The sequence below is a fragment of the Uloborus diversus genome, chromosome 6 (genome assembly GCF_026930045.1).
Source record: "Uloborus diversus isolate 005 chromosome 6, Udiv.v.3.1, whole genome shotgun sequence".
NCBI lineage: Eukaryota > Metazoa > Arthropoda > Arachnida > Araneae > Uloboridae > Uloborus > Uloborus diversus.
The window spans coordinates 129,462,919-129,607,097 of record NC_072736.1 but is presented as its reverse complement, the minus strand read 5'-3'; the positions used below and the strand labels follow the sequence as shown (position 1 = coordinate 129,607,097).

The 144,179-nt window shown below is 34.1% G+C and overlaps 3 protein-coding genes across 4 annotated transcripts; all 3 read right to left on the bottom strand.

Annotated features, from left to right (window-relative positions):
* Positions 1-41,053: 41,053 nt before the first annotated feature.
* On the bottom strand, positions 41,054-101,149 carry LOC129224978 (probable chitinase 10). Its single transcript, XM_054859526.1, has 14 exons — positions 101,041-101,149; positions 92,840-92,995; positions 90,983-91,147; positions 79,492-79,818; positions 66,326-66,526; positions 62,317-62,478; positions 60,446-60,637; positions 58,154-58,333; positions 54,198-54,397; positions 52,349-52,618; positions 51,318-51,421; positions 47,276-47,393; positions 42,551-42,718; positions 41,054-41,511 (listed from the first exon to the last, which is right to left on the bottom strand). Exons 1-14 carry the CDS (start codon positions 101,147-101,149, stop codon positions 41,227-41,229), a joined length of 2,637 nt encoding a protein of 878 aa, XP_054715501.1. The 3' UTR covers positions 41,054-41,226.
* A 4,634-nt stretch (positions 101,150-105,783) lies between these two features.
* Positions 105,784-116,251, bottom strand: LOC129225159 (uncharacterized). Its single transcript, XM_054859723.1, has 4 exons — positions 116,135-116,251; positions 113,060-113,086; positions 109,769-109,930; positions 105,784-106,052 (listed from the first exon to the last, which is right to left on the bottom strand). Exons 1-4 carry the CDS (start codon positions 116,217-116,219, stop codon positions 105,832-105,834), a joined length of 495 nt encoding a protein of 164 aa, XP_054715698.1. The 5' UTR covers positions 116,220-116,251; the 3' UTR covers positions 105,784-105,831.
* Positions 116,252-134,848: 18,597 nt separating this feature from the next.
* Positions 134,849-143,765, bottom strand: LOC129224625 (uncharacterized). 2 transcript variants are annotated; one of them, XM_054859109.1, is made up of 2 exons: positions 143,560-143,765; positions 134,849-136,635 (listed from the first exon to the last, which is right to left on the bottom strand). In XM_054859109.1, exons 1-2 carry the CDS (start codon positions 143,730-143,732, stop codon positions 136,137-136,139), a joined length of 672 nt encoding a protein of 223 aa, XP_054715084.1. In that variant the 5' UTR covers positions 143,733-143,765; the 3' UTR covers positions 134,849-136,136. The 2 variants fall into 2 exon arrangements, with proteins under 2 accessions (XP_054715084.1, XP_054715083.1); XM_054859108.1 differs by lacking the exon at positions 143,560-143,765 and adding an exon at positions 139,533-139,820.
* Between the last annotated feature and the right edge of the window lie 414 nt (positions 143,766-144,179).

Here is a 144,179-nt window from a genome sequence, read left to right as displayed (position 1 = left end):
ACAATAAGCGCTAGCCAAGCAAGGCAAAGAAGTATCATCTTCTTTTGATAATAACTTGTAATGTCATATTAAATTTTCTAAAATTAATTGTTATTCTTGTCAGGCCACAATTATTATTTAGTTTTATCAAGAATTGATAAATATCGAACTCAAAATCGTGGAAATGGCTGCTTAGAACTACGAACTACGTAGTTTGCATTAATGTTTGACGTTTAGTAATGCTTCTTGAATTCTAATCTCTTTCTACGTGGTCCAAAATATCCTCAGGACTTAAAATATTGATTTAAAAAGGATAAAAAAAAAAAATCATACATACGAACAAAAATCACAACACTTTTAGCATTTTCTTCGTTACAACGTGCGTTTGTTTTAGTTTTTTCGTCCGCCATTAGACAGTGACTGCAGTGCCCCCTATAGTTCGTTGGAGTTGCGAATTGATTTGTCTCATTATTTTTTTTAATTCTATAGAATTATATTTTTAAATTTCTAAAAGTTGATTTTTTTCTGAAAATTGGCAACTTAACTATCTTTTCACTTTTTAGGTCGTTGAAACATTTTATAAAATTTTACATCGTGGAATGTTTTTCACTCTTAACTATTTTAAGTTGTTGATTTAAAAATTAGTCATTCATCTTTTGGATACTTTTTTTTTTTTAAAGATTTTGCTCGCCGTAAGTACTTTCCTTCATGTTTTATTGTTCCATCTTTAATTTAAAATTTATCTATTGTAATTATTCAGTAAGTTAAAATTAAAATTTGCAGTTATATGATAACGTTTTCTGACTGGATCTTTTCGTGTAGTTTGATTTATCCAATTCGCAACTCCAACGAACTATAGGGGGCACTGCAGTCACTGTCTAATGGCCGACGAAAAAACTAAAACAAACGCACGCCGTAGCGTAGAAAATGCTAATAAGCCTAGTATTTTTTGTTTGTATGCATGACTTTTTTGTTTTATTCTTTTTAAATTAATTTTCAAAGTCTTGTGGATTTTTTGGCCCATGTAAAAAGAAATGAGAATTCAAGAAGCATTACTAAACATTAGAAATTAATACAAATTCCGTAGTTCGTAGTTGTAAGCAGCCATTTCCACGATGTTGAATTCGAAATTTATCAATTCTTGATGAAACTACATTTTTATTGTAGCTATATGAACACTATAAATATTTCATGTAAATAAACCTTTGTTTATCAGTGTTATCAAAAGAGGAAGATGAAAGTTTTGTTTTGTTTGGTTAGCGCTAATTGTTTTACATTCGGTTTCGTATGTTTCTAATTTATGAATTATGTTTTAATTCTGTTATACATCATCAATAAAATTCTCACGGATACATGGCGGTAGTTTTCTTTTTAATTAATCTTCCATTATTTCTTTATACTTATCGAATTCTGTTATCTTTCTATCATTTTAATCCACACATGATAAAAAATAAAAATGGTTTACAACTGACATGCAAAATCTCGCCAAGCAAGTGTTCTTTGTTCGCACAATACTAAAACTATAACCCTAAACTATAATCGCACTACTTGGGCGATGAAAATTCTCAGCGTTAAACATTTTTCATTCCGTTCTACGATAATACTGCATAATATCCTTCTTTTGAGCTTAAGATTAAGAGAAAAAAAGAAAACCATATTCCTACAAATTCACACAAAACAATAAAAAAATTTACCTTGTAGAAAGTTATCCTCTTCCAAAAAAAAATAAAATGCTTCGAATAGACTTGCAGATGCGAAGTTTGTTAATACAGAGTTTTCATGTGCTTAGGATTTCACGCCATTTACGACAGTCAACTCACTTTTTAGACGGAAATAATAAAGACTAACGTTATTTTGAGGAGCTCGAGAATAACATTAAGGGACAAAACACTTTCTATTTCTGAAAGCAATCCAAGACACATCGAATGCTTTAATAAATACTCATAACAAACTGCCTATATTTACGTCAACAGACACACATGGAACGCAATGTTTTAGTTTTCCCGGCAGTTATGTAAATCACCGCAAGGTAGCGTATTCGAGCGCTGGAGTTCCGAATAGATTATTTTCGTTTTACTGTTACTCTTTAACTGTACTTAATCGCGTTTTCTGTTTACTTGACGATTTATTTCATACTTTAATGTCGTTTTCGATCCAACTTTTAATGTTGTTAAATTTTTTTAGAATTTATTTTACATTTTTTTGTTACTTAGAATTTGTTTCAATGTCTTTCGTTGAGTAATTTAAATTTTAATGAAATTGTTGAATCATTTAATTAGAATGTTTTTTTTACATTGTAACAGAGTTTTAACGTCATTTGTTAGTATTTTTAATTTATTTAACTTTTTTTTTTTTTTTGAATTTTAATACAATGTTAATTCGGAACTCCAGCGCTCGAATACGCTACCTTGCGGTGATTTATAAAACTGCGAATGCAACTAAAACATTGCCACGTTGCGTTCTACGTGTATCTGTTGACGTAAACGCGGTCAGTTTGTTCTGAGTAACGCATTCAACATGTCTAAGAACGCCTTCAACAACAGAAATTAATTCGTCCCTTAGTAGTATTCTCGAGCTTCTCAAAATAATGTTAGTTTTCCTTATTTCTTTCAAAACAGTATTAAATGGTGGAAGCGTAAACAAGAAAACTCTGGATTAACAAAATTGGATAACGTTATACAAGGTAAAAATTTTTATTGTTTTGTATGAATTTGTAAGAATATGAGTTTTTTTTAATCTTAAAGTAATTTAACTAATCATATTTTACAGCAGCATTTAGTTGGAATGGACAGTATGCAAAATATTTTCTTGAATTTATTATCGTAGAACAAAATGAAAAATGTTTAACCGAGAAAGAATTTACTTTATTCCTTTTATTCTCAGCTGAAAGGTTTCGCCAAATTTGTTTAGGGTTATAGTTTTGGAATTGTGCGAGCAAAGTAGTCTTGGCGAGATTTCGCGTTTTTAGTTAAACCATTTTTAATTTTTATCATGAGTGGAATAAAATGATAGTAAGATTACAGAATTCGATAAGTAAAAAGAAATAATGGTCAATCAACTGAAAAGAAAACTACCACCATATATAAACTGTGAGTACACATTTTATTTATTTTGTTCTGAGTGAATTTGAATAAATATCAGTTTTTCAATTCGATGAAGAAAAAAAAACGAACTTAACAACATTGACTGGATACTTTTCCTTAACTTAATTCCACATAAATGATTTAAATAACCTTTGTTACTACAGTATCCTACTGAAATAAAGTATGCAAATAAATTTTCTTGAAAATATTTATCGCAGAACAGATTGAAAAATCCAGAAAGAACGTTAAGAATTTGAACAATAAAAAATAAAAGTTCGCCAAAAATCTGTTTATAAGGTTATGGTTTTAAAATTGTGTGAAAGAATAATGTATCTTGACAAGATTTCGCATATCAGGTAAATCATTTCCATGACGAATGAATTAAATGCATGATTTCTTTAGATATCCAATCATATAGTCATAGAAATAAATTATCTAGTGTTAAACGTTACTCTTGACAGTCTGCCACGTATGTGCACTATGTGACAAAAATGTCAACAAATGCCGGAAATGTCACGAAACTGAACTTAATATGTACTAATGTATAGAAAAAACGGTACAAAATGAAAATGCCGTTCGAAGCGAACCAAAAATTTATGAATTCTGAATTCAACATCGTGAAAATGGCTGCTTCAGAACAACTTACTGTGTGTTCTGCATTAATTGTGTACTTTCGTAATACTTTTTGGTTTCTAATCTCTTTCTATATGGGTCAGAATAACCAAAAGACTTTGAAAAATCTTTTTAAATGAATAAAGCGAAAAAATCATACATAACAACAAAAATTACAACACTTTTAGCATTTTATTCGTTACCACATGCGTTTGTTTTAGTTTTTAATTCCGCCATTAGACAGTGACTGCAGTGCCCCCTATAGTTCGTTGGAGTTGCGAATGTTACATAATGTCTCGTTTCCTTTTTGCTCATTTCGCTCATTGCTAGTTATGTATTTTGTTCGAATAAAATATGCACGCTAGCCAAAATCAGATTAAGTTATTAATATTATTTATTTTTTTGCATTAAATGTTTTTGAAAACTATTCGCAACTCCAACGAACTATAGGGGGCACTGAAGTCACTGTCTAATGGCGGACTTAAAAACTAAAACAAACGCACATGGTAACGAAGAAAATGCTAAAAGTGTTGTGATTTTTGTTCGTACGTATGATTTTTTCGCTTTATTCTTTTTAAATTAATTTTCAAAGTCTTGTGGATATTCTGGCCCACGTAGAAAGAAATGAGAATTCAAGAAGCATTACTAAACGTCAAAGATTAATGCAAACTACGTAGTTCGTAGTTCTAAGCAGCTATTTCCACGATGTTGAATTCGATATTTATCAATTCTTGATAAAACTAAATAATAATTGTGGCCTGACAAGAACAACAATTAATGCTAGAAAATTCAATATGACATTACAAATTATTATCGAAAGAAGATGATACTTCTTTGCCTTGCTTGGCTAGCGCTTATTGTTTTTTGCATTTGTTGCTGAGTTATTTCTCTCGAATTCCCGAATCGGTTAATTTAAAAATTTTCTGTTTCGATTTTTCTAATTTCTGAGTTACGATTTAATTGTGTCATGTTATGCAAATCATCAACAAAATTCTCACGGATATATGGTGGTAGTTTTCTTTTCAGTTGATTGACCATTATTTCTTTTCACTTATCGAATTCTGTAATCTTACTACCATTTTATTCCACTCGTGATAAAAATTAAAAATGGTTTAACTAAAAACGCGAAATCTCGCCAAGGCTACTTTGCTCGCACTATACTAAAACTATAACCCTAAACAAATTTGGCGAAACCTTTCAGCTGAGAATAAAGGGAATAAAGTAAATTCTTTCTCGGTTATTCATTTTGTTCTACGATAATATATTCAAGAAAATATTTTGCATACTGTCCATTCCAACTAAATGCTGCTGTAAAATATGGTAAGTTTAATTAATTTAAGATTAAAAACACCCCCATATTCTTACAAATTTATACAAAACAATAAAAAATTTTACCTTGTATAACGTTATCCAAGTTTGTTAATCCAGAATTTTCGCTTTCACCAATTATTAAGGAAATAATGAAAACTAACATTATTTTGAGAAGCTCGAGAATACTACTAAGGGACGAATTAATTTCTGTAGCTGAAAGCAAACTAAGACACATCGATTGCGTTAATAAATACTCAGAACAAACTGCCTGTGTTTACGTCAACAGACACACGTGGAACGCAACGTGGCAATGTTTTAGTTGCATTTGCAGTTTTGTAAATCACCGCAAGGTAACGTATTCGAGCGCTGGAGTTCCGAATCAATTATCTATTCCAAATATCTACTCCCCCACATTTTTTTTTCTTCTTTCAAGTATTTAATTGTTTTTTCTCTTTAAAAAAAGCTAGATTTTCTCTATGATTTCCTAAATTAGGTTTAATAATATGTTTCTTTGTATATTTTGTTACATTATCATCATTTAAAAGAGGAAAAAGATTTTTAACATTTTTTTTTCTTTGCGGTTACGATCAGAGAAAGAAAAAACTTAACAGACTCTTTGTTACCAAGGTTGAGAGTCAAGGTTTGAGTCATCGAGAGCTCCGCCCATTTTTTTTTGGGGGGGGGGGGGGGGGTCTATTCTTTTTGGTGGATTTCCTTTGTTTACATTGAAGTACTTTGTTTACATTGAGTCGTAGGTGCCAACTTTGGCTGTTTTTGAGAAAATCCGCCAACGCGACCCGGTTACCGTAATTCTACCAAACAGTACGTCTACTACGAAAAGGAAATCTTGTATTCCGTACCCGGTAAAATGAGAAAATTTGAAAAATATGCTTACATCATCATGTCTGCTGCGTCATTTCTAATTTCTATTTTAATGGAACGTTCGCATTTATTTATGACTCGATTCATTTAGCAAATAATTTTACATGTTAATGGATCATTTAAAGTCTATTTGGCGAATTACTAGGGATTTTCATTTGGCGGACTTTTTACTTTAAATGGCTTGGTTTAATTATTTGGAAAATTACATTTCATTTCAGTAGTTTTGTTTCAATTCTTGTTTATTGTTTGAAAAAAAAGCAGTGACAAAATAATGCATGGTTTCACCAAATAAATAGTTTCTACGTAGATATAATTAAGCATGCTAACAAAATAAGCTAAACAAAAGCAATCGCCAACATTAATAATGTGCCGTAAAGTAACTATAACGATAAAAAACGTGTCTCCGATATAATAAAGGTAACAGTTTTCAAAGAGAGTCGACGGCTCTTTAAAATTCTCATCTGCAATAGTTTCGAAAATATTCATCAGAATGGGTCTAAGAGCATAAAAAACACCTTTCACATAAGGGATATATTCCTCAATATCGCCATTAAAACAAAATATATCATTCACCCCTAAAAATAACGTTAACAACCAGTAAGAGTCAGATTTTTTTTTAAAGACTACACATCCATTAAAATCGTAAATGAAAACATCGACTTGCGAAAACCTAATCAAACAGACAAAGCCCCAATGCGTTAAAAACCAATTGCAAGGAATTTTACTTCTTGATACTCAAGCAAGAAATGGCAACAAATAATATTGTTCAGCTTTTCTTCAAGCTAAAATTAATCTCGCGCAAAAAATGGAGGAAGAAATTTCATTTTCAAATAAATTAATTTTGAAATAAATTAATTTTTACTTCAAACGCTTATAACTTTTTTTGTAATCATTTTTCGATGTCCGCGGTTCTATTCTTTGCGGATATTTTCAAAATGATTATTTTTTATGGGCTTTCCAACGGTACAAAAACCGAAAAAATCGGACCATTTTTTGGCTTAGACGTATGTTCAAGTGGACATAAAATTGAGTTTTTAATTAATATCTCCATTAATTAGCATCCTACGTGGATGAGGATGGAATATTCGTAACCCTCGTAAAATTTCGAATTTGTTAATACTTGGTTAGACCCTGAAATCGAGCCCGTTCTTGAGAATTTTGCATATGAGTGCAGAACATTCCCCATTCCGTTTCACCCCCTTAAAATCGAAATTTCGAAAAACCCTTTCTTAGCACTCGCTTACGTTATAAAATTGATCTATGTTCCAAATTTCAGCTTTCTAGCCTCAGTAGGTTTGGCTGTGCGTTGATTGTCAGTCAGGACGAGCTACTTTATATATACAGATGAAATTCAAAGAACATATAAATTTATATAATAACATATAAATTTATATTAAATTCAAGGCTTAACTGTAGCGGCCATTATTCAAGCCGCACTGCTACTTATTTTTTTCTTGTATATCTTTTATGCAATTCTAATAATCTTGTATGCTGAGTAATTTTAGTGTATCTTTATATATTAATAGGCAAGCTGTTTTCTTTCGGTACCGATTCCTCCTCTGTTTGTGAACCGATTTCCTTCATTCTTTTTTTGTTCGGTAGCTATTGCTGAGTTTTAGTGTCATCAATAAAAATTTTTGAAATCGAACGCTAATTAAAGGAGATATTAATAAAAAACGAATTTTCGTCCTAAATGGCTCTTTCTACGCGAACGGATGATCCAATTTTTTCGAATTTGATACGGTTGGAAAGGTTTTTAAAAAATACGCATAACGAAAAAATTGTCAGCGCGCCCAAGGTCCAATAACCTAAATCCACTAGAAAAAAAGTTATAAGCGTTTTTTAGTTAGCGAAACTCGAAAATTTTAATTTTATCTCTTTTCCATTGTTGAAATTCATTGTTGGAAGCGTGAAACATTAAGTTTTAGTTCATTTTTTAAACCGCTTTTTCTACACGAAAAATGCATTTTAATGCTTCGAGCTTGGTATGGTTGGAAAGCTCGCGAAACATGCTTTGAAAACACGTTTTACCCGGTTTACCGCGCTAAAATCGAAGTCGCTAGAAGCGCTAGAAACAGCGCTAGAAGCAATTAAAAGTTAGTGAAAATCCATTTTTATTTGCTTTTTCACGCGACATAGTTAGCGTGAAGAAATTGCTGGATAATATTGTGGTGTTGCCAATTCTCGCTTGAGCATAAATAAATGAAATACTTGCATTTGTTTTTATTATTGAGGCTTTTTGGGTGACTACGGGCATTTAAAATATTTTCATTTTGATTGTGTTTTCTCGATTTTAATATTTAAATAAATCATTTTCCGGAGTGAGGGAAGAATCTCAGTTTCAATAAAATCACCTTCTGGGAGAAAAAAAACACACACACAGCTCCCAATAATACCTGCAGTTGCTATCACTACAAACAGATCTCAAGGTGAAACTTAAGATAAAATTGGCGTATTATTACGACTTCCAGTGCTTTTGCATGGACAATTATATGTTGCTGCAAGTAGAATTCATTCATCTGACTGTTGGAAATTTTATATTTCTAACGGCAACGGTCATGCCTACTTTTACAAAAAATATTGTTTGTACAGAAGTTTTACGTATTAAAGGAGTTTCGCGGTATCATTTCATTCAGGAAGACTTCCAGAATTGTGAAATTGGCGAACTTTACCAGTGTTGGCACCAATGCCACGGCGAAAAGTATATTTATTATGCATTCGTAAAAAAAGAGTAGAAAAATGTCTATTTGCAAGGAGCTGACTACGAATGAATTCCCTCTCCCCTGTGACAAGGGGGAAGAAATAAATGACAAGAGAGACATCAAGCCTTTTTTTGATAAGATCGTTTAGGAAAACAGTGTGACATGTGGTAATGGGAAGAGGGGGTATGGTGAAGTGTGAAACTTTGTGACAAAGAGGATGTTTTTCAGTGTGTTCCATTTTTGGAACATTGGCGCTTTGCATGAAGTTTTTTTTTTTTTTTTCAGAGAATTTTTTTAAACTAAGAGGTTTTGAATGCGGTTTTTATCTTAGCATACTTTATTACGGAAAAAATAATATTTTAAATTGCATTTATGTACATACCAGAATTCAGAAAATCTAATACAGAAATATCTAATGCCGATGATATGAAAGGAAGCATTGCTGGTGAAGTCGTTTGTAGCAATGGAAACATTTCTTAGTCGTATTTTTTTTGCACACCGCACAACGTCCTTGGGATGCAGATACAATATAATGTCCGTCAGACATTCTTGATTGTTTATGTAAATGACAACGAGGCCCTGGATGACTTTCCACTCGTACTTTTCTTCTTATGAGGTGACTTGTTATTTCTCCTCGGAACTCTAAATGCTTCATCTTGACTCGAAGTAACCAACTAGCTACAACTGAAATATTCAGAGCATTACTAAAAAGATTCCACCATCATTTTTTACTCCTCAAATGAGGTCTGTAGCTCCCTAAAAGTTTATCCAAGACGTCCACACCCCCCATTCCTTCATTGTATCTCTTGCTAAGATGAGGTTGTCGCACACCTATCTTGCATTTCTGCTCATTTGAGTAACGTTTTACAGATGCAAGTGGCTCATGTGTATAACAATTAGATGCTACTGTAACCACTGCATTATCATTCCAGCTGCACATGTACACTGATCCATCAGATCTACAGTCAAAATTTCCTCGATCTTCTTTAGAAAGGGCTTTTTTGGATTTCAGTGGACAAGGGTCAGTTCGGTTTTCACGAATTGTTCCTGTTACTCGTACACCTTTTTTTGATAGCTGAGAAATTAAGTCATATGATGTAAAAAAGTTATCAAAGTATACTTCATGCTTAGACGTGTCAGTCAAAACTGATAATAGATTATTTACAACTCTGGATCCTAATTGCACATTAGGGGATCCTTCTTTTTTGCCTGAATAAATCTTCATGGAATATGGGCATCCACTTGAAGAGCACAGCATCCAAATTTTGAAGCCGAATCTTATTGGTTTTCATCTAATAAACATTTTACATGAATGCCGATCGTAGTAGGGAACCATAGATTCATTTAAGCTCAATTTTTCATGAAATACACCAAATTGTTGAAGGTTTTTACACAATTCTTCGTAAATAGGGAAAACTTTTCTTGGTTTGTCATTTTGTTTTAATTTATGGTTGTCCATCAAATGAAAGTTGTTTTTTATTTTTCGAAAACGATTTTGAGGCATAACTGTTGATACAATTGGCACAGATGTATCTTCTGCACTGCTCCAATACATATCTTCAGAAGGAACTGAATGGTACCCACTCAATTGCAGCAAACCAAAAAATTGTAGGATTTCATCTCTGTCAACATCTATTCTTCCTCAGTGATATTGCCTGGTTCATCAGGGGGTAATTGGCATATATCTACATCTGACAAATCCGAATCTGACAATGTCTCTAAATAATCCACAGCATGGGCGGATTTATGGGGGGTCAGAGGGGGGCAATGCCCCCCCAGTTTTGAGAGGATTTTATATAGTAACAACACATCTTCCAAAAATTTAAAAAAAAAATCATTATTTTTTCGTTTTTGAATAGTTCAGAAGAACATGGGTGGATTTATGGGGGGGGGGAGGCAAAGGGGACAATGCCCCCCAGTTTTGGGAGGAGTTTACATAGTAACAACTTATCTTCCAAAATTTTATAACAAAAAAAAATCATGATTTTTTCTTTTTTGAATAGGAAATTAAAGTTTATTTTTTCTTTTAAACTTAAAATAGCCGTTTCTTACAAAGTTTGAACAATACTGTACAACTGCATAATCTACTACTCAATTTCAGAGACTAGAAAGGGCAAATTATTAATAGGTTCTAAAATCCCTGAAAAGAATTGGCGCAGTATAGCCTACAAGGGCTCTTGAGCCAAAACCCCAATCTAACCAACCAAACCTTGAAAATAATTAAACAAGTCTTTAAAACTCTTAAGCAAAGTTTGCTTCAATTTTATTTCTTATCAAGTGTATAAATTAAGAATTGTTCAAATGGGTAGTATGTTACTCTCTTGATACCTATTCTCTAAATCTGTGCACCATTTCTTTTAAAGTATTAACTTACATCACAAAGCACTTTTAAAGCATAAAACTTTAAAAAAAAAAAATATTTGCCTATTATTTCCAATTAACCCTTATAAGACTTCAAAATGCAGAATTTTATATCCATTTTAGATGATTTCCTCCGGGGGAGTAACCCCCGGGCCCCCCTAAAACTGGAGATATTCTATATCCCACTTAAAAGGGAGCACTGCGTCACTCTCTTAATACCAGCCCCCTCTCTTTTAAGGTTAATTTAAAAAGGACAGCATGATTACACACAGTAATGAAAAGGACACATGAAAAAGTAAAGAATGGCCTTACGCATCACAGAAAACAGACAAAAACATGGGAGGGGGGAGGGCAATTCAAAATGTTGCTCCAAAAAAAAAAAAAAAAAAAAAAATCCTGCCCCCCCCAGGAACTCAGTCCTAAATCCGCCTATGATCCACAGCTTGTTCTACAGTAAGAAATTTTGTAGACATTTTTTAACATTTATGAACAGTTGGTATACATCAAACAGAATTTCGTTTCGCTCGAAAACAAAGCTAGCGAATTATTAAACTGCATTTAAAATATGAAGAATAAAACGCTCACTAATATTTTTTATTATCACGTGACAATGCAGCTGCCTGAGCAGGTGTGGATTCGGAGCCATATAGTCCGTCAAACAGAAGACTGTTATTATTTTCTTTGCTAACGAAATATCATATCCTTTCAAAATATCAACTTACTTGGTTTTGCCAACATCTACATCAGAGTACATTCAAAATGAAAAAAAAAAAAAAAAAAGAAACATATATTACGAAAAATGAAATTTTCCCTTTGAAGTCGAACGATTTACTTCTTGGAAATTTGACTTCCTAAAAGCGCCAATGTTCCAAAATTGGAACATGCTATTTTGAAGGGGTACACCTTTCGGAAATATCATTGTACATTTCTACAAGCATTTTAAAATCATACATTGAAGTATTTTTCACAACTATAATAAATATCATCACATTTTCTGAAAAAGCCAATTTTTGGTAAATTTTATAAGAAAAAGTTGCAAAAAACTAAAAAAACACTCATCTTTGAAAAATCGCAATAAATAATTGAAAACATATAAACAATAAAGCAGGAAATCAAAAAATACTTTGAAATAAGACTAAACTGTGTTTAAAAAAAAACTTGTTTATTTTAACGTTATTTCTTGGGAAAATTTTCACTTAAATATGATGTTCCATTTTTGGAACATTGGCGGGTAAACGGTTTTAAGACAGCAATTTTGGTTTGTAATTGTCTTTCGTTTCCCTTGTTTTCCCATGCTATCTAGAAAAACTTAAATCATATAAATAAATTTGATATTTGTTGTGGTCCACGAGATTCCTATTAATGTTGTCGCCCGCAGGTAAAAAAAAAAGGTTATTCACCACTGGATTAAATTATTCAAGCATCAGCAATAAATATTTGCTTGATAGTTAGTGCACAAACGAGGGGATAGGGTAAGAGTCACAGTTCAGAATTGGTTCTTTTTCACTCCAGCTCCGCAGCCCTGGTAAAAACATTTGCGCTTTAAATTCATTTCATTTTGATTCAGTCATATTAATCTCTGACTTTCATCAATGTTAAGTCTATGAGATATGATATTTCTGCATTTATTAATAACTTTCATTTTTATTTCTTGTCACCAAAAATTGAGAATGTATTCAGAATCTACTCCGTTTTGTCAATTTTTGGTGACATAAAATAATTTTTCGCGTTGTCGTTAATGTTACAAAAAAAAATAAATAAATAAATAAAAAAAAAAATAATTGTCGAAAAATTGCCCTTAAATGGCTAATTAAAAAATTTTTTGTAAAAATATTCTCATCAAGAGCTTTTTCCAACAAAGTTTTTCTTAAACAAATCCGTCTTTAATTTCGCATTTAATTTTTGCCTTAATTTTTTCCCGCAAGCGCTAATATAAAGTGCTTTAAACTGTTCAAAATTGAACGAAAAAATATTCAAATCAAAAAATGAAATACAGGAATGTGGTATCATCGGGAAAATCTTTATAAAAAAAAAAAAACACGACTTCCTTTCACTCCAATTTAATGTTATTTTCCCATTATTGGCAATTTTAATGTGATTCAGTAGTTTACTCTCTGAATATCATCAACAGTGGCGAAAGAAACCAGATTTAAAAAAAAAAAATCGCCAAATTTGTAAACTTGGCGACCAAAAGACTGGCGATATATTGCCAAGTGTCCTCCAAATTATAACACCACTTGAGTTTACATCGAAATTAACAATGATTTCCTCCAAAAAAGTGTCAGAAGACCCCTTTGAAAACACCCGAATACAATCAAAAGGGAAGGTGCACAACTAGACCCCACTAGGAGTCTACGTACCAAAGTTTAACTCTCTAGGACATACCGTTCTTGAGTTATGCGACATCCGCACATCCGCACATACATACGTACGTACGGACGTCACGAGAAAACTTGCTGTAATTAACTCGGGAATCGTCAAAATTTATATTTCGTGTGTCTAGTCACTTATCCACGTGAGGTCGAGTCGAAAAAAAAACTCAACATTCATTCGGGGCTGAGCAAAATGAAAATTGAGGTAATTTTTGAGTGAAAATTTTTTTCGCGAATATAATACTTCCTTTTTTGTAAAAGGAAGTAAAAAGTTTGTTTGAATCGAATGATTTGTTAATTCTTTTTTTGACTGGGGGGGGGGGGGGAGCGCATAGCTCGACCGACAGACACATATTTTCCCCATCTCAAACCCCTCCTTTTGAATTTGATATTTATTTAATTATTTTATCTATTTTTTTGACTTATTTTTTGTAATAAGCAATATTTTTACGATACATTAACCTTAGCACAGTAAACACAGTAAACCACCTTTTATGTCCTTTTTTATTTTATATTACTTTGACGAGAAAGTAGGTTAAAAATGAGCTCAAAATATCGTCCGTAATCAAAAAGCAATATTATTAAAAAGGGAAAAGATAAAACATCGTGATATGAAATGTACTTTTTAGTTTTCAATTTATCGTCTGCTAATGTTTAATTTTATAATATTTTTTAAACATCGATGGCATCCGTTAGAGTTGTTTATGTTCTTAAGATTTTGTAGGTCAATTATTGCTATTCGGTGATTCATTAATATCTTTTTTGTGAAGTAAAGTGCCTTCTAATTTTTTGTACTTAACAATGTCTATGTGCGATGGCTCTAGTGTAATAAACGAAATCTTGAGTTGAAGATCATTCAGAGCTGCGGATTGATACAATTTTTGATTTCCTTTTAGTTACAAAATTACTAAGCGAAAGTAAGTAATTTAAAACGTATTAATATATTTTGCAACGAAAAATTGAGCAAAACAGTAAAATTTCGGTTGGAAAACTGTTTATTAAATTTTTAGATTATAAATATTGTGTTTAATAGCGCCATCTAGAGACAAATTTTTTTGTGTAAGTGCTAACAGTCCACGGAACATAGTTCCTATTTCAATTACTAATTAAAACTTAATGAGACAATTCCAGCTTGTGAACATTGTATTTTTCTATTGAGTTCATCATTTATAATAGATTTCAAGCAAGTTCACGTAGTCCCTAAGATTGGTAAACGAACTTGAACGATATTTGCACTCGGCCCATAGACTACAGAAGTTTTAATGAATAATCTGAGTTTTGCAGCATCATTTCATTCGGGAAGATTTCGGTAATTGGGAAATTGGCGGTCTTCATCTATTGGCGTCAATTTTTTGGCACCGATTGCAGCGCAAAAAATGTTTTTTCATTGCATACGAAAATAAAGAGTAGGGAAATGTATATTTGCTTACGGTTACCACAAAATGGGGCTGTCCACGAATGAAGTCCCGCTTTAAGGTGGAGTTCACGAAATAGTAACAATTTGTGACAAGGGAGATAAAGAAATGACATGAGGAACATACATTGTGGAGAATGTGACAACAAGCCTTTTTTAATAGGAACGTTATGAAGAACAGCGTGACATGTGGAGAAAAGGAAGATGGGGTATGGTGAATGGCGAAACTTTGTGACAAGGGAGGGACGTGTCGAAAATGTTGGAAGTCTGACATCAATTTTGCACCGCCCTTAACCATCAAAAAATCACAAAGACGACCTTTATTTAAAAATGAACTATTATTGCGACGTCCAGTGTTCTCGAATGGACAGTTGCCACGAATAGAGTTCGTACATTTGTTACTTGGAAATTTATATTTCTAATGACGAAGAAGCAACTTACTCAATAATAGTAGACGTTTTATAAGTAATATTATTTATACAGTACAAGTTTTAAGTATAAACTGAGTTTTGATGCTTCATTTCATACGGGAAGATTTCGAAAATTGGGTAATTGGCGATTTTTATCCATTGGCGTCAAATTTGTTGTTTCCAATGCCAGGGCGAAAATGTTTTTCCTTTGCATACGTAAACAAAGTGTAGAAAAATATTTATTTGAATAGGGTTAGCACAAGGTAACATGGTAACTAAAATAAAATTGTTCAAGTCAAGAATTTGACGACTACACAAATTTCTCAATGGGGTTGTTTCCTACGGTCAAAAATACTACTTTTAGTCACTGAAATTGATAGAATGGGCAAAAAAAAAAAAAATTAAAAAAATTAATTTGAATTTTGTCATCTTGAATTCAAATTATGTTTTTCGCAATCACGAGTGTGTGTATTTAGGCGTGTGTGTTTGTGTGTGGGATGTATGCAGGGTTGCCAGATTTAAGAGCAGTAAATACGGGACAGGCTTCTAAGAGTAAAAAAAAAGGGGGGGGGGGATATTTTTGTGGTTAAGGGCAATTACTGGTTATGGTGCATTATTAAGGGGTGATAAACAATCATGTTTCAATAGCTTTTGAAAGATTCCTCTCAGTATGTTTATTAGTGAAATCACTTTTGGAGAAACTCTAACTCAAAGAATAAATCAAGCAATAGAACGAAGTTCAGTATACAGATCGACGTTGATTGGAACAGGTGCTAATTGGTTTAGTCCAATTTTTCGTTTTACTTTATTTTTTTACCTTAAAATATTGTATCGTATTAAAAAATATTATTAGCTAGAATAAGGGACCTAAGCCGTCCCATATGGAAGTTCCCCGGGACGCGGGACAATTTTTCAATATACGGGACTGCCCTTTGAAATCCGGGACGTCTGGCAACCCTGGATGCATGTGTGTTTGTGTGTAGGGGGTAAGTGTATGTGTGTGTGTAGGCATGTGTGTTTGTGTCTGTGTGCAGGCATGAGTGTGTGAGTAGTTGTGTGTATGAGTGTTTGTGTGTGTGGAGGCGGGGTATGTGTATGTGTGTAGGCATATGTGTTTGTGTGCAGGCATGAATGTGTGAGTAGTTGTGTGTATGTGTTTGTGTGTGGTTGTGTATGTATCTGTGTGTGTGTAGGATATTGACGCAACCTGGAGACGGCTTTTGCTATAGGAGCAGCATCGTGAGGAGCCAGTCGACTGTGATGGTGCGGAGGGTGGCGGTGGGAAAATAAATAGATAGGAATTCAAAACAGTCAAGTGAGAACAATAAGCAATCGTGATTGCTCAAAAAAAAAAAAAAAAAACATGGAGCTAGGAAAAAAACTTTTCACAACAGTTATTTTTTATTAGTTTTTTAAAAGTCCGATTCTGGAAATAATGCGCTGTCTTTATGACGTTACAAGTGATGTACTTTGGCGTGCTGCTCCATTGCCACTCTAAATGTTTACGCTTTGCTGTCTACCGCGTTTCCAGGTTATGATAATTTGCGATGTGTGCTAATGGCATCAGTGAATGGTATTTCATCGCTTTTAATGCAATGAGCAGAAGCGTAAAAAATGAATTTCAATCTGCGCACCAATTAAAATATTTGTTAAAAAATATCAATTTGTTTCCAAACTATTTAAAAAATGGCTAAAACCCATGTTTTTAAGCATGCTCTTTGAAAGAAAATACTTTTAAAGTTTCAGAAATGACCCCATTACCGAAATATCCCCTTTCATCCATTTATTTTGAGATCAACAGACAAAAGTAAAATTGGAATGAATTATTACTGTTTGGTATTGTATGTACATATAAAAATTGTACGTTTCCTCCGATATGCAGTAAACATGAGTAAGAGTAGAAATAAAAATATTGGAAATAGTTAAATTCATTCAAGTTTTCTCAAATATTCATTTATGAATATGGTCGAGTTTCGACCACTGGGCGATCACTAGTTGTAATAAATATAGAGTGCAGTTAATCAAATATGTTTTAATTTGTGAACTTACGTATTTTGAGTAAGTGGTTCTGCGAGTAATTCGTGAAATACAACGTAGCCCACCAAGTTCAAACTATTTTTTCTTTATTTCTTTGTATGAAAAGGAAAAAAAATGTAATCTTCCGCTAAACACTTACTTTTTGCTCTAAATCTGTAGAAATTTATTGAAAAAAAAATCTTTTGAGATCATAAAGGGAAAATGACAAGGCTCATGAGCAGGAGTGATTCAAAGGAACTTTGACACGTGGAATAAAATTGAAACATTTTTCATATTTGATCATCAATAATATCTTAAGTATGTCATTGGTTCACAAAAGACTACAAGAATATTTTTTGTTTTGTTTTTCTGACAAGATAGACCTTAGAAGAAGTTATAACATTAGCCTAAAATATAAGAGCATTTTGGGCTCATTTTATAGCTATTTCAATAGAAATAAGGGCTCAGTGCAGGGCCGATCCTAGGGTGTCGGCCGCCCGTGTGCAAGGACCTAATGTGCCGCCCCTCAAGAGTAATTTGCATATTTTGACTAATCTTTGACGTCCATATAAATATTTCTTCCAATTTCTATATCGAGTTCAAATTAAAAAAAAAAAGAATGATGAACTTATAAAAAGGAAGAAAAGTTTTATACAGTAGACCCTCGTTTTACACAGAGGTTGCGTTCCACGAAAATGCCGCGTAAACAGAAACCGCGTAAATTTAGACCTAATACTAGTGTTAAAATAGGGGTTTGGTACCGTAGCTGGCAAAATACTTCATTCTAGTGATGATTAATTGTGTAATAAGTTTAATATGTACTATAGTCTTTTGGCAGTCATTAAGAACTTTTCTCTGTAATTCTTTGCAGAGCATAAACGCATCCATGATCACTTGCGTCATTTCCATGATAGAATTTTTCCTTCACTAACAAATCAGACAGTTCATTTATATTGTCTAGGAATGGCTCAAAATTTTCAACGTGAACGTTTTTGGTTGTGTGTCATCGATGTCGGTATCCTCGTTGGTTCCTTTGTCACTCCTAAAAGCGCTTCTTCCAGTGAGTTCTGAACAGTGTGAGTTTAATAACTTTACTTCTGGAAAGAGCTCTGGAACCAGTCGCATAAAATGTCTCCAGTGGCCCAAGCTCGATTATTAGCACACCAAAATACAGTTTGTTGTGTGTAATCTGCAATATTTAGGAGTTTGGATTTTGGAAGAGGGGAAAATTTTTATCTGTTTGCATTGCCGCATCCGCGTAAAACCGAAACTCATCCGCGTAAAATAAAATAAAGGTGTCAAATCTTAAACCGTGTATAATCGAAACCGCGTAAAATAAACTGGCGTAAAACGAGGATCTATTGTAGTAAGAAATTCCTTAGGTACAATTTATATCTTTGAAGAAAGTAATAGATACCAAATTTACTAGCCGTAAAAATGCATTTTATAGTCTGTCTTCGGTGACATCAGAGAAAGGACGGAGGAGGGAGAGTCAGGGGAGGGGGGATTGCTCCCAGAAAATTATCGAAGTTGGCGTGCGAAAAATAGTTTTAGTAATCTTTGGTTGTGTTTGGTTGCAAGGAGAAAAGAGTCGGGTATATTCAAGGTGCATGGAGAAATTTTCGAAATTGACGTCAAATATCGCTATTTTAGGAACTTTTTCGAGACTTCAGAGGAAAAGTAATGTTGGAGTTCTCTTCTAAAATTCTTTCAAAATTGAAATCAATTCGAAGCTTTATTTGTGACCGTAGCTTAGGTAAGATCGGCGCTCTTCCCGAAAATTTTCCGAAACTGATGTTTTAAACAAGCAGTTTTGTATTATCTTTGTTGACGTTGCTAGAGGGAGGGAGATTCAATCATCTCCCATTGAAAGTTTTCGAAATTGAAGTTTAAAACGCAAATTTAGGCTGTCTTTGGTGACAATAGAGGATCTGGCGGCTTTCCTCCAGTAATTTCTCGGCACTATTGTTTCAAAAACCCATTTTTGGCTATATTTGAAAACGATAGGGGAAACGTGAAAATATTCCGAACCAAAATATTTTTCGGAACTAAAATCCATTTTAGGCTATTTTTAGGAAGGAAGGGTTTTGGGGCTTCCAAGCGGACATTTCTAAAAGCGCAATTTTATGCTATCTTTGGCGACGTTAACAAAGCTGAGAAGCTTCGGCGGATCTTTCGGATATTTTTCGATATTAATATCTGAAAAACACAACTATAGACTTTAGTCCACCTCACTTCGACGATTGATGGGTATATGTCCTAGCGCCGTGAAAAGTTACATATGGATTTCGGGGCAAAAATTTCGAAAAAGAAATACGAAAAATGTCCTTAAACAATTTTTGGTGACATTAAGACGGGCTGTCCTCTGAAAACACATTTTGGATTTTAAAGTCAACAATTTCAGGCTATGTTTCATTAAGTTGGGGTTGGAAGGGGTGAATAAGACTTAATTGGGTCCTTAAGATCGGTGGTTCATACAGCAAAATTTTCGAAATTAAAGACCTAAAAACGCCATTTTAAGCCTTCTTTAGTCTCGTCAAAGAGGTCATGGCATCCTTTTGGATCTTCGTTTTGGAGCTACGTTTAAACTTACCACCCGGGGCAGTTCATTCGTGATTTTAATTCGAAAAAAAATGCTGTAAAGGGGGAAAATCACAAAATTTTAGTTTGTCATTCATATATGTTTGACTCTCAATGGAGTCGCAATTTTCCACTGTCTCTCCACGCATCCGCGATTGTTGAAAACATAATTTGTTGTTTGAAATGCTTGCGAGAGTATCTAATCAGTATAGCTTTTTAAAAATATAACATATAAAATATGTCTTCATTGTTTAGGTCTATAAAAGCTTGGGGGGTAAACATTAGTGGCCGCCCTGGGCCCTGATTGCTCCTTTTAGAAGGCACCCTTTCATGCTTCAGGAGGGGGCCATTTCCCTCATCTCCCCTCCCCTGTATCCATGCCTGATTACCGGTTCTGTCATAAATTTTGCAACCAAATGAAGCATATGTGTAATGAGCAGATATTAATGGACAATGAACCAACACAATGTTCCCTAACAGTCTATTTTTCTTAAACTATGCTATGCTGTCGGGAAATCGGCACTTACTTTGATAATTGAACATTTAAAATTCAGCACATTTATTTGACTTATTATATGTTATCTTTTGAGAAATTCTTGAGGAATTTTGCTTGATTAAAAGAACTATATGATGCGGCCTGCGGCCGCCCCTTGCTTTGGCTGCCCTTGTGCGGTGCACACTCTGCACACCTGCTAGGATCTGCCCTGGCTCAGTGATATCCCTCCTCAACGACTTTTTCCAACTGCTCACCTGTTTGAATAAAATAATTCGTAGCATAAGTAAGGAGACTTTTTCATACTATTTTCCTCAAAACGGAGCGTTTCACAATTTAAAGCAACTGCATGCTCTGTTAAAAAATCGCAATTTTTTAGTTTGTAGGGGAATGTGGGTCAAAATGAAATAGCGGGGCAAAGTGAAAAGGTGAAATAGTTACTCTGCATTTAGCGCCGCCTATCTGGTAATATTTTAACAATGTAGTTGCACATGTATTCTGTTCCAGTTAGGAGAAAAAGGTACCGCCAAAGATTAAAGCTCATGATAATACAGGCAATTTTCAAAAAATCTTATTGTAATATTTGTTGTAAGTCAAAAAATATTTTTGATATTATAAAATAATAAAGTTCTTGTTATGAACATTTTGAATATGAAATAGGACCTTATAATATGTGGTGCAATATTAATTTAATTAATATTAAGCTTATTTGTATTTGAAATATTTTGTTCAAGCAGTCGAGTACATGCGGGGCAAAGTGGATGGGGCAAAGTGAGATAGCTTATTTCGTTTACTCACTCAATTATTTACTAGAAAACATACATATTCATTTATTAATTAATTCATTTGCATTCCTTCATTTAGTAATTCAGTTATATATTCATCCATTCACTTACTTTCTTATTCTTTCACTCTTTTACGCACTCATATGTTTTTCTTCATATATAATTCATTAATTAAATTATTCGTTTATTGTTCCATTTTCTTTTCATTTATTCATTCAAAATTTTATTTACCGATTCATTTGATCAAAATACTTTTTATAATTAAATAGAAAATATTTCATTAGAAAATTGTTCCATTTTTCACTTTGCCCCATGGAAAAAAAAGTGAAAATTTTCCACTTTTTTTTTTTTTTTTTGAAGGCTCAAAATTTCCACCAAAAAATAAAAATAATGCTGCAATGCAAGTTTTATTATGAAGTACAATGTTCTTTCTTTTTGTACTGTGAATTTCAAACAAATTTCCAATTTGTTCAGTTTGAAAAAGCTCAGTCCCCTTACCCATTTCACTTTGCCCCACATTCCCCTACTAATTACAAAAAGAACAGAAATGAGCACTTAAAAAGAAAATGCGTGAAATTTTATTTTTTCATGCAAAAATTTGTTGTGTGATCGTTTGGTATTATTTAGACTTAACATAAGAATAAACGTTTAAGGAATTTAATACAATTCACTCTTACAATCAAGATTAATTTAAGATTGGCGATATGCAACTGTGCTTTTTCGCTAGTCCACAAAGACAGAAGTAAAAATATCTTTTGTACTGGTCCATCAGAGCTGTGAGTCTGTAAAATTTAATTTTCAATAATCATACGAAAGTTCTCATGTTTCTAATTGTTCAAAGAAAACACTTTAACAGTGCCACCTAGCGGCTTTCGTTTAAAGTATTCCCAGTGTTCCCTTTTGTCACTTCAGAAAACGAGGTATTTCAGCATCTTAACATTTAGGGTAAAGGCACTAGTCACAGACATGCTTCAGATCACTCTCAGGTAAACTCAATTTTTTGAGCATTTTAATGTATTTAGACTTTTTAAAATATTTTTCTCGCATTCAACAACGTCTCATCTGGCGTTTGGCTGCCTCTGCATCCTCTGAATCAGTTAATTCTATTTTTATTTGCTCAATTTCGGGAAAACGTTCTACTTCCCAGTAACGGACACTGAAAATCTGATGATGCCCAGGAACAGACCGGCTAAAAGGATGGGTAACAGACTGGATGATGAAAGGTGGATTAGTAGACAAAATTCCCCTTATCTCTTCAAAATGTGCAAAAGTTCTTTTTTTTTTTAACTAAAGCCTTTTTAAATTCAAATGAACATGAAACGCCAGCTGACCTCGTGGTAGGTGTTCATAACCTCCCACCACTGCGTTGGAAATACTAGAGCCGCTATATAGATAGGCCGACGCATCAGCTTAAGTTTAGCTATTTTGGATCGGATTTTTAATTGTTGTGCTGCTAGGGTTACCACAGCAAAGTTTCGGATTTCGCCAAAGTTGCCGAAAATAGTATTTTATTTTATAAACAATTCACGTGTCGCTAACAATTGCTTACAGTGAACAATCACCTAACGCGATAACCCGCCAGAAAAGACAACCATTCTAACACGCACTCCGATCCAAAATGGCTAATCTTAAGCTGATGAGTCGGCTCGTATATATAGGGGCCTTAGTAAATACCAACTGGCTCATGAAATTCACTCTGATGACACTAGATGGCTTCACCGTATTCATGGGCCACAGCAGCATCAGTTTTACCCGCCTAAAAGGCCTACTACTTAAACCCAAATTTATGACTGTCTGTTACTGAAACCTTGTCTGTTACTGGTGATCTTGCCCTATGTACGGAGACAACGGGACAGCCTACTCATAGACTAATAATAAGAGTAGACCGAGCTATGGCAACCCTTTTGCTGCTCATAAACCAAACCATGTGACTGGTGGATATCCTAGCAACAGCGGGCGTTGATCGTAGCAGACGATCAACGCGAGCAAGAAATAAAATAAATAGAATTTATGAAACACGGAAGAATGATCTTTTATGGAGTCTGATTTGTAAATTTGTTATTCTAAGTCGTAAATATTTTGTTACTATAGTGAGTTTTTCGTTTAGATAGTATTGTGCATTTTCTTTATTCAATTTTAATAACTCTCTAAGCAATTAAAGATGCAAGCGCCCAAAAAGAATCCGCAAACGGTAAGATTTTTACCTACAATTTCAATTAAAGATACCGATTAGTACATTTTTGCGTTAACGCAAAACGTTTACGCCATTACGTTTACGCCAACGCTGATGTAGTAGTTCCGAATGAAATTAAAGTTACTGAAAACTGCGATCAAAAACTAATTACTAATGTCAAAATAATGTATAACTAAAAGAAAAACAATTCAATCATCTCAGCACCTGGGGAAAAATTATAATAAAAATACATTACGTCTTAAAATACATGCCGAGTGCCAAACTATAGATAATCCTGCCAGCTGACAACCATGCCGCCAAAGTTTTCGCCGAGCCTTCCACCAGTCACATGATGTATCCATGAACCGATTTTTTCATCAGCAAGTCTGGGGAAGCTCGGTCTACTCTTATTATTAGTCTATGAGCCTACTTGAAAACAGGATTGCCTCTCATTACGTGACGCATGGGCACCTTAAGTATAAGGTAAAAAATGAACTAGTTAATAAACAAATGTATGTCCACTTTAAAGTTACAATTTTAAAATCGTTTGCAATTTGTGGGTGATTTCCGAAAAAATCCTGACGTGAGTGTAAAAAAATGATGGCCAATTTTAGCATTGAATTCATTTTTGAATCATTTGTCAAAACTTAAAGCACGCAAGAACACGGACTTATGTAAATAGATTCGTTCCGTATTAAAATTGGAAGAAAAAAAAAAGATGTTACCTTTGCTAATTTCCGGATTGGAAATACTTCTATGATGAAACTTTTTCGTCAAGTTTATTTAACCTGAAAAAGAAATTCAAATAATGCAGCTCAAAAATTTTTCTAATTATGTTTGCTGACAGTATAGTAGATAAATCCCATATAATGGTGAAAGAACGGTAACAGACGAACAAGTAGTTAACAAAATAATGGAAACACCTGTGAATAAAAGTGACATTTTTGAATGTGCTTCGTATGTAATAAAAAATAAAACTAGATATCTGTTTTTTTTTTATAAATAACAATGTACATATTCTGGTAGCATATGGTGGATTAACTGAAGTTCTGGACATCTTGGATTTTTTTTCAAGCACGTGAAATATCGGACCTCTCAAATTTTAAAAGAGAGCAAATTGTTGGAGCGCGTCTAGCTGAAGCAAGTGTAACTGAAACATTTTGGTGTTTCTAGAGGTACAGTATCTAAAGTCATGACAGCATACACGCAGCGCGGTAAGACAAGCTCGGTAAAGCAGAATAGTGTGCTTAGAGAGTAGCTTATTAAAAGAAACCGATGGTATTGAAGAGGATTGTAATGTCCCTAAAAGCGAACAATATCGGCAAGAATGATCAGAGAACTCAATCACCATTTGGATTCACCAGTGTGAGTGATTCGAGTCAGAAGGCACCTTTATCAACAGATTATTTATGGCAGAGTAGCGATTCCCAACACTTGTTACAGAGTGTTTCCATTATTTTGTATCTATCTATTGTTGGACAGAACATCCTCCAAACACTCCAATTATGCCACATTCTTGTTTCATTGTCTTTACTTCTGTATAATGCAATTAAATTTTGAAAATTTCCAAAAACACTTAAATGTGTTTTCTCAGTAACGGACGTATTTCATGAGATACGTTTGTCATAGCTATATCATAAAAATTTAAATGTTGTTTTTGGAAATCTTCAAAAGTGAACTGCATTATACTGAAGTAGAGTCTATACTCTTCTATGTCACCCTAACGGACGTTTCTTGTGAGATATGTCCGTTACTGAACCAAAAAAAGGTTTTTAAATATTGTTTCCAGAAATTTGTAAAATTAAATTGCATTACACAGAAGTAGAGTCTATATTAATTAAAAGTTCATGGAGTAAAACACGAATCTAATGTACTTAGTGTTTTGCACAACACTTGATGCGTCTATTAAAATGTAATTTCCCATAAGGGGGCACAAATTTGCTGTAAAAATTGCACGCATTTTCCTTTTACTCCCAAATACTAACTTACAGGTAATTCAGATTGAAATTGCATGGATTTTAAAAATGTAAAATCCTTCAGCCGTGTTGGGCGATTTTTGGTAGAATAACATCTTATAAGTTAGTGTCACCGACAAACTGATCCTATCAGTAAATTCAACTATGTAATCGTTGCCAAAATCAAGGATGAATAATAGTAATTTTTTACGGAAATAATTTGTTAAATTTGCTAACCGTTATCTTTATAATTACTATTATTAAATTTTAGTTTTGGCAACGATTAAAGAGTTTGTCAAGTTTCAAAAGTCCATCCTCAACAATTCTATACTTGCTTGAGTTCCGAGATGAAAGTACTGTTTGACCACGGATTGTATGTAATTTGGCAATTGGCCAAGTTAAGACGATTGCATCTGAATGAATCTAGCAGGGAGAAGGAAAAAAACGATAGGATTTTAATTCACACGTTTTAAAATGTCACTAGTTCCTAATTAATTTATTACATTCTCTACGTTGAAAAAGAGTGGAAACAAACAGTTTCTATGGAAACAGCAAACAAAATTTTTTAGTGTTGGCTTATTTAAAATGGCATCCTGTAATTTTTCAAAGGCCTCCTCACATTCGTTTGACCAAAAGAATGGTGTGTTTTTCTTAGTCAAATTAACAATAGGAGCAACAATTTCAGCATACTCAAAAATTAGATGTCTAAAGTAATTAGTCATACCCAAAAATGATTGAACCTGTTTGGTGTCCCTTGGGATAGGAAATTTATTTACTTTATTTATGTTATTCTCAGAAGGAGAATAGCCATTATGGTCAATGTTGAAACCTAAGTATGTTATAGAGGGTTTACACAGTTGAAGTTTAGCTGGGTCGAGAGTCAAGTTAAAGAGTTTCAGTCGATCAAATACTTGATGGAGAAGATTTGATACCTGGGCTATATCATCAGCCTCCAGAATTATATCATCAAGGAAAAATTGTAAGTTATGACCCTTTAATCCCTTTAAACAATGAGTAATCAGAGAACAGAAGTAGCTCCCACTATTCCTTGCACCAAAAGGAAGACGTTTGGGTTGAAAATTTCACAATTCGGAGCAAAATGCTAACTTTTCCCTATCCTCGAGTTTTAATAAAATTTGGAAGAAGGCTGATTTTAAATCGAGTACACAATATAATTTTCTACCCACAATATTTTGCACTATCTCTGAAATTTTTTGTAGACAGATTTTGAACGGCTCAGTAATAGCGTTTAAAAGGCGATAGTCAACTACCATTCTAAAATTTGGTTTAGAATTGGGGTCATTTGATTTTGATGGCTTTCTGACAAAAATGCAAGGGAATGAATAACTACTAGTGGAATGTTCAATGATTTCTGCCTGTAAAAGCTTATTAATCTCCTTTTCAGCAAATTGCTTAGCTATTCGAGGTAATGGATATGGTTTAGTTGACAGAGGAAAGTCATGAAAAAGTTTAAAATCAGGTACAATAAAATCAGTAGAGCCAAGTGTTAAATAATTTTTTGAAAAAACTTCATAGTTGTCCATTGATAATTTTGCCATTCTATTTTTTGTCATCATCATTAAGGTGATCTAAGCAAAAATCATCAGGTGAAAGTTCTTTCTTTCTCAATTCCTTAATTTCCTGAATTGTCAAATTGTTTACTTGTGCGGTCTGAGAATCAGAAGGTTGTTCGAAGTCGTTTTCAGAAATTTCCTGAACAGTACCTAAGCCTTGATTTTTTTGAATGACAAAAACGGTGTCAGAATTGTTGTCAATAATGATGTACATTCCCAGATGCAGTAAGGCATCTTTGCCTGGCACGTGCAGGTCAATTTTAATTTCAATGTGCTCATTCCGTTTGGATGCACTCCGGAACTTTCTTGTACTCTTTTATATTAAGGTATGTTCTCTGATTCCTTTCTCTTCTAAGGCTCTCGGGGAGGTTAGCAAGCTATTAGGACCTTTCCTCTTGCTAGACAGAAAGGGCCTTGTGAACTTTAGGACCAATCCCCCCCTTGATAAAGTGTTGGTCCTGGGTTCACCTTTTTCATTTTCCATTTTGATGTTCTCGCTTTTTTCATTTGCTTTTTTCATTTGTATTTTGACTGTTTGTGTGAATATGTTTTTGTTTCTAGCAGCTTTGCGCTGGCATTACGGTACACTTTTGTATTTATTCTTTCAGTTTTTTAATGTCGTTGATTTTTCAATTTCTTTGAATTTCTATTTTAAATTTGTCCTAAATTGTATCTCTTGTTTTATATATATATATATATATATATATATATATATATATATTGGGTGTGTGTGTGTGTGTGTGTGTTTGTGTGTGTGTGTGTGTGTGTGTGTGTGTGTGTGCGTATGTATATATATCTAATTTGAATTCTAACACTTTGAATTCGAATTATGTTTTCCGCAATCACGTGTTGCGACAGGACCCCTACTCATTGGTAGGGCTCGACCGATGGCATTTTTTGGCCGATGGGCCGATGCCGATTGTTGGCCGATTGTTCAAAGATGGCCGATGGCCGATGGCCGATTGTTTTCCTCCAAATGGCCGATTGCCGATGGCCGATGGCCGATGCCGTTGGCCGATGGCAAAAAGAAAAATCAAACAGAAATAAATTGATAAGATTGTCAGGGATTTAAAGGATCATTGATTCATTTCACTTTACTTCCTTTCTACGAGTAAGGAATTGTAATCACAAAAAAAAATCAGATTTCGACCTAAAATTCTATTTAACGATCACCCAATTTAAACTTCATTATTTTTTTCGGCACATCTGTACATGCATATGTGCCTAAGAACATATAGATGACCGAAATATCCAGTTTGAACGCCTCCTCAGTTAATTATCGCAAATTCTCTTGTGATGTCTTCATGCGCGTAAACTTGCGTCACTCAAAAACATTATGAAACAGTAAGTTGAAAACTCATACGTACGTAGTATGATCTAAAAGTTCGAGGACAAGTTGTATAAAACCTTACCCTAAATAGTTCACATTACCGAAGCACATCTCTCTACAAAATAGTCACATTGAGCGACTATGCACTTCTGTCAACGTTCGAATAGCTTTTAGAAGCACTCCTGAAGAAATTTTTCGCAACCTCCTGTAAGGCCTCTTGCGCTGCTGCTTTAACTTCATCGTGTTGAAGAAGGCGACTTTCATGTTGAGGATGCACGGTTCGATTAGTCAATACTCTGATATCACAAAAAATAACGTAACGTTTCGTCGGACTTAGCTCCGTGTGACTTTTACCTGTTCTCAGCAAAAAAAAAAAGAACATTTGCATGGACGCCGCTTTCTTCCGTTAGGAGAAGATAAAGCTGCATCACAGAAGTTAGCGAAAAATGGCTTGCAGGAGTGTTTCCAAAAGTTATATGAACACTGGCAGAAGTACATAGTGCCTCAAGGTGACCTTTTGAAGGTGGATGTGCTTCGGTAATGTGAACTATTCTGGGTAAGGTTTTATACATCTTGTCCCCGAACTTTTGGAACTACGTACAATCTGTATAGGGTGTAGTTATGCTTCTCCTTTTTTTTTGACTGCTGTATAATGAAAGAAAAAGAACAACAGCCAAAAAAAGAAAAACAAAGAGACTGTTTACTAACCAATTGATTTGTTTTTTTTAAATTGAACATATAACTAAGATTTCAGTAATATTATAATAATGTATGGATTTAGATACATTAAACACAATTAAAAAACATTAAATTATGTTGTTTAATCATTCAAAAAAAAAAAAAAAAACTATGAAACCGTCAACAAATTACGCAATTAAAGTGGAAAGATTGCACGTAGACATTTTTTAGTCATCAAATTAAACAAAAAAGGTAACATATAAAAATAGAAAAATTTGCATTTCTCATAAAAGCTATAACAGTGACATAAATTTTGCTGTAAAAGGAAATAGCCATGAAAAGAGCGAAGTTCTTTAAGAACCTCGCTCTTAAAAACGCAGCTACAATAAACAAACTCAACATTTACACCAAGTTAATAAGTGAATGCATATACTACTTGATGTTTGCACAAATAATATTGAACAATTTGATTGTTCAATCTTTTATGAAGCTTTACAAACAAGTTCAAATTAAATTTTTCAATTTTCCAATAATTTTCTGAATTTAAAAAATTGCATAATAGAAAATCCTTGAAACTTTTCCATAAAAAACGAAAACAACTTACTCATTGATTTTATATAAATACATAAAAATAGTTACTTACAACATAAAAAAAAATCAATCGTTATTAATAACGAAATATAGGTGAAACAAGTATGAGAAATACGCAAAATGGCATTTCTTGACCAAAATAAATAACTGCTAAATATTTAAGAAATGCTTGAAACGACGAGGGAGGGTTAGGGGGGTCACCCTCTGATTTTGGAGTAAGTCACACTTCGGCCCCAACTTCGGCCTCATTTTTTAGTACATCAACGCCTCGGAAGAGTTTCTGAATCTACTTCAGCACTTCCAAAGAAAAAATTCAAAAGTCCCTTTGATTTCCGAAGTATGTCACCATTCAAAACGTCTTTAATCAATTTCTTACAGTAATCTAAACAATAGATAAGGTTTGAAAAAAAAATCTCTAATTTTATGAATGGTGTTAGTTTTAAACAACTGAGAAGTATAACTAGAGTTTAATTTCAGAAATTGAGAAAGTGGGAGGAGGGGCACGCAAGTGTTCTCGGAAATTCAAAAAATAGTCGTAAAAATAGAGTTCAAAATAAACATAAATATTGAGTAGAAAAACCCTTTCAAAACTTGCACCAGAGTTTCTTTTGACGTGCAGTGGCGGGTTTAAAATATAGCAAATGTTGCAGTTGCGCGAGAGGCCCCATAACCATAGAGGCACCGTAAGAGTTACAAAAATGCCTATGATAAATGTTTTACAACTTCTTTGATAGAGAAATAGGACCCAAAAATGTATTTCGACGGGCCCCAAACTTGTAACTCCGCCGAAGCGATACAGAAAAGACTGCATTACTGTGATCCATATTACAAGTATCAAAAAATTAAAAATTACCGCCGGTTAAACGGGAATCTAACAAAATAACTCAAAAACCGGTTTCGTCATCTCATGTTTGTTTCCATGGTCTCCAATTCGGCAATATATCGCCAAATGATCGTCAGTCTGAGACGCTATATTAGTTTTGCATTGAAATAAGTAATTAATAGCCACAAAAAATGAGTAAACAGGCTTTTCAGAACACCCGATCGAAAACAGAAAAGGAACGTATGCACACCCCACGTGCGAAAATTTATCCTTCTGCAGATTACCATTTTTGAGTCTTATAAGAGAAACATACGTTCATCCAGCTGCAAGAAACGCAATAATTAACTTGTTTGGTACCTGAATGCAGTATTAAAAACTCTTTCAGAGGTGACTAAAATAGAAATTCATACTGAAATTTAAGTTAACAATTCTATATGAAAATAATATTTCCCTTTACTTTGTATTAAAAAGTAAAAGAGCAAAGGTCCTTTTTTTTCCAAAACATCGGCCAATTCCATCGGCTTTTCGATGTTTTTTAAGGTCGATGGACCGATGTTTCCTGCAAGTTGGCATCGGCCGCCGATGCTGATGCCGATGGCTAAATAGTTGTACCATCGGCGCCGATGGATCGGCCAGGCCGATGCATCGGTCGAGTCCTACTCATTGGATGCTGTTGTTTCTAGAAACGGCTCATGTCCTCCCAAGCCTACCCCTCCTCCTGGGTGGTTACGTATGTATGTGTGTAAGGACTTGTTTGTGTGTAGACCTGTGTGTATGTAGGAGTGTGTGTATGCAGGACATGGACGCCACCGCCTAGGAGGAGGGGATTCCGGTGGACAGTGCTGCTAGTGGAGGCTAGGACCATAGGAGCAGCTCCGTCCTCCGGTGGACGGTGGTGCTACAGAGGCCCCTGGTCCATTCTGAAAAAGGAACCGGACATCAAGCACGGTCAAATGAAAACAATAAACAATCGTGATTGCTGAAAAAAACTTTTAAGTAAAAGTCGAATTCGAACAAACTTTCTTTTTGTTCGAAAGATCTCGGCGAGGAGACCTGATTCCGACGTATAACTTTATGATTTGAACGATTTTTCGTTCAGTTTTGAACAGTTTAAAAAATTTTAACATAAGCACCTACGAGGAAACTAAATAAAAAGATAGATCCGGAAATTATAAAGACGGATTTACTTCAAATAAACTTTATTGGAAAAAGCTCTTCATGAAAAACATCTAGAGATTTTTGGTTTTTTGATTTAACAATTTTAAGGGTATTTTTTGCACAGTTCAAAATATTTCAGCAAAACTATGCAACACGAAATATTATTTTTTGTCACCAAAAAATAGAAAAAATTGTACAGATTCAAAATACATTCTAAATTTTTGGTTTCAAGTAATAGCAAAAAAATGTTATAAATAGAAATTGAAATACTACATTTCTCGCAGACTGAAGTTTGACGCAAGTTAGATAGTAATATGGCTGAATCAAAATAAAAAGAACTCTTAGCGCAAATGTTTTTACCAGTGCTGTAGAGTCGAAGAGAAAATAACTAACTCCCGACCCCCGACTCCTAGAGTTTTAGGGCCATTGACCCCGACTTCGACTGTTGTACCCCAAAATCAGTTCGACTCCGACTTCGCAGCCTTGGCTCAAATACAGACACGGAGGGTCTATGTAGTAGATGGTGCTTCAACTGTGTTGCTCTGATTGGTGATATGATTTGTTTTATTTTCCATCAAAAGTTTCAATTTATTTATTCTATTTTTGTCAACGAGAAATACGAAATCTTTATGGTTTTACAGAAAAAGTTGCGCAAACTATTCTTTTTTTTACACTAATGAGCGTACACGACGCAAAGGAGGGTAATGTGTTGGTATGTTTTCCTATGTGGCGTTGTAGAGGCTAAACACCTTGGTCAGTTTTGATAATTCCTACGTCAATCGATTTGTCTTAACCTTGGGAGTGCCACTAAACACATGACAGCAATCAAAATTCACCGAATCAACAATCAGTCGCCATATTGTTAGTTCGGGACACAACGTGCGACAAATGCAGGTTTTGTTTTCGCTGCCTGAATTTTTGTTTACTAAGTCTACGAATTCGATTTTCATCTCTAACATGTTGCATTTGTTTGTGATTCAGGACACTGAGTTTCACGACGTGTAATTTCTCGACAGGCTTTTTTAGTTCTGCGAGAAAGATTTGACTCACGACGTTTCCGTGCTCGCGTCATAATGAGTTATACAGACTGTTTACGGACTGTATTATGTTATGTGGTTGACTTAAGTTCAATTTTTGCTGAAGGTCAAGCATGCGTAGCTTTAAGCCGAATTAGGTCCCTAGAGGTACTAATAATCTGTAATTTAGACAACCCCAAGCTACTTAATAATCCTCACGATATAAACTCTGTCAATAAAATGACAAGATTGCGAAATTTACCGTCTTGCAATCATGATAACTAAGTCAATGAAAAAATGAAAATTAACTAAAAGGTGTAAAAGTGTGTGTGTGTGTGTGTGTGTTTGTGTGCTTGTTTTTTTTTTTTTTTTTGGTTTTTACGCAGTCGAGTATTTTGTTTTTATTTAATAATTATTTTCCTTTTTATTTAGTGGATATTTATTATTTTTATTCAGTTTCTAAAGAATATATGTAACTATGTTTTTACTTTCTTCTATATCTAATATATAGAAGAAAGTATTGGATTCGTGCAAATTTTCGAATTTTGACGGATTTGAACGTTTTGAGGTGTGCTGAGTCCATTTCGACTATTTTTGGAAAATGTATGTGTGTGTCTGTGTGTGTGTGACCAGTTTTTTGTAGCCACTCTACAGCAAAAACTACCGCATGAAATCGAACGAAATTTCGTACACATATGTGTCCCTATGTGAACTTGTGCCCATTGGTTTTTGGCGCGAATTTCTCCAAGGGGGGTGGAGCAATGGGACGTTTTTTTTTGAGTTATGCTTGCCTGCTATTCTCCAAGAAGTAACTCGCAGAATCAAACAAAATTTAGTCTATATGTTTCCCGTAACAGGGACAGGTGCTGATTCAATTTTGGTGTCAATAGCTCAAACGGGGGTTGAGCTATAGAACGTTTTTTGTCGTCAATTGTGACTGCTGTATCTCAAGAAATAATGAACAGAATCAAACAAAAGTTTATCGACAAGTAGCCCTTAGAGAGTATAAGAGCTGAATCTATTTTGGCGTCAATAGCTGAAAAGGGGGTAGCGCAATCGAACATTCTTTGTTTTCCATTGTGAGTGTCATACCTCAAGAAAAAATGCTACGTTCTAGATGAAATTTGGAATAAATCTCAATCCATATGTAAACAGGCGTTGGTTCAATTTTGGCGCCAATCGCTCCATGCGGGGGGGGGGGGGGGGTTTAGCAATCACGATAGCTTATTGTTCTCACTTGACAGCCCTTGATGTTCCGGTTCCTTTTTCAGCTTGGACCAGGCCTGCAGCACCACCGTACACCGGCGGCGGCGCGGCTGGTCCTGAGCACTGTCCCCCTGAATCCACTTTTGCTGGGCGGTGGCGTCCATGTCCTACACACGCATGCGCATACACACTCGCCTACGCGCGCACGCTTTTACACACATACACACGCCTACGTGCACACACGTAAGCCTACACACACGCACACAACTATATACACGTAAGCACCCAGGAGGAGGGACATGCTTGGGCGTCGGAGCCATTTCTAGAAACAATAACTCTAACCAGTAGAGTCTTGTCGCAACTCGTGATTGCGAAAAACATAATTTGAATTAAAAGTTTCGGAATTCAAATTAGAGTTTTTTTTTTTTTTTTTTAAATATTGCTTTCTGTTTTGCATAATATTCATTTGATTATGTTGTATTGATGATAGTGACTCATGATTTACATAATTTCCATGTATATTTTCATATTGCAGAACGCATTTCATATTCAATTAGAAATTTTTTTAAATACTTTATTGTGATAGCCATTGCGTTACTAAGTAAATAAACGTTTCTACAATAGTGGATGGGAAAACTGAAATTAGGTTGCCCCTGTTTAAATATGAATCTATGATAGTTAAAATTTAAATTTTTCATTTATGTTTACTTCGTTATGATATTGATAATTAAGACATTTTTTTTCTAATCTAATAAAACTCTTTAAAAATTATTTAGATATGATACAATGTATTAAACATTCTGTTTTTTTTTTTTTTTTTTTTTTTTTTTTTTTTTTGTATGTGAATAAAAATAGCTTTATAATTACAACAATAAGAAAGATAAATCGCTATCAACTGTCGTCTGCATAATTCGCGTGATTTTAATTGTTGGAAAAATGACAAGAAAATCGCATAGACTAATAATAAGAGTAGACCGAGCTATGGCAACCCTTTTGCTGCTCATAAACCAAACCACGTGACTGGTGGATATCCTCGCAACAGCGGGCGTTGATTGAAGCAGACGATCAACGCGAGCGAGAAATAAAATCAATAGAATTGATGTGACACGGAAGAATGAACTTTTATGAAATCCTATTTGTAAATTTGTTATTCTAAGTTGTAAATATTTTGTTAATATAGTGAGTTTTTCGTTTAGATAGTACTGTGCATTTTCTTTAGTGAATTTCAATAACTCTCAAAGCAATTAAAGATGCAAACGCCCAAAAAGAATCGGCAAACGGTAAGATTTTTACCTACAATTTTAATTTAAGATACCGATTAGTACATTTTTGCGTTAACGCAAAACGTTTACGCCATTCCGTTCACGCCAACGCTGACGTAGGAGTTCCAAATGAAATAAAAGTTACTGAAAACTGTGATCAAAAACTAATTACGAATATCAAAATAATGCATAACTAAAAGAAAAACAGTTCAATATCTGCACCTGGAAAAAAATTATAATGAAAACACAATACGTCTTAAAATACATGTCGAGTGCCAAACTATAGATAATGTTGCCATCTAGCAACCATGCTGCCAAAGTTTTCGCCAAGCCTTTCCACTAGTCACATGATGTATCCATGAACCAATTTTTTTCATCAGCAAGTCTGAGAAAGCTTGGTCTACTCTTATTCGGAACTCCAGCGCTCGAATACGCTACCTTGCGGTGATTTATAAAACTGCGAATGCAACTAAAACATTGCCACGTTGCGCTCCACGTGTGTCTGTTGACGTAAACACAGGCAGTTTGTTCTGAGTATTTATTTACTCAATCGATGTGTCTTAGTTTGCTTTCAGCTACAGAAATTAATTCGTCCCTTAGTAGTATTCTCGAGCTTCTCAAAATAATGTTAGTTTTCCTTATTTCTTTCAAAAAAGTATTAAATGGTGGAAGCATAAACAAGAAAACTCTGGATTAACAAAATTGGATAACGTTATACCAGGTAAAATTTTTTATTGTTTTGTATGAATTTGTAAGAATATGAGTTTTTTTTAATCTTAAATTAATTTAACTAATCATATTTTACAGCAGCATTTAGTTGGAATGGACAGTATGCAAAATATTTTCTTGAATTTATTATCGTAGAACCATAGACTAATAATAAGAGTAGACCGAGCTATGGCAACCCTTTTGCTGCTCATAAACCGAACCATGTGACTGGTGGATATCCTAGCAACAGCGGGCGTTGATCGTAGCAGACGATCAATGCCCGCGAGAAATAAAACAATAGAATTGATGGAACACACGGATGAATGATCTTTTATGGAGCCCGATTTGTAAATTTGTTATTCTAAGTTGTAAATATTTCGTTAATATATTGTGTTTTTCGTTTAGATCGTATTGTGAATTTTCGTTAGTCAATTTCAATAACTCTATAAGCAATTAAAGATGCAAGTGCCCAAAATAAATCAGCAAACGGTAAGATTTTTACCTAAAATTTCAATTTAAGATACTGACTAGTACATTTTTTGCGTTAACGCAAAACGTTTACGCCATTACGTTCACGCCAACTCTGACGTAGCAGTTCCAAATGAAATAAAAGTTACTGAAAACTGTGATTAAAAACTAATGCCAAAATAATGCATAACTAAAAGAAAAACAGTTCAATCTCTGCACCTGGAAAAAAAATTATAGTGAAAATACATTGTCTTAAAATACATGTCGAGTGCCAAACTATAGATAATGTTGCCATCTAGCAACCATGCCGCCAAAGTTTTCGCCAAGCCTTCCACCAGTCACATGATGTATCCATGAACCAATTTTTTCATCAGCAAGTCTGGGAAAGCTCGGTCTACTCTTATTATTAGTCTATGCGTAGAACAAAATGAAAAATGTTTAACCGAGAAAGAATTTACTTTATTCCTTTTATTCTCAGCTGAAAGGTTTCGCCAAATTTGTTTAGGTTATAGTTTTGGAATTGTGCGAGCAAAGTAGCCTTGGCGAGATTTCGCGTTTTTAGTTAAACCATTTTTAATTTTTATCATGAGTGGAATAAAATGATAGTAAGATTACAGAATTCGATAAGTAAAAAGAAATAATGGTCAATCAACTGAAAAGAAAACTACCACCATATATAAACTGTGAGTACACATTTTATTTATTTTGTTCTGAGTGAATTTGAATAAATATCAGTTTTTCAATTCGATGAAGAAAAAAAAACGAACTTAACAACATTGACTGGACACTTTTCCTTAACCTAATTCCACATAAATGATTTATATAACCTTTGTTACTACAGTATCCTACTGAAATAGAAAGTATGCAAATAAATTTTCTTGAAAATATTTATCGCAGAACAGATTGAAAAATCCAGAAAGAACGTTAAGAATTTGAACAATAAAAAATAAAATTTCGCCAAAAATCTGTTTATAAAGTTATGGTTTTAAAATTGTGTGAAAGAATAATGTATCTTGACAAGATTTCGCATATCAGGTAAATCATTTCCATGACGAATGAATTAAATGCATGATTTCTTTGGATATCCAATCATATTCGGAACTCCAGCGCTCGAATACTCTACCTTGCGGTGATTTATAAAACTGCCGGGAAAACTAAAACATTGCCACGTTGCGTTCCACGTATGTCTGCTGACGTAAACACAGGCAGTTTGTTCTGAGTATTTATTAACGCAATCGATGTGTCTTAGTTTGCTTTCAGCTACAGAAATTAATTCGTCCCCTAAGAGTATTCTCGAGCTTCTCAAAATAATGTTAGTTTTCCTTATTTCTTTCAAAAAAAGTATTAAATGGTGGACGCGTAAACAAGAAAACTCTGGATTAACAAAATTGGATAACGTTATACCAGGTAAAATTTTTTATTGTATGAATTTGTAAGAATATGAGTTTTTTTTAATCTTAAATTAATTTAACTAATCATATTTTACAGCAGCATTTAGTTGGAATGGACAGTATGCAAAATATTTTCTTAGATTTATTATCGTAGAACAAAATGAAAAATGTTTAACCTAGAAAGAATTTACTTTATTCCTTTTATTCTCAGCTGAAAGGTTTCGCCAAATTTGTTTAGGGTTATAATTTTGGTATTGTGCGAGCAAAGTAGCCTTGGCGAGATTTCGCGTTTTTAGTTAAACCATTTTTAAATTTTATCATGAGTGGAATAAAATGGTAGTAAGATTACAGAATTCGATAAGTGAAAAGAAATAATGGTCAATCAACTGAAAAGAAAACTACCACCATATATCCGTGAGAATTTTGTTGATGGTTTGCATAACATGACACAATTAAATCGTAACTCAGAAATTAGAAAAATCGAAACAGAAAATTTTTAAATGAACCGATTCGGGAATTCGAGAGAAATAACTCAGCTACAAATGGAAAAAAAAATAAGCGCTAGCCAAGCAAGGCAAAGAAGTATCATCTTCTTTCGATAATAATTTGTAATGTCATATTGATTTTTCTAGCATTAATTGTTGTTCTTGTCAGGCCACAATTATTATTTAGTTTTATCAAGAACTGATAAATATCGAATTCAACATCATGGAAATAGCTGCTTAGAACTACGAACTACGTAGTTTGCATTAATCTTTGACGTTTAGTAATGCTTCTTGAATTCTCATTTCTTTCTACGTGGGCCAGAATATCCACAAGACTTTGAAAAATTATTTAAAAAGAATAAAGCGAAAAAATCATACGTACGAACAAAAATCACAACACTTTTAGCATTTTCTTCGTTACCATGTGCGTTTGTTTTAGTTTTCAATTCCGCCATTAGACAGTGACTTCAGTGCCCCCTACAGTTCGTTGGAGTTGCGAATAGTCATAGAAATAAATTATCTAGTGTTAAACGTTACTCTTGACAGTCTGCCACGTATGTGCACTATGTGACAAAAATGTCAGCAAATGCCGGAAATGTCACGAAACTGAACTTAATATGTACTAATGTATAGAAAAAACGGTACAAAATGAAAATGCCGTTCGAAGCGAACCAAAAATTTATGAATTCCGAATTCAACATCGTAAAAATGGCTGCTTCAGAACAACTTACTGTGTGTTCTGCATTAATTGTTTACTTTCGTAATACTTTTTGGTTTCTAATCTCTTTCTATATGGGTCAGAATAACCAAAAGACTTTGAAAAATCTTTTCAAATGAATAAAGCGGAAAAATCATACGTACGAACAAAAATCACAACACTTTTAGCATTTTCTTCGTTACCATGTGCGTTTGTTTTGGTTTTTAAGTCCGCCATTAGACAGTGACTTCAGTGCCCCCTATAGTTCATTGGAGTTGCGAATTATTAGTCTATGGAAAATCGTGATGATTTAAGCTTTTTAACTGTTGCCATCTTGTGTTTGTTAACAAATAAATGTTTGTATTTTTTTTAGGCAAGGCTTTTAAAATAATTTTCAATTTTTATTCTTTGCTTTGCTTTTGAGATAAATTGAGAATTCGCAAATCCAGCGCTCGAATACTCTACCTTGCGGTGATTTATAAAACTGCCGGGAAAACTAAAACATTGCCACGTTGCGTTCCACGTATGTCTGCTGACGTAAACACAGGCAGTTTGTTCCGAGTATTTATTAACGCAATCAATATGTCTTAGTTTGCTTTCAGCTACAGAAATTAATTCGTCCCTTAGTAGTATTCTCGAGCTTCTCAAAATAATGTTAGTTTTCATTATTTCCTTCTAAAATATGAGTTGATTGAGAAATGGTGAAAGCGAAAATTCTGGATTAACAAATTTGGATAACGTTATACAAGGTAAAAAAATTTATTGTTTTGTATGAATTTGTAAAAATATGGGTTTTTTTTTAAATCTTAAATTAATTAAACTAACCATATTTTACAGCAGCATTTAGTTGGAATGGATAGTATGCAAAATATTTTCTTGAATATATTATCGTAGAACAAAATGAAAAATGTTTAACCGAGAGAATTTACTTTATTCAATTTTATTCTCAGCTGAAAGGTTTCGCCAAATTTGTTTAGGGTTATAGTTTTAGTATTGTGCGAGCAAAGTAGCCTTTGCGAGATTTCGCGTTTTTAGTTAAACAATTTTTAATTTTTATCATGAGTGGAATAAAATGGTAGTAACATTACAGAATTCGATAAGTAAAAAGAAATAATGGTCAATCAACTGAAAAGAAAACTATCACCATATATCCGTGAGAATTTTGTTGATGATTTGCATAACATGACACAATGAAATCGTAACTCAGAAATTAGAAAAATCGAAGCAGAAAAATTTTAAATTAATCGATTCGGGAATTCGAGAGAAATAACTCAGCTACAAATGCGAAACAATAAGCGCTAGCCAAGCAAGGCAAAAAAGTATCATCTTGTTTCGATAATAATTTGTAATGTCATATTGAATTTTCTAGCATTAATTGTTATTCTTGTCAGGCCACAATTATTATTTAGTTTTATCAAGAATTGATAAATATCGAATTCAACATCGTGGAAATAGCTGCTTAGAACTACGAACTACGTAGTTTGCATTAATGTTTGACGCTTAGTAATGCTTCTTGAATTCTCATTTCTTTCTACGTGGGCCAGAATATCCACAAGACTTTGAAAATTAATTTAAAAAGAATAAAGCGAAAAAAATCATACATACGAACAAAAATCACAACACTTTTAGCATTTTCTTCGTTACCACGTGCGTTTGTTTTAGTTTTTTCGTCTGCCATTAGACAGTGACTGCAGTGCCCCCTATAGTTCGTTGGAGTTGCGAATTGGGATGGTCGTTAAGTTTTGGCGTGTGTAATTTTGTTTTTGTTGGGAATATAGCTACCTCGTCAAGCATAGAGAGGGATCATAATTATACGAAAGATATAGAAGAAAGTTTCGTGATGGCTACAACATACTAGTTTTTACTTGGAAGATAGATCTTAACAAATGATTTTTTATTTACCTGTTTGATAAAATGTATCTATTTTAATGAGCTTTGTATTTATAATTCTTTTTTTTTCTTTTTCAAAGATGTTAAGCAATTTTTTATGGGAAAACTCCAAACCAAATTTGGTGTTCATTAGTGGTCAAGATAGAGAGGTGGTGAAGTTACAGAGGTTTTCCTTCATTATATAAGATAGGACTAATTCTGTTCCTGACAAAAGCGGTCAACATAGACAGGTGGTCAACTTTACAGGTTTTACTGTATCATGATAACTCCTATCAGGCAACTCCATGAGCGTTATACAACTTCTTATTTCTAAATGGAGCGTTTACAAAGCAGGGATCGGACTTTAATAGGAAACTACAGTCCTAATGTGTGGTTTCTTCACATTTGCGCATTGAATGAAAGAATATCATGAAGACTCCTATCTGGCAACTCCGTGAGCGTTATACAACTTCTCATTTCTAAAAGGAGCGATTTCAAAGCTATGATCAGGCCTTATTTGGAAGCTACCTTTCTGAAGTATATGGTTGCCTCCACATTTGCGCAATGAATGAAAGAGCATAATTGTAGGTTGGAGCAATGCTAATTATATGATTTATGTAAAAAGTTTAAACCTCGGTGAAATATAAGATTCACATTTAAGCAAATAAATATTTATTGAGAAAACACACTTAATAATATTTCTACATGTATAAAATTACAAATATGACAAACAGCTAAAGCAGAAATGTATATGTACTTTTCGTAAATGATATTTTACATTCAGAAAACATTCGGTAAATTTGTTAATGTATAAGCAAAGCAATTATGATTTTTTAAAGTTCTCAAGGGCAACCGAACTCACTAGGTGTCATTCCTCTCCTGCTGAAACCAACTGTTAAGCCCTTGAGCAAGGGGTTCTTGACGTGACAGCAGCGACCTTTGAAGTCATCTGCTAAGTTACTAATGAGTGCCACACCTCCGTAAGAATGCCTCATTACGTGTTCTGCAAATTTGCGCAAGTTTTCTGGGCTCTGGTAACCGATCCATGCAACATCTAGATAGATGAAGTCAGCTACTTGAGGACTGCTTCCTTTCTTCCAAGCACGAAATTGCAGGAGGGAGCAAACCTAGAAAAGAAAAAAAAAATCATTGAATACAACCAGTTATCTAGTGTAAAGCTTTACCACGGAGATATGTTGGATGTCCTTGAAGCGGAATTATCCTTTGTATCATTTGTAATTGGTACAATCAGCCAGAAAGCACCGAGTAGTGAGAGGCACGTTTTCGCTGATCCTATCTACTCGTATTACAGCATAATAACAAAACACCTATATTACAGATGACACAAATGATGTTTCCGCGCCACCATCTCTCCGCGGTCAAGCTTTAGAGAAAGAATAGTAAAGCTTGACCGCAGAGAGACAAACAAAATAGAAAATTTATGATGGTGCCGTATTGAAACTTATATGCAGAGAAATAGCAAAGGATGGGTTTTAAATGCAAGTGATATGTTTACTTTTCAACTTTACGTGTAATTTCTTTTTTAACTGAATAGCTCCTGCGGGGTACAACGGAACTCTCTCAAAGATTGAAAGTAGTATAATAAACTGTAACGGAGAATAACAACAAAGTTTATTTTATCTGAGAATGAATGTAAGTTAACACCACAGGTGTTAATAGACGAACCTTTGGTGGTCCAGTAGACATGAATATTCCGAAACCAAATCTTATCAAACTTGCCTCAACGTGTCACGCAGCAGTGAATCAATGCAACAGCGACCATGTCGTATTTCTGTTAAGTCGTGTAATCCTCTTAAATGGGGTAGTGACGATTCTTTCTTTTGATGGCCATTACACTCTCTTAACTTAACACCATGTGATTTTTTTTATTAATAAATGTTTCAACAACCTCAAAGCAATAACTTTTTGCAGTTAAAGTTACTTTAATAAACCCCTCGCATTTGTTTCGATTTGAAATTTCAAGTGCGGCGAGAAAGTTTTTAAGACTTTCTCCTTTATATGCAACCATTTTGAAATTGGAATTTTACACCGTAAAGTTATCTGTTTGTGAGTCTCAAATCAACAAAATAACCAAGTCAATGTTTTATTTCTGGCAAAAAAGCACCCATGATAGATAAAAATGAAAATTCCCTGTTTGTAACTTACTGTACGATAGGACATGTCCTGTGGTGCTATTCCATGAGCTGGGATTGGCGAGTAAACGTCTGTTTTCGTGGTGTCACTCAGTTGGTAGGCGCGGGCATTTCCACGTACACCAAGAATAAGTTTACTCGAGTCTTGTACTTTGTGTTTCCAAAGAGCCATTATTGTCGACTGAAAAGAAAGAAAACAGATATTAAAATGTAGTTTCTAATAAGGGTTATTTCATATAATTACTAGCTACTCGCCTTATATAATCTTCTCAGTTCGAAAAATTCACAACCGTTTCTTGCAGAAGTAGATTTATCCTAATTTATCCCAGATTTAGCAAATCTTACAACCAAAGATATTTTTAACGCCCCTACATGGTGTTTTGGTATTTTTTAAGGGCAAAAGGTCAACCATTCAAACTCAAAAATAACAATCATATATATCTCTTCTTTCTTAATCGTTTTCCATCTCTTTTTTAAATTTTTTTTAAAAAAATTTTGAATAGATTTCATCATGGTTACGAAATTTAGTTTTCGTTTATTTCATTCCTCCGAAATGAATTGGAAGAGTAATAAAATTTTATCATAAAACAGCAAAACTACGTCCGCTTTCAATAAAATTGCTAGTTTTTCAGAGCTGGGGAGGGGGGCCATTGACCCCCTGACCTCCCTAAAAAGCGCCCTGCATGGCAGTAAAAAAAATTTTGCTAATGAAATTATTTCTAAAAATTTGGGAGAACTTTTATGATTCTGCATCAATTTCTTTGTGGGGTTGCAATGATAAAGTAGCTCAGCACAGTAAATAACCCCCCGCTCCCAAGTAGTGACAAACACAGCATTTCCTAGTCCTTCTTTATTTAGAAATATGGGGAAGAATGTGACTATTGCCAAGAAATATAAAAAAAACAGCTTTCAATACTTATTATTCCTAAAAAATCACGAGTTTTTCATTCACTAGTCGGTATACAAAATGTCTTTGTTGCTAGATATACCTAATATATTCACAGTTTGAACCACCGAATACATAAATTCCTTTGATTGTCAACAGATTCCTCTGATTATCGATGTTTTTGCCTATTGTAGATTAAACCAGGGATTCATCTCATAAGTTCTCATGCTGAGTAATATATTCTGAACTGGCCAGATCTGGAAGCAATACTTATTAACCAGTTCTTATTTATTCCGAGTGCTTGAATAAATTAGCGCCAGCGAATAAACAAGTACATGGCATTGAAGAAAATATTAACGTGATTATTTTGAAATTATAATTGTTAGAATTGCACTTATATCCAGGATTAAGAAGTGCAAAAGTAAATAGCAGGAAATATCGAACGTTGTTTAACGCAAATAAGCAGATTACAGAATACACGTGTTTCGGGGTTTCAAGAAACCCCTTTTTCAATTCAAAGATGTCAGCTTCTAGATGTAAAGACATCTAGTAAGCTCTACTGGAGCTTGCCCGCTGACCCTGAGCAATAGTAATATTTTTGAGTTTCTTAAGTAGCTCTTACTGGATGTCTTTACATCTAGAAACTCACATCTTTGAAGGGGTTGTTTCATTCAATCAAAAGTAGTACTTTTAGTCACTGAAATTGATAGAATAAGCAAAAAAAAAAAAAAAATAATAATAATAATAACATGGACCCAGAAAATTATTTCATTTTCCCAACAGTTATTTTTTAATTGATTTTTTAAACTGTCCGGTTTTTCAAACAAGGCGTGGTCTTGATCCCAGACAACCACAAATATCTGTTAGACATCCAAAAAGATCCACCACATATCGAGATATCTGCTGGATATTTTAGTTATCTGGCAGACATCCAGGAATATCCAAGACATGGATTTGGAGTTTCTAATATCTACCAGATATCCAGACTGTTACATGTTTTAGATATGGATATTCGGATATCCACTGGACATCTGGGTGTATCCAAATCGTGGATTTGGATTTTTTTCATATCTGTGAGATATCCAGACCTTTACATGTTTCAGATATAGATATTTGGATATCCTGTAGATAACTATTCGATAACCTCCATGTTACATAGCAAATGTCTAGGACATATATTTTTCAAGATATCTCTTAGCTATTTGACTTATAGATATTGTTGGATTTATTTACATTCAGACATCTGCATGAAATTGTTTTATTTTTCATGTTTTATTAAAAAACAATATTTTTTATTGCATTGAAATGTGTGGCATAGTGTTAATTAACTGTAACTTAAACGCTTGAGGCCTCGTGCTCTCCAAATTTTACAAAACGTGGTTAATCAGTTAAGAGTCGAGCAGCCACGCCATTTCTCTCGCTTCTTGTGTTCTGTTTTGAACGCAAGCGGTCGCTGAGCTCAATACTTTGAGTTTGTATTATGTATTAATTTGTATTAGTTTATTTCTTCATGTAATTGTGCATACATTTTTGATATACGTTGGTTTAATTTGCATTCTAATTATTTTGAATTTTATCAGTGATTTTCTGCTTTGCTTTGCTTAATAATTCGTATTAATAAAATTTGTAGGTGAACAATTATTTAGCATCATTTCTTTTCAATCGTTATAGTATGTTTTTGACATAACTATGTTCTTTTTTAGCAAAATTAACTTAATGGTTTAACAGTTGAAATTCTTTTTCTAGCATGCTTCCCAATCTATTATTTAATTTTTTATGTACAGTACTTGCTTATGTGTATGTAAATAAAGATCTTTGAGCTATTTCTGTCGGTTTCTCTAAATTTTTAATAAAAAGATAAGTTTCACTAAAATATTTGTCATAAGATATAATTTTTATGTATTATAATTGTTATAAGATATAATTTTTCAACTTCTCAAAAAGTGAAATGAAATCAAGATTATGGTTCCAAACACAATGTACATAATTTGCAGGGTTAGGGAAACCTGAAAAGACAGGGAGAGTACAGGAAATTTTGATATTCTTTTTTACAACTCTGGAAAATGCAGGGAATTTTTTTTAACTGAAGTGGCAAAAACCAATACCCAAATATGTGAACTTCAAAAAAAAGAAAATAATAATTGAAAAAAGAGAGATCAATAACAAAATAAAATTAAGAGATGGTAATTTTTACTTTGAATTTTTTTTTTTTTTAATTTTGCTTTAGTACGTGTTTAACTGTCTAGCATAAAAGCAAACATTGTTTATTGCTTTGTTTGACATAAATCTTGAATTTCATGCTAAAAGACCTTTTTTTAAAAAAAAAAAAAAAACATTACCTAAATTCAGTCACAATGCTATTATTTCAGTTATGATTACTTTTTCTTTATATTATTGGAGGAGAAATGAGGGAAAACTCATCCTTTGTATGAAAGAAAAAAAAAGGAAATCTGCAAGTAATTATTACAAAGTTTGTAAGACAGATATAAAAACTCAACCTTTTTGTATTAATAAATAATTTATTTATAAATAACTATCAATAACATGACTGTTATACTGCATTGAGCCTGTAAAATTGTATATATTTATAAATAACTTATTCATAAGTTGAAAAAAACTTCGATTTCTAACGCCCTAAATCTTTACAACATCATTACCATTTGAAATATAAGACATCGTTTATAATATTGTGGAAATTAAAACTTTTCGTAAGAATTATACAGTGAAAGACATGTTACTAATTTCTTTAATATTTTAAAGCTGTAAGAAAATTTACAGGTTTAAAAATCATAACTTTTTGTATTAACAGATGAGTTAGTTATACATATCAACACTTTTACTCATATTATCAGTAAATGGTCTGTTATAACTGCATTGAGCCTTGAAAATGAAGATATTTATAAATAATTTATTTTTTAATAGAAAAAAATGATTTTTAAACCTGCAAATTTGTTTACAGCTTTAAAGTATATTTAAAACTACATCAAATCCAGAAAACATCGCTTTTGATATCTCATATACATCTAAGAAATTTAAAATGCATATCTATTTCATAACCATACGATATCCTAGAGCTATCTGGATATAATATCGTTTGAACATGAAAGAGATATCTATAGCATAACCAAGAGCTATCCAAAACCTCCCTTCCATATCTCCAGCATATCCAAGGGAGATCGAGATATCTCGACGTCGCTTGGATTCCAGACGTTGCAACCTTTTTACCTCTGGTGGATATTCTCTTGGACATTCGGATATGCTATAGATATCTGTTGGATAAGGTCAATGTCCAGCTTGTTATACCTTAGATATCTATAGGAAGTAGTTTGGAGATATGTGGCTGTCTGGGATGACGTCACAAATGATGCTCTTTGGCGCATCTTTGTACCGCGTTTCCACATTATGATAATCAAGAAGCGAATTAAAATTTCGCTCTATGCTTGCTATCAACCATATCGTTGCCAATACAAGTGAGTAAAGATGCGAATTAAATATTTTTCTCTGTGAATGGCAACACAGAATGGTAGTTCATCATTTGTGATGTCATCGGCAAGAAATGTAAACAATGAAAGCTCAACGATTTAAGTAATTTTTTAAAAACATAAAACTTAAACAAATTATTTAAAAAATGGTTAGATCCTATGTTTTTAAGCATGTTCTTTCAGAAAAAATACTTTTAAAATTTTGGAAACGACCCCATTGAAAAAGGGATTCCTTGAAACCCCGATACACGTGTATTCCGCAATCTGCTTATTTATGCTAAACAACGTTGGATGTTTCCTGTTATACCTGGGCGCAAAGATATTTATTTATTGCAAAAGTAAATGTTTCAAAACTATGAAAAAAGCTTACCGCATCTTCGTTTGTGTGTTTTTTGTTCTTTCCAGCGTTTAGGACAGAAGGTGGAACAGTGTCGAATTGCGATTCACCAGGGGGTAGGTATGCCATAACAACAATGTAATCAGTGACACTAGGGTAAACAGAAATGAAACATGTAATGTTTGAAAAAAACCATAAAAAGAAACAAGTAACAGTTAAATTTCTTTTTAAAAAATGTTTAAATACAAATGGAAATTGGATTTCTTTTTTTAGTATCCCATAGATCGTGCATTATTATTCTTTTCCCACTTAGCAACGTAATTAAAAGTGTGGCTTAGCTCACAATGAATGTGGAGCTGTCCATGGCACTTAGTTCTCTCAAAATGCTAGAAATTTGAATTTTACCAGAACAAAACCAGATGTTGAAAAAAATAATAATAATAATATTTCACGAGGCTTATAAATTTTTTTCAATTCCAACGGCCTCGCGAAAATTAAAGCCGTGCGAATATAAGTGCTTTAATAGTAGGGTCATTCCATGCGAAATGAGCAAATCAGCTGTGGCTGACATGTCACAGATTTCAATGAAAATTTTTATTTAGGTAAACCATGCATATCTGTGAGGGAATGCAAAGTATGGAAGTTTAAAAACTATTTGTTGTTTTGTTATTGACATGAGAAGTTGATGCTTACGCTAAGCCTAAATTTTCAGAGTTCATTGCTGCCAGTTTGTGACTCAATTACTCCATAAGTTATAAACGTAAACTTAAAAAATAAATATTTCCGCATTCTATAAACAAATCTCTATTGGGAAAAAGCAAAGTAAAATTTATTCGGATCTTTTTTTGAATCTGAGATATTAACAAATATTGAAAGTTTGCCAATTTACTTCAGATTTCAAATCACTCTTCTAGCACTTTTAATGAAAATATAAGAGTAAAAATGATTCAGATTGAAAAACTATCTATAAATAACTATCTGCTCTAATTTAGTTATTGTTTATGAATTTCTTGATGACGAAATCGTACTTTAAAAAATCGAAAATTTCCGAAAATTTCATTTTTTCCTCTATTTCAGATGTTTTTTCGAAGATGAGGGAATGCTCTAAATTTACTCAAGTTTTTTTATGTAATATATTGAAGTGTCTTTTAGATGCTATTAAATTTTAATCATTGGTATCAGCGTATTTTTGCTACTAGAGTAACTTGAACTTAGGCAAAATTTCATTAGTTAGTTCTTTTTATTGTAAGTTTAGCAAAACTAACCATTTCTTTCGTGTTTCATTTTCTCAAAAGCATGTTTATGAAGTATTTGCTAAAATGCATATTTTTTAAAAATCGAAATAAATGTTAGATATACTTGCTTTTGCAGCATTGAGCCTTTTATCTAGTGTTTTGAATTCTCGTAATTTCACATAAGGGTCAATCCATACAGGTTCCATTTAGTATAAACTACTCATTCATGTTCAAATATTTCCAAGTTATAAAATTAAAATAATTATTTTGAAAATTACAATATGTTTTTTCAGTATAATGTATTATATAGGGCGCAATATATGTAATTTAAGAAGATGCAATGAAGTTTTCACTTTTTATTTCTGTTTTAGTGTGTGAATTGACTAGCAAAATTGTTCAATTTCAAAGACCTGTATCTTTTTTACAAACCAAATACAAAAAATATATATATATATAACATGTATAGTACTTGAATGGAATATTCAAAATTGTTCAATTTCAAAGACCTGTATCTTTTTTACAAACCACATACAAAAAACAATATGTATAACATGTATAGTACTTGAATGGAATATTCAATTGGCCAAGAAATTTTATTTTTAATTCCATCCCCTTTTGGTTTACAGGGATCTAAAAATGTCATTTTTCTCATTTTTCCGATTTTTGAGGAGCTGTAATCTATAAAGAATGCACAAACACACAGCAACAGTTACATATTCTTTTTAGCATGGTTCCAGTGATTAGTTTTTGCCGTATTTCATTTTGTGTTTCCGTTCCTTACGCGAGATATCTCCCTTTGAAATGAGTAAAAGTTTTACATTTGACCCTGAACTTTAACCTGTTACCGTTATTTTAATTATTAACTTACAGCTACGTAACTCACAATGTAAGACTCTCAATTTATGCACTTCAGCATCAAAGCGTTAAAGTAATTGTCATAAATGTAATTCAAATAGATTTTGGCCAAAATGCAAAGATCTAAAAGTACCATTTTTGACAACGAAAATCACTTTTGATGACCTCTAAAAAATCAAAGGTCCAGTTGAGAGAAAAAATAAAAGGAGTTTTAAACATCTTTCATATCCAGCTTTTAGGGATATGAATTTCAAAAAAATTAAACATGGTCGAGCGCACCCATCCATCGAACTTGTATGGATTGACCCATAAAACACATAGAAAATGCTATTTTTCTGAATTTTATTTTACGTTTGGAAATCAAAAACCAATTTCGAGTTTCTTCAAGCAAATAGTAGAAACACAGCTCTATATTCTTGTAAAATTTTGAAGTTGTCTGAATTTTCCCTCATTTGAATTTTTGTGTCTATGTGAAGGGGAAAATCATCATTTTATAAAATGTCACTAAGTTTAAAACTGATTTTGAAGACAAAGGAGTTAAAATACAACTTTGAAAGTAAGGTATTTCTTTTATGATACTTAGCACATTATTGGGTATTAATTTCAGCCAAGCTAATGCATTCCTTAAAGATTGAGATTAAAAATTAAAATGCTTAATTATGAGAAAATTGAAATATGTTCAGTTTTTGAAACTCGGTTAAAAGTTAACTATAATAACCTTGAAAATTTTACTGACATCAGATTAATTTCCCTACTCTATAGATTGCAACAACATGTAACTTTTATGTTTCCATTAAATAGTTAATAAGATACAGTTAATAATGCCTTCAAAAATGCAACATTTCGCATTTATGAGAATGCTGTTCAATTTGACTAATTTTCAATCGCATGTAACTATTCAAATAAAAAATTTTAAGCAAAAATATTTTAGAAATTTTTATATAGGCATAAAAGGAACCTGTATACCAAATTTCATAAAAATCTGTTACCATGCGGCCACCACTTTTTTGCGAATTTTGCTCATTTCGCATGGAATGACCCAGTACTAAAATTTTTGAACGTATAAGATGTGTGAGAAAATTTTCACGGTTAATATATTAGATTAGGGCTTCTTAATAACTTGCTCGCTGAGGGGCGCCATTAGTGGCGCATCCAAATTTATTTTCTTAACTGTTTTTGCTTCCTTTTACAAAAAAGAAAGTTGTATTCGCGAAATAATTTTCACTCAAAAATCGACCTTAATTTCCATTTTGCTCACCCCCGAATGAATGTTGAGTTTTTTTTTTTTTTTTTCGACTCGACCACACGTGGATAAGAATTACAACGAGTTTTCTCGTGACGTTTGTGTGTACGTATGTGCGGATGTATGTCGCATAACTCAAGAACGGTATATCCTAGAAAGTTGAAATTTGGTACACAGACTCCTAGTGGGGTCTAGTTGTGCACCTCCTCTTTTGGTTGCATTCGGGGGCTTCTAAAGGGGTCTTTTACCCCTTTTTTAGGGGGAAATCATTGTTAATTTCGATGTAAACTCAAGTGGTGTTATAATTTGGCGGACACTTGGCGATATGTCGCCAGTATTTTGGTTGCCAAGTTTTTTTTTGCCAACTTGGCGACAAATTTCAAATTTGGCGTTTTTTTTATTTTTAAATCTGGTTTCAATTTGGCCATTGTTGGTGATAATTAGAGAGTAAACTATTGAATCACATAAAAAATGCCAATAATGGGGAAATTACATTGAATTGGAGTAAAAGGAAGTCATGCGATGCACACATAGGTTCGTTTGTTCTCAAAATACCTCATGTTTGAATATATATACTAAGTACAATATACTAAACACGAGATCATAAGTTCAGATTAGCCGCCTAGACCTCACCTCTATAGTTGCTCCTTCAAACTTCAGTCACTCAGCCATGGGGTGTAATTCACGGTAAGATGGTTTAAAAAAAACTAAAAGAAAAAAAGCTCCATAATCGCTAACTTACTTTCCTATTTTTTCCATTTTGTAAGAGTTTTCAAACACGGGTTTCTCACCAGAAACTTTTACAGAGAGAAGGAGTTTTTCATCTGAAAGTCTTGAATACAGCATCTGTGAAAAATAAATCGGTCTTCACTATTTCAGTATGGTGAGTTGACAACTGGAGCGTTAATTCGCAATCCCAATAAACTATAGAGGGCGCTGCAGCCACTGTCTAATGGCGGATGAAAAAGGTAAAACAAATACCGTAACTTATAACTTGCTTTGACGCTCCCGGATATAACAAGCTCCCGGTTGTAGCGAACGTTTAATTGGTTCCGACTGAAGACCTATGTTTCTAATGTATTTTCAAACGATTGTAACGAACCCTAAATGCTGTAGAATCGGCATAGCGATCCAAAAATTTCTAAAATATTGTTCCTCGGATAATATTGCATTGGGAACTTCACACTGACTACAGCTAAATAAATTACGCAAGCGAGAAAAAAAAAAAAAACGGATAAGTTAAATTTATTCTGAAATTGGAAAGCAGCGAATGTCGATTTTCAACTTCAAGCAATTTTCTTTTCTAAGTTTACTGTAGCCACTTTTTGGCAGAATTGTAATTATCAGGCTGCTCTGAGTGTTTTGAAAAAAGAATTACGACAGAAACCAGATAAACAAGTTGTAAATTTGTTTGCAATAGTTAAGAAAAAATTCAACGAAACGTACATAAAAGCTTACAATCAAAAATAACATTTTCCTTCCCATATTACGGATAAATGAAAAGATACATTTCTAAAAAATTTGTTAATTGATGAATACAATAGTTAAGACTTATATTTTACTTAATGCTATTTTTCCAATAATAAAATTCGTGTGATAGAGACATTCATTGTAAAAGTACTATCTTGGAAAGTAAGGACTTTTTTTTTCTTCCAAAAATCGGATGTAGCGAACCCTCGATTATAGCGATTTCCTAAGCCAGGGCGCTGAGGGGTCGTTATTGTGGGGTTTGACTGTATGTTATCCTCTCTTGCCTCCACTGTGTCACCTTACCTCCAAGAATGATTGAAACTGTTCCTTTTGAGCAACAACTGGTGGTCTTCCGTTGCAGTCTTTGGTTCTGCAGACTGGGAATTCCCAGTCGAACTCCAGACCATCGAAGTTGTACAACCTCAGGTACTGAATCACAGCCTGGATGAAGGAGGGCCACTTGTTGACGTTGGAGACGAGTTGCGAGTACTTTGCAGATTCGCTGTCTTTCCATCCGCCCAGAGTCAGCATCACTTTCAATTTTTGGTTCAGTTTCTTCAAATCAACCACTCTCTAAGGAGAAAATTGAGTGTAAACGTTTTTTTTTTTTTTAAATAAGTCATAACAAATGTTTGGAGAAATGAGTTAGCATAACGGAGAAACATATGCTGCAATTCTAAAAAAGTACAGTCCCCCTTAGCATTGCTGGCATTCGTCATTGGACGAGTCCACTTCAAAACCGGTAGAAAATGAGAGAATAAGAGAGGGTTGCTCTAATCAAGCGTTGGCAAAACAAAATTTTTCGACAAGCCTCGTTGCTTGTTTACAATGAGAAATAAATTTCAACAGAAAACTCTCGCCAAACTCGACGTAAGTAAGCACAATGTGGAAGTCTCGACGCATATCACAATTACAGCTCACCCCATTTAACATGAATTTAATATTTTTGACTTTTGAACTGAGTGCCAACAGTGCTGAAGGGGACTATAAAACGTGAAGCACCACACAAAGTTTCAGTTTAAATAGTCAGTCTCCCAGTAATATTTATAAGAGAAAATGAAAAATAAGTCAATGTCTTAGGAAGGACGATTAAAGGCATAACCGCATTTGACTAAATAGTAAGGATGAAATTCAACGATCAAATTAAAAGTAGCTTTAATTTCTAGTCATGAATAAATTATGTTACTGCGAACAACACGATCCCATTACATATTTAGAAATGTAGTTTTAACTAATTCAGTGTCCTGAAAGTTTTAAAAAATCAACGGTTTTAGCCACTTTTCTGTAATTACGTAGGTTAGAAAAGAGGTTGGTTGTCAACAGAGCATCCATAAATAACGCATTTCAAATATTTTTTTAGTGCTCTCGTTGTATATAATCCCTTTTCTTCATTTAAATATACAATTTTGTTGTGAATATGCCTAAGAGGTCTTGGCCGGGACTCGATCCTGGGTCTGATGGATTCGAAGCTTAGCGCTCTGCCGATTGAGCACCTCTGCCTATCAGTCCAATTGTGCTGTGCAGCAATGTTAGTTTGTGTAGGAAAACGGTAATTTCTCTTCTTAAAAACGAAGAAGATGATGCACAATGACACATATGTATATAATTTTCTGTAAATAAATGAATGATAAACTGTCTATGTTATTTAGATAAATAATTAAAATGATTTGCTGTAATACACAAGTTTCACTTCTATCTTGTGCCGTTACGACACACCCTATTTTATTTATTTATTTTCATTTTATTTTATTTATTTTTTTCTTTATTTATTTATTTATTTTCATTTTATTTTTTTTATTTATTTATTTATTTATTATCATTATTATTATTATTTTTTTTTTGTAATGTTCGAGCCAATTAGTGAAATGGTCTTTGCCTTGAACCAATAGTTTATTTTTGTGCGACACTTTGTGTATAACCACGCCAGTTTTTCTTATTATTTGATATTTCCAAAGACTTTTTGATCTAGAACAGTGGTGCTCAAGCTACAGCCAGCGAATATGATCCGTATAGTCCGTAGTTTTGTTTATTGTTGCAAGTCGAAATCCACGATCAATGAAAATGTTACAAATTTGAAGCCAAATATCCAGAAATTAACGCAACTGTAATGTTTTTTACACGAATCCCCCATCATGAAAGCCAAAAATTTTACCTTGTAGTATCCAAGGACAATGTCGTTCTCCCTTTTGGTAGAGGAAATCGTGTAGGAGTCTCCGGAGTGCTCCAGCATAGCATTATTGTAGTGGATGTGTGTGCAGAGATAAGGAGAAAGGTCTTCGGGCAAAATCTCCTCGCCTGCAGGTGGGTCGTTGTCGAAGTAGCAAATCACCTTCTTTCCGATTTCATAAGCAGCTACGAAAGAAATCACTATTTGTTTTATTTAATTACTAGTGGTACCTGCACGGCTTTGCCCGTTATAGAAAATTAAAAGGTCTTTTGGTTCGCCTGTATATTTACAAATAATGTAAGGTGAATTTTCTCGCCAATTGGCTTGTGGCCATGTTACGGTTCCACGTTATGATAATTTCGTAATTTGTCTATCTTATGATAATTTTCTTCTTGAAATTGGAATAGAAAGAGAACCACATCAAATTTTCAAAAAACCGCTTTACCCGAGTAGCATCAACTCATCGGCCGATGATCGGCCGTTCATCGAAATCCGATCAAACTTTGATCGGTCGATGATCGGATTCCGATGAGTTTTCATCGGAAATTGCTCCAATATGTCTCATCGGCAATAGTAGAATCCGATCATCGGAATCCGATGAATTTTGCTCCCTATACCGATGAGATTTGGAGCAATATACGAGCAGTGCTGTTCCGAGGCGATGAATTTTGGATAAAAATACGATGAGATTTGGAGCAATATACGAGCAGTGCTGTTCCGAGGCGATGAATTTTGGATGAAAATACGATGAAATTTGGAGCAATATACGAGCAGTGCTGTTGTTCCGAGCCGATGAATTTAGGATGAAAATACGATGAGAAGTAGTAACAACTACGATATAGGGACAAGCAAGGAGGAAAAAAAAATAACCGGGGGAAGAAAACTTGCAGGAGGGGTATTTTCGGATGACGTCATTTGGGAATTACTTAATATATATTATTTTTTATTAACTTGTTTAATTAATTTCTAATTTAACAACTTTTGATGAGCGTGATTCATGAGTTCAATCTTAATCGCTCTAGCCGGGAATCGAACCCTAGTCTTCTGGAATACGAGATTCATATGCTAACCACTAGACAAGTTATGCTCGCTCCATGGCGGAAAATAATGTATTAAATGGAAAATCATTTGTGGCGCCATCTATCGGGTGGCAAGGCCATGACAGATTTCTGAACGGAAAGTGAGAATTTTATTCAGTGAATATACTTATGGCGCCAGCTACTGAAGAGTCGGAGTCGGTAATTTTGGGAGTCAGGAGTGGAATTGTTTTGGAGATAGAGAGAAATCATTCAAGAGCCGGAGTCTCATTTTGTTCGCAATTCCAGTGAGGTAATCGGCGTTGGAATCGTGGAGTTAAAGTTGAATTGATTTTGCAGCAAATTGAAGTAAACCCTTCCAAAATCCAGGAGTCGGATTCGGAGTCAAAGTCTCAGTCATTTTTCCTCCGATTCTCAAACTTGAATGTTGATCCGTATAGCCTTACGTTTGATCAATAGTCGGATATTCGAATAATAAAATTTATCCTATTTTAACAGTTGGGAGATTTCCAAAAAATTTAGATTGGGAAAATTTTTATCGGAAAATTTAAACGACCTACTTTTTTTAAGATGAAATGTAACTCGGCAAATTTTCATCGGAAAATTTGATCGTTACGATCTCTTTTTCCGATGAAATGTAGCTCGGCAAATTTTCATCGGAAAATTTGATCGTTAAGATCTCTTTTTCCGATGAAATGTAGCTTAGCAAATTTTCATCGGAAAACTTGATCGTTACGATTTCGTTTTTCGATGAAATTTCGCTCGGAAAATTTTCATCGGAAAATTTGATCGTTACGATCTCTTTTTCCGATGAAATGTAGCTCGGCAAATTTTCATCGGAAAATTTGATCGTTACGATCTCTTTTTCCGATGAAATGCAGCTCGACAAATTTTCATCGGAAAATTTGATCGTTACGATCTCTTTTTCCGATGAAATGTAGCTCGGCAAATTTTCATCGGAAAATTTGATCGTTACGATCTCTTTTTCCGATGAAATGCAGCTCGGCAAATTTTCATCGGAAAATTTGATCGTTACGATCTCTTTTTCCGATGAAATGCAGCTCGGCAAATTTTCATCGGAAAATTTGATCGTAACGATATAGTTTTCCGATAAAAAACAGCTCATCGAAAACCGTTCTCGGATTCTGATCGCAACGATATCAGCGTGCATTACGCGATGAGTTTAGGAGGAGTCGATGATCGGCCGAGCAAAATCCGATGAGTTAATGCTACCTGGGTAAGGTGCACACCCCCATGCTACAAACTAACTTAGTGCCAAATTTCATGAAAATCGGCCGAACGGTCTAGGCGCAATGCGCGTCACAGAGATCCTCACAGACAGAGAGACTTTCAGCTTTATTATTAGTAAATATTTATTTAAACCCCACCAATCACCACCGTATCAACCCTGGTGAGGGTTTAACCGGATGTGGTGAACAGAACAGTTCACTAGCGACACTCGCTAGAACAATTTTGATACATACAGAAACCAATATAAAATCATAAACAATAAAATGAACAAAGTATACAAGTGAATAAGACTGGGGTGGCTGATAAATACAATGTAAACTGCAATTTTGAAAGTTTTTTGGCTGGATATTTAAAGTCATCTGCTTGAGATAGTGACATTATTTTATGGATATTCTTGCGTGTAACTGGATGAGAGATAGAGTATGTGTAATAATTTTGGAAAAGGAAAAGTTGGAATTGTAAGTGCAATGGAAAGAGCTGGTTAGAGGACAGTTGAATATGTAATGTTCAGGAGTTCCAGAGAGATCATTAAGCTAAGTGAAGAGATAAATTGAAAACTAAGAAAATTATCACAGTAAAAATGTAACAAGATTGACGACAAATTTGAGCGTGTGTACGCGCGCGTTCTTATCTGGGAGGAAAAGGCACAACGCCACAAAAATAAATCGAGCCTTTAGTGCTACGTAAAATTACACATCTTTTAAATAGCGTCTTCCTGTACAGATTTCACAAAAGCATTTGTACAGGAGAACGCCATCTAAAGGACTCACAAAAGCATTTGTACAGGAGAACGCCATCTAAAGGACGTAATTTTTGAAAAGTGATAATTATCATCAGTGTTGCTTAAATGGCAAGTCTTAAGGTTTCAATTACAGTAGAACCTCGATTAACCGAAGTTCCTGTTAACCGAGCCGATAATTGTTCAAGAAAGGTAACAGGCATTTTCAAAATATAATGTAAATTAAATAAAAGGATGAATTTCTAATTTGAAAATAAAAACATTTTCTGGAAATTTGTGTTTTTTTCTTAAATGGTATGTTTCAATATTTAACTAGGCATTGCTAGAAAATTCAATAGACTTTTTAAAACTTGCTACAAGTTATTTTTTCTTACTTTACGTTTTTAACTCTAAACAGTACTTTTTGTATGTTATTTTTCTTTTTTTTTAAAATATTCTGATATATTTTTCATTAGTACATTTTAAAAAATTTAGATCTTGACTAGTTTTTATACAAAGTTTCTATTAACCGAGACATCTAAACTCCGAGGCACTAACGGTCCCAATTATCTCGGATTATCGAGTTTCTACTGTAGTATGAATAAAACGTTTATTTTGGTTTTGCTGAATTGTTGAAAAAAACTCTGGTTTTTTGTGTCACCCTGTATATGATGGACGACATTCTGATGTAAACATTATAGGTCGATAAAGAATGTTTGCAGATGCTATCGATGTTCTATATGTAGTTTTTAGAAAATGTCAATATCTGTAGAGAATCAGTTCGTGCCGAAAAGATAATTATGAGCCATAATTCAATAAAATATTTTTGAGCCCAAATTTAGGTCACAAAATAATTTTGTCATAAATTTTTATGTAATTTTATAATGATCAATAAGTTGATTTGTTTTTTATTACGATTTTGAAAAGCAACTTACGACAAGAGACGTTTTTCTGTTCGTCACACTCCAAGGTCTCGGGGTTGAAGAATTTGTTTCCACAATCTTGTTCATTGGCGATGCCGTGTGCACAGCTCCAATACTTGGCGCAGTCATCAACTTTTGGGTAGTTTCCGCTTGGAGTTGGACATCTGTAATCCTTGCTATCTGTCAGTTCAACTGAAAGGATAACACATCAAATTATGGAATAATTCTCAAGCCTAAGTAAATGCTAGATCTTCTAGCTTTTAGGGCAGTGTTTTCCGCTGAAGGACGCATGCCTCAATTGGCAGCTTTTCAACTTTTACGCGAGGAATTCCATCAATAAATTATTAACTGTCTTTAGTTTGATTTCTTTAGTTTGGATGATTTTCTTTTTCTTTTTCCTTTTTTTTTTTTTGTATAATTAACTTTTTTTTTAGTTGCGATCATTTAGTTGCGATCGCCAATCAGAGTCAAAGGCAGTAAAATTCCCAAAATTGGTCATTTTGTCACTCTGCTTTTATCCCCGATGGAGACCGAAAAGATGGAAAACAAAGCTTTTTTGTACAACTGGAGAAGGTTAGAAAGATTGCCTATGACGGAAGTTACAACAAACACAGTAAACTGACCTTGAGCAAAGAAAAGCCCTAATTCTTGTGTCTAACTTTTTAGCTTCAATCGGATTACTTAAAACCCGATACTCACACTTTTAGACAAAGAATGGATCCATTCAGAGGTGTGCACAGAAATTTTGGGGCCCATCACAAATGACTTTTCTGCCCCCTTCCCTCCATATTGTTTGCACCCTAAATTTCACCCTTAGTTTTAAAATTATTGGACCCCTTTCAGGCTTAAGCCCAGGCCCAACAGCTGTCCCTTCTCTCCCCCCCCCCACCTATGCACGCCCCTGGATTCATGTAAACCTTTGTCACTTGTAAGAGATTTGTTTGAATATTAAACTTTTGATGTACAAATATGTAGAGTCAAACTCGCTTACTACGACTTCAGGTTTAATGAGAATTCGGATTTAGCAAGGAAATCAGAAAGATTTGGTTTGTACAATCTTACATCTGTAGGAGAATCACTTGCTTAAAACGAGCAAAAACCGCTAAAAGCTAGCAATATTTTTCTGATTCATAAAAATTTATTAACTTTCGGCTTAAATTATTCCTCCTTGGAAAAATTCTTTTATCAAGATGCTGAGAAGAAGGAATGACTGCCCTTACTTTTTTTCATTTGTGGAATAATGGATCATTTTAAAATTACAGCAGAACTCTAACTATGCGGTCTCCAACTATCCGAATCGCTAATACTTGTAGTCTAAATCGTTTTCAGAATTTCAAAAAAATAAATAAATAAATAAAGAGAAAGAATACTGCAGTTCGCAAAATAATGATTGTTTCCGCTTGTGGGTATTATACTTCTCTTCGCGAAGCTGTTCAAACAGCGAACTTACCGAAATGTTCAGCGAGCAATGACGTTCATTTAACATACTGTTCTAATGTTCAGCCCTGGTAAGTGCGCTTAGCATAAAAGATGTCAACTTTTTAATAAAGGTGTTGCCTTTAATATAAAGGTGTTGCCTTTAATATAAAGGTAACCTTTTAAGTTTCCTTTATATTAACCCTTTTATTATTCAGTAAGTTACCGCCCTATAGGCAAAACCACTACCGGCTTTTACCGGCTAAGGCAAAAATAGGCAGAGCTGGCGGTGTATTTCATGTATTTTTGCCTTAGCCCTGGCTATAGGGTGGTAACTTACTGAATATACCTGCCTTGCCTTTAATCTTCGAGTCGAACCAAACCATTGCTTCGGTCCCTCGTCTGGTCAGCGCTAATTCTGTATTAGCTACCAGTTTGTTTGGCACTCTTGGCTTCCTTAAGAGGTTTTCCACCTCCACCTCAATCACTCCTATGCGGGACTGATGAGTGCTAATAAGCACAAAACTGCAGTCCTCGGCTGGAATTGACTGAGCTGGCGGTGTATTTCATGTAAACCTTTTATTCTTTAACACTTTGTTAATTAACCCTTTTATTGTTTGATGTCTTTTTCTTTAAAAATAGCTGTTTTTTCTCTCATTTTCACCATGCATACATTAGTAGATTAAAATAGAACCCTTTTTCAGAAAAATCGAACTCTCCGAAATTTTGATTTTTCGATTGAGGTCTGGTTCCAATTGCTTCGGATAGTTGGATTTCTACTGTATACATACTCACTCTTAACACGTGTGTGTTCCGAAACTATTCCACAGTGAACTTATTTTTGTAATTTATGGGAGAGAGGAGCATTTTAAAATTATATGTGCTCACCCTTAACACTCGTTTGATCCGGAACTACTCCGCAGTTGACTTCTGACTGTGGCACGCAGCGTCCCTCTAATTTGTGGAAGGCTTGACCACTTGGACATCTGACCACGGTTGGTTTTCCTTGGGAGCACTTGACGTATTTCTGGCAATCTGGCAAGTAGCTGTACATACCCTCAGGTTGACGACATTTGTAGACTAAAATTAAAATCGTGTATTTATTAATGAGTGCAGTTGGATTCTTCAGAGTGGAATAAACAGAAACTACAATGGGGTGGTTTCCTTCAGTCAAAAGTACTACTTTTAGTCATTAAAATGGATAGAATGAGCAAAAAAATAACATGGACCCAGAAAATACTTTCATTTTCCCAACAGTTTTTCTTTTTTTTAAATTAATTTTTTAAAATGTCCGATTTTTCAAACAAGGCGTGATCTTGATGACGTCACAAATGATGCACTTTGCCGCATCTTTCTACTAAGTTTAAACGTTATGATAATCAAGCAGCGCATTAAAATTGCGCACTACGCTTGCTATCAACCATATCGGTGCCAATACATGTGAGTAAAGATGCGAATTAAATATTTTCCACTGTGAATGGCAACACTGAATGGCATTTCATCATTTGTGATGTCATCGGCAGAAGCCGTGAACAATGAAAGCGCTCCGATTTAAGTATTCTTTTAAAAATATTTAACTTAAACAAATTATTTGAAAAATGGTCAGATCCTATGTTTTTAAACATACTCTTTCAGAAAAATATACTTTTAAAATTTTGGAAACGACCCCATTCCACACCTCATTTTCTACGTTTGTTCACTAATCTTTATACTTAATGGACGGGACACGCAAGTTTACGTTCTCATGTAATGACCACGTGACTCTCTTGACTGAAGACTCTTTGACTTCGGAGTCGAAGTCAAAGAGTCAAAATTGGACTGGTTTTTGTGTAAAGGAATCTGTATAATACTTGGGAGTTGAAAGTTTCAAAATTTCAAGAGTTAAAGTCGGTCATTTTACCTCAAAGTCCGCAACTTTGCCAGTACTGTCGGAGTCTGAGCTGATCAGTTTTCCTCCGACCCGACTTCCTGTACAGGTGAGCATTAGATTTGCATCTTTGAATTTTTATTACGCAGCATTGTTTTTCCCTTTTGTTCACATTGTGAGTCTTGTTGGTACCATTAATAAAAGTATTATTTTGCATAAGCCAACCTGGTTAGTAAACATCTTTAAAAATATGATATGAAGTACATGGCTAAGAAATGGACACTTAAAAAATGGAGCTATGTCAATAGCTTGACCACGGAGAGATGGCGGATAAACTGGAAGCGGAAACGAACCTATTCATTGTATAATGGGTACGATCAGCGAGAACGCGCAAGAAAAAAGTTTATACTGCTCCAGAGATCTCTCTGATCCTACCTATTGCAGAAAGGATTGGTTCGTTTCCACTTCCAGTTCATCCGACATCCCTCCGTGGTCAAGCTATAGCATTATTCGTGTGTGTGTGTGTTTTAGTGCGTAAGTGTTTTTTTCTTTTTCTTGTCATAATTCAAATTTCTTACAGAATTCATGATTTTAAAAACCTGCCCAATAACCGCCCGCAGATACCTTTCGAGATCTCCCGCAGTGATGGGAGGAGTGATTTTCTCTGTTTTTTACAGTACTTATACGATTTCTGATTTGTGGTGCTATAAGGCTGAGCCATATTTTCACAGTGTGATATTATAGATAGTGTACGAGAAAATATTTTGTGGGAAAATGAATGATTAAAATAGGAAATGCCTATTAAGTCCTTCATCGATTTCGAAATTTGAATCGATCATGCTCCTGAATGACCTTATGCAAAATATGAAAACATTTAAAATTTGGTTCTTACAGCATGAAGCACTGTCATCAGAAGTGCAAGCTCTTCTCCTGTAGTCAAACCACTGTCCTCGTGGACATCTTTTCACTTTGGATTCTCCATCTTGGCATTGGAAGTAGGTTGTGCAGTCATAGATGTCTGCGAATCGGCTATTTGGACGGGGGCAGTAGAAAGCTGCAGAAAAAAAGCCTTGTTAAAGAAAGACAGTACTCGGAATGACAATGGGGTCGTTTCCTTCAGTCAAAAGTAGTACTTTATGTCACTGAAATTGATAGGATAGGCAAAAAAAAAATAATAATAATAATAACATGGACCCAGAAAATTCTTTCATTTTCCCAACTGTTATTTTTTAATTAATTTGTTTAAATGTATGATTTTGAAAATAGGGCGTGGTCTTTATGACGTCACAAATGATGTATTCTGCCGCATCTTTCTACCGCGATTCACGTTATGATAATCAAAAAGCGAATTAAATATTGCACTCTACGCTTGCTATCAACCATATCGTTGCCAACACATGTGAGTAAAGATACGAATTAAATATTACACTCTGTGAATGGCAACAGTGAATGGCATTTCATCATTTGTGATGTCATCGGCAGAAGTGTAAGTAATGAAAGCGCACCGATTATTTATTTATTTATTTATTTATTTATTTATTTTATTTTATTTATTTATTTATTTATTTTTTTTTTGATATTAAACTTTGTCAAGTTATTTAAAAAATGGTGAGATCCTATGTTTTTAAGCATGCTCTTTCAGAAAAAAATACTTTTAAAATTTTGGAAATGATCCCATTGGTAATATTTTTAGAGATATTCGCAACTTTTTTTTTTAAATTTATAGTAAAATTAGTTAATAAAAGCACAATAATTTTAGTTTCACATAATGTTACAAATTGCTAGCATTTTAAACAATTTAATCCAGTATTATTTTTTCGTTTATTTTAGAAAGAGAGCCTTAGTATTTATCGAGGGTGGTTATTTTCAAATACGACCAAAAGTTCGATAAAGAAATATCGAAGTAGGAAAAGCATTCTTTGCTTAGAAAAGCAAAGTCACGTGAATCAAAACTCTAACTTTAAACATATTGACCTCTAAAACAAATTGTTCTTTTTCGTTACAGGTACGTCACTACGCACATTTTAAGTCTTGGCGATTATTTTTGTTTTCATTCATTGCCCCAATATTTGGTCAAAATCACATCGAAACTACTTGTTTGCTGATATCATGCGTTATTTTCTCTTTAAAGCCTTTTTGAACGAAACAAACTATGAAACAAGACTAAAGGTACTCGGCAAAAAAAAATAAAAAAAACTTAAAGTCAAAATGTTCCGCTAAAATGAACTACAAACTAAATAAAACAACATTAAAATGTTAAACAATTCGTCGAATAAATGAAGCGAGTCATTAACAAACATTAAAATGCAAAATCAGAGAAAAGAGGAGAAAAAATGGCGACGACGTAAACGATCTTTTCTATCTTCACCAGAGTAGAGAGTAAACTAGTCACGAAGCCACTGGACATACCTGTGACGTCAAAGTAAAAAACTTGTTTGCTGAGGCATTCGCCATTTTTTCAATATTTTCCTCTGAAATACAAACAAATCTTCTGAATTCCTTTAATCGAAATGTTCAGATTCTAATGTTCTGGCTTCCGAACCAGTAAAGCATACGATCGTGTAATGATGAATTTTTTTTTTAAAAGTAACAGTTGAAAAAACACAGTAAAACATCTTTAAATGCAAAAATCATTTGCCCTCGTCTCCTTGTTATCCAAATATGAGTTCTTAAAGCGCCAAAACTTTGAGAAAAGTAGCCAAATTTAGCGAGTTTAGGTGAGAAATAGTAAACACCTTTTCACACGCTCTGCAAATGTATGTCCTGCCATAGGGAAACGGGAAAGTCACTGACCAGGAAACATCACGAGTTCAGTAATCATGAAAAAAGTTAAAAATGGTCGCATTCGAAAGAGTATCTTTAGAAAAAAAATTTGACACAAATATTGTGTGCCCTCATCCTTTTGTTTTTGAGATATGGGGGGTCAAAGTCTGTCGAAATCATACGAAAATTCGCCAAATTTAAAGCCTTGGCAAGAAATGGAAAATACCACGTGATTTCATCGCCTGCGTCTAGCAAGACTCTCATTCCCGTTTCTGGTCATCTGCAAAGCGCATAAACGATATTTCGAATTAACCCTTTTCTTGTGTGTGTAAAATTAAAAAGTAACTATGAAGCCTGTGAAATGGAAACTTTATCCAGAGAGAGCTACAACTTTATAACGAAATTGAACGTAGGATTTAACTTTGTAATCGTGATAATAATGCATTTCAGAATTTAAGTGCATTTCAAGTGTGTTTTACTTAACTAATTTAAGTTTGTACTCTTGTAATGAAATGTGTTGTAAGTAATTAATAATTATGTACGAGAATTAATATGAATAAGTAAAAAAAAAACATGCTTATTAAAGCTTATATATTGAAAATAAAATGGATAGTTTTTGATGTTGAAAGAACATGATCATGGATTGTAGTATCCCAGCTCTTATTTATTTTTTCAAAAGTTATTATCATTCATGAAGTTTTATTGTCTGACCACTGCTAGCGAAAATGTTTAGATTAAAATCGAAAAAAATAATAATTAAAAAAAAGAAAACAACGGATAGTAAATGTCAAAAATTTGCACAGCAAAACTAACGATGTCGGAAATTACTTCATAACAGATTCTTATCAAAAATTTTATAGTCGACGTTCATTACAACAACCCCTGTAGTTCGAAAAAGTCTGTCACTGCAACTGAAAGTCGCTATAACGTAAATGCACATCATATTGCATGTTATTTAGTTATTTTTAAAAATACTGAAGTCACTTTTACCAATTATGTTTCACGTTAAAAGGGAATTCAAATACGAGCAAAATAAAAATTAATACAGTTATTTTTTTTATTTGACTTGTTAGAGGGTTTACACATAACTTGAAAACGATACACATAACGAAAAACACACTGTAAATAACTGACAGAAATCGTTTTTTTTTTTTTTTTTTTTTTTTTTTTAATTTGAGAACATGGTTTCAAATCTTTAAAAATGTCGTTTTCTTCGTATTTAGATACTGTTGAAGACTCCAGATTTACGACTTTTTTAAAAAAAAAGACTTTTAAGTGTGTTTACCGTTTCTCTACGGTTATCATATTTTTTTCAAAACAGTTTCTTCATCGAATAAACTCTTTCAGTGGAAATATTTCACCCGCAGAAGCATAAAAGTTTTAAACATCAGTTTTTTAACAGACATTCTTAAGAATTACAAAAAATTCCATTGTTTTTACAATAAAATAAAACAAATATTTCGGGCTGTGGCGTTTTCCCCTATGCAGTTGCACGTTAATATCCCGGAACACAAGCCCCTAAAAATTTCAATGCCGCAGTCTGTGCCACGACATCCCGCGCCATGGTAGTCACCCCGAGTAAAGAATTAATGCGATATTTCTCACACGCTTTGGTGGTGACCAAATATGGAAGTGAAAGTGAAATGTCTTGTCAGATGCAGATGTTGAATTCGCGCCGTACCTTCCATTTCTGAACAAAACTCGCTAAATTTGGCGACTTTACTAAAAATTTCGGCAATTTTTAAGACATCATATTTCGATAACGTGGTCACGAGGACACATAGTTTCAGTGCCATAAACATGTTTTCCAATGCTCTTTCGAATGCCACCAATTTGGAATTTTTCTGAATTTCCTTGATCGTGATGTTTCCTGGTGAGTACCTTTAATCTCTCGCCAAGTCTTTAGGTTTATCAGCTTTTCTTAAAATTTTGGTAGCCTTTAAGATCTCATGTATCGTTAAAAGGCGAATAATTCATGCGTCAAAAAAAATTCTTTCACTATGCTTTTCCGATTACTATCTATTTAACTTCTTTTCCTTATTACTCAAATAGTGTGGATCCCTGGTAAAAGTGGAACTGAAGTACAGGGTATAGGGCAGAAAAAGTACCTCTCCCGAAAAAAAGAAAAAAAAACTTACGTTCACTTCTAGTTAGAGAAGATCCACAAGTTTCCTCACATTCCTCCTGTGTTCTGAAGTTGTTGGTGTTTCCTCGGCATCCTCCATAGAAAAATCGTCTGCACCGACTCGAATCGCTGTTATAGTAGTACCTTGGCGTAAGGGAGTCACATGGTCCTTTGTCTGGGGAAGCAGTGCAATCGATTTCCCTGGTGGCTTGAGCTAAACAAATAACAATAATCTACATAAGTAAAACAGATAATATATGTCTTGAGCATCGTAGGGGCGAAGGGGGGGGGGGTCGAACGCCAAAAAAGAACAGAACCTTTCGAATTTTAATTTTAGGATCCGAAAAAGACATTAAATGGGTCTTTCTACCGATTCCCCCCCCCCCCTATTTTCTTGATTTAAGTCTCATTCGAAAGATCACAAGAAATACCCCTAATACCCCAGAAGTAGATGCACTTCCTTCGAATTTAAAGAAAAACCAAGGCAGTAAAATCACCGGGAAAAAAATATAAGCATTTTTAAGCCTAATTGAACATCCATATCAAATCGGAAATTTATGGTTTGCCAACGAGCTCAGTTTAAATTCACGTGAATAAAATCATTTTTGATCTGATGGCATTATTTTTCTCGGCTGTGAGCAAATAAAATTCTTGCTTTTGCTTTGAGGTGAAATTTTACCCCCTTTTTTTTTGTACTGCCAGCAGACGATAATCAGGGATTTTAGTTGAATGAATGGAGGGGCCTTTAGCGAAAATTAAGAATCATTATTTTGACGGGAAATTTTACAGTACTTTTTTTTTCTATTATTTAAGCGTAATTTTTGAACACTCGTCACTTGACATAACTTCTATTTTCCAGGTAGACCGTGCAAAGCCGGGCAACGCAGCTAGTGTGTAAATAATACTACTAACTTCATACCTTCACTGCATGGATCTCATTTGTTCACAGCGCGTGTTTATCGCTTGCCCCCGTCGTACCACGAGCTTTCATTTTCTTTTTTATCTTCAAGATTCTAAAATTGGGTGCAGAAATTACGCGTCTGCTACGAGTTTCGTTCATTGCTCAAGTTTTATATTTAACGGCTGGTCACGAAAAATCAGCTGATATTCCAGAATCAGATACAAAAATGTCTACATTTTTTTATTGCATTTTGTGTCAATGTTACCCCCAAAAATCAAAACAAGTGTTCAGCAAACCAAATTGATCCTCGATTATCCGACACTCTTTTAACCGGAACATCTTTAAACCGAACAACTGAACACGGACTGAAGTTTACTAAGTTATTAAAAACGCAGCAAAAATTAAAGTTTACATTCCAATGGTCCCTAAGTTTAGCATTATCCGATTTGTGTGACATTTCTTGAATCAAATTTATTTTTTATAATTATTATCATTTAAAAACAATTTTTGTTTATAATTTGCATTAAAAAATGAAATCAACATAATATTCACATGAAATGAATACATATAATTTAGAGAAATTATAAATAAACAATTTACGGGAAATAAATCAATCTAATAATTGGACTTTTTTTTTTTCTCTCCCCCATTTTTCAAAAACTTTTTTTCTGAATGAGCATAGTCGAAAACATGGGGAATGTTACTTTTTTTCTTAGTTTTGACTTATTTTCTCTCTTAAAAAATAATCTTAAAAGACATTCAGACGTTGTTTTCAATTTCGCTGCTGACGTCACAAGTGAGCAAGTCGCTAGGGTTACCAGAATGAAGTTTCAGGACATTTCCAAACTTCGCCAAATGAATACATCATTTGACTAATTGCTCGCAGTGAAAAGTCACTAAAATGCGATATCTTACCAGAAAAGACAACCACGTGCTCCGATTCAAGATGGCTTTCCTCACTTGTGACGTCAGACGATGAAACATTTCGTTTTAAGAATCTTGACATTTAAAAAAAAATAATTAAAAATTTTTACGTTGGGAAAATAAAAGTATTTTCTGCTCCCAGTTTTTATTTTATTTATTTATTTAATTTATTTCATTTATTTATTTTATTTTATTTATTTATTTTGCTTATTCTATCAATTTCAGTGACTAAAAGTAGTACTATTGGCTGAAGGAAACAACCGCATTCATTATGCAATGTTAAATGACGACATCTTTTAAAAAAATGAAAAGTGTCCGGAATTAAGTCCACTAGAGTATAGATTTATACGAACGATATGAGAACATCAAAATAGTTAATAATTTCACGTTTTTAAAAAATGAGAGACACCTTGAAACTTTATACTTCATCCATGTCGTAACACCGCTGAATTCTGCGCCATGTTTTCGCAGATGTTTTGTGGCAAAGCACCTCCAAATCCTCGAAACTCAACAAAACATCTGCGAAAACATGACTCAGAATTCAGCTGTGTTACGACATGGATGAAGTATAAAATTTTAAGGCAGCTCTGAGTTTTTAAAAAACTTGAAAGTCTAACTAACAATGCCCGATAAATCACCAAAAGACAATATATTGCCAGAGAAGACAACCACGTGCTGCCATTCAAGGTGGCTTTCTTTACTTGCGATGTCACACAATGAAACATTTTGTCTTAGAAATCTGAAATTTTAAAAAATTAATTAAAAGTTAAAGAAACACCATCTATGTCGTAACACAGCTGAATTCTGCGCCATGTTCTTGCAGATGTTTTGCGGCAAAGCATCTCCAAATCTTCGAAACTTAGCAAAATATGTGCGAGAACGTTACATGGCGTTTCTTTAATTAATTCTTAAAAATTTCAGATTTCTAAAACAAAATGTTTCATCGTGTGTCACAAGTAAAGAAAGCAACCTTGAATGGGAGTGTGTAGTTGTCTTTTTTGGCAAGATATCGACTTTTGGTGATTTTTTTGGTGATTGATCAGGCATTGTCAGTTAAACTTAATATTTATTTGGCCAAGTTTGGCATTGTGTTGAAACTTAATTCTGATAACTCTAGCGACTTCCTCACTCGTGATGTCAGCAACAAAAATGAAATCAACGACTGAACGTCTTTTAAAATTATTTTTTAAGAAAAAAAATAAGTCCGAAAAAAATGGGAAAAAAAACTCATCCCATTTTGTGGACCATGCTCTTTCAGAAAAAAATATTTTTGAAAAATGGGAAACAACCCAATTCCTGAAATGTTCTGTCAGTTATTTCAATAACTGACATTAAAAATCACCCTGCAATGCTCCTCTCCAATAAAAGCTGCACTTACTACATAGTTATATAATCAGACAAAACTAATTGTTTTTCCCTATTTCCGAACTTAATTATAGGTGACCTCTTAACGCTGTTGGGCAATAATACATGCTTTAATATACCATCTAAGCATAATAGTTAATCCCATATTTAATTAATTACTTGAATAAAATAAAAAACAACGTTGCGCACGGGACATTTTTTTGAGAATCGCTCCAAAAATAACAGAAAAAAAAGATAGAAAACAAGCAAAGGAAATGTACTATTCACTGTCGTTGCAAAATAAATGTATTGCGCAAAAAGTGAGAACAGCTTTATTTACCCCTAATCTGATCTAAATATTGCAAGCTTGTATCGTATGCTAGAATTTCAAAACAATTTTAAAGAAATATAAGTGAAAAGAAAAGAGCTTTTGAAAATGCTTTTAAACTGATCACTTGACTTGAGTCAAAGCAAACTACAAAAACCTGAATAACTTGAAAAGTTCAACTGCCCAAATCCAGTTCTATATTTAAATTCAGCTTTGAAATTAACTTGTCAACTTCATCAACAAACACTGTCAAAAATGAAACGCTCAATTTTAACGATTTGGCAATCCTCGAGCACCATTTCGTTATTTTCGACGATCCTTTTGTCACCGAATCACGTGATATTTGACAAAACCAGAAATCTCAAAATTTTCACGAAATTATTTCGTCCCGATTTCGTCACATTGCAGTGCATTCTGGGAGTTTTCGTTTCAATCTTGTACTTGCTCGTTAAATTATCTTACCTCAATTATTCTAAAGGATTCATAAAAAAGGTTAGTATTTATTGAAATTTTTATGTGCAATGTACCTTCTTTTATGTATTGTTACATTTTTGTTTAGTGTTGTGTTTATAGTTGTATTTAAAACACATTAAAATTGAAAACGAACGGTTCGATTAGGTTTAGAATTCTGTGTGTGTTAACTTTGAGTCACCTCCACGTTAGGCTTAGCTAGCGTTGTTTTTTTATTTGTAAAAGAAAATGTTGGTTCGTTGACATTTGTTTTTAAAAGCGTACTTCCTTTATTTCGTTAAAAAAAATTACAAACATGACTAAAGAGTTTGTACGAATTTAAACTTACAAAAAAAAAAAAAAAAAAAGAAGAAAACCCCACCGTAGCTTAACTAACACAGATGATAAATACAGCGCTTTTATAAAAGGCATAGAACTTTGAAGCTTTTAATTTCAACATGGAATATATTACATGGTTATGTGTTTTCATTCTTCTCCATGAATTTTACAAAAATAATTCTGTTAAACGAAGTGTATTTTTTAGTTAAATAGTTCAAATTTGTTTCATTCTGCATTTTTATTTTCTTAAACAAATACTATATACTAGGACTCGACCGATGCATCGGCGCCGATGGTTCAACAATCTAGCCATCGGCATCGGCATCGGCGGCCGATGCTAACTTGCAAGAAACATCGGCCCATCGGCCTTAAAAACATCGAAAAGCCGATGGAATTGGCCGATGTTTTTGAAAAAAAAGGACCTTTGTTGTTTTACTTTTTAATACAAAGTAAAAGGAGTTATTGTTTTCATACAAAATTGTTTACTTAAATTTCAGTATGAATTTCTATTTTAGTCACCCCTGAAAGAGATTTTAATACTGCATTCAGGTACCAAACAAGTTAATTATTGCGTTGTTTCTTGCGGCTGGATGTACGTATGTATCTCTCATAAGTCATAACTGAAAAATAGTAAGCTGTAGAATTTTCGCATGTTGGATGTGCGCACGCTCCAGTTGTGCACTTCACTTTTTGTTTTTGATCGGGTGTTCTAAAAAGCCTATTAACTGATTTTTTGTGGCTATTAATTACTTATTTCAATGCAAAACTAACATAGCGTCTCAGACTGACGATCATTTGGTGATGTATTGCAGAAATGGAGACCAAGGAAACAAATATAAGATGGCGAAACCGGTTTTGTTTCAATTTGTTAGATTCCCGTTGAACAGACGATAATTTTTCATATTTCGACATTTGTAATATGAATCACAGTAATGCAGTCTTTTCTGTATCGCTTCGGCGGAGCTACAAGTTTGGGGCCCATCGAAATACATTTTGGGGCCCTATATCTCTATCACAGAAGTTGTAAACATTTACCATAAGCATTTATTTACCTCCTGCGGTGTCCCTATGGTGATGGGGCCTCTCGCGCAATTGAAACTTATGCTATATTTTAAATCCGGCACTGCACGTAAAAACAAAATCGGGTGCAAGTTTTAAAAGGGTTTTTCTGCTGAATGTTTATGATTATTTTGAACTCTATTTTTTACGACTATTTTTTGTATTTCCGAGAACACTTGCGTGCCCCTCCTCCCACTCCCTCAATTTCTGAAATTAAACTCTAGTTGTACTTCTGAGTTGTTTAAAACTAACACCATTCATAAAATTAGAGATTTTTTTTTCAAGCTTTGTCTATTGTTTAGGAAGAATTTAGAGCATTAATGTAAGAAATTGATAAAGACGTTTTGATTGGTGACATAATTCGGAAAACAAAGGGAGTTTTGAATTTTTTTCTTCGGAAATGCTGAAGTAGATTCAGAAACTCTTCCCAGGCGTTGGTGGTAGCGGTTCTGTACTAAAAAAATTAAGCCGAAGTTGGGGCCGAAGTTTAACGTTGTGAGTTACTCCAAAATCAGAGGGTGACCCCCCTAACCCACCCTCGTCGTTTCAAGCATTTCTTAAATATTTAGCGATTCTTTAGTTTGGTCAAGAAATGTCATTTTGCGTATTTCTTATACTTGTTTCACCTATATTTTGTAATGCGTCAGCTTTTTTGCATCATTAATAGCGATTGATTTTTTTTCTGTTGTAAGTAACTATTTTTATGTATTTATTTAAAATCAATGAATAACTTATTTTCGTTTTCATCATATGTTTAATAATATGTTATAGAAAAGTTTCAAGGATTTTCTATTATGCAATTTTTTAAATTTCAGAAAATTATTGTTAAATTGAAAAACTTAATTTGAACTTGTTTGTAATGCTTCATAAAAGATGAAACAATCAAATTGTTCAATATTACGTGTGCAAACATCAGATCAAGTAGTATATGTATTCAGTTATTAACTTGGTGGTGTAAATATTGAGTTTGTTTATTGTAGCTGCGTTTTAAGAATCTCGCTGTTTTCATGGCTATTTCTTTTTTCCGCAAAATTTATGTCACTGTTATACATTTTATGAAAAATGCAAACTTTTCTACTCATATATTTTAAATAAGTATAAAAATATTCCTATTATGATTTAATATTGTACTTTATCTGTTACATTTTTTGTTTAATTTAATGACTAAAAAATGTCTACGTGCAATCTTTCCACTTTAATTGCGTAATTTGTTGACGGTTTCATAGTTTTATTCTTTTTTTTTTTTTTTTTTTGAATGATTAAACAACATAATTTAATATTTTTTAACTATGTTTAGTTTACCTAAATCCATACATTATTACAATATTACTGAAATCTTAGTTATATGTTCAATTTAAAAAAAAATCAATTGTTTATTAAACAGTCTCTTTGTTTTTCTTCCTTTTTTTTGACTGTTGTTCTTTGTCTTCCATCATACAGCAGTCAAAAAAGAAGAAGGATAACTACACCCTATACATATTGTACGTAGTGCGATCCAAAAGTTCTTGGGACAAGCTGTATAAAACCTCACCCAGAATAGTTCACATTACCGAAGCACATCCACCTTCAAAAGGTCATCTTGAGGGATTATGTACTTCTGCCAGTGTTCGTATAACTTTTGGAAACACTCCTTGGAAGCCATTTTTCCCTAACTTCTGTGATGCAGCTTTATCTTCTCCTAACGGAAGAAAGCGGCGTCCATGCAAATGTTTTTTTTCCTGGGAACAGGTAAAAGTCACTCGGAGCTAAGTCCGACGAAACGTTGTGTTATTTGTTTGTCTTATCAGAGTATTGACCAATCGAACCGTGCATCCTCAACATGAAAGTCGCCTTCTTCCCCACGATGAAGTTAAAGCAGCAGCGCAAGAGGCCTTACAGGAGGTTGCGATAAATGTCTTCCAGGAGTCCTTCTAAAAGCTATACGAATGTTGGCAGAAGTGCATAGTCGTTCAAGGTGACTATTTTGTATATAGATGTACTTCGGTAATGTGAACTATTCATGGTAAATTTTTATACAACTTGTCCTCAAATTTTTAGATCATACTACGTACGTATGAGTTTTCAACTTACTATTTCATAACGTTTTTGAGTGACGTAAGTTGACGCGCATGAAGACATCACAAGAGAATTTGCGATAATTTACTAAGGAGACGTTCAAAATGGATATTTCGGTCATCTATGTGTTCTTAGGTACATATGCAATGTACATGTGCGCCGAAAAAACTTGTGAACTTTAAATTGGATGATCGTAAAATAAAAATTTAGGTCGAAATCTGATTTGGGGGGGGGGATTACAATTCCTTATTTATTGAAAGGAAGTAAAGTGAAATGAATCAATGATCCTTTAAATCCCTGACAATCTTATCAATTTTTTTTCTGTTAGATTTTTTTTGCCATCGGCCAACAGTATCGGCCATCGGCCATTTGGAGGAAAACAATCGGCCATCGGCCATCGGCCACCTTTGAACAATCGGCATCGGCCCATCGGCCAAAAAATGCCATCGGTCGAGCCCTACTATATACCAATCCCCCAATATGCTTACCAGCTTACCCCACGTTGTTTACATAATCTCTTTCCCTGCGGCAGATGTTTCTAGCAATAAGTGCTTATGTTCATTATTTGTGCAGCCTTTTTTTTTTTTTTTCGCTTTCATAAAACATGAAGTAAAGTAAATATCAATTTGATAAAATCATTTTAAGTTAGAGAAGATATTAATTTCCATAAAGAACTCTTATCTTTGTGCTTGATATTTCAGCAGAATATTTTCAATAATTTTTCAATTTTTCCGCAAATTAAAATAAATTATTGAAGTGAAGTTTTAATGTTTAACCTCGATTTAAAAAGAAAAAGAGAGAAGATAGTATAGCATGTTTGAAATTTGTAATAACAATAATAAACATTTTTTTGTTGTTTATTTTCCCACTTCATGCACTAAATTTATAAGTTTTTCTATGTCAATTTGTGTTACATAATTTGTCATAATTATGAATTTTTATACATAGTTTCTACAGCTAAAATAAATGCAGCATTAATTTTATTGCCATATTTGCCGCCTCAAGATATTGTCAACAAAAAGTGAGGAATCCTGGTCTACATTAAATGAGACTAAGAAGCATTTTATAGATGAACTTCCAATAAATCCAAATCTTTTAGTTGCAATTGTGATTTTGCTGGATATAAAGTAAAATGTCTGAAAATTTAATCGAACTTCAATTGAAAAATTGAAAGGTTAATGAAAATATATGAAAAATTAAAATGATAATGAAAATACATGATAAGCTTTTTATATGTAACAAGGTGATACTCCCTTCGTCTCCGTCCCAAACTAGTAAGTAGAGCTACGTTTGAATATTTTTGTACTAGTGATTGATTCTGATGATTTTATGATTTTGTTCGAATATTTTTTAAAGATTTCAAGGTACTATACTATCAATTAACAACTTTACTTGGGAAGCATTCCCTCTTAAAATCATTACCAGCTGAGTTAAAAAAATCCGAAGTACACACGCCCTTAAGCTACGCCCCCATTTTGTAAGTACTCTACCCCCAGTATTGCAGAAAAATCAGTTTTTCTTTTCTACTAAATCCCTATCCATCAGCGCGAAGGTAGCTTTATGTAATTACTAGTTAATTTATGAAATGGAGCGTGGCTTCGAGTGTTGGAGCCCTGGGTTTTTTGACTCTAATTTCGTAGTGGTTTAAGGAAGTACAGCTCGGTAAGTAAATGTTGTTTATTGATAACATAGCACAATAAAATCTCTGAAAAAAAGTGCAAATAAAATCATAATCACCAGTTTCAGTACTATTTAATTCATAACTACTTTAATGGAACTAATTTGGGTAGGGGGGGGGGAGTACTTCAGAAAACATCCGTAAAGAAAGCGGAACACGAAAATTGGGAAAAAATGGTGTATTTTGGCTATCGGTAAAAAATAAAAATTAAATTTAAAAACAAAATCGCAGATCAACAATTTTCGCACTTTTGATTTTTTTATAGCTCAAAAAATGAAAATTTACGACTTGATGTGCAAAAGAATTAACTCGTTTAATGGTTAAATAATGCTGATTCTCGATAAATTGAAGAAACTCTAATTCTAGAATATTATTCAGAAATTAATTTCAGAAACTAGCTGAGAGTCTAGCTGCCTAAATAAAAATTTTGTTCATCCACTGTAAAAATAACTCATTCTTGCAATCTGCTTGAAAAAAAGCTGTCAGCATCGAAATAACCATATATTTTGAAAAATATGAAAATTAAATCAGATGCTTTTCAAAGTCACAAGCGAATCATAGCTTTTTAACTTAAGAAAAAAAAAACTCAGATTTTGAAAGAAATCGTGAAAACATGTTTTACTTCAGAAATAAACTGCTGAATTTAATCGTAAAACTTTCCTCGAAATAGAAAAAAGATCCATGTGCATGAGGGCATACACCCATGGACTTACCCTTTTTTAATATGTATATATTCTCTTTTTAAAACTTTTTTAGGATGGATCCAACATCACGGAGATATTCGGAACAAGGACAGACGAAGACTTTTTCATAATTATAACAATATTCTAAATGTTCGTATATTATACATTGATTTCATGTTACACATATTTGGAAATAAAAATAAAAACTGAGGGCTAAAAAGCAAAGGTATATTTTTATAATTATTTAACAATCATTACACTAAATTAATTTTACCAAAAGATTTATTTCACATCTGCATTTTTTTTAAGATTTATATTTTCAAATACCTTTTGCAATTTTGGCAGAGAATTGTTTTCAAAGTATGAAGTATGAAATGCATGCAATAATAAAGTTCCTGTATTAAACATAAATTTGGCCAAATAAACATTCTACATACAAGCAAAATTAATAAAACAAATAATTAATTGGAAAAAGAAAAAGGTAAGCTTTTTCTTAAGATTATCTAATTTTATTTTCTGTTTCTAATTTTAGAACAAATATGTACTAACTTAAAGTTGTCCATTTTATTGTACTTTTTCTTTGAAATTTGTGGTATAAGTTGGATAAAAATCTTTTTTTTTTTCTGGAATTTTTTCTTGCGATGCAATGAAGAAGAAACATCTCAGCAATTTTCTCCCAAGCATATATCGATCTAACTGTGCATAAAAGTGGCACATGATCTATTTTTCCAGAACCCAATGTCGGCTGAGGAAGTAGCACTTTTAGTAGGAATTTCTACATCGTGATGCATCGCCATCCTTACATCGCGATGTAGCGATGTAGTTCAAACAGTTTGAAATATTCTTTCCGCTTTAGGGGCACCCCCCCCCTCCCCAATTAGAAGAGTTTTCCTTACAAAAATCCAGGCTTTTGTCAGATCTTTTTCTAATTTGGCACATAGGTTCTTTAATCACATGGGGTAGTACCCCATATGAATACTACCCCATGGGTAACTATCCTATGTGGATTTCCAGCATCAAAGGATATCTGGGCCGAATCTGGAAAAGATCCGACGAAAACTGGATTTTTATAAGGAAAACTCCTATGGGGTTTGCCACACATAGCGGGACGAAAACTACACTATGAGAATTCCGAAACATCAAAAGACAAATGTACCAAATTTGGAACAGATCAGACAAAAACTGGGTTCTTATAAGATCCCCCCCCCCCACACACGTGGTTTCCCACTCCATAGCGGGACGAAAACGGGAATTTCCGAGCGTCAAAGGACATCTGTGACAATTTTTGAAAAGACATGATAAAACTGGTTTTTTGTAAGAAAACCCCTCATTTGGTGGTTGTCCCCCATAGCGGGGCGAAAACTATCCTATGAGAATTGCTGAGCATCAATGAACGAACCTCTATGCCAAATTTTGGAAAGATCCGACAAAAAATGAATTTTTTTCATGGAAAACCCCCATCGGGGTTGCCCCCCCCCCCCCCACCTCATAGAGTGACGAAAGTTAACCTCCGTGAATTCCTGAGCATCAAAGAACCTCTATGGCAAATTTAGAAAAAATCAGACAAAAACTTTTTTTTATATAAGGAGAACCCCCTATGCGGAGTTGCTCCCCCCCCCCCCATCATGGAGGGTTGAAAACTACCATGTGTGAATTCCCGAGCATCAGAGGACCTCTGTTCCAAATTTGGAAAAGAAATGATAAAAACTGTTTTTTTTATAAGAGCCCCTCCCGTTGCCCCTGGGTTGCCCCCATAGCGGTAAGAAAACCACCCTATGAGAATTCCTGAGCATCAAGTAACGAAACTCTGCCAAATTCGGAAAGATCCAAAAAAACTGGATTTCTTGTAGGAAAACTACCATAGGGGTTGCCCCCCCCCCCCATAGAAGGCCGAAAACTACCCTGCGTGAATCCCCGTGCATCAAAGAGCCTATGTGTCAAATTTTGGAAAGATCCGACAAAAATTGGATTTTTTTCAAGGAACGCCCTCCCTCCTCCCCTTATAAAGTGATGAAAACTACCTTGCGTGATTCTTGAGCATCTAAGAACCTCTGTGGCAAATTTAAAAAAGATCGTACAAAAACTTTTTTTTTAATACGGAGAACCCCCAATGCGGGGTTTTTGTCCCCCCCCCCCGCCCCCTCCCACATAGAGGGACATAAACGACCTTGTGTGAATTCCCGAGCCTCCAATAACGAACCTCTGTGCCAAATTTCGAAAATATCTGACAAAAATTAGATTTTTTGAAGGAAAACCCCCATTATAGGGGGTTTAATTAGATACCATGGGGAGTATAATCTGAAATGATTTGTTTTACCTTTTTTAAGAAGTTGTTTGTTTGCAATTTTACCATAAATAAAAATTTGCTTGACATATTTTATGTGCCTCTTTTTTTTTAACAATTACTTGTCTTTTTTTATGGGGGGGGGGGGGGGGGGGGGGCTGCAGGCCCGTTGTTTCAATTTTTTTCCAAATATGACAAAGAGTCTGTACTCAATAAAAATTTTACAGAAAACGAACTAAAACAACTGCCAGTCATGTGTAAAAACATGAATGTTCAAAAATCAAGTCGGGAGGGGGGGGGGGTCAATTGACCCCCTGACCCCGTAAATGACGGTCCTGTGAAAGTGACTATACGCAATAAAGTGAGAAACTACGGTGGTAAGATTCTGAAGTTAGGACTTGATCAAACGCACACAAATCTTATAAAATACAGTCGAACCTCGTTATAACGAACTTACCATTAAAATCGATCATAATAAAACGTGGTTCGCTTTATCCAAAAAACAGTAAACAATAACACAAGGATTGCAAAAAAGTTCGTTTCATCAGTTATTTGTTTTAAGCGTGTTTAACGAGGTTCGACTGTATTCCCCCCCCCCCCCAAAAAAAAAAAAGAAAAAGAAACTAATGTGCTCAAAGAAAAAAAAAGGAAATAAATTTTCCTAAAAATTTACGAAATTAACGTCCTCATATATGACGAAATTAATTTGACGAAACTAATGCTCTCAAAACTACGAAAATGATTGTTAATTTGACGAAACTAAAATGAAGAAATATTTCGTTACATTTGACGAAATTCGCACCCTCAAACCACTAACAAAAACAGTTTCTTCAATTTGACGAAATGTTCGCTCGGAGCATATCCCTGAAAGTGGTTTCGTCAAAAACGAAGAAAATTTCGTCAAATTTGAAAGTCCATTTCTGAGAGTGAAATTAACTTTATAATTACTATTATTTTTCATTATTTTTGCCATTAACTAAAAAGCAGAATCGGTAAGCATTATGACAGAGGAAGTAACTTTGGAAATAGTCTTTGAAAAAAGATATTCCAACTTTAAAGATAATTGGCTCAACTGTCGATGAAATTATTTACAAGAGGAGATTAACAAAAGAATAACTAAAAAATATATAATACCTTCAGATGCTGTTTCGGAGTCTTCTGTCATATTTGGTGGTGTAGGATCGGAAGGAGATTCCGTCCATGAACCATCATCCCAGGGGTTCTGAGCCTCTGGCGACATTTCGTTCGAAAAGTGATGTACGTTCATCCAACTGTCTCGTGAATTTGGTAGTTGATGTGGCCAGGATTCTTCTTGTTTCTTCAGCTCAGTCCATGAGTTTGATTCCTCGGTTTCTGGTTGACTCCAAGGATCTTCAGTTGTGGAATATTGGTTCCATGAACTGCTGTCTCTTGATGGCAGAGTTCTTGAGTCACGTCGGAATGAACTAACTCTACGTTTTCCTGCAGAAGACAAAAAAATTTAAAGATCGCTCGATAGTGATGAAATACTGCGGCGGTGCCTGTTGCTCATAAATTTTGCTCTAACTAGGGTAATGGCACCAGTAGCAGACATGCTTAAGACACCGCTCTCAGGTTAACTCAATTTTTTGAGCCTTTTAATGTATTTAGACTTTTTAAACTATTTTTCTCTCATGCAACTGCATCTCATCTAACGTTTGGCTGCTTCTAGATCCTCTGAGTTAATTAATCTTATTTTTATGTGCTCAATTCCGTAAAAAAGGCCAACCCCCAGTAGCAGACACCGAAAAATCAGATTGTGATCAAACACCGATCTGCTGATACACAGTAACAGACAGGATGAGGAAACATAGGCGGATTTAGGACTGAGTTCCTGGGGGGGGGGGGCAGGATTTTTTTTTTTTTTTTTTTTTGAGCAACATTTTTATTGCCCCACACTCCCATGTTTTTTTCTGTTTCCTGTAATGCATAAATCCATGCTTTACTTTTTTGTGTGTTGTTTTCATTAATGTGTGTTTTCATGCTGTCCTTTTTGAATTGACCTTAAGAGAGGGAGCTGGTATTGAGAGTGACGCAGGGCTTCCTTTTAAGTGGGAAATAGAATATCTCCAATTTTTGGGGACCAGGGGTTTCTGCCCCGCAGGAAATTTTTTAAAATGGATATAAAATTCTGCATTTTGAAGCGTTATAAAGGTTGATTGGATAGACATAGAAATTAATAACTAGATTATACAGTTGTACAGTATTGTTCAAACTTTGTAAGAAACAGCCATTTTAAGTTTGAAAGAAAAAGTAAACTATAGATTTCTCATTACAGCAACCTTTTTTTAATTATAAGTAGTGCAGAAAACGAAAAGGAATAGAGGTAGTGTATCATTTTTTTTCCTGGCTAAACAGATCAACAATATGGTGTAGAAGTAATTGGAGCCCACTTTGCTTAGGATTTTCAAAGACTTATCTAATTATTTTCAAGGACTCTAGAATAAACAAAATTATTTAACGCACTTCATTTGTACTTTCCAGTCTGATATTTTAGTACTTGATTGTAAATTTTTACAGTCCTGTTCTAACTTTGTAAGAAATAGCTATTTTAAATTTAAAAGAAAAAAGAAACCGTAGATTTCTCATGACAACAACTTTTCTTCAGTTGCAAGTGGGGCAGAAAACGAAAAGAAATAGAAGGAGTGTGTATTTTTTTCCGTGCTAAACAGAGAGACAATATGCAGAAGTAAGATAAAAGCAATCAATACAAAACAATTTCCAAAATATTGCATTCGGGATTGAATAAATAGGAAAATATGAAACATGTGAGTCACAAAAATTTATTTCAAATACTATGTTACCAACGTGTGAACCATGATTTTTACATTTTTAATACAGGATGTGGCAAGGAACTGAATTTGACAAATTTTGGCATTCCTCCCCCACTACCATTCGTTAGAAAATTTAAAATTTAAGGTTTGTAGCCACACGTTTCCAAACATTCAAGGTTTTCAAGCACTTAAAAATGAAATTAGTTTTTTCAAGCAATTTTCATTTTTTAAGGAACGAATCATGAACTTTTTTTGGGTGTTAGGGACCCACTTCAAAGAAAAGGCCCTAAGCAATAGTTTGTTTATCTTATAGGCAAATTCGGCCCTGTTTGTAATTCACTTTTACCTGCAGATTTTTGCTTGATTTTTTTGTAATTTTTACGAAAATTCGTCAGTTTTTACGGCTAAAGGATTTTTACGATTTTACAAATCTTTGTTAGGTTTTTATAGACTTTTAAAAAATTTCAGCAAATTTTTAAAAAATTTTTGATAAATCAATTATTTAGTTTTCAATAATGACAAAGACTGACTCACTTAGACTTAGATGATTATGACTTACCTTACTTTTTAAACAGTATTTACAAAGTAAGTAAAATTGTACTCTCCCTCTAAGTAAAAAGATTCATTTAATCTGAACACTCAGATAACTGAAATTTATTCAGTTTGCGATAGTATTTATTTTCTCTCTCTCTCCCTCTCTCTTTAAAAAAAGAGAGAGAGAAAGAAAAAAACTATGTTTTTTAGAATTTCTCAAAAGGCCAATTAATCTACTAAGAACATAAATATTATGCACAAATAATACTTTAAATGAGGACACAAATCATAACGAGTAGATCGTTCTGTTAGCGCGAATGCGGGGGGGGGGGGGGGGGGGGGAGTTTTTTGCCCTTTGCTTTAGGTTCTAATTTGTTAAAATAATCGTCAATTATTATACGTGTTGCAGCTTAAGGTATAGCTCGTTTAGCCTATATTTTCGTTCATATACTTGCCCAAATGGTTTTCAGTTCAAAATAGCGAATTTAGACACATTTTCAGCACCCCATTGACAGCTGTACTATTTGTATTTAATGTTCGTTTTTTCCCCCTTTTCTTTTTTCCAATCAGAAAACGGCATTCGCTTTTCTCTTCATTTTCATTGAACTATTCAAAAAAGAAAAAGTCATGATTTTTTTGTTTTACGATTTTGGAAGATGTGTTGTTACTACATAAAGTCGTCCCAAAACTGGAGGAGCACTGCCCCCTATGCCCCCTCCTATAAATCCACCCATGCCCTTCTGAACTATTGAAAAAAGAAAAAATAACTTTTTTTTTTTAATTTTTGGAAGATGTGTTGTTACTACATAGTCTTCCCAAAACTGGGGGGGGGGGGCATTGCCCCCCTCTGCCCTCCCATAAATCCGCCCATGTGAGGAAAGGATTAGTAATGTACAAAATTCCCTTTTTCTCTTTAAAATGTGCAAAAGTTCTTTATTTTTAGAACTAAAACCTTAATGTATTCAAATGAACATAAAACACCGGCTGACCACGTGCAGGCTGTTCAAAATCTTCTTCCACTGCCTTGTAAACACCAACTGGCTCATAAAGTTCACTGTGATAACACTAGATGTCTACACCGTATTCATGGGCCACAGCAACATCGGTTTTACCCGCTTAAAAGGCTTATTATTTAAATCCAAACTTATGACGGTCTGTTACTGGTGACCTTGCCCTACTGGATTCGGGATTGAACAAAGGATTGAACAAAAAAAAAGTTATTATCCATTCTTCTTGGGTTGGAATGACGTTTAGTAAATTCAAAGCTGAAATAAACTGTAATGTAGTGGCAAATCACCGGATTTATCACATTTTACCGCAAGATAAATAATATTGAAATTAAAATCCTACGTAGATGGTCAATCCATGTGCAGACGCACACAAGTGTACCCACATAGACCGGGACGAAAAAGCAGCGAATAGTAGTCGCGTAGAGATACTATATAATATACGTCATGGGGGAAAGCCAAGCAGCTACGCAAACTGAACTATTTTGGCAAAGTAATCGACTTTTATTATATTCCCAGTTAGGAGTTAGGGATTAACTTAACCGGTAACTATGAGGAATATTGCTAAATATTTAATCATTTTACCAATTTTAGTGGTGACTGAATAATCACCGGGGATTATACAAAATCATTGGGTTTATCACATTTATAGTAACGTATATGTATATATATATATATATATATATATATATATATATATATATATATATATATATATATATATATATATATATATATATATATATTTATTTATTTATTTCCATTTCTTTTTAGGCTTATTATGGAGGTGAATCGCTTGATGGTGTAAACATAGCCTATCATGGCAACTTTACGTTACATTCTGGGAAAATAAGGAAGAGGTAAGTAATTATTTCATCGCTTAATACATTGATGTAGGTATCGATATTGTTGGGAAAGTTACCGAGCTATATGATGAAAATAAAAATTTTCAAAAACTTATGCGTTCGAAATTTTTTATGTAAAGGTTAATGGTAACTAAACATATTATGATTTAGTGTAAGACACATCCGATGTCCTTAACATTAATAGCTATGACGTGGTACAGATAAACAGCAAAAACTCATAAATGGCGGTTATGACCTCAACAATGAGTTTCGGGGTAATTTTTGTAAACGTTACACAAAATAAGCCACAGGGTTGATATCAGGAGAATAGGGTGATCAATCGATTCCCATTCCAGTGGTCTCCGAGTACCGCATTGCGAAAACAGACTGTCCAAAGTGCTCTTTTAGACTTTCAAACACTCGATCAGTGTGATGAGGTCTGTCTAACATAAACTACGTCTTTTTGAAATCTGAGTCAATTTGAATTTTGTGGATAAGATTTTTTTTTTTTTTAATTTTGATATACTGACCTCATTTGGACCGAAAAGTGGTAGAGTTTGTGGAAATTCCAAGTTATCGGAGCTGCGCGTGCAACAGGTTTAAGTCGTCATCGGACTGTTATTGAGCGAATAGTTAGCCTTGATAATAGCTGCATGTTTAGAAACGCTGAATTTCGACATTTTCATCAAAAATTGAATAACAATAAAGAATATACTCAAAATAATGGTGATAAAAATAACAAAAAGGAATCTCAACTTGCCCCGAATTCCATTACCTAATTTTAATTGAACATCGTTACGGTTTGAAAGTCACCAACATTTATTTCATTATTTTTTTTTCATACGTGCGATTTATTTCCATACTTACGACTGGTACAAAAAGCACGTATTAACCCCAGTTTTTTGCAATATATATATATATATATATATATATATATATATATATATATATATATATATATATATATATATATATATATATATATATATATATATATATATTCTCTCCCTTCCACACCACCCCCACATGGAGAAATCTTTGCATCTTATGGAAATCTCCCCATCCCGCCAGGAGAAAATTCTGGCTATGCTATAGTCCAGTCATTTGGTCGAAAAAAAAGGGGTTACCTGAAAAGTTTTCCGGGAGTTTTGAAAATTGGTAATTTTATAGATTTTGATGTGCACTTTTCGAATTTCCACTTTGCCACCTCGTATCTTTGCCGCTCGCGCCGCCATATTGAAAAAATGGCGTCTAAAAGCGGTATTTTGAGGATATCTCCGTTCTGACTTATTTTGCGATAAAAATATATTTTACAAAATTAATCTAGAGAAAATTTCCTACAATTTATGTCACAACAATTTTTTCGTAAAATAAATAGCTTCGGCGTACGAGCGCCGCAAAGTATTATTTAACACGCGTTATCGCAGAATAAGTCGTTCCACACTACTTTGAGGTTTAGTTATCATAACACATCGAGGAAACGCAGAGTTTAATTAATAAGCATATAGTACAAACACAAATTCAATCGATTTACAAGTTAATTTACTAACTGCATAAAAACTCACAATCCACAAATTGAAATTCTTTTTTGTAGTAGAAATTTGCGAGAGGAAAAAGGCAATACGAAAACCAAATTCCATTTCAGTTATTTCTTCCTATTTGCACTAAAACACCGACTCTTCCAACCAGGCGCCACGTGGATTCCCCCTCTCTCCCTTTCCGAAATTTCTACCGGTAGAACTCAATAAAATATTTTAGTCTGCGTCATCAGTATACTTGTTACGAAAAAATTATTGAAAAAATGGCGTCCAAAAGCGGTATTTTGACGATACAGTGGCTCCCAAAAGTGTTCGTACACCTTGAAATTTCGTAGTAAAACCAAAACAACACAGAACTGAATTCGAATATGAAGTCCAATTTTTTTTTTCACACCATTCCTATGTCATTCTGAATAAAACTCAGTAGTTTTTTTCGAAATATTGCTAGATTGTATTTTTGAAATTTGTCAAAAAACGAAGAGACAGAGAAAAGATACGCCACAAAAGTCATCGTACACTGAAACATTTTCGCATAAATTCATAATTAAAATTATCATATGTGGTTTTTTTATGATTTTTGCTTTGTAATGATACTATAAAGTCATTTGCTTTTATTTTTTGTGTATTTATTCCCTAATATTCAGCCTATTATTTTAAAATGGCAGGTATGCGTGAAAACAACAAACGCGGTTCGAAATTTGATTTTTTTCCCTCACAGTAGCCGTAAATTGGTTTGAAATGTCTCTAAATTGGTTAATTTAAACCAGTCTATAATGAAGTGCTTGATAAAATGCCTTAAAGACAAGAGTCGGATCGAAAACAAGGTAAGAAAAGGTCAACTGGCAAAGTTAACAAGGCGTGATCGGAGGTTTACAGTTCAAAAAAACATAAAAAATACACATTTCAGAACTGAAAAAGTTTTTGCAGAATTGAATGAAACATTTTACGTTTAATTTTTACCTAAAATTGTTCGCCAAAGTTTCTGATTAGCAGGATTAAATAGGATCTCTTCCCGCAGAAATTCTCTTGTTCGGGCGAAAAGCAGTAAGCTTACGCTTTCCGTCGTAAAATCAATGATAAATAAGCTCAAAACGTTTTGGAACGACGTCTTACTTATAGATGAAAATAAATTCAGCATTTTGGGTTTAATTGTTGTATAATTGTAAATGGAAGAAAAAAATGAGGAATTTAATCTTAAGAACTTAGTTAGATCAGTTAATCAGGACGGTGAAGGTGTTCTTGTGTGAGGGTGCATCTCAGCAACAGGACTTGGATATTTGGAAATTTTTGGTGAAATAATGAACAATGCTGTTCATTTAAATATTTTCAAAACAATTTTAAACTATTTGACCAAAATTTGGTTATCGGAAATAACTTTGTTTTTTTATCAAAATAACGATAAGAAGCACACGTTCGCGTTTGATGCCTCAAAATTTGTCCTTAAGCTTAGAAATATCTCCTCAATCGCTAGATTTAATCTTAATGTAACATATTTGGAGATATCTTGCGGCTAGATTTTTAAAATACACCATTGAAACGAAAAACGAACTAGAAACAGTAAGACTCGTAGTGCGGCTGAACACTTACTCAGTAATTGCGCAAAAAAAGAAAGAAAAAACAATGAAATCTATTCCCAAACGTTTAAAAGCTATTGTTGTTACTGCATGATATTCTACTAAATAATAACGTAGTAAAAAGTTAGAATATTTACTATTTTTTTTACATTTTTGCAAAGTGTACGAAGACTTTTGTGAGGTAAAATTTCCGACACTTTTTGGTTTTTGATTTTAAAAAAAATAAGCTTTAATGTTTTATTAAAAATTTTCATGCAATTTTGTTAAAAATAGATCATAGATCTTATAATAAAATACCTATTTCGAAATATTAATTCTAACCAATGGATAAGGGCCTATTTCATTGAAAGTCGTAGGTGTACGAACACTTTTGGGAGCCACTGTATCTCCTTTCTGACTTATTTTACGAGAAAAAAATCATATACAAAATTAATTTAGGCATTATATATATTAATTTACATACAAAATTAAACAAGGAAAATTTCCTACAATTTATATCATAAAGTTTTTTTTTTTTTTTGGCGAAATAAATAATTTATGCATACGAGCGCCGAAAAGTGTTATTTAACAGCATTTTCGCTTAGATATTTTTGATCGACCAAGAGTTACTGGTTCACCGTCTTCAGTATCGATTGAGACGTCATGCAATTTCTTCGACATCATCTGCGATGGAATCATCAAATTCATCATGGGCTTCTTCGTTTTCTATTCCATCATTCGTTTGCTCGAAAACCGTCTCCGTTTCTTCCTCTTCATCGCTATCATGTGATAAACTTTGCGAATTCTCACAATTACCACCTGTACGATTAGTACACATAACGGAGCATTTTAACCAGGCTTTTCTGCATTCACAGGCTTTTTGACATCTTTTTTTGCATTTGCAAGAAATAAGTCTTAGTAAGGTCTGCGGAGCTGGAGGGTCAAGCGTCATAACAGGAATTAACCCATTCTTATTTTTATTCCACCCCCACAGTTCTAGGTTTTTTTCATTTCTACACCACTGCTGAATCTGGTGATAAGATCGAAAAGAATGTCTTGCTGCTGCTTCTGTTGGAGGTAGCGAAGAAATATTAAATTTACTTTTATATGCGGCGGGTTTTACAAAGCACTCATATCTGTAGGCGTTTAAAGTCATGTTTTTCTTCTTTTTTTACTTTTCACTTCACTCAAACCGTATAAGTCAAGAAGGAAGTCTTTTCCAGCTTTAGCAATGATCTCTGGATCAACATTTGGATTTTTCCGATTCCGATTCCGAGTCACAACTGACTACAACTGTATTTATGTCGAGGACTGCATACTAAGTGCCTTGCCTCCATTATTTTTTATACCGATAGATGGCAGCACCATCACCGGATCGAACAGTTAATGAGAATTTAGAACTAGACCAGGAGCTAATATCTGGTGCTAGCACCCCCAGAGGTATCGTTTCACTTGGAGGACATTGAGACCACGAGCATATTTAGCGTCGCCCAGTCCCCTTTAATGACGACGGTGGGTCTTCGACCATCGAGGTTCGAACTCAGGAACCTCCGGCCCCGAATCCGACACTCTACCGATCGGGCTACCACGGCCCATTTGGATTTTTAAACGCTTTAATAGACTCACTTAAATTTGGATTTTTTCGTAGTACAGTGAAACCTCCGAATAGCGGACAGTCAAGAACCAGAAGTTTTGTCCGTTATTAGGAGGTGTCCGCTATTAGGAGGAGCTACTTAATTTACCTTTTTCAAAATGGGCTATTGTTCCCTTTGTAGAACACAATCGAAACAATTGCGAAAGGTTTACTACATTTTACGTCAAGTGTAATTAATCTGTTTTTTCTTAATAAAGGTATACTGACAGCACACACTTGTCTTAAAAAGCATTTAATCAATTAAAGTAATCAGTTAAAACAGTTTGACATCTCTTTTTTGCATTACAAGCCTGTTTCTCAATATATTGAAATCATTTACCTTAGCAAGTCCTTCAGTTTCCCCTTTGCTCAGGAAAAAGTTTTTCAATTCTTCACTGTATTTCAGTGCTTTCGAAAAGTCTCTAATTGTGCACAATTTTCTAATTTCGTCTTTATCTTTTAAAATTTCGCTGATTTGAGTTTTCCCAACTTGAAAACGATCGGCAAAACAACGCACACTTATTTTTTCTTTTTCGGCAACATCCAAAACATTAATTTTTTCTTTCAATGTCAATCTCTTTCTTTTAGTTGCCATTTTAAAACGCAAATAATATTGTCACACAAAAAAAATCAACTAAATCAACACACCTTTAGGAAAGTTAGCAACTGCAAAGCTACGATTGCTACATGAAAATTAGGTTCGCTTGCCTCTCACTTCATCTCAGGGTATGAATATCCCATTACCAACGGCGGTGATTCGGCGGAGCAACCCCCCCCCCCCCCCCCACACACACACACATTTTTTATGGTTAATTTATTTATTTTATCTCGAGTATCACTATTGCATGATTGACAGTTGGCAATATGACCTTGAATATGGACAAATCTTTTTCATGTCTAAAAATTAAACAACCCATCGAAACTATGGCGCCATAAAGCCGACTACTACCGGCGCCGGTCTGCTCAATTGCATCTCCCGAGAGCACCAGTTAGAAAAAGCACCCAGTTTCCTCTTTTTTATCTTAGCTTTTGAATAGTTACTGTGTACAAAATTCATTAAAATCTTAAGAAAAACGTACGTTAATTGTTAGACTGACATCAGTTTTCACTTATCTGCTTCAATACTCTTAAAACTAGCTGTAACAAAATTATGACTTTTTTTTTCCTTTTTCATTTTTTGCTGCCCGCAAAAAGTACCACGTCTTTTAGTTCTTTTACCACCCTTTTAATTCCAAGAAACAGTGATAAGGAAATGACGGGGGGAGGGGGGAATATCAGTTGTGGATGATGAAAAGCTTTGCAAGGCAAGCAATTAATAAGATATTCTGTGAAAAGAAAAAAAAATCCGAAGTGCTACGATAGCAAGGGAACTTTTTTGTGAAATAACTGTCCGTTATTCGGAGTGTCCGTTATTCAGAGGGAATTACATGGAATGGCCTATATTGAGGGACTGGGACTTGCAAAAATGTCCGTTAATTAGAGGTGTCCGTTATTCGGGAGTGTCCATTAAGGGAGGTTTCACTGTATGTTAATAAATTTCGTTTTTCCTTGATTGAAAAGGGCACATGTTGTATCACAGCCACTAAAGGCATGCAAGAATAAAATATGATCTGCGGCTGTCTTATCTTATGATACTGTCAGTTGTATATATTTGTTGCGAAATGTTTCCTTTTCCTGGTTTGAGCATATATATGTTTGATCGCTTAGATAGAGCTGTCCAAAAAATAAGAAGATCTACATCTTCGCCTACAACAATTACGGAATCGAATGCTGAAGAAACACTTATTGACTATTATTGATTATTAAAGTGTCTGCATCTTCTGTGGCTTGTTTGACCACAATATTAAAAAAAAAACTTTATGATATAAATTGTAGGAAATTTTTCTTGTTTAATTTTGTATGTAAATTAATATATATATATATAATGCATAAATTAATTTTGTGCATGATTTTTTTGTCGTAAAATAAGTCAGAAAGGAGATATCGTCAAAATGCCGCTTTTAGACGCCATTTTGTCAATAATTTTTTCGTAACAAGTATACTGATGACGCAAACTAAAATATTTTATTGAGTTCTACCGGTAGAAATTTCGGAAAGGGAGAAAGGGGGGAATCCACGTGGCGCCTGGTTGGAAGAGTCGGTGTTTTAGTGCAGATAGGAAGAAATAACTGAAATGGAATTTGGTTTCCGTATTGCCTTTTTCCTCTCGCTCATTTCTACTACAAAAAGTATTTTAATTTGTGGATTGTGAGTTTTTATGCAGTTAGTAAATTAACTTGTAAATCGATTGAATTTGTGTTTGTACTATATGCTTATTAATTAAACTCTGCGTTTCCTCGATGTGTTATGATAACTAAACCTCAAAGTAGTGTGGAACGACTTATTCTGCGATAACGCGTGTTAAATAATACTTTGCGGCGCTCGTACGCCGAAGCTATTTATTTTATGAAAAAATTGTTGTGACATAAATTGTAGGAAATTTGCTCTAGTTTAATTTTGTAAAAAATGTTTTTATCGTAATATAAGTCAGAACGGAGATATCATCAAAATACCGCTTTTAGCCGCCATTTTTTCAATATGGCGGAGCGAGCGGCAAAGATACGAGGTGGCAAAGTGGAAGTTCGAAAAGTGCACTTCAAAATCTATAAAATTACCAATTTTCAAAACTCCCGGAAAACTTTCCAGGTAAAACTACCAGATGACTGGACTACTAGTGCACTTACCATAGGTTTGCTTGAAACTATTGTAGGATGGTTCATTCCATGAACTTGACTCTTCAGTTTCTGGTTCGGTCCAAGAGTACTCCGTCGTAGTATCTTGGTCCCATGTGTCATCTCGTCTTGAGGGGTAGGTGCGTCTAGAGTCACTTCGGAATGAACTTCGAGATTCTGTGAAAAACAGGAATATTTGAAAATTGTTCTGCAATGATGAGTACTTCAAAACAACTGCAAACTTGACAAAAAGCAAATGAGCAGCGGATTCGAAGTAAACGATTTTAGTATAATGCCGATCTTTTAACTCGGGTTTTTTCCTTCATTTAAAAATAACAAACAGTTCCATCCAGAGCTAAACTAGCCTACTTTCCCGTTTACCAAAATCCGTTTCCTAGCATCGGATCTTAATTCTCTCAGTTGGATAATATTGCAAAATATGTCAACTTCTCTTTTTAACATTGAAAGCTGATTTCTAAAAACGAACTGTATCTTTCTCATGGAAAAAAGCCTGCTTGATGGTATGATGTTAGCATAAGTGAAAATGAATGACAACGAATGAACAAATAGGATCTGTTCATGAGGATTTGTGGTAACTACCTTTCAAACTGTGGACAAAATTTATGCTGTGTGTGTATTTACATGTAAAAAAATAACTGTTTCCAAATAAAAGTTAATCATTTCATTTTGCTATTTGTTAGAGCCAAAAGGACGTAAGTCCTACAGCTTTGTTCCAAAAGGGGTTAAATCATTTTTACTTTTTTATGTCTAAACTAGCTGTACCCGACGCGCGTTGCTACGCCAACAAAAAAATACATCATTATACTGATTTTCATGACAATCGGTTGAACGGGGCAGAAGTTGCTACTCTGCAGTGCCACCTGGTGGCGAGTGGCTTCAATGAGCATATTATACACCTTCTCCGTGGAAAAATGGAAAAATACATATATATAGCAATTTTCATAATAATCGGTCCAGGTATCATCAAGTGAAGCCGTGACTATACTCAAATTTTGTACTCACGCAGTTTGCAAGATCAATCAATCGCTAAAAATATCAAATAGAAAAAGTTTTAAATCCCCCCGTTGCATGAAAAGCCATAAAACAATAAAGAAAGAATTTATTTGTTCAAACTCAAGAAAAATGACAACAGCTAACTTCTTATCAATGAGATCTTTCACGCGAATTAATTTCTGCAGTCGATAATTTTATTCGTATTTATCCAATGGATTGTGACTTAAATTGGAATAAAAAAGGAACTATCGATCGGATTTTTTTCGAACTGGTCTATAAACATTCCCAGTACCAATAATAACAAACGGTGAAAGTTTCAGCCAAATCTGCCGGGTAGTTTTTGAGTTCATGGATGACATACAGACAAACATTCATTTTTTATATAGATAACTATACTTTGGGGATTTTTTTAACCATATACTTGAACATTATTTTCATCAGGGTTGCGGAGTCGGTGTGTAAAAGTCGGAATCGGAATGATTTTGGAGTAAAGGAGTCGGGAGTCGAAGTTTTAATGTTTCAAGAGTCTTAGTCAAAGGCGGTCATTTTCTCAAAGTCCGCAGCTCTGCTAGTGTTTGCGGTGTCGGAGTCAAACTGATTTTGAGGAAAATATTCGGAGTTGGGGTTCAAGGCTCTGAAATTACCGGAGTCGGAGTCATTTTCGTTCCGACTCTGCAGACCTGATTTTCACCCAAAGATTACTGGGTGGAATAATTTCTTCATTAAATTCTGTATTAAATTTTACACAACGAAATGGCATTTTTTCAAGAATGGAAAAAATCCACATTACGCCATTTGAAAACAAGCTCCAATTTTAGATGTTGTTCTAATTTTCCGAACATGCCAACCACTTACTTTGGTCCTGTTTGGAGGAAAGCTTATTCCACGAATCTGAATTCTCAGATTCTGGTTCAGTCCAGAATGGCTCCTCAGTCGTAGTCCTCTCTTGGTCTTGCAAGTCCTCTCTTCTGGGTTGGCTCCATGATTCACGTTGATTCATCATTTGGTCACCTAAAAATTAAACCGAATGTTGAGAATGGGGCTGTTTCCGAAGTTTTAAAAGCATTTTTATTTATTTTTTTATGAAAGAGCATGCTTAAAAACATAGGATTTAGTCATTTTCTTAAATAATTTGACAAAGTTTAATATTTTTTAACAATTATTTTAATTGGTGCGCAGATTGAAATTCATTCCGTACGCTTCTGCACATGACATCACAAGTGATAAAATGCCATTCACTGATGCCATTAGTGCACAGCGCAAATTATCATAACCTGGTAACGCGGTTGACAGCAAAGCGTAAACATTTAGCGCGACAATGGAGTAGCGCGGGGAAGTACATTACTTGTGACGTACGTCATAAAGACCACGCCTTATTTACAAAATCGGACATTTCAGAAAATTAAATTTAAAAAAACTGTTGGAAAAATAAAAGTTTTTTTTTTTTTTTTGCTTATTCTATCAATTGTAGTGACTAAAAGTAGTAACCCCATCAAAACGTTAACAAGAAAAAATGAATTGAAACACAATACTTTTTTTTTAATGGCATACATTACATTCTAAGTTATTAAATCATGATAATAATAATAATAACATTTCTCGTTGACCCTGGTATTAGTAGTACATGTTAAGCAGTGTTTTTACATACATTTCAATATAATTGCTTGCAACGTTAGGCTATTTATCACCAGAGAAATGTTGCTTTAGACTAATTAAACATTAAATACCATCTTTTACAAACTCTTTAAGAATACTATTTCAATACTTTTATTGGTGTTTTGATGTGTTTTTATCAGAAATTATATTCTTGCATTCAAATGCTTAAATTAGTAAGTTAAAATGTAGGTATATATATTTTTTGAATTGTTTGTTATGTCATACATTTTTATAACCTAGTACAGAATATAAACATTTAAGTTAAAAATAGGAATTTAGCGGTCGACAAATTATTTTATCACTAAAGTCTGCATTGAAATTAACACTGCCTTACCCCCAAAAGGCGCAAAAGAACCATTTTGGTACATTCGAATGTAACCAAAAGCGGAGGTGCACAGCTAGATCCCATTCCGAGTCTACATACAAAATTTCAATCTTCTACGGCGTAGCAATTTTGAGTTATGCGAGACACATAGTTACATACATTATACGTTACGAACGTATATAGGTACATTCGCACCTATAGACGTCAGGAGATAACTCGTAATAACTAACTGGAGAATCGTCAAACTTAATGGTTCTTAGGTACGTATGCGCATGCGGATGAGCCGAAAAAACTACTCAACATTCATTCGGATGTAAAATGGATATTTAGACCGAAGTTTGAGGGGGTTACTTTTTCGCGATTACAGAACTTCCTGCACTATATAAAATGAAGTGGAAACATCTACGTTCAATGCACTCCGTCGCGCTCAAATTTATCGCTATATTTAAGTCGAAAATTCTGCCCAAATTGTAGTTGGGGCAAACCTAACCTGAAAGTGTAGTAAAGAAGCCATTAGTCTGTCTTTCGCAATGCTGCCATGTTAGATTTGCCTCAATTGTAGTTGCTTCATTTGAATACTTTTATACTAAATACCGAAACCTAAGATTTTGGGGGTTTTATTTAAACATGTTCCAGGGTGATATAAAATCAATCCGCAACATTAGTTACCCAGCTCCTTAAATCAGTACCAAATTACTTTAAAAAATCCATGGTTGGTACCCTCTTTAGCCAGATTTTGTACAAGAAATTTTTCACCAATAATCGCATAAACCTCTCTACCAGCTAAGGATTGTGAATTCATTAGAAAGCAAACTGGTCTTTCCGGTATACTGGCGGTAATTGAAAAATGAGGCGTGGTTTAAGAATGTGAGAATCCTTGATTTTTGAAACTAATTTGGTTCGGATTCAAGAATAGAAGGACAGAATGCATGGGTAAGTTAACATTCTTTATTGACAGCACAACACCATAAAATTTCTGGAAAATGTTTAACCAAAACAACGATATCTGCCGTATAAGAATCAATGCAAAAGGTTTTTAAATGTAGCAAATAATTTAGAACGGAGGAAGAAGTCACTTCGTAAGGTTCTACCACGTTATAGACCAAGAGCTGACCCCCGAAAACGCGATTTATCTCTTTTATGGCTTGTGGCCGGTTAAAATAATAAAAAAAAATGCAATTTAAAACTTTGGCTCGAATCCCCCCCACTAATTTTGGGTCACACGGCTTCGTGGGTGGATGAAAGGTCAAAAAAATGAAAAATATCAAAGTGATGAGTTAAATGGCTAAAAACTATATAATAGCATTAAATTAATAAGAAAAAACCCGTAGCGAATTTCCCCCCCCCCCCAGCTATGTTGGGGCGAACGTGGTGCCCCCCAGGGGTAAAGTATCCATTATTAAACATAAAAAAAAATGATCACTTTCGTGGGGGGGTGAATTTTACAGGATATTAGTTTCATTATTTTGATTGCCAAAAAAAATCCCCCCCCCCCCAGTAACTATGGGTCAATTTGTCAAAAAAAAATTTTTTTGTTCCTCTTTATTTGGTTCAAGTCGAGTATTATTCGAACTTACGCATGACTGTTTAAGTTGCAAAAAACCCCCCAAAGTTTGAACGTTTTTTACTTCCTTTTACAAAAAAGGAAGTATTGTATTCGCGAAAAAATTTTCACTCAAAAATCGCCCTTAATTTCCATTTTGCTCACCCCCAAATGAATGTTGAGTTTTTTTTTCGATTCGACCACATGCGGAAAAGTGACTAAGAATGTATAGACACGCGAAATATCCATTTTGACCATCACCGAGGTAATTACAACGACTTTTCTCGTGACGTCTGTATGTATGTGCGTATGTGTGTATGTGCGTATGTGCGTATGTATCTCGCATAACTCAAATATGGTATGTCCTAGAAAGTTGAAATTTGGTACATAGACTCGTAGTGGGGTCTAGTTGTGCACCTCCTATTTTGGTTGCATTCGGGTGTTTCTAAAGGGGTCTTTTGCACCTTTTTGGGGGGAAATCATTGTTAATTTCGATGCAAACTCAAGTGGTGTTATAATTTGGCGGTCACTTGGCGATATATCGCCAGTCTTTTGGTTGCCAAGTTTTGTCGCCAACTTGGCGAAAAATTTGGCGATTTTTTTTTTTTTTTTAAATCTGCTTTCAATGTGGCCATTGCTAGTGATATTTAAAGAGTTAGAGAGAGAATCCCATTAAAATTGCAATAATAGGGAAATAGCATTAAATTGGTGTAAAAGGAAGTCATGTGATGCACACATCAGCTCGTTCATTAAAAAAAACTCGTAGCAATCCCCCCCCACACCTATGGAGGGGGTTGCTACGCAGTGCGCAGTTTTACAACGTGGTGCCCCCCCCCCCAGGGGTGAATTGTCGATTGATTAAATAAAAAATAAATGATCACTTTCGTGGAGGAAATTTTACAGAGTATACATTTAATTGCAAAACAAAATATCTCCTCCCCAGCAATTATAAGTCTACTAGCTGCATTGCCAGGCGTTGCACGGTCTACCTCAAAAATGTACGTGTATTCGGCGTTCCAAGCATTTTATACAATTATATAAATTTTCTCGCTTTCATTACATTTCTTATTGCTGCTCCACTCCTATTAGTCAAAGCGCAATGTTATATAGCCTATAGCCTTCCCAATAAAAGGACTATTCAACACAAAATGAATTTTTCAGTTCGAACCCGTCGTCCCTGTAGACCAAGAGCTGAGCCCCCAAAACACGGTTTATCTGTTTTATGGCGGGTGGCCGGTTAAAATAATAAAAAAATGTGATTAAAAATTTTGGCTCTAATCCCCCCCCCCCTCCGCCCACTATTTTCGGGTCACACGCTGCATGGGTGGATGAAAGGTCAAAATAAAAGAAAAATATTAACATAAGTGAAATGGCTAAAAATTATATAATAACATTAAATTAATTAAAAAAAACCACGTAGCAAATCTCCCCTCCAGCTATGTTGGGGCGAATGTGGGAGCCCCCCCCCCCCCCAGAAGTGAATATCGATTGTTAAAATTAAAAAAAAAAATCACTTTCGTGGGGTTGGGGATGGGGAACTTTACAGGGTATTTGTTTCATTATTTTGATTTCCAAAAAATCTCTCCCCCCCCCCCAGTAACTATGGGTAAAATTTGTCAAAAAAAAAAAGTTTTTTTGTTTCTCTTTAATTTGGTCCGAGTCCAGTACTATTCGAACTTTCCCATGACCTCTTAAATTGTAAAAAACAATTGCAATTATTTATTCGGTAAAAAAAAACACGTAGAAAATCCCCCCCCCCCCCCAGCTATGTTAGGGCGAACTTGTTGCCCCCAGGAGTGAATTATCGATTGATTAAATAAAAAAAAAGATTACTTTCGTAGAGAGGAGGGATTTTCTCAGAGTTTACATTTGATTGAAGCAGGAAAAAAAAATCCCCCCCCCCAAAAAAATGTTTTTAATTTAAATTAGAAATTTTGAAATATTTTTCAAAATGAAAGGAAGCAATTCAGCGTCCCGTACATCTGCTTCTACCATTGTGTGCTTAGCATGAAAAGAATGAAGGGGAAAGTATACGCCTGAGATGATTTATTCTTGCTGTTTCGAGGGCAGTTTCGTCAGTGATCAACTGTAGCCAACACAGTGAAGTCGTTATAGCTGTTGGTTTTTCTTTTCGGAGCACGCTGTACCGCATCCTTAAACTGAAAAACGTAAAAGGATCCTTTTTTCAAAAATATATTTTGATGTTTTTATATTATGAGTGTTTTAAAGGGTAATTTTAAGTGTAGCCAGCCACCAGATAAAAGATAATGTTTTGACAGAAACTTTATTTGAAGGAATAAAAGTTTCAAAGATTTGAAAAACACTGAAAACTGAAATTCCGTGATTTAGATTTTTCCGAGTTCTTAATAGAAGCAGACTTATATCATCGAGATTGCAGGAACATTTTTATCAAACTAGATAGACACTATCACAACCGATATGCTGAAGGTAAATAAATCTATATGAATTTCCAAATTATTATTTTAAAAATTCATTTAACGCATTAACATTTACAAGTAAAAAAATTCGTTATTGCAATTTTAACATAAAATCACTTTTGTTTGTGAAATAAACTCATAATTACTGGGGTAGGGGGAGATTTTTTTTTTTTTTTTTTTGCAATTAAAACAATTAAATGTATACTCTAGAGATAATATACTAAATTATCTTTTATCTGGTGGCTGGCTACACTTAAAATTACCCTTTAAAACACTCATAATATAAAAAACATCAAAATATATTTTTGAAAAAAAAGGATTTTTTTTACGTTTTCAGTTTAAGGATGCGGTACAGCGTGCTCCGAAAAGAAAAACCAACAGCTTATAACGACTTCACTGTGTTGGCTACAGTTGATCACTGACGAAACTGCCCTCGAATCAGCAAGAATAAATCATCACAGGCGTATACTTTCCCCTTCATTCTTTTCATGCTGAGCACACAATGGTAGAAGCAGATGTACGGACGCTGTATTGCTTCGTTTCATTTTGAAAAATATTTCAAAATTTCTAATTTAAATTAAAAAACATTTTTTTGGGGGGGGGGGATTTTTTTTCCTGCTACAATCAAATGTAAACTCTGAGAAAATCCCTCCTCTCTACGAAAGTAATCTTTTTTTTTTTATTTAATACAATCGATAATTCACTCCTGGGGGGGGGCAACAAGTTCGCCCTAACATAGCTGGGGGGGGATTTTCTACGTGTTTTTTTTTACCGAATAAATAATTGCAATTGTTTTTTTTACAATTTAAGAGGTCATGGGAAAGTTCGAATAGTACTGGACTCGAACCAAATAAAGAGAAACAAAAAACTTTTTTTTTTGACAAATTTACCCATAGTTACTGGGGGGGGGGGGAGATTTTTTGGAAATCAAAATAATGAAACAAATACCCTGTAAAGTTCCCCATCCCCAACCCCACGAAAGTGATTTTTTTTTTTAATTTTAACAATCGATATTCACTTCTGGGGGGGGGGCTACCACATTCGCCCCAACATAGCTGGAGGGGAGATTTGCTACGTGGTTTTTTTTAATTAATTTAATGTTATTATATAATTTTTAGCCATTTCACTTATGTTAATATTTTTCTTTTATTTTGACCTTTCATCCACCCATGCAGCGTGTGACCCGAAAATAGTGGGCGGAGGGGGGGGGGGGATTAGAGCCAAAATTTTTAATCACATTTTTTTATTATTTTAACCGACCACCCGCCATAAAACAGATAAACCGTGTTTTGGGGGCTCAGCTCTTGGTCTACAGGGACGACGGGTTCGAACTGAAAAATTCATTTTGTGTTGCATAGTCCATTTATTGAGAAGGCTATAGGCTATATAACATTGCGCTTTGACTAATAGGAGTGGAGCAGCAATAAGAAATGTAATGAAAGCGAGAAAATTTATATAATTGTATAAAATGCTTGGAACGCCGAATACACGTACATTTTTGAGGTAGACCGTGCAACGCCTGGCAATGCAGCTAGTAGACTTATAATTGCTGGGGAGGAGATATTTTGTTTTGCAATTAAATGTATACTCTGTAAAATTCCCTCCACGAAAGTTATCATTTATTTTTAATTTAATCAATCGACAATTCACCACTGGGGGGGGGGGCACCACGTTGTAAAACTGCGCACCGCGTAGCAACCCCCTCCATAGGTGTGGGGGGGGGATTGCTACGAGTTTTTTTTAATGAAAAAACGTTCAAACTTTGACGGGTTTTTTTTTGCAACTTAAACAGTCATGCGTAAGTTCGAATAATACTCGACTTGAACCAAATAAAGAGGAACAAAAAAAAATTTTTTTGACAAATTGACCCATAGTTACTGGGGGGGAATTTTTTTTGGCAATCAAAATAATGAAACTAATATCCTGTAAAATCCCCCCCCCCCCCACGAAAGTGATCATTTTTTTTTTTTTAAGTTTAATAATCGATACTTTACCCCTGGGGGGCACCACGTTCGCCCCAACATAGCTGGGGGGGGAATTCGCTACGGGTTTTTTCTTATTAATTTAATGCTATTATATAGTTTTTAGCCATTTAACTCATCACTTTGATATTTTTCATTTTTTTGACCTTTCATCCACGCACGCAGCCGTGTGACCCAAAATTAGTGGGGGGGGGGATTCGAGCCAAAGTTTTAAATTGCATTTTTTTATTATTTTAACCGGCCACAAGCCATAAAAGAGATAAATCGTGTTTTGGGGGGGTCAGCTCTTGGTCTATTATAAATGACTCCTATTTTCGCTAGAACTTTTCCACCTGTAATCGCATAAAACTCTCTACCAGCTACTGGATCGGGAATTCCTTTTAGAAAGCAAACTGATCTTTCTGGTATACTGGTAGTCCTTAAAAAATGGGGCGTGGCTTTAAAGTGTGCGAATCCTCGATTTTTGAAACTATTAGATTCTGATTCAAGGATAGAAGAACGGGTCGTATGCAAAGCAAATGTTGTTGATTAAGAACAAAATATCCTAACATTTCTGAAAAATGTTCCAGCAAAATCACAAAACCACCCGTATAAATAATCAATACAATTTTTTTTTTTTTTTAATGTAGCAACTAATTTATAACGGAGGGAGTAGTCACTTAGTAAATTTCTACCACGTTGTAAATGACCCCATTTTTTGTAAAACCTTTTCCACCAGTATTCGCATAAAACTCTCTGCTAGCTAATGGATCGGGAATTCATTAGAAAGCAAACCGATCTTTCTGGCATGCTGGTAGTCCTTACAAAATTGGGCGTGGCTTTAGAGTGTGCGAACCCTCGATTTTTGAAACTAATTAAATACTGATTCAAGGAGAGATGAATGTAATGTAGGGTTTGTACATGCTGATTGAGAGAAAAACACCCAAAAATCTCTAGGAAATGTTCAAGAAAATGAAAAAACCATCCGTATGAATAATCATTGCAAAAGTTTTTCAATATAGCAACTAATTTGGAACGGAGGGAGTAGTAGAATTCTACCACAGTTGTGAATGACCACATTTTTTTTCTCCTCGAATTTGAACGTGAACCTTTGAACTTTCATGAAAACTTACCTTCTTTTCTGAAGAACAGTGACATTCTCTGTTGATGAGCTTCATCACTTGCTTGTACAAGTAACACCACACAAGACAAGAACCCGACGAACGCAGCTAACTTCGCCATTTTGCCAACTGCCCCACGATTCCGTCTTCCTAGCTTTTTATCCTTTCGAATGCTGGAAATTTGATCATGCCGATGCTGCGTCCACAAAAATTTCAGCTGATTTCTTACCGAATCTCTGAATATCTGTTTTGGCTTTTTTCGCATGTAAGACTATATTGTTTCGTCTATTAAAACGAGCATCTTCTGAATCAACCGTCTTGAAGTTAAAAAGCGCGCATGCATAGATTGCATTTCGATAGCAGGGGAATTATTTAAAGCAGCCGGTGAAAAAGATCCTGTTTCAGAAACCATTAATACAAACTCAAGTTGATGAACTACCCTTGTAGAAAGGAGTGTATCTGTTACCAGGAAAATCAGAAACATTCGTCGGTGAATGTCAACATTCTTAAAGTCAAGACTGGTGAACCAGGTCCGTCATTTAGGGGATTCAATTGCTTCCCTCCCTGGCTTTGAAAAATTTATCTTTTTACAAGTGGATTTTTTTTAAATAAAATTACACATTTATATATATATATATATATATATATATATATATATATATATATACTGTCCACCCTTTGTCCCCCCCCCCCAAGTGACAGGCCCGTGGTGAATCCTTGGTAAATGTTGGCATTCGGCTACTTATTTAAAGAAACATTTCTAACGTACGTAAGTATGTCGTAATTTTGGTGTTTCACACTATTATATTATAAAGAAAAGAATAAAAATCCAAAGGATGGCAATACAAAGCTGCATTTTCTTCTTCTTCTTTCTCCCCTCTCCCCACACCCATAAGCTCACACTCATTAAACCGGAACATGAATTAACAACATCGTAAGGCTATCAAATAATGATTTGAAATTCATATTTTAACATGAATGTTTTTCGGCACTCCTTTGCACGGACTTTCTCAAGAAAGGTTTGTGTAAGTTCATAAAATATTTTTTTAAAGAAAATATTTCAATGTTTATGCTTTAAAGTAGTATTGATTACACATTATTTTATTAAAATTAAATACTTCTTAAAGAAAAAGTAATTAATCATAAAAAACCGCACTCAAGTTTAAAAAATGATTCTGAACCTTATTTTTTCCATTATTAAAAAATTCCTACGTCCACTTATGTTGTAGCTGTTTGGCATAATTTCTGGCAAGAGCGCTTCAAACTTTCACCTATCAAACACTATTATATAAAAATTTTTAAAACTATATGCGTTGCTAAAAAATTTCTGGCGGGAAAAACGTACAGAAAATAGATGTAAAGCTTATTTAGCTCTAAAACTCCAAAAGTCGGAGTCCGAGCTGGAATCTGTTATTTATTCTGAGTGATTTATCTTAATAAATCACATTAATGTGAATACTGCAATTCTATAGAATTTAAACAGATGGTGCTTATTTTATTGCATTAAACCTTTTATTAATAGTGGTTCACTCAATTTATGTGTTAACCGATTTTTGTTCAGTAGAATTTTGGCAATTACATACGCTTCTGGTACGTAAACCAATATTAGGAACCTCTCTCACTGCTACAAGCCGTAAACACGAAAAAATAAGATTGGCGTAAAGAGAAATTAAAAAGAGACAGTTTCAGTAACTGCCAGTTCCCAAGTAGCTATCAGGTCGCTAATATTTTCTTTTCCAACTTCAGGTGGTGTTTTCTCTAACCGATTAACTTTCGTTCTTTTCTCTTAAACATTCTATTCATCCTCTTAATTGTTGAAAAATTTATAAAATTAATTGCAACTTTCTTTTTATTACATTGGACAAACTTTCTGAGTTTTTTCAGTAAGTTACCGCCCTATAGCCAGAACTAAGGCAGAAATACATGAAATACACCGCCAGCTCAGTCATTACAGCCGAGGGCTGCAGTTTCGTGCTTATTAGCACTCATCAGCCCGGGAAAGGAAATGACTGAGCTTGGAGGTGGAAAACCACTTAAGGAAGCCAAGAGTGCCAAACAAACTGGTAGCTAATATAGAATTAGCACTGACCAGATGAGGGACCGAAGCAATGGTTCGGTTCAACTCGAGGATTGAAGGCAAGGCATGGTATATTCAGTAAATTACCGGGGGCCCAATAGCCAGGGCTAAAGCAGAAATACATGAAGTACACCGCCAGCTCAAAATCGATATTTCGCGTGTCTGTACGTTCCTAGGCATATATCCACGTGTGATTGGGTCCAAAAAAAACTCAACATTCTTTCGGGGGTGAGCAAAATGGAAATTAAGGCCGGTTTTTGAGTGAAGATTTTTTCGCGAATGCAATACTTCCGTTTTTACTTAATTTTACAAAAAAGGAAGTATTGTATTCGCGAAACAATTTTCACCCAAAAATCGGCCTTAATTTCCATTTTGCTCACCTACAAATGAATGTTGAGTTTTTTTTTCAACCCGACCACACGTGGATATGTGCCTAGGAACGTACGGACACCCGAAATATCGATTTTGACGATTCCCGCGTTAATTACAACGAATTTTCTCGTGACGTCTTTATGTGTGTATGTATGTCGTATAACTCAAGAACGGAATATCCTAGGAAGTTGAAATTTGGTACGTAGACTCCTAGTGGGGTCTAGTTGTGCACTTTGCGTTTTGGTTGCATTCGTATGCTCCAAAGGGGGTCTTTTGTCCCTTTTTGGGGGGAAATCATTGTTTTTAAAAGGAAGTGAAAAGGCTATATCTCAGAAAAAAAAAAGAAATATTAAACTGAGGGACGAATTTAAACATTTGGTTGCACCTTGCCAGAGATATTCCAGCTCCTCCACAAGCACATGTCATGCATTGTAAATCGAAAATAAATAAGCCTCAAAGATTGACCAAGCGAATTTTTACGCTTTGTGTTTCAAATAAAGTATTGTGGCAAACGAAAAAAAAGAAGTTATTGGACATTTAAAATTATTACATTTGAAATTTGTTAACTATTTTTTTAACTATAAAATGGCAAACATTTTAAATGCTAAAAATCAAAATGGTATTCATTTATTTTTTCCCCTGCTATTTTACCTTTCAACCTCAAAAATTTAGTTTTTTCATGGAAATTATCAATATTATAATAATAACTGTTTTTGTATAATGGGCACCTTCAAAATAAATTTCACTCCTCTAAATATGTCATGGAGCATTTTCACGTCAGGAAGGAAAATCAAGAAAATATATCCCTGCCCGCGCAATTTGTTTTTCAAATCCCTTTGTTCATTATTTTTAAAATATAATTTTTTGAAGAACAGATAATATGCTTGCGTTCGACGAACCCACCGGTCGACCGGTGAGTAACCAGTTGCTAACCGCAGCGTTCTTGAGAGCTACCGGTTAACTGGTTGCTTCCGATGTCACTTTGTGAGCCTCACCGGTTGATCTACCGGTAGACCGCAACTCTAGCTGGTTGATTGGTCGATGGAACCACGTGACATTTTTGACCAACTATACGTATGTATTTTTCACCTGCGTGTTATTCGTTTGCGTCATGGTGATCAACCGAGAGCGTTCGATGAAGCATTGGTTCGTGAACAATCGGTTAGTAACCGCTGACGTCATTGATGTCACGTGTTTAACCAACCGGTCGCTACCGGTCGTGCTCGCCGAACGTAAACTATGTGTAAATAGTTATTGTCACTACCAATCTTTGTTTACTGAGACATCGTGTAGCAGTCACATGAAAAAGAATTATTCTTTTTTCGATCGATGCTCGCTTTGAGTGTTCATAGGATTCTAATGACAACACTCGCACATTTCAGTTGCATTTTGAAAATTTTTCATTTTTGTTTTTGACAACGATTAAAAAACATATGTATGTAGTTTCTTCTAATTGACTTTTTAGTAAATCCAATTAGTATCTCTTATGCGATAGGCTTCGTGTTATCATCTCATTTTTACTGTCTTCTATATCTAATATTTTAAAGAAAGTAATAGATCAGTGAAACTTTCCAAATTTCGAATTCCCATAGATTTGCACGTTTTGAGGCGTGCTGAGTCCACTTTGACCATTTTTTTTTTTTTTTGGAAAATGTCAGTCCGTCTTCGTGTGTGTGTGTCTGTATATGTGTGACTCGATTTTTGTGGCGGCTCTAGAGAAAAATTACTGCATGAAATCGAACGAAATGCAGTACCCATATGTGGCCCCATATAGATTGGCGCCCGTTTTTTCGTATTTGATGTTTGATTTAGCCACATAATGATGAAATTAAATTACGTTTTTAATTAACTTTGCCCACTTGGCTAAAAGTTAGACCGTTCTGCTCAATAAACGATAGCAGTTAAAACCGCTTGCTCGTAGACAACCAAAAACTAACCCCAAAACACGCCCTAGTTCCATTGATGTGAAAAGTAACATTTAATACTAGTTTTAGCATAAAACACATTGTCATCTCTTTAGGTCCTGTAATTTTCAAACGAAATCTTCAATTTGTTAATTTTGAAACATGTAAGTTATTTATATCACTTTTCCTCACTTATACCTACCATTACCCCTGTCGTCATTGCACCTTCGATGAGACTAATTTCAGAAAAATCGTTTATATCATTATCGTCACATCAAATACGACAAGTTTCATACATCAATCGTTTCATTTATTCAATAATACTACTTATTACAGTTTGTGTTGATAAAAATGGTCTATAAAAACCATAGTGCATAAAAAGCAACGCATAAAATCAATCATTTATCTGCACAAAAAGTAACCATTTCAATTTTTAAATACTTTCGGAGACTACTGGTGAGACTCTATACTACCACTGTATTCTAAAATGTGTAATAATTCGTTCTTTCCGCAATCAGTTTCTTCAATTCTGATGCATTCTTGTTTGTTGGCAGCGAAAGCTTTCCCAGCTGGACAACTTTTGACGACTGCTTTGCTGCCTCTGCAATGGATAAACTTATCACACTGTTTTGGATGAGGAAATCTTCCCTTTCGTTTCTGACACTGGTACACTGTAAATGAAATATTGTATTAAGTATAAAGAAAAGAAAGTTTAATGAATTATATTAATTGCATTATAATTCTGTTTTACAAACAGCAGCTAAAGAACTGCTTTATTCAATAGGTCATCATACTCGCCAAAAAGCAAATTATGTCGGACACCTATAACTTTTTCTTATCAATTTCAATAGCTACCACCATTTAATCATTTTTTTTTCCCTAATGACGCTATGTTAGAGGCCCTACCTTTTTGCAGACCCAGTGTAATACCTCTTCTTTCATGTAGCACCACTATCGGTAGATACCATTATTACGAGAATTTTGATGCCCAGTTTCCCTGCCAGATGGAGAGACCTGGAGTCTATTCGGTGCGAAACTGCAACGGAAATTTAACTTTACCAAGAGCACTCCAAGCCAAACGAGTACTCGAGGGATCTTTTGCATGCCGCTGAATCATATGACATGGGCGCTGTCGATTTTCTGCATCTTGAAAATCCACCGACTGGAGAAAGGTTTGGACCTGCGCTTTTAGGCGTAAGAGACCATTTCATTTTAACCACTACACTACTATGCCTTAATCTTTGTTGTTGTTGTTGTTGTTAATTTTGCACAAAATTGTGTAAAGTCAAGTGCCAAAGGTTTGTGCATAAGTAATTTATTAAGGTTTAAAAAATATTTTGCTTTGGAACAAGAAAGAGGTTTAGGTGTCCCAGCTTCAAACCATGATGGATTAGAATGTCTTAAGATTGGACTGAAATGAAACAAAAATGTAATTTATCAGTGAATTATATCTGTCACATGAAAATCAAGTTAAGCGACACAACTTTCAAAGATTTTTTTTTTTTTCTCTAACAAATTTTTATTCCTGTCCCAACAATTGCTAGGGTTCATATTGTCCACTAAGTTACAGCTACTTCTCAATCTCTACTAATAATAAAGCTGAAAGTCTTTCTGTTTGGATTGTTGTTCGGATTTCTGTCTGTATCTCTGTGACGCGCATAGCGCCTCAGCCGTTCGGCCGATTTTCATGAAATTTGGTACAAAATTAGTTTGTAGCATGGGGGTGTGCACCTCGAAGCGATTTTTCGAAACTTCAATTTCTTTTCTTTTTTTATTTCAATTTTAAGAACATTTTCCGGAGCAAAATTATCATAAGATGGATGAGTAAATTACGAAATTAACATGATGTGGAACCATAACATGGGAAGAGCGAATGAACACATCCAATTGGCGAGAAATTCATCATCCATTATTTGTAAATATACAGGCGAACCAAATGACCTATTGATTTTCTGTTACGGGCAAAGCCGTGTGGGTGTTACTCGTAGAAAAAAAAAAGCAATTGCACAGAATCTGATAATATTTAAACGAAGTGGTATAACTCCTGTTCTTGGTTATATAGTGTGAATTATACAGCTAATAAACTAGGTGAGAGATTTTTTTTTTGGATAGTTAATTTGAGTCATTGAATGTTCACTATGTTATATTTGAGTTAATGATTTAAAAACAAATCCCCTTGAAGTTTTTGACAGAATGACATATTTTGCATATAATTTTTTTGAAAGACTGAATTTCTACATAAGCAGTTGAGTTAGAGATTTCGAGAGCAAAATACCAATTATGTATTTTGCTCTCGAAATTTCTGTATTGCTTTTAGTTTCACTAATGCTTTCAGTATCAGTATCAACCGAGTTTTTAATAATTGTTTAATCTTTGATTTTTAATTTTTATGGAGAAAATCATAAACATTTTGAAGCATAATTTTTTTACCAGTGATAAGACCAAAATTAAACTGTTGTTTTACAGTGATTGTTAATTTTATTAAGGGGGAAGAAATGAGTATTTTGAAGCATGTTTGTGTGTGGTTTATTTCATGACCAAATATTCAGGATTTGTTCTGTGAAATATACTGTTTTCCCCCATTTAAGCTTGATTTCTGCCCATAACTGTTTTTGCGTAACGAAGAAATGTTGTTTTCTCTGTACTGGGCGGTCATTCCAAGCTCGTCAGCTTGAGATCGAGATTTTCGCTTATGTGATCAGTTGTGATGTAGAAATGTCCCAAAGTAGTATTCTAATCCACTCGAACCTAGCCGCAAGATAAGTTCGAGTAGATTAAAATGCTACTTTGTAACATTTCTACGTCACAACCGATCACGTGACCGAAAATCTCGATCTCGCAAGCTGACGAGCTTGGAATGACCGCCCTGGTATGAATCTAGCAAAGAGACAAGTTTTACAGAGTTCGCTCATCCATTTATTTAAACTTGCTTAATATAATTTCTATTATTTTACAAACTAATTTATTGAGAATCTCAAGCAGCTTAGCAACGACATTATTCCCCTAATTTGCGATTTGGAGGTGAAATATTAAACATACCTGCAGTGTAATGAAGAAATGTAGACAGAAACTTCCTTGCCTGAGATATTCAGCTCTTAAACTTTCCATTTCAGTACCCTATGTTCACCGGAGTTTTATTTATTTAGCGATTGTCAATTTCATTCGGAAATAATTTCTAGATTAATCTATGAACAAATATTGAGACTTCGTTCATAAATTTAACTTTCATTGCTTTTTTGCGTAGCTTTTTGTAAAAAAAATTCGTTTGAGCTTCTTTGTGCAGTCAACATTGGCTGTTTTCTCTGCACTGGCACAATCCTGTCTGGGAAACAACTTTTAGAGAATTCGTTAATTTATTTATCTACAGTAGAACGTTGAAAATCCGAACGTCGAAAATTCAATAGTCAAAAACCCGATTCATAAAGTTTTAATAAGTTTTCCTTTTTTAAACCCCGACACACAAAGAAAGGGGATTGTAAGTTCGACGTGTCTGTGTATCTGTCTGTGACACTCTAGCGCCTAAACGGATGGATTGATTTTAAAAAAAAAAAAAAACAATTTCGTTCGAAAGAAGAGTTGACCGAGAGTGTTCTTAGCTAGGTTGCGTCTCTTTATGATATTAATTAACAAAGCTATTAATTAAAAACCTCTAAAATGTTTTTCGCGATTTTTACAGTGAAAATACATTTAAAAACTTAAAATTTAGTATCAAAATAAAAAGTAATTTTTTTCTGTGACTGATAGAATATGTTTGGAGTTTCTATGTTACATAGAATTCAAACTATGACGAGTTTTAAAAGCAGATTTTAGATACGGTTAAGCCTTTATTCACGCAATGGGGTTGTTTCCTTCAGTCAAAAGTATTACTTTTAGTCACTGAAATTGATTGAATGAGTAAAAAAAAATAACATGGAGCGAGAAAAAACTTTCATTTTCCCAACGCTTAATTTTTAATTGATTTTTTTAAGCGTCCGATTTTTCAAACAAGGCGTGGCCTTTATGACGGCACAAATGATGCTCTTTGACGCATCTTTCTACCGCGATTTTACGTTATGATAATCAAGAAGCGAATTAAATACTGCGCTCTACGTTTGCTATCAACCATATCGTTGCTAATACACGTGAGCAAAGAAGCGAATTAAATATTACTCTCTGCGAATGGCAACAGTAAATGGCATTTTATCATTTGTGATGTCATCGGCAGAAGCATAAGCAATGAAAAGCGCACCGATTAGAATAATTTTTTTTAAATATTAAACTTAGTTAAATTATTCAGAAAATGGTCAGATCCTATGTTTTTAGGCATGCTCTTTCAGAAAAAAATACTTTTAAAATTTTGGAAACAACCCCATTGTTTACCGAATCTTTATGAATTAAAAAAACTTACAACAGCGTGCACGTTTCCTTCCAGTACACTGTCTTCTTGCATTGTCGAAATATTTTCCACGCTTGCATCGCTTAATTTTATGTTTAGAGTTAGAACAAACGTGGTAGATGGAACAATCATAAGGATCTCCATAGCGGCCGTCATCAGATGGGCAGTGGAATTCTAAAATAAAGTTTCAAATCATTTAAGTTCAAAATATTAATAGACACACCCACACGCAAAGTGTCGGCTGAAGTCCGTTGCCATCACTATGATTTCTGAACGGCAAGAGTAATGATCACAAAAGTGGTGTCTAGGTATAATAAAGTTCCGCTACACTACACAATGAATCCACTTACAGCGCCACCTGGTGGTAAAACTAGGAGTTAGCGGTATTATCTCAGAAACGTTACGAGATACGTGAAAAAAAGGTCAATTACAAATTTGTTTAGCATCATCAGCTGAAGAAAAAACGAACTGATGTGTGCCTCACATGACTTTCTTCTGCTCCAATTTAATGTAATTTTCTCATTATTGGTCATTTTAATGTGATTCAATAGTTTACTCACTAAATATCACCAACAGTGACCAAATTAAAACCAGATTGAAAAACATTTTTTTTTTTAAATCGCCAAATTTGTCGCCAAGTTGGCGACAAAACTTGGCGACCAAAAGACTGGCGATATATCGCCAAATGTCCGCCAAATTGTAGCACCACTTGAGTTTAAATCGAAATTAACAATGATTTCCCCACAAAAGGGGTCAAAAGACCCCCTTAAAACACCCGAATGCAACCAAAACGCAAAGTGCACAACTAGACCCCACTAGGAGTCTACGTACCAAATTTCAACTTCCTAGGATATTCCGTTCTTGAGTTATACGACATACATACACACATAAAGACGTCACGAGAAAATTCGTTGTAATTAACGCGGGAATCGTCAAAATCGATATTTCGGGTGTCCGTACGTTCCTAGGCACATATCCACGTGTGGTCGGGTTGAAAAAAAACTCAACATTTATTCGGGGGTGAGCAAAATGGAAATTGAGGTCGATTTTTGAGTGAAAATTTTTTCGCGAATACAATACTTCCTTTTTTATAAAAGGAAGTAAAAACAGCTTCTGAACAATTCTGTTCAAAATAGTAGGCGTAAAATGCACCTTCGTTTGGTCGTGTTGAACAAAACTGCACTTGCCGGAAATGAGCCTGATATCTCTATAATGCTCAAAACGGTATATTTCGGCACAAATACAAATATAGACACGGAATATTACTTCCCGCTGCACATTGTACAAAAAGACAGGTGGTACAGTGGCACAAGCAAGCGTAATACGGTTTCAAAGTCCCTGCCCTGGTGGAGAGGACTCGTACTCGCTGTGTGATGTATTCTTAACAAAAAGATCAGTGGGTTAAAGTCTGGTGAGTGTGGAGACTATTCTACACAACAACCATGTCCAATGATTTGCAGCTGGAAGATGACTTTTCTTTTGTTTTTTGTTGATGAAAAATTTTGTATTTGACCTTTTTCCCGTATCTCGTGCCGTTTCTGAGATAAGAAACGCAAAATCTGAATTTCACCACTAGGTGGCGCTGTTTAGGTTTCATTGTTGTAAGTCATGTTGCTTGACAACTTGACTTAGACGCCATTTTTGTGACCATAGCTCTTGCAAGTCAGGAAGTTTTGGGCAAATAGGGACTTAAGCGGACACCCTGTATATACATACATATATATATTTGTACATTTCCCAAAAAAGAAATTTTACTGCTAATAGTAAGGAACGGCTAAGCTGAAAAATTGAAAGCGAAAAAACATATCATGAGGTGAATGTTACAAGCAGGTAACATTCACATAAATTTGGTGACATGGAGGAGCAATATTTCATGCACAATTTTTAATTTTAGACCATAAAGCTTGGATTTTTTTGCATAAAATGAACTTTGTTCGAAGTTTTTACGAGCATTAGGAGAGCTAAGAAAATTGTTTATAGCAAACGGAAATCTTGAATAAAAGTAGAGGCATTAGAGCAGGAATGTGAGGCTTTCAATCAACGTATTTCATTTGCGATATTTTCAAAATAAAATTACAGCGGATTATTTGAAGAAAACTGAAATCTTGAATAAAAGTAGAGGCATGAGAGCATGAATGCGATGCTTTCAATCAACGTATTTAATTTGCAATGTTTTCAAAAAAAAAAAAAAAAAAAAATTACAGCGGATTATTTAAAGATTTTTTTTCCTAATATTAAGATGACTCAACGATGTGAAAAAATATAATATATAAACCATTTGTATTTTATAATTTATAAACAAAAATTTTAAATAAGGGGATATAATTGCCTCAGTCCGAAAGGGTTAAGAAAGGAAGAAGAATGTTGCATACGTTTGTGCAGGTTTTTCTTCATGCCTTTTTCCCATTAGGATTTAAAGCAATACAATTCAAAAATAGGTTCAGTTTTACTTCGACATTACATACATTTTCAGATGCATAATTTTTTTAAAAATATATTAAATAAACGAACTTTTCCCCCTCCAATTTTATAGCATATTTGAAATAAATTGTATCATTGAATTGGGTTGTGTGAAATAGGATACTCGAGTAAGTTTTAATAAAACTGCTCCGTTTGTTTAAAATTTTCGCTAACTTTCTCAAATAATTTGCAAGGATTTGTTTTCGATACTCGAAGGAAGGATTTTCAGTATACTTATAAGATCGAAAATAAATCTAATTACTTTTTCTGATTAGCATAAATAAACTAGCGGTGATTTTTATTTAAATTTAAACAACAAATACAAAGTTGTGAAGTGAAGAAAAAAAATCAATTTAAAATTTTTAATGCTCCATTTTCATTTGATACGTTTTGCTAATATCTTATGATAAAATCAAATTCATCAAATAGTATCACCATTACTTAGAGGGTGATCTAACCATTAAACGTCGAGGTAGCAATTTATCGACCTCTTACGTTAATGACAGCATAAATTATTTCAAAAAATATTTTCATATAAAAAGAAAAAACTAGCTGATGATTTTAAAAAGCAGTGTAATATCTAAGTTATTTTGAAGCTGTTTATACTCTTCAAAATTATGAAAGCAATGCATATTTTATGCTTCTGAATACGAATGTTTTCACAGAAAATGAGTCAAAATTATGCTATCGGTAAAGTTATTGTTTATACTGCCGGAAACAACATTTGAAACATTTTATGTCATTAAAAATGAGTAAAACCGTGCAAAAAATTACAATGTAACATTTTGTACACTTGCCTCTCAGAAGTTATATGAAATAAAGCGTTTCAAAAAGATTTCTTACCTGATTTTTTGTTTTTCAACTTGCAATCTGAAAACAAAAGGATTTTTTATAGAAAAAAATGTCAAGTTTTTCATATCAATATTTTTAGAAGATGTACATAAAACATCAACATGTATGTAATACATATATTTGTATGTGTGCGTGCACTTTTTCTTTACTAGTTTTCAACATATCTTTTAAAATTTTTGATACATTTTTTACATAAGCCAGAGAGATATTCTCTTTCCTTGAACTCCCTAATTAAAGGACCTAGAAAATCTTAAAATTTTGCTTTTCACCTTTATCTAAGCAGCATTTTGCATCCTTATTTATCTTAGTGTATGATAGTAACGTACTGTCGCCTATCTCGCATATATGACATAATTCAGAACAAAGCAACATTACTTTTATTCTTTTTCTCCCTCAGCTCATCCAATGCTCTATGTTCGTTTAATGTTTTGCCTTTTTTGAAGGGGTGTCCACATGGAGGGGGAGGGGGGGTCATGGCGCAGACTGCGCCATTGAAATTTTTAAGGGCGGGGTGTTTTAAGTGGTATTTTCCGCAATTTTGGGGGAGGGGCTCTTGCTCTTGGGGGTCTTTGTGATATTTAGGGGTGCAACCTTTGCTCATGGGGGGTTGGACATCCCTGTTTACAAACTTTTGTACATGCTTTCCCGCTGCACAGTTGATATCGGTAAAAAATCATCGCATTTCTGAAAACATTCTGCAGTTATTATCGTGACGTTATGCTGGGCATTTCTAACGTAAATTTTAGAATAAAAATTCATTTTTCTCGAAACAACTCAAAATGTAAAACTGTAATTCCTACGCCAAGATTCTAATTCTGGTTCTGTCAACTTTTAAGGCAATAATTTAAACATTTCACCCTCCTTTAAAGCAAGAATGACCAAAAAAAACTCTTTTGTTGATTTTTGATTATTTGTCCTCAGGGATTGCAATACCAGACAAAAAATTCAATAGCGGTATCCGGTATTTTTAAAACGTGATACCGGAATACCGGTTTTAATACTGGTATTAGAAATTTCTTAGAAAATGATTGGCAACCAATCAATATGTTTTCACACTTCATAATTTTGTGCACAAGTTGTACTATTTATAAAATTGTGAACAAATGTGTAATGAAGGAGGGCAATTCCACGAAACTGTCAACCTAAGCAGGTGAATTCCAGGAAAAACGAGACATGACACTTGAATTCTAAAAAAACTAATATTCTGTCACTTGTCATATACCATTTTCTTCAAAAATAAATGAGTTTCTTGAATCTTAGCCTGTTTTTCCCAAATAGTTTGATGACTTTTAGAAAATCAAGTGCAAAATCAAGTTTTCTCTTTGTGTTTTTACAGAGCAAAAAATCTCTTTTTTGTTACGTACTGTAACTTCAATGAACTTGTTAGCGCAGCATATAATATTTACGTTAACTTTTATCTTTTGAATGTCTAGTTCGGTAAGTAATTTAAAATTCTTTTCTTTTTCAACCACGAAATATGTCCCTACTAAGGTGACAATTTGATGTCCTCCCATTACCAAAATACTACATCTCAATTAGTTCACCAAGAACCTATTGTGTATAGAAACTAATGTTTTCTTATGCAAAGCAGAATTATGTCCCTTGTCAAGGAGGCATAGTTAGAATTTTAATATAGATTTAGTTTTTAACGGTAACGGAAGGACAAAAAAATACGCCAACGGAAGGACATTTAACTATAATCTGGTACAGGGTAAAATTTTAGGATGCTAGTACAAAACGAACTATTATTTAAAGTTAGTATTCACATTTAAAACATATAAGAGTAATATTTGTACAAACATTATATGTGCTTTTATTCAGAACTAGTGGTACCCGCACGGCTTTACCCGTAATAGAAAAATTAAAAGGTCTTTTGGTTCGCTTGTATATTTACAAATAATGTATGGTGAATTTTCTCTCCAATTGGCTTGTACCCACGTTACGGTTCCACGTTATGATAATTCCGTATCTCGCCAATTGGCTTGTGCCCATGTTACGGTTCCACGTTATGATAATTTCTTAATTTACTCGTCCATCTTATGATATTTTTGTTCTTAAAATTGGAATAGAAAAAGAACCGCATCGAATTTTTGAAAAATCGCTTCGAGGTGCACACTCCCATGCCAAAAACTAATTTTGTGCCAAACATCATGAAAATCGGCCGAACAGTCTAGGCGCAATGCGCGTCACAGAGATCCTGACAGACAGAGAAACTTTCAGCTTTATTATTAGTAAAGATTTAAACTTTTATTTATTTATTTTTTTTAACTGTTTCGTGATTTTATTTCTTCTATTGTATGTGATTAAAACCATGAAAGCTGCACTTAAAAATTCTTTAGTATGTAAAAGTCACTTTGGTAAGACACGTTTGGGATATGACAAGTCATTCAAGCAAAAACATTTGCTTAAAAACTTGAAATTTATATTGGAACAATAAATTATTAAAACTGCTTTCAGATTTGTTACCACAAGTCATAATAAAGGACTGTTGAGAGCATTGATTTAACCGTTAAATTTACACTTTTTTGACGGTTCAGTAAAATTAGCATTTTTCCTGGAAAAATTAGTATCCAGGGTTTTTTTTTCATAAAAAGCTTTATTATGTCTTTCTAAATGATATCTAAAAAGTCTCCGATTTTTTGCTCTACACTTACTCCCTTTTAGGGGGAAAAGAGGGAGGGTTTTAACCAAGGTAACTAGGTAAGTTGGGCAGTGTTTTTTGTGTATTTTTGTTTACACTAAATCGAATAAATCGAATAAAACCAAAAAAAAAATCGATATTAAATATTTTTAAAAAATTTTGCACCAAAAAAAAAACAATTTCCAAAACATAAGAAAAACCACTGTTTCATTGTACCTTTAGTTTATTTCCGCAAAAAAAAAAAAAAAAAACCCGCATAGTCATACATCATGCACGCTAATATTTTTCTGCATCTTGAACATTCCCTGACTAATGTCAGGGCCGATGAGAGGTCATGCCAGCCAAGTTGGAAACGTATAATCTGCCTGCATATACAGCATATATTCGAAAATATACTGCATGTTAAAATCATTAATTACACTTACCCAGATGTTTGTCACATTTGGCTTCACAGGGAGACATACAGCGCTCACTTTCTGAGTTAAAATGGAAATCGGGTTGACATCTCATGAGGAAAGGTCCAAATGAAGAATAAACGTAAAATGTCGTACAGTCGTCTTTGTTTGGGACGAACTTTTCTATAACTACATCCTCATCTATAACAAAGGACATAGGATTTATTGTATTAGTTCTCTTTACTTAAGTACGGTTTATTTATTCAAACTGATCGCTTTTCACTTTTATTTATTTCTGAGAGCCATTACTTTCCAGTTTCTAGAACTTTTTTGAATTTTTCCCCCATGGCACTTTTGGAATATTTATGTTTCATAGCTGAATGCTTATGGAATGCGCTGAAGAACTCATTGGGCACTTTTAAGAAGGAAATACAACAAGTCGGCTTCAAGGTGGTAGCACAGAATTCAGATTATAGTTTACAATTGGGGGCTTCACCCGCTGCTCGCTTCGCACGCCAACTCCCTTTCTCCATTTGCTGCTGCTTAGTGGCAATTAATTAATTCAATTCTCCCCCCCCCCTTAATACCCTGAAGACTTTTTATCAAGTCATGTCTCCGACCCCTTAAGTCTTAAGGTTTAGAGAGGCGAGACAGTGTGGAATGGCTTTCCTTGGATGTCGTGAATCCAACGGTACCTGTATTGACATGGTAGACGTTGACAGTCCAGTGGAGATAAAATTACAGACTCACAGACAAGCACACAGACATACACACAGACACAAAGCCAGACACGCACAGGTTTTAATAATAGTTTGCATTGGAACTTGCAATTAACCAACAACATCCCTTGGAGTCCTTTGCCACAAAAAGGTGGCTCATTCGAAGTACACTTCTGCTCAAAAAATAAGCTACAAAGACAAAAATTGGAATAGAACAAGAATCATTGTAATGAATATGCGCGAAAGTTACGTACGAGGTACGCACGACATTACTAGACAGCGTATTTCGGCGGAATTTTATTTTTAACGAACTTTTGTAACGCAAGTTTTTTATTGACTCACCACGACCATGTTTCCGTAACTTTGCCAACTTTTAAAATATTGTAATTGTTAATTCTGGATTGAATGAATCGATATTTTTTATAAGGTTTAGTAATGCTTTATTTATTATTCTTATTTAAGAGTTAATTTGCTCATATGAAAATGATAAAGTGAAGTATAAGAAATCTCTGGGAAATAATTTTTCATGTGTAGCGCCTAAAATTACAAGTTTTAGAACTGGTTTAAATTCTTAATATCAAAAATATTAATTTGTATGAAACGAATTCAAGTTTTTTGTATATTATTTAAAAATACAGAAAATTCGCACGGTGGTTAAACCAAGACCAACCCACATGCGTAGAATATAAACTGTCCAATGAGACACCTACTTTGTCAGAGCAAAATTTAAATGCTTTACCTCTTTGACTAATTTCTTAAGTTACCGCAAGGTTGTGTTTTAAGTTAACTCCCCCCCCCCCCCCGCCCAAGAAGTTCATTGGTCATCTGTGGCGATATTCAAATCTAGATGTGCCCTGTATTTTGTCTCGTTAGAAGTAATCACTCCAGTTGTTTGGTGGCCTTAACTTTACTTCCAATGTCTCATCATTATGCTTAAACAAAAATACAGAAGTTGTTGATCACCCTCTGTTAATATCAATAAGAGCATCAGTCAAGCCCGTTTTGCACGTGATAAATTATGAATAGACAAAAAATTAGTTATTTCGTACCGTATGCTTTATTAACTCCTTCTTTTTTCAGACAGTTAAAAACATTGATTGATCACAGATTTTCAACTATCTTTCTTACAAGCACATACAGTTTCTTTCTTTCTTTCTTTCTTTTTTTTTTTTTTTTTAATTTTATTTCATTGTTTTCTTATTTTGATGCTAATTTATTTCCGTAAACAGTTAGCAGTAATTCTTACTTGTGATTATTATTCGTGGTAATAAGGCGATAGTTTTATTCCAACCACATTCTTCAGCTAAAATGAAAAAGAAAAACATATTAATGTAATTTTAAAAAAAAACGGCATTAGCGAAAAAATTGATACATTAATTGTTTATATGCAAAAAAATAATTAATTCGCCAAAAAAAGAATAAGTAAAATTGTGCAAAAACCTGATAAAGCGCGAAAATCGAAGCAATAATAGCCAAACATTCCATATTATTCTAATAAAATTACGGAATTATATTGAAAAACGTTAGAGGTAGCCAAAAATTTCATTTAAAAGATATGCCCGATTTATGCAAGAAAAAGCTGCTTTAAAAGTTCCATTTCAAATAAACTATTAAGAGAAAATTTTAAGAATTCAGTCCCCTTGGATACATTGAACATTGTTTTTTAAGCTCTGAAAAATATAACTCTGTAAGAACATATATATATATATATATATCATTTTCGCAGTCATTTACATCAAATTCCAACTCGCCGAAGATAAAAGTTAAGGTTCCACTTGCCAATAGTAAGAAAGAAACGTTCAGTTACTCACCTAAAGTTTTATCACAATAAGCTCTACAAGGAAGATCACAAGCACGAGCTTCAGCACTGTAATGGAGACCTTTCGGGCAGGCTTTTACGTACACATTTCCATTCCAGCATTGAATGAACTTACCACAGTCACTAGGATGAGGTTGGAACTCGTCTTGTCTGCAATCAACGCTCGACAACGCATCTGAAGCTTTTGACTGTGATAAAGAAGTTGCAACTTCTGTTAAAATATGAATGTAAAAAAAAATCAGTTTTCAACCGTATAGCAAACTGTCTGCAACCTCCATAAAATATCCGACAATATTATTGAATCTCTTTTTAAGCGTTTTACTCCTGAAGAAAATCACGAAAAATAGAAAGTGGCAAGAAAAACCTTCGAAGACGTTTGAAATATTGGAATGATGGATTTCGGTCACCTCCACTTTAGATAATCAGACTTTTTACTTCATGTAGGGGCGTCTCGATGGAAGACCACTGTGATCTCCCAAAAATATTATTATTCGGAAAATTTTGTCTGACGATTCGGAAAAATTATCAACATTCGGCAAATTTTGTCAATCGGTTTGGCAAAATTATCATCATTTGGAAAAATTTGGAGTACCTTTCCGCAAAATTACCGTCATTCTGCAAATTTTGTCTAACGATTCGGCAAAATTATCATCATTCGGCAAATTTTATCTAACAATTCGGTGAAATTATCATTATTCGGCAAAATTTTCGTCATTCTGCAAATTGTGTCTGACGATTCGGTAAAAGTATACAGGGTGTTCCGTTTTAACCTGCACGACCTTTATTTTCGCATCCATTAGTCATAGATGTATACTTCCAACTGCAAAAATTTTCAAAATCAGATGCAAGGTTAAGATATTGAAAGTTTGAAGTAAAAATCAAAAGGAATCAAAAAATACAAAATTTTACATTTTATTCGGGCTCCTGGTCCTCTAACTTATGTTTAGGGAAATGATCTCCATTGAAAAATAATTCCTACTCAAAACGTTTGAAATTAGTACGACCAATATTCACCGAGATAAGAAACGCAGCGTTTTGTGACTTACACCACTTCTCACTTGCCGTCAATAACATCTTTGGGGGGGGGGGGGGGGGATATAGCGGTTAACAAGTGTTTAAAATTATATATGTGCATTGGGTGTGATTTTCAGATTGTTCGAGGTTTTGTAGTGTGTTTTTGAGTACCTCGGCATTACATTTACATTTATTTTTGAATAGCAATGAAAATTATAAATACGTACTTTGTTTTTCTTACTTTGACGACCTTTCATTCTTATAAAAAGGCGATAAGTTAAAATCTCATCTTCTGTATTATCCCTTAAAAGTTCAAACTGGAATATCTCCTTGAGTTTTGGTGGCATAAATGTCAAGATTTTTTATTTCAGTAATAGTTTTCAATGGAGATAATGTCTCTAAATAATAGTTGGAGGGCCTAGGGCCCCGTATAAAAAGTTGAATTTTGTACTTTTTGACTCCGTTTTATTTTTGCTTCAAACTTTCAATATCTTAACTCTGCATCTGGTTTTGAACATTTTTGCAATTAGAAGTATACACTTCTAAGACTAACAGTTGCGAAAATAAAGGTCTTGCAGGTTAAAACGGAACACCCTGTATAATTATCATTATTCAGAAAAATTTGGAGTCCCATTCGACAAATTGAGTTTCTGCCCTACCAAAAATTTAACTTTGGGAAGCCCCTGACTTTATGAAACGTTTGTGAAGCCTGCAAAAAGGGTAGCACAAACTTTCGGAGTTATCCAAATCCGTTCAGTCATATTTTTAAACGGTAACGAGACTTTTAACTTTCCAGTCAAATTTTCTCTTCTAGTGGATAGCAGTAGAACAAACTTATTAAGCAGTAGAAAGTATTGTAATTGTACTTTGGGCCTACATTAGTTTTAATTTCATTTTTAGTGATGTGGCAACACTACGCATGTAGTTCGCATCTTTATTACGATAGTTTTTAGTGTAGTGGAATTATTTTAAGCAAAGCTGCAAATCATCGAAAATGCATGTTAAAGGTTGATTTCGAGGATTAAAAGAAATTTGTTTTGTTAGTTTTCCCACGTTATAGCTCCAAATATATGTATTCTGTGTAGATATAAATTTAATTGCTCATAGTTTATTGTTTTAGCTATAAAAGCACGTGGTTAAAATGAAGTTATGTCAATGCGAAACATATACTGTTTAAAAACTTTTCAGTCTAAATATGGTGACATTTGGATCCTTACTGATAGTCGGAGCTCGATTCAATACCTACAGAACTGGAGCAGTGTGTGCAACCTTGTGGGTATTTAGATTATCACCCATCTCAAAAATCTAGCCAAGGGAAGGGAACTCCACTTTCAGTGGATTCCCTCTCTTGTAAACATCCATGGCAATGAAGCCGCAGACATCTTGGCTAAAAGAGGTTGTTCTGAGTTGCCCAACAAGGACTTCACATTAACTTATAAGGAAATTTTCTCTATGAAGAAACAAGGAGACAGGCAAGTCTGGATCACCCCTCCCGCCCATCCCTGGCACTGCAGGAAGACCCCGGGAGGCTCGTTAGATTTCGAGGGTGACAGACATGATCAAACGGCCGTCTCGAGACTCATAAGTGGTTATCTGAAGAACATGATTTTCGACTCTGGGTGTAAGATCTTCTCTTTGTGCAGCAAATGCAATCTGAAACCGGCATCCTCCGACCACATCCTTGATTGTTTGGGGTTCACTCAGGCAGATGTCTGTGCTAGCCCACTACTGGTGCCAGGGACGTAACTAGAGGGGGGCAGACGGGGCTCGTGCCCCGGGCGCCAGATTTTGGGGGCGCTAAACTGACTAAATAAATGCTTAAATTTAATTTTTTTTAAAAAGGACAAGTTATTAGAAGACTCCCTCCCCCCTCCCAAAAAAAACACGCTGTGCAGGCGCTGGCAGAAAGTGTGCGTAGTTTAATGTGGATAAAGAGTGGGAAGGATAGACAGAGAGAGAGGGAGAGTAGGAGGGCGCAGTAAATAGCATGAATGTGTTTTCTCAGAGTGACCAATACTTGTTATATCTTATCTAAGAATTTTCCTCTCGGAGGAGGAATATGGGAGCTAAGATGAGGGAGACACCAATACAAAACAGCGGAAATGCTCAAATGTCCTTTTTTTACAATTAAACGTCATAAAGCCTCTCAGGTTTTACAATGACGAGAACTTGTCTACCCCACCCAAGGGCCTAAGGGAAAATCGTTACACTGTTCCCTTAGCCGTAGCCCACGGCTTAGGAATTGGAGCCACTATCTTTATCCAACAGAACATTTCTCTAAATACATGAAATACACCGCCAACTCAGTCAATTCCAGCCGAGGACTGCAGTTTCGTGCTTATTAGCACTCATCAGCTCGGCATAGGACTAACTGAGCTGGAGGTGGAAAACACCACCTCCAGCTTTTCCACCTTCAGCTCAGTTAGTCCTATGCCGGGCTAATGAGTGCTAATAAGTACGAAACTGCAGTCCTCGGCTGGAATTGACTGAACTGGCGGTGTATTTCATGTATTTCTGCCTTAGCCCTGGCTATAGGGCGGTAACTTACTGATCATTTCTCTAAAGTCTAAAGAGTATCTTCTCTAGCTTGTACCACAAACTTTTTTTCTGCTTTTTACTCCGTTCTCAAGATATTTTTTGCTCATCTTGTATAGTTTTAAATCAATTTTAAGATATGTCGAAAAAACTATTTGAAGCTAAATTCAGAAAGAGAGCGAAAGACCACGAAAAAGAGACCCCCAACAATCTTCATTTTATTTATCTTCATGGTTAAATGCTAAAGACGTTAGGAGAGCAGATAAGGCATTGTTTATATAATTTGAATGATGAAATACAAATTTGTTGAATTTTATAATTTTTCTCATTCTTGGAAAAAAATCTCGCATTATAATAATGGAGATTCAATTTAAAGTTCGGGAGGCTGCCAATTTTTCTTTAGAAAATACTAGGGTTATTTTGAGGATAAATTGGACTTAAACGATAAATTTTCGACTTAGTTTCAATATATTTTTTCCACCCACACAATATTTTAAATATGCTTAAATCATCAACGTCAATCAATGTGTCAGAAATCAGCTCTTTTTTACGGCTCTAAACTTGAATTTTTCTTTGGTGGATGCATATTTATAATTACAGTAGAACCTCGTTTATCTTGCTCCCGTTAATCTAGATCTCCGGCTTATCCAGATCAAATTTTTAAAGTTAAAAAATATATTCACTGAAATGATATAATTCTAAATTAGGATAGCCGGAACGAAACTGCCAATGTACCAAATATTTGCTCTTTATTTTGATTAAATACACAACTCCTGCATTGCAGGTGCAATAAATTATACTGCCATGTGCAGGTAAAGGGTAGTAACTGCAAATTTTTCATTTTCATTTTTTTTTTTTTTTTTTTGCATTTTTGTCATCTATTGTACATTATCTTTATTGTAGAAGCTCGCTTATTTGGTTTTCACGGAAAAAAAGGCACGAAAAAAACGTCTAATTCGAACATTTTCCTATTGTTAGTATTGAATCCACCACATATTTCTTCAAATATCTCGAAAACTTATTTCTGCAGATACTGTCGCTTACCTGTACACGGCAGTATAGTCATCTAATAAACAACATGGCATATTTGGAGTGTCATTCCTACACCACAGCAGCTGAACTATAAATGATTAAGTGTTTGCGAGTAACAATCCTATGCAATTTTGTTACAGCGTTTTTTGCTGTTATAAAAGATAAGTCTGCTTATTTACGAATGTGTTTTACAAATTACCCGGATTGCCTTTGGAAAAATGAAGTTGTACTGTAAATGAAAATAACCTGAACGAAAGAGCACTGAAAACATATAATATTTAACATTTTTAAGATATGTGCTTTAAAAAAAAAAAAAAGTAAACAGAAAAAGTTTTGTTCCCAAGCACATTAGGTTTCTGTTTTTCTATTAATTGTTTCTCAGACATATAATATATACCAGAGTTAGGGGACGTGCGTCCTTTATAAAAATTAGCTCTTGTAATAATTAATATTTAACTGTACAGATTGCGAAAATTTAAAATGTGTTGCACATAAAAGTATTAAGATAGAGTTAAAATAAGATAATCTGTCCTTTTGAACTACAGTAAGATGTCAGCTTAAAGTTAAGATAAGCCAAGTATAGTAATATTCAATTAATTTCAAGTAAAAAACAAAAACAAACAACCTACAAAATTTTTTATCGGATTTAAAATTATTTCACCCATTATTGCGTTATGTTGCTCTTTTGTAGTTGAATATTGTTATCTTTCTAATTTTTCTTGCGAATTTCTTCATAGTAGTATATTAAACTGCTGAAAAATAAATAATTGAAAATCTTTGTTTTATTGAAGTTATAATTTTTAATTTATTTTTTAAAGCAATATTGCAACAAGTTGTGAATTACTCTCTTGTGGAAATACAAAAATATTTTTCCTTGAATAACTTCGCATGTAAAGTAATAAATAAAGTACTTAATAATTTTTACTTTCTATCGCTATTTTTTAAAAAGCAATACAGCGATAAAGCTATACAAAAACTTATAATTACGTAAAAGTCGCATTTATAAGTCTTATGGCATTATAGGCAGCGGACTCCTTTATCACTGCCTAATTCAAATATGGCTTCCAGTGTTGAAACAGTTCAAAAATGATACCGAATGGAGTGTTATTTATCTAATTGTTCTACTGGTTAAAGAGTACTCCATTACGGTGTAACGAAAAGTTACATTACAAGACATGTATAAATTGCAAATGCATTTTGTGTAAAATTCGTCCTTGGCTCATATGAGGCAGTGAGAAGCAAAAGGGATGTAAGTGGACATTTTCAAGTTTTGAGTAAAACGCGTATAGCCTAGGTAGGCTTTCATTGATTTTTTTTCTAAATCATGCTGTACAGCAGCACCTACCGGGGCTACTAGTACTATCCCTTGCCCCAAGACAGAGGAGGGGTTCAACTGCTATGTGTACTGGTTATCTCCAAATTTTTAATTTTGCCACTTGCATTGCATCCCTTTGCTTCTCACTGCCTCAAATGTAACCGTCTCCTCCGTGATTCTGCTCCATTTGCGTTGAAATTTGATAGTTAGAATTAAATTAAAGATTTATTTAAGATCTTAATTTTAGGTTTAAGTTCTTGTTTATTGTATATATTTTACCATGTGGTGCGTTTAACCCAATATGGTATTCTGTCGTGCATATACTGGAGCTTAAACACCCTCTTTTTAGTTTGCAGTTTAATTTATTGGTGTTTTGACCATACGTATTGAATCCTCCACGGCCGATGAGCTCTTGATTCAATCTTGAAACTTTTTCTATTAATTGCTGCTTGTATTTTTCTTTTTCTCATCATTATTATTCTTAAAAATTGTGTAAAACTTGTTATTTGACTTGTATATTTTATATATTTGCTTGGCTTTTTAATTTTGCTGCGTTGAGCATCTATGGACTTCTGGGGGGTTTGGTCTTGTCAATATTCTTCACTTGTATTATAATTTCATATATATATATATATATATATATATATATATATGGAGGGTGTATTTTCTCTGTAATGTACGTGAGGGGCCCTGGTGTTGACGATAACAAGTTTCTTGGGGATTTTTTTTTTTTTGCTTTGTTTTGTATGGGGAGGGTCGCCGAAACGAGGTTTTGCCCCCGTTCGAAAATGACCTAGTTACGTCCCTGACTGGTGCTTGACTTCGCTAGGGTTCATGGCATCATGAATCTGATCTAGCTGCCGCTGGATCAATGAAGGATTGTAAACAACAGCAACAACAACAAAACTTTTCAGTAGTTGATTAAGCAGCGTGCATTGCATATCTTCCACTGGGTGTAACCTGGGCAGGTCTAATGTACACTTAGGTATCTAGGGTTACTATAAAAATAATCGTGCTGTCTTTTCTTACACTAATATTGTGGTGTTCAGATTGAGGTAGCATTTAATTTCATGACCGAAAATAGATTTTAGTGACATCTTCATTATTGTGATTAAAAAAACAGGATTACAGTCACGAGAGATGGTTCTTCGTAATATATTTTACCAATATGCAATGTTTTATGGTCATTTGTGATTTGTGAATTTTTAATCCATTTGTGATTTTTTAATCCGAAAAAAATCGTTCTGAATCAAATATATAGAGGCGTAATATTTTAAAGAGCAGTTCCTTACTTTGAGCTCAGCTGCACACATACGACTTTTGTGCTTAGCCCGGCAGTAAAAGAAAAGGCTATAAACTTGGAGCTCGACTTACGATGTAGATTGGCCGGAACAACAATCATTAAACAAATTCTTTTTTTTTTTTTTTTTTTCATTTTTGACATCTAGTGTAAGTTAGCTTTCTTGTACAAGTTTGCGTATTTGACTTCCGCTGAAAAAAAGCAAAGAAAAAAAATGTCTCTTACCAACATTTCCCTATTGTAAGTATTGAATCCGACACACATTTCTTCAAATATCTCGAAAACTCATTTCTGCAAATACTGCCGTTTACCTTCCCACGACAGAATATATTACATACTTTTTGTGTAATAGCCTTAAAAAGGTGGGGAACCGCTGGTGTAATGCGATGGTACAAATTTTAGTGTGTATCCTGGAACAGGGAGTGTATAATTAGCATGAAAGCTCAGCTGCTGTACTTCTTTTCACGTGACGCTAGTTTTTACGGATCAAACAGAACTCTGACTATTTACATCCTCATATAAATAATAGCCGATGATCGAACAACCCGCATGTTTCAACAATTAAACTCGCGCCACGGCATGATAATTTGATAATATGTTTTGATAATGTTTAATAGGCTTTATTGTGACAAGGCTGAACTCGATCCGGTAATTTAACTTACTGGTTAGATTGTCATTTCAAGGGAATGAAGAAACGTAAAAATGGTCAGCAGTGAACGCTATCCACTGGAGTTAGGGTTCATCCACTGGAGTTAGGATAAAAATTTCAACTATCAAAATATCACCAAATAGGCAATGGCTTTGTTCAAATGTAGAAGAGTAGAAGCAATTTTCTCCCGTCGTACCTTGATGACCGATTTTCTAGTATGGAAATGAGCTCTGACAGCACTTCTTTAGCTAAAAATATTCCGTCATGTTGCACTTTCTTCAAGTAGACTGAAACAAGAGAAAATAACTGAAAAACGTTTTCCGTGTCCTAAAGCAGTTTTCTCATTGTACCAAAAAATATTTTCTATGAATTTTAGAAATGTCATCCCAGTAATTTCTGACATGGTTCCTTTCACTGGAAAATTTCATTTAATTATTTTTTGAAAAAGCGATTAAATAAGTGCATTGCCTTTTTTGGTGACATTCACTGTTTAACTTGTTCCTCCTTTTTTAATAATTTTTAATTTAACTGTTTTTTTTTAGTAATTTCAACTATTCATTTATTTTTCTGAAAGTTTCATTTATAAATTTATTATCTTAAAATCAGTAAAACGTCAATAAAGCACACAAGAATTAGACAATTAAGGAAATTGTTGAAATTTGTTCTAAAATTGTTTTGAAAAATTCAGATTTTGAGATCGCAATTTTTCTAAAGGAATTCTTGTGAATTTTAATTTTGTGATTAGGTTGAAGTTACATAGGAATATCTTTTATTATCAGGACTTTGGTGGAATGTCCGCTTAAGAATCGAAAACAAAACAGGACCTTAACGCACTATTGTGTCATACTTCCTTTTGTGTGAAAATATAGACTGCTGTGGACAGGCAAACGGCAGTATCTGCAAAAATGAGTTTTTGAGATATTTGAAGAAATGTGTGTTAGATTCAATACTAGTGATAGGGAAATGTTGGAATTAGACAGTTTTTTGGCTCCTTTTTTTAGCGGAACCCAACTATGCAAGCTTGTACAATAAAGCTAACGTACAACAAATGACAAAAATGTAAAAAAAAAAAAAAAAGAAAAGAAAAGTTGTCAGTTACTGCCCTTTACTCGAACACGGCAGTAGACATTTCAGTAGGTTCTGTAGACAGTATCAGTCAAAACCTGTGCACATTTTTCGTGAAAGTTATACTGGTTTTTCTGACTAAATGTTGTCTAAATTTTTGTTGTCTTACAATGAAGGTCGTTTCATGAAAAACATCATTTTCTCCTCTTCATTGAGATGATTACTATAGGAGTGAAACTGCACAAACAATCGACCAATTTAACTACCATTAGTTTTGGAAGAAGAGTCTCGCATTAACTTAAGAGTAGCAAAGAGTGAAAATTAAGTCCAGAAACGGAAAAGAAAAACAAAAAATATGCCAAGGGTACAACGAACGTGTTTTTTTTTTTTTTTCAACTGACCAACTGACAGATTCACACCTTATCTCATAACCCTACTTTCCATTTTTCAATATTTACTGAATTACTTCATTTATTGTTGTTTTTTTCTTGCTTTTAACAATATGTTTATGACGCATCCAGGAGCGGACAGGCCCGCCGGCCCATCGACCCACAGGTCGTTGCGCCCTCCCGTCTGTGCGCCCTCGCGCTCTCAAACCTGTGCGGTTTTTTTTTTTTTTTTTTTGAACAAACTCGCCTTTGTTTTCTTTTTTTTTTTCCGCGCCCACAAAACCTGTAAGACTTCGGGTTTTCTTTTTTTTCTCTCTGTCTTTTGGCGCCCTCGAACTTGTGTGTTCTTTGGGAGTCAAGGTTGACGCACTCTTTGGGGACCCCAGACTGCCCTGGATACATCAATCCACTTTTTCTATCTTTCTTTCTTTTTTCTAGATTTATTATTCACGAGAAAGTAGTCCAGAAAGAAGGCGACAAGTTTTCTTAATTTGAGAGTATAAAATATAAAGCAGATTCGAAAATTAACATAAAACTAAGAATAAAGCGTTAGTTTCAAATATTGATTTTGATATTCCTCTGCAAAAGAAAAGTACCTTTTACTACAATGAATGTTCTTCAAATTATAAAAATGGTACGTAATAATTACAATATATTTTTTGCCGATCTGAAAATCTAAATATAAATCCAGAAAAACTAATAATTTTAGAACACAGAAATACTAACTAGCATTAAAGCATAATAAAAAACTCACCGTCCTTTCCTTTAAACAGTTCGCTTCCCTTAGCAAAATGATTGGCAGTCATAAGCAGAACGAAAAATGCGTGCATTTTGTCCTTCTAGTTTAAAGAGTTTTTGACTGTCACTTAAATAAAATTGGCAGTGAAAATTTTCTCAATCAATCAACAGGCATTGGGATAAAACACTGAGAGCTCAACGATAATAATGTGCTGACATGAAGCATTTTCAGTAGCGATGTTTAGAGTTGGTGTCCTTTCTTCTGACACTTTGAAGTGGTAATCGAAACTCGAACGCCATCGATTTATGCATATACAATTTATATAGTACTTTCTTAGAGAGAGTTTCTGTAAGTTACAAAGCTTAGAGTTACAAAGCTGGTGAAAGTAAAATCACTAAAAAGGGGCTTGAAATGGTGTTCTGAAAAAAAAAAAAAAATGCTTTTTGCCAGTTAAGTAATTTTTTCTTAATACCATAGACGATTTTAAATTTCATTACACCTTCATTTCACACGGGAGTTACGTTCCACGAAAATATTGCGTAAATTTGAACTTAACAGTAGCGTTAAAATAGAGCGGTAAAGTTCCAGAGATTAAAAATATATACAGTGACTCCCAAAAGTATTCGTACCCCTAACGACTTTCAATGAAATAGGACCCAATCCATTGATTGAAATTAATATTTTGGAATAGGTATTTAATTATAAGATCTATGATCTATTTTTAACAAAACTACACGAAAATTTTTAATAAAGCATTAAAACTTAATTTTTTAAAAATCAAAAACCAAAAAGTGCCGGAAATTTTATCTCACAAAAGTCTTCGTACACTTTGAAGAAATGTCAAAAAATTAGTAAATAATCTAACTTTTTACAAAATTATTATTTAGTAGAATATCATGCAGTATCAACAACAGCTTTTAAATGTTTGGGAATAGATTTCATTGTTTTTTCTTTCTTTTTTTATGGAATTTCTGAATAAGTATTCAGCCGCACTTCGAGTCTTACTGTTTCTAGTTCGCTTTTCTTTTCAATGGTGTATTTTCGTAATATAGCCACCAGTTATCTCCAAATATGTTCCATTAAGTTTAAATCTAACGATTGAGGAGATATTTCTAAACTTAAGGACAATTTTTGAGGCACCAAACGCAAACGTGTTCTTCTTAGCTTGATAAAAAACAAAGTTGTTTCCGATTGCCAAGTTTTGGGCTAATAGTTTTAAATTGTTTTTTGAAATATTTAAGTGAACAGTATGATTCATTATTTCATTGAAAAATTCCAAATTTCCAAGTCCTGATGCTGTTATGCACCCTCACACAAAAACACCTTCACCGTCCTTATTAACTGACCCAGCAAAGTTCTTAAGATTAAATTCCTCATTTTTTCTTCTATTGACAATTATACAACAATTTAACCCAAAATATTGAATTTATTTTCATCTATAAGTAAGACGTTGTTCCAAAAGGTTTTGAGCTTAATTATCATTGATTTTACGACGGAAAGCGTAAGTTAACTGTTTTTCGCACGAACAAGAAAATTTCTGCGGTAAGAGGTCCCCTTTAATCCAGCTAATCAGAGAACTTGGCGAACAATTTTAGGTGAAAATTAAATGTAAAATGTTTCATTCAATTCTGCAGAAACTTTTTCAGCGCTCAAATGTGTATTTTTCATAATTTTTTTAACTGTAAACCTCCGATCACGCATTGTTAACTTTGCCAGTTGACCTTTTCTTACCTTGTTTTCGATTCGATTCTTGTCTTTAAAGCATTTTATCAAGCACTTCACTATAGAATGGTATAAATTAACTAAGTTAGAGACATTTCAAACCAATTTATGGCTACTGTGAGGGGGAAAAAATCGAATTTCGATCGTGTTTGTTGTTTTCTACGCACACCTGCCATTTTAAAATAATAAGCAGAAAATTAGGGAATAAATAAACAAAAAATTAAAGGCAAATGACTACTGTCATTATAATTGATATAAACATAGAGATATTAAGTCAACTTCAATTTTTGAGTGTTGCAATTAAACAATTATATTCTTATTTTATTTCATACTTTTTAGTGCGAACCAAGCTTTTTGAAATAGTCTTTAGAATAGAAAAAAAAAAAAACATTTTTTTATATTTTAAAGCTTTTGCGTTTAGAAATTTATTTGAATACTGAGATTTTGAAATTTAAAACACATATTTACTTGTTACCTATCCTTCGTTGGAAAAAAAAAACAGCATTGATTTCATTTTAATATAAATGCATTGCACATAAATAGAGAATAACTTTTTTTTCCCCATTAATCTGTTTTCAGTCAATATTGATGATCTGTATGCTTGAATTTAAAAGCACTTTTGAACTAGTGAAAAAAAAAAAAAAACTTTTAAAAAGGCTCACAAATATATGCTTTCTTAAACCGTAGACATTTCAGTAGGTTCTGTAGACAGTATCAGTCAAAACCTGTGCACATTTTTCGTGAAAGTTATACTGGTTTTTCTGACTAAATGTTGTCTAAATTTTTGTTGTCTTACAATGAAGGTCGTTTCATGAAAAACATCATTTTCTCCTCTTCATTGAGATGATTACTATAGGAGTGAAATTGCACAAACAATCGACCAATTTAACTACCATTAGTTTTGGAAGAAGAGTCTCGCATTAACTTAAGAGTAGCAAAGAGTGAAAGTTAAGTCCAGAAACGGAAAAGAAAAACAAAAAATATGCCAAGGGTACAACGAACGTGTTTTTTTTTTTTTTTTTTTTCAACTGACCAACTGACAGATTCACACCTTATCTCATAACCCTACTTTCTATTTTTCAATATTTACTGAATTACTTCATTTATTGTTGTTTTTTTCTTGCTTTTAACAATATGTTTATGACGCATCCAGGAGCGGACAGGCCCGCCGGCCCATCGACCCACAGGTCGTTGCGCCCTCCCGTCTATGCGCCCTCGCGCTCTCAAACCTGTGCGGTTTTTTTTTTTTTTTTTTGAACAAACTCGCCTTTGTTTTCTTTTTTTTTTCCGCGCCCACAAAACCTGTAAGACTTCGGGTTTTCTTTTTTTTTCTCTCTGTCTTTTGGCGCCCTCGAACTTGTGTGTTCTTTGGGAGTCAAGGTTGACGCACTCTTTGGGGACCCCAGTCTGCCCTGGATACATCAATCCACTTTTTCTATCTTTCTTTCTTTTTTCTAGATTTATTATTCACGAGAAAGTAGTCCAGAAAGAAGGCGACAAGTTTTCTTAATTTGAGAGTATAAAATATAAAGCAGATTCGAAAATTAACATAAAACTAAGAATAAAGCGTTAGTTTCAAATATTGATTTTGATATTCCTCTGCAAAAGAAAAGTACCTTTTACTACAATGAATGTTCTTCAAATTATAAAAATGGTACGTAATAATTACAATATATTTTTTGCCGATCTGAAAATCTAAATATAAATCCAGAAAAACTAATAATTTTAGAACACAGAAATACTAACTAGCATTAAAGCATAATAAAAAACTCACCGTCCTTTCCTTTAAACAGTTCGCTTCCCTTAGCAAAATGATTGGCAGTCATAAGCAGAACGAAAAATGCGTGCATTTTGTCCTTCTAGTTTAAAGAGTTTTTGACTGTCACTTAAATAAAATTGGCAGTGAAAATTTTCTCAATCAATCAACAGGCATTGGGATAAAACACTGAGAGCTCAACGATAATAATGTGCTGACATGAAGCATTTTCAGTAGCGATGTTTAGAGTTGGTGTCCTTTCTTCTGACACTTTGAAGTGGTAATCGAAACTCGAACGCCATCGATTTATGCATATACAATTTATATAGTACTTTCTTAGAGAGAGTTTCTGTAAGTTACAAAGCTTAGAGTTACAAAGCTGGTGAAAGTAAAATCACTAAAAAGGGGCTTGAAATGGTCTTCTGAAAAAAAAAAAATGCTTTTGGCCAGTTAAGTAATTTTTTCTTAATACCATAGACGATTTTAAATTTCATTACACCTTCATTTCACACGGGAGTTACGTTCCACGAAAATATTGCGTAAATTTGAACTTAACAGTAGCGTTAAAATAGAGCGGTAAAGTTCCAGAGATTAAAAATATATACAGTGACTCCCAAAAGTATTCGTACCCCTAACGACTTTCAATGAAATAGGACCCAATCCATTGATTGAAATTAATATTTTGGAATAGGTATTTAATTATAAGATCTATGATCTATTTTTAACAAAACTACACGAAAATTTTTAATAAAGCATTAAAACTTAATTTTTTAAAAATCAAAAACCAAAAATTGCCGGAAATTTTATCTCACAAAAGTTTTCGTACACTTTGAAGAAATGTCAAAAAATTAGTAAATAATCTAACTTTTTACAAAATTATTATTTAGTAGAATATCATGCAGTATCAACAACAGCTTTTAAATGTTTGGGAATAGATTTCATTGTTTTTTCTTTCTTTTTTTATGGAATTTCTGAATAAGTATTCAGCCGCACTTCGAGTCTTACTGTTTCTAGTTCGCTTTTCTTTTCAATGGTGTATTTTCGTAATATAGCCACCAGATATCTCCAAATATGTTCCATTAAGTTTAAATCTAACGATTGAGGAGATATTTCTAAACTTAAGGACAATTTTTGAGGCACCAAACGCAAACGTGTTCTTCTTAGCTTGATAAAAAACAAAGTTGTTTCCGATTGCCAAGTTTTGGGCTAAACGTTTTAAATTGTTTTTTGAATTATTTAAGTGAACAGTATGATTCATTATTTCATCGAAAAATTCCAAATTTCCAAGTCCTGATGCTGTTATGCACCCTCACACAAAAACACCTTCACCGTCCTTATTAACTGACCCAGCAAAGTTCTTAAGATTAAATTCCTCATTTTTTCTTCTATTGACAATTATACAACAATTTAACCCAAAATATTGAATTTATTTTCATCTATAAGTAAGACGTTGTTCCAAAAGGTTTTGAGCTTAATTATCATTGATTTTACGACGGAAAGCGTAAGTTAACTGTTTTTCGCACGAACAAGAAAATTTCTGCGGTAAGAGGTCCCCTTTAATCCAGCTAATCAGAGAACTTGGCGAACAATTTTAGGTGAAAATTAAATGTAAAATGTTTCATTCAATTCTGCAGAAACTTTTTCAGCGCTCAAATGTGTATTTTTCATAATTTTTTTAACTGTAAACCTCCGATCACGCATTGTTAACTTTGCCAGTTGACCTTTTCTTACCTTGTTTTCGATTCGATTCTTGTCTTTAAAGCATTTTATCAAGCACTTCACTATAGAATGGTATAAATTAACTAAGTTAGAGACATTTCAAACCAATTTATGGCTACTGTGAGGGGGAAAAAATCGAATTTCGATCGTGTTTGTTGTTTTCTACGCACACCTGCCATTTTAAAATAATAAGCAGAAAATTAGGGAATAAATAAACAAAAAATTAAAGGCAAATGACTACTGTCATTATAATTGATATAAACATAGAGATATTAAGTCAACTTCAATTTTTGAGTGTTGCAATTAAACAATTATATTCTTATTTTATTTCATACTTTTTAGTGCGAACCAAGCTTTTTGAAATAGTCTTTAGAATAGAAAAAAAAAACATTTTTTTATATTTTAAAGCTATTGCGTTTAGAAATTTATTTGAATACTGAGATTTTGAAATTTAAAACACATATTTACTTGTTACCTATCCTTCGTTGGAAAAAAAAAAAACAGCATTGATTTCATTTTAATATAAATGCATCGCACATAAATAGAGAATAACTTTTTTTTCCCCATTAATCTGTTTTCAGTCAATATTGATGATCTGTATGCTTGAATTTAAAAGCACTTTTGAACTAGTGAAAAAAAAAAACTTTTAAAAAGGCTCACAAATATATGCTTTCTTAAACCAATTAATGAAGAAAATAAATTACTCCAGTTACCACAAGTAAAATTTTCTCTTTTTTAAAGAAAAAAGTTAATTATGAATTTGGCACTTCGATTCATTAATTAAAATGACCTCCTATAATCTAATTTCATTGAAAATGATGCATCAAAAATTTCAAGTGTAAAATCGAAGATGATCAGAAAACGTTGTTAAAATACTGTATTATAGGGAATGCATCAAACCAAACCAAAACAAATAAAAAAGTCTAAATAAACAAAATAATACTTTTAATTGTCAGTATAAATACAAAACATATTAGTTTGTATACATCTTTTTCACATACACAATACACATTATTTTCATACATTTGTAACCCTTTTATATACAATTCATTAAATGAAAATCACTTAAATTTTTAATTAATCAGTAAGCTCGTTACAGTTAATACGCGTAACGCCGAATTGCTTCACTTTACGTAACCTTTTCTCAAAAAGTATTTATGATAGAAACTTACAATTTTAAGATGTCTAAGATTTTACTGATAATGAAGTTTTCAGGCAAATCAGTTTATTTTATAATTTTTTAAATTTTAACCAATAGTCACTTTTAAAATAAAACAATAAGACCGTTTTTCATCATGAAAACAGCTCTTTAGGAAAAAGTGTGTATTAATGCATAAATTTTACTTTAGTATAATCATTAACATTCAAATAATTATGGTGAAATTTCTAAGTAAAATGTAAAAAAATAAGCTTTGTAGAAAAAGGAACACGAGTTTTCAAAATCGACGTTTCGAGAATATAGTGTCTGTAAATAAAAATGTACGTGCATTGTAAGGCAATCCTGATGTCTTCACCGTCTTTTTGGCTGTTTGAAAGACGAATCCAGGACCTTAGAGCAGGAATTAGTAAATGGAGGGAGCAAGTCCATTCATTGACTTAGCAAAAGCTGAAACAAAGACCTCAAGACACGTGACTAAACAACGACGAACGGTTGATATGTTTTGCTAGCGAAAAGAAACCCGATTCCTTCCAATGCTTTATTTTGAAGTATATCACATAACTTGGGTTTTTCGCTTCACAAATGGACGTCTTAACTCCCTCCATTTTATCGCTTCTCAATGGCCAGGACCACTCTTTTAGTAAAAAATGGTAGAGGTTAAAACTTAGACTGCCTTGGCTATCATAGCCAGTAATGTTTTCGTTGTGACCTGGCTATCATATCTGATAGCCAGTATCGATCATCAAATACGATAGCCCGTGCCTCAACGATTGCCCCGTGGTGAATATTTACAATTTTGCTTGGCAATGGAAGTTTTAAGTAATTCATTGAATAGTAGCACACTGGAATTTAGGGAGAAGTTGGATGGGATATATTTTCTACAAGATTTCCTTCTTGGATGGTCCCATCAGACAACTTACGACAGGTAGAAAGTGCATGGAGATTAAGATCGACAGAGACACTTACCATTCGTTTCATTGTGAAGATGTACCAGCAAAGGACGGTGGGTAAAAAGAGACTAGATAGTTGATGACTTGATGTGATGACTTGATGTCAAGTGTTTTAGAATGCATCTCGAGGCCCTCAAGACAAAAGAAATTTCACGTTTGCTTACATAAAATTTCTTTAACTGGAAACAACAGTGCATCGTCTGATGCATTTAAACTACATGACAACCTAGAACTTCCACAGTTCTTTGTGAAGCGATCTTCGACGCAGTGCATGATTCTTACGCCTTCACCTGACACAATTGCAACTATTTCACAAATATCTCCTTCCGAAATGACTATAAAATCATCCAAGATGACCTCCTGTTCAATTTGATTTGCATTGTTCTCCTTTGCTGCTATGCTGGACTCGATGCGGGTTTGAGCATTTGTAGAATAATTATTGATTAGAAACTCCAATTTGAGGCACCTGTCGGGGGCGGAGTAACAGGGAATGGGTTTAAATGCAATATTAAAACCTAATATGGTGATATCCGGACCAGAAACTGAAACGTCAATCTTCTGGTAGTGTTCAACATTCGTGAAGGTGGACATATTTCCGTCATATTTGTACTTTGTTGGTATTTCTAATCTAGAACAGTTTGCTATAGACCTAGAAAGACAAAAAAATGCATAATAAGAATCAATTTAAAATTGTCAAGTACAAATAAAAGTGAAATTGCTAAAGCACAAATTTAAATCATATTTTAACTCTCTAGATTATCGTATTTGAGTTTCATTAATCGACAGAAGTGATTCCCAAGCTGTTAGCCCTCCTAACAGAAAAAAGTTTCGAATCAACGTTGATGTCGTTCCTTTGGGAAAAGAATAACTTAATTGATTTTGTGACACTAGTGTCTAGAGACTTCGTTGAGTTCTTCGTTATTCTTCTTTTCAGTGAGGAAAATTAGGAACGTCCATTCAGGGAAGTCTTTCAAAAAAGATTTTTCCGCTAATGTGCTTTACAGCAAAATATATATAAGCGATTTTAAGGAGCGTATCGTCACACTGCTGTTTTTAAAAAATCTTGAAGAGATGCTCAAATAAGTAAACAAGTAAATAAACAAACAATTAAAGCATGCATAAAAATGTAGTATTAAAAAAGTAAATAAAATTATGAATAAATGAAATTGCAAACTAGTTTAATTTATTTATTCATGTTCTTCAAATTAAATTCTTTGAACCTCGATTTTCTTCTTAAATACAATCCATGAAATGATATGCAAATAAACATATGTACTTCTTCTGATGCTTCTTTCTTTCTCTCTCTCTCTCTCTCTTTCTCTTTCACATTTTCTTTTTCTCTATGATCTCCTTGACTCAGAATGTGCTCTTTATTGTTGCATCAGATCTTTTATTCCCACTTCAAGGAATCATTGCAAGATCCATTCAGTATCTGAATGGCATTGTATCAAAATCTATTCATTGTATTTGATTTTTTTATTGCATTGCATTCATCACTGATGATTCATCATTGAATGAATGAATCCCATTCATTCATCATCGTCTCATACCAGAGGCACAGCAAGGGAGGGATATTGAGTGTCAACCTCCCCCCTCCCCCCCCCCTAGAACTGTCGGTTCAGAGCTGTATTGTCAATCCTACTGGTATTTTATGCGCATGTAAGTATGTTATGACCACATCCCCCCCCTCTCCCCTCCGAAGTTGAATTCGTAGCTTCAAGTACTAACAACAAACATTCCTTTATGTGAGTGAAATTATCCGATGAATTTGTCACTATGAAATCTCCCAACAGTGTATGGAAGGATTAAGAAATATAACTAACTCTCTATGTTTCTCTGTACTCGGTACACTTCAATATTTTTTACGATTGCTACCTGGCTAACTGAATAGGGAGAGTGCTCTGTAAGCATAAAGAAAATTCTGGCGTAACCTTAAGCAGAAATTAGTGAGACGTTACGCTACAGTTACATTACCATGGTGTAACCTTCCGCAAGCGATGTATAACTTTACACCAGTAAAATCAGTTCAGTTACTCCAGAGCAGTGGAAGCAGCTACGCTGCCACCGATTTTATGGAGTAAGGTTACATAAACATTTTTGTAGTGTATCCCAAACCCACTTGGCTACTTTCTCCAGAGGTGTATCTTGTAAGAAAACCTTAAAATGTTATAAGACTGTTAGCGTTAAAACACTTACGGCCAACTTACCTGTTTAAATCTTTGACGCAGTCTTTCTGCACGTGTTAGTCGTTTTTTTTTTAGAAATAATTAACATGCCCTCGTGCTACCTATCTCTTACCAATTGAGGCAGTGAGAAGCTTACTGATGCAAGTGGACGCTTTAAAGTTTTGAGTAAAACGTGGGTTAAGTTGAAACCATAAGAAGGCTTTCATTGATATTTTTTTCTAAAACACGCGGTATAGCAGAACTTACTAGGATTACTAATACCATCTCTTGCCCTAAAACAGATAAGAGTTACCTATAGAATTTGTTCTGGTAATCTCCGAATTTTTAATTTTGGCACTGACTCCCCTTTGCTTCTAGGTACTTCAATTGACTGTCATTTATTCCACCATCAAAAATTACTAAATCCCATTGGGCCACAATTCTTTGACTGCACTTTGACGCAAAATGAAACATGCTTCGGTTGTTGTTGCAAATTAACCATAGCATAAATTGTGTGTGTTGCTGCCGATACGAAACCAGCCCATCACCGACATTTCATGAAGCTGTGGATGATCAAAACTTCAAAAACGGGGCAGTTTGTTCTGAAGGATTGTCCTGATCCGGGGTGCAACCTTTCCCCAAAATTCAGACACAACAGATACATAATGCGGTATAATCCCGCTTGGAATTTTAAACCATGCTTACGACTAACAGTTTACTGAAATATGTCATCAATAAAAAATTATCTCATATTACCAGCTTAATTTGGAAATCTGAAAAAGAACTTGAAATATGAACTATAAAACATTTTTAGACGAGCTAGTTATCTTTGACGCTGATTTTCTGCACATATTATTATTTTTTATTTTTTTTTTACATATTGATTAACATGCCCTCTTGTTGCCAATCGCTTAGCAATTGTCTGTTATTTATTCTACCATCAAAAATTACTTTCACCCAACGCCACAATTCGTTGATTGTACTTTGACGCAAAATGGAAACATTCTTTACAAATACAAATGTGACGACCAGCAACAGGCTCTGGGCCCAGCTAGGCTGGTCCTAGTCAATTAATTAGTCCCCAATGAAGATCAATGGCCCTCTTAAAGCTATCCACTCCCTTGCTCATTACCGCCTCTTCCGGTAAGCTATTCCAAGTGCCCACGACCCTGCTAAAGTAGTAGTTTTCCTGATTTCCAAGTTACCCTAAGAATTTAAATAGCTTAAAACATTTTAGTTGTTGATGTAGAAACATAGCAACAATGATGTTGTTGATATGTATTTGATTCAATTTGCAACAATTATGTTGTTGCTATGGAATAGAATAATTATTTATTGAATTATCCAGAGAAAACAATGTTTATAAAAATAAACAAATTACCTTGTGTTAGATAAACAGGACATTTCACTTTGTCGATTTGAATTTTTGTTGTCCTCCGATTCGGAAAACTGACACAAAGCTTCAGAAGTATCCACAAATTGGAATTTTTCCAACAGTTTTTCCCAGTCTTTTGTGGCCACAGAAGTAAATCTGATATATTTCATCAGATCTTTTGTATATTTTCTCACGTTTTCAATGGAGGCAATCGTCCCACGACCTTTACACTGTTCTTCTCCCCAAAGCCAAACAGCTTGCATCAGTTCGCATTCTGTGTCTATGACCATGTAGTCAAGCCTCAAGATATCTTCTAAAGTCGATTTCGAAGCGCCGAGGAAAGATTTCGAGTGAAATATCCTCTTTGCGTTTCTTGAGACGTATCTAAGACATAGTCCTTGAAGTTTGTCCATTTCCAAAAAAGATGCTTCTTCGTGAATTGAAAATACTGTCTGGGAATTCAAAATAACATTATTCAAAAGGTAATTTTCACAAACGCTAAACAAATTTTCTATCATATACTTTTTGGCCACGTAGGCAGCTTCAAAAGCATCTGATTCGTTCTGAAGAACAATGCTGTCAGAATACAAATACCTGAAAATGTGTCCCAACATATTATCAATGGATAACGTAAAAAAAATACAAACAAATATACCTTTAAAGACAAAATTATGATTAATACTATGTAGGTTTAGTGCACCTCAGGATTGTTGGCATTCATCCTTGGACGAGTCCATTTCATAGTCGGTTGAAAACAAAAGAAGCAAGGATTGCCATAACACACTTTTGGCGAAACAAGTTTTTACGCAAAGCGACAATATTTGTTAATAATGAGAAAAAATATATAACAACAAACTCGCACTGCCATATTCTCCCTTAATGTGCCCATTGTCTTTTATTTGGGGACTTGTTTTGCCTATCGCGTTGACTACATTACTCATTTTGTGCGAATGTCATGTTCTTGATTCTTCCGCCGAGTGTCAACAATACTGAGGCGCACTACGATAATGCATTATTTATAATTAACTATAATAGTATATCTCCCCGATTTGGTAGAACTCGATCTAACCAGAATGTTTCACCTAACATGTCTCAGACCCTTCAAATGTAAGAGAGAATATTCTGGCAGTGGTGTTTCATATGTAACTTGATGTTTATACTCATTAAATGGATCGTCAATCTCACAGTAATGGTACTGATTCTGTTTGGCTCACCCTTCGCAGATGTTTGAGATGCTAGGCAAAACGATAGCCAGAATTTTCCTATCAAAGACAGGAAAATATTTGTTTTATCAACGCTGATGCAGAAAATAGTTAACGTCCAAGCTGCATGATTATGATGAATGTTAAGATCCTTTTAGTGTTTATTTGGCCTTGAATACTGTCGGCGAAATTATATTCCTAGTACAGTTATGGATCGTGAGGGTCGAAATGCCTCCACCCGGAGGGAAACTGAGAGTCAAAATTCTCTAGTGGTCCTGGCTGCCTACCAAAAGTGGCGCTACATGGGAGAATGGATGCCAGCCCCCGGGGAGTGCACTGTACTTTGTTCACGAGAAAGATAGACTAGATGTAAACAAAGAATGCAACATTTGGCGATCTCAATCACGTTGACGAAAAACAGAAGGGCGTCAAGCAAACAGTAAATGCGAATACTATTGGTTTACTTTTTCCTTATTCCTGAGAAAGTCCCCAAAAATGGCAGAGTGGCAAACCTTTTTTGGTAATCTATTTGTTTACTTTCGGTTAATCTTTTCCTTGAGCAGAGTATAGATCTAAAGGGTGTCCCAAAATTAATGCAATATTTGAATTTGCCGCCATTTTTGCAATAAATGGTTGGCAACCCTGAAAAAAGAACAATTTGACAGCTGAGTGTTTAGGGTAATCAAAAATGGAGCGTTATACGATACAATAACGCGCTTTCATTATTGAACAATTGTTTCAAAAATAATGAAAGTTGAGGCTGGTCAAGCAGTTACTGTTATTGGCGCTCGGTATCGCAACACGGTAATGCACGGGTGGTTGTGGGCTTGTTGACATAGACCTTTGAATTCAAATAACCCCATAAAAAGAAATTTAAAAATGTTAAATCACACCATCTAGGGTGCCAATTCTGATGACCGAAATGAGAGAGTACGCGACGAGGAAATGCCTTATGTAGTAATTGAAATGTTTCACTCTCTCTAGATGTATGGTACAATAACACCCCATTTTTACTAACCCTAAGCTCTCAACTGTCAAATTGTTATTTTTTCATGGCTGCCAACAATTTATGGAAAAAATGGTGGCAAATTCAAATCTTGCGTTAATTTTGGGACACCCTTTACAAAAAGAGGAGCCATTGCGCAGCTCCATTGCGAACAACAATAACACACAAGAGTTTTCAAAAATCTTTACTATGTTTAGAAGTATGCGTAATTGAGAAGTACGTAATTGATAATAATCCGTTTTTATCATGAATTACTCTGCGCGAAAGCAGGAAACTGTTGGGTGATTCTACTGTCACGTGCGGGACAGTTTAGATAAAATGGTCATTACATTTTCATGTATATACAAATTAGTAATGGCTAGAAGTTAAAAATGTGTTGACCACGTGAAAGTACTTGACTCGTGTGAGTTGTTAAGCAAAAAATCTTCTTCGAACTTCTTATTAAAATGGTACTTTTTAAATGAAGTTTACCTGTCACGCATGGGACACACTTTTGGACAACTGCTTTAAAGTTCTTTATTCTTGCAATATATCCTTCCAGTCTTTTGATGCAACTTTATTAAATGTATACTTTGCTTTCTATTAATTAATTTTTAGTGTTAGTTTCAAAAAGAAACAAATAACATGCCATTTTCAAAGAGAATCGGACATTTTGTCCCGCAGGTGACAACTCCATATTTCATGTCAAAAGTAATTTTTAAAAAATTTTATAGACAAAGATTTTTTTCTCCTAAAATACCACACAAACACGTATGATGCCTTTGGCAAAAAATTTTGGCCTTTTACACGTTTTGAAATTAAATATCAATCTGTCACGTGCGAGACAAAATGTCTGCTTTTTCGTGGAATGGCTCTGTTAAAGGTTTGTGAACGACCCCTTACGATTCGTCGCCTATCCAAAAATTATTGAAATTTGGTTCATTAGATCGCGGATAACTTTTTAAATTTTAAAGACATCCAGCTGGAGCTTCAGGATCTATCTGGGCTTTGGATTATGAAAGTTATAAATTGCTATCTTTCGCGCATGAACGGTGAAAAATTAATTGCTTTAAACGTTCATATTTCATTAAATTTTCAATCTTTCAATCTCAAATTTTATTTTAATGTCTATCTTGAATGCTGTCAAATATTCGGAAAGTTTAGTAATGTTTGATGGAATACTCTGTGTGGGATGTGAGCCGAAAACCTTCAAATAAAATTTGTATTTTTGAAAGAAATGCTTAGGGGCCATTCATTAATTACGTAAGGAATGATTTTGGCAATTTTCGACCCCCTCCCCCATATTCTTGGGTTTGACCCCCTCCCCTAAAGTAAGGGTATGTAAAGATTTTTTCAACCCCCCCCCTCCCCCCTCGGGACCCTTACGTAATTAATGAATGGCCCTTTATATCTGCGTGGGTATAAGAGATATTTTCACGAAAATATATAAATAAATTCTATATAGTTCATTTCCTCATTTCTGAAATTTATAGCTTATTCCCAGCTATTTACTATGAAGAATGATCAAAAAAACCTTTTTTAGTTTTCTCAATTTGTTTCTGGTCCCCTAAATGAATAGTAGATTCAACTTTTATTGGAAAATGACAACTAGAGTATACCTTTTATGTGAAAAAAATTACAGAGAATTGGTCTCTTATTTCTGGAGGAATCCGTAAAATGTGAATTTTTGAAAGTGTCCCAATACTTTTGGTCGTATAGTGTACATCAAAACCAAAATGGTCCATCACGTACCGTTTGAATATACCGCATTGTTCGTTAAACTAGGGTCCGTTACATCGAAATTTAAATGTATCAAGCATTGTGAATGAAAATTGTTCATACGTACTGAAGCATGATTTCAAATCCTGCCGCTGTGACATCAGGAACAAAAATCGGGGATTTCTCTGGCATCTTCCCGAAAAGCATCGTCTCGAACACGTGACTTCCCATCCCCAAGATGACTTTATGACAAGGAAATCGCTGAGGTGGGTCATCCACCATAAAGATGACGTCACTCATCGAGTCGCTGCAGAAGAGACGCGCAACTCTGGCTTTCAGGTCCCACTTTTGTCCCAGTCTGTCTTTTCCCATGTCTGTAGATCTAAAAAAAAAAAAGAAAAGAAAAATAAAGATTTAAAAAAATACTTGTAAATGAAAGAGGTGACATTTGTGTACAATTTGATGGAATAATACATTGCGGCTGAGTAGTGGAGGCTAACAAATCACCAATCACTACTTCTAGAAAAATTTAATTTTCCGTGAATTACTATTACTTTAACTGCTGTATTGGTCAAAATAATCATCACTCTAAGTGCTAAAAATAACAAGAGTTTATTTGAAACTTTTTAATGTCTGCCTTTTGTTTGACTTTATGCATCGATCTTTTCATATTTTATGAGGTTAAATTTTGTAGCTAATAGTTAACAGTGGATTAACTATACAATAGGAAGGTGAAACAATAAATAC

What these genes read in the sequence shown, in the direction of transcription:
- LOC129224625 (XM_054859108.1), bottom strand. Translation starts at nt 139,816, where the DNA reads ATGGTCATAGACACAGAATGCGAACTGATGCAAGCTGTTTGGCTTTGG. An exon ending in TCCTGTTTATCTAACACAAG is followed by an intron (nt 136,636 to 139,532) that starts GTAATTTGTTTA and finishes TTGTCTTTCTAG; the next exon opens with GTCTATAGCAAACTGTTCTA.
- LOC129225159 (XM_054859723.1), bottom strand. Translation starts at nt 116,219, where the DNA reads ATGAGATGTCAACCCGATTTCCATTTTAACTCAGAAAGTGAGCGCTGT. An exon ending in CAAATGTGACAAACATCTGG is followed by an intron (nt 113,087 to 116,134) that starts GTAAGTGTAATT and finishes TTTTGTTTTCAG; the next exon opens with ATTGCAAGTTGAAAAACAAA. An exon ending in GTTGAAAAACAAAAAATCAG is followed by an intron (nt 109,931 to 113,059) that starts GTAAGAAATCTT and finishes ACTTTATTTTAG; the next exon opens with AATTCCACTGCCCATCTGAT.
- LOC129224978 (XM_054859526.1), bottom strand. Translation starts at nt 101,149, where the DNA reads ATGGCGAAGTTAGCTGCGTTCGTCGGGTTCTTGTCTTGTGTGGTGTTA. An exon ending in AAAATGGAAAAAATAGGAAA is followed by an intron (nt 47,394 to 51,317) that starts GTAAGTTAGCGA and finishes TGTTTACCCTAG; the next exon opens with TGTCACTGATTACATTGTTG. An exon ending in AGGACATGTCCTATCGTACA is followed by an intron (nt 41,512 to 42,550) that starts GTAAGTTACAAA and finishes TTTCTTTTCTAG; the next exon opens with GTTTGCTCCCTCCTGCAATT.